Here is a 138,892-nt window from a genome sequence, read left to right as displayed (position 1 = left end):
GCAGCAGTAAATGAAGGCAGCAAAGGAAGCAGTAAATGAAGGTAGCAAAAGAAGCAGTAAATGAAGGTAGCAAAGAGTGTGTGAGGGTAACAGTAGAGGAGAAATGGTTGTGATGTGCACATACATCCATAGAGCCAGACATGCCAGGAATTCCCAGTGAGTTCTGCCTGGCTGCCCTGGGAAGCTGTTCACAGTCTCTGAGTATCAGGCTTGGGGGCTCTCCCATCAGACTCATCGCCAGCTCTTGCAAAACTGGGCATAAGTCACTTCCAAAGGTAAGGTGGCTACTTAGGGAACAACCTGACCTCAGCTCCAGACTCCACTTCCTGGCCTCTCCTCCTCGACAGAGGCAAGGCCGTTCCTCTGAGGAGTCCGGGAATGACATTCTATTGTACTTCTGCTTTTAAGAGAACAAACCACACACACTTTTAAAAGCCCACTTCAGTTTGGCCTCAGCTGGGTTGCTTCTCAGATAAGTTTTCATCTGTGAAGTGGTTCACAGTGGATTTGGAGAGCCTTAATTAGAAAATCCCTCTGGCTGTTGAGTGCTTTCTGTGGCTCTGATTAATTGGATTCTGCCCCTCTGTGCAATAATTCTGACACCACTTGGGGAGTCTTTGGAACAATTTGCTGCTGCTCAGGGGTTCCCAAAAGATTGATTAATAAGCTCAGAGCATCACAGGAGCATGCAAAAAACCCCAAACCCCAACCATTCCTTGCCCTTTTAAACTCTTGACAGTTGCAAAGCCTGTAAAGAACTGGAATAGAGACTGAAACCTGGCTGTGGATGTAGAGCTGAGCTACAGCAAAGGACTTTGGTCTGTGCAGAAGACAGCAGCCAGCAGGATCCTTTTAACTCTTTTGCTGCTAAATCTCCTGAGTGCAGTCAGAGATCCTTTGGAGGATGTTCTTTTTGGCCTGGTGAGCACTGCCAGAGCAGCTTGTAAGAGAGCAGGCTGTGAAAGCAGTCCCAGGTATTGGCAGTGTTAGCAGTCAGCAGAGGGTACCCAGGGACAGACCTGTGCTGCAGCAGCATTCCCAGAAAACACGCTGGGAAGTGCTGTACAGCGCAGTGAAGCTGTGGGAAACTTCACTTGGTCTCAAGCTTTAATGACGTTTGGGGCAGCCTAATGCTTCTAAGAAAGCAGTGTTGGTCTGGCTGGAGGTGTTAGAACACTGCCTGCTCTTCTATGGGCTAAAGGACAGGGTGTTCTTTAGAAAACAGCCCTGTGCCTTTGTGAATGTTCAGCTTCTTCAGCATCCAAAAGAGCTTGTCCTAGGTGAGTTTGTTTCCAGTGTCTCATTCTGAATTCAGGTGAGTTAGCTTGATTAGATCTCAGTCTCCCTTGGCCTGGGCAGTAGGGCAGGATTTGATTTTGAATGGTGCAGAGAAAGGAACAGGAGAATTTCCCAAGCATATTTGATTGGTTTCTGTTCCCCTGTGCATATTCTGCTAAAGATCACAGAAGTGTGAATCAGTTTTGTCCACAAACAGCAGAACAGAGGACTCCAGACCATCCAGGCACTGGTACTAAACAGCAAACCAAGGCAATCACCTCCAGCCGCTCCACCTGCAGGCTGTGCAGCAGTGTGCAGCAAGTGTAGTGATAATCCAGAAGGAGAAAATGAAGTTCAAAGGAGCATGAGTGAAGGGGCTTAGGCAGATAGTGCTGGGAAGTGCCTCTGAAAATAGCTAGGCACTGTTACTGCACCTGAGTGAGCAGGAGAGCTGTGCAGTGCAATGTTTGGCTCTGTGGCAGCAGCCCTAGAGGCACAGAGCTTAGCTTCGGAGGTCTTGGAGCAGACAAACGTGAATACTGCTTTGAGTTTTGTTTTGCATTTCAGTAAGTGCAACAAATGTCCTCCCAGTTTTGTGCTAACCCGGATGAAAAAGAGCTCTTGTGAATGGTAACACAGATCCAGGAGTCCTGAACAGCTCTCATGTCCAGGAGAGGTCTGTCTCCTGCCTGCAAGATCCTCTTCCCCGCTAGCTCTTGCTGTTGGGTTAAAATGAGATCTTGCCTCCCCTGTCATCGCTGCCTCTCATGGCTGTGCAGAACTGTGGTTCTTGTGGGTTGTTGTACTGAAACGGTGCCTTCAGATGGGATTTTGTTCTATTGTGTCCTCTGAAAAGTGGCAAACCCCTCAGCTATGGAGCATGAAATGTTCATGACTGTCCAACATAGCTTTGGTAATAGGCATTGAAAAGGGAGTTTCAAACAGCCAACCAACCACGAACAATTCAATAGGGCAGAAATGGGAGGTTAATTAGTGAATTAATGTTCACAAACACAACACTTGGCAGAGAGGATACATTCAGAGAAAAAAAAAGGAGCCACTAATGTGTATTGTAGCCCACAAAGACAGCGTGGCAGCAGGCTGTGTACATCTGCATGCTTTTAAGTGCTGGAAAGAATTCTTAGAAACAAAAAACTCACCTGAAGATTATGGAAGCTTGGCTGAAGAGGAGGAAGCATTTCTTCAGCCTGGGGTCTGTTTCCCAGCAACATGAAATTGGTACAAGCACTAAACAGAAGTTAGAGGCAAGGGAGTCGTTTTAGTGCCAGTTGCACTGCATTTCAGTTGCTGCGTTTCAGAGCAGCATGGATCTGATAATTGCATTCTGGGTGTTCATGCCGGTGTGGCGTTGGAAGGGAGCAGGAAATGCGAGCAGCTGCTGCCTCCTGCGTCCGCCGGTAGGCTGAGCAGAGGTGGTGCTCACTGACCACGCCGCCCTAGGAGAGGCTGGTGGGGGCAGGAGCTCTCAGCCCAAGAGGGGTCTGCTGCCAGCTTGCGCTGGGCTCTGTGGTGGAGGGAATTTAGAATAAAATAGAATAGAATAAACCAGGTTGGAAGAGACCTTCAAGATCATTGTGTCCAACCTATCGTCCAACACCACCTAATCAACTAAACCCATGGCACCAAGCATCCTGTCAAGCCTCGCCCTGAACACCCCCAGCGACGGCGACCCCACCATCTCCTCAGGCAGCCCATTCCAGTGGGCAATCACTCTCTCTGTGTAAAACTTCCTCCTAACCTCCAGCCTAAACCTCCCCTGGCGCAGCCTGAGACTGTGTCCTCTTGTTCTGGTACTGGTTGCCTGGGAGAAGAGATCCCCATTTGAAATGGGGATCAGGGCAGTGCAGATCAGTCTCTGCTCTGAGCCTCAGGGAGGCTAAAGCTGGGCTTCACCTTGGGCTGTGTGTTGTGCACATGGGGCAGGCTCTGCCTTTCTTCCTCTGTTTCCCCCTTTTGCATTTCAGAGGAAAAAACTGGACCCCTCTTTTGTAAGGGGCTTTGCTCTTACTAGTTTGATGAAAGGGTTGAAGAAATGGAGGCAAACTGTGTCTCCTCTTTGCTCAGCTGTCTGTGATAGGAAGAACTGGAGGTGACCTGCAAGTCCTGCTTCCCTGCACTGCCTGCCTCACTGGCTGAGCAGAGCTGAGGAGGCAGTAAGGTGGCCACCTACACTGGGACTGAGACAGCCAAAGGCAGTGACAGTGGCCTGCTGAAGGATGAAAAGTGGCTTCAGTGCTCAGGTTTGCATTTTGGTTTTCATAGAATCCTAGCTCAGGCTGGAAGGGAGCTCAGAGCTCATCTGCCCCAACCTCCCCACCATGCCCAGGGACACCTCTCAGCTAGACTCAGCTGCTCAAGGCCTCATCCAGCCTGGCCTTCAGCACCCCCAGAACTTTTCCAAGTAGGTTTGTTTAGAATGTCAGTCTCCTTGCATGTCTGGCAAAGGAAAGTGAGTTATGAACTATTTTACAACTAAAAAGTAAATCAGGCAGCTTGGGATCAGTGGAATGACCAAGAAAAGGACATACAAAACTGCTTCCCAATTCAATCTGCTCATTTCCAAGGGCTGGATCTAGTCCTTTGGCTCATCCCACAGTTCTCTCTGTGCATGGCATTATGCAAGTTCTGTTTCACTTCCATTTTCTTGGCAGAGTATTACGATCAGGTCACATTAAAAACACAGCCCTGTGAATAGTGCCTTCCACTGCTCTCTGTAAGGGAGCTGTCTGTGAGCCACCAGCACCTCTCTGGTTCCAGACTGTTGCAGAAGCTGCAGCTGCATGGCTGCCATGAATACTGCAATGAGCCATGTGGCACAAATCCCTGGCCAAGGGCCTGGCCTGGGAGAGAGCTGCTTCTCTGGGTTTTAAAAGCAAACCCAGGCATGTTGCAAGTTAGATAGGAAATAACCATTGCACTGTTTGGGTTAACCATTGAAAATGAGGAACCCCCTGCCATACTGGCAGTGCCTGGTGCTCTGTACTGCCAGGCCAGGAGCTGGAGCTGGGCTATTGAACAGCGGTGATTAATGCAGATGCAGCTCATTAGCATTGCATTGATGGGTTTGCTCTTGTGCATGCACAGGGTGCTCTATGAAACATTTATCCACCCATGGTAGCTGTCAGTTACTTCTCTCTATTTGCATAATTTACCAGTAAAGCTTGAAATGCTAAATGAACTCTTTCACCCTTGACACAGGAGCAGCTTCTGACTGATTTGCTGTGGGAGCTCTGAGCTTACATGGTTCCAGCTGTGTATCAATTTATTGTGTATTGGAAAATCCCCATGAAGTCAGCTCTGAACATGCTTACAGACCTAAACATCCTGTGCCTCAGCTGCACCTGGCAGCAGAACACGGGTGGGACACTGTGTGCTGCACAGGGCTGGCTGATGGGGAGTTGGTGTCCTAAGCCCATACCAGTGCAAGGAATCAGATGGCAGAATCGTGGCAGCATCAGGTTTCAGTGCAGAGCTTCTCTGTGCCTAGCAGTTTGTGGAGGCCAAACAGGAGTGGCTGACTGCATTTCTAACACCAGGGAAAGAGAGGAGTGCAAAAGGCCACCTCCCCTTCCCTCTGCAGCAGGGCACTCCCCTGGCTGCTTGGAACACCACTGCTCCTGCATGAGGAGTGCCTTGGGGTGGATGTGAGGCAGTCTTACAGCCTGGTTTACCTTCAGAACTCTCTTGCTGGAAAAGGGTGCCCAGACCTGGAATTTTAAACACTTTTCTTATTCTCAAGGTCAAGAAAAAACCAACAGAAGTATTTCTTCAGTGTGATTACCTGGATCTGGTTCCCTTTACTTCAGTTGGTTCTGGGCCCTTGCAAGTCTCTCTGCATTTGGAGTCATCAGTCCTGGCTGGATCATCGACGACCTCTTGGCCTTGCTAAGGAGATGCATCTCAGAATCCATCTTGGGTTTCTTTAATGCTTTGTGTTTTCCATTTCCATTTGGGATCAGTCATCACCAGAGCTAGTGCCATTTCCCTGTGCCTCTCTGATGTATAACTGACAATGTGGCATGACTTGTAGAAAGTCATCAGAGAGCTGGTCCCCAAAAGATAGCTCCTGGGTTCTCTAGCAGCTCCTGGACTATAAATGAAAACACCTCTGATCTTTTCTGGGTTCCCAGTCTTCATTTATGTTCACTCTGATGGAGGGGAAACTTGCTGTCAAAGTCAGGTTATAAAGTCAGTGCAATTCAAACTAGATGAAGATTGAAATACACAAAAATAAACCAAAAGTACCCCAACTTGCCCCCTGCTCCAGGGCACTGCCATAACAGATTATAGCCACCTGGGAAGTACTTCTTTAATAACTGAAGGGTTTAAGATCTTCCTGAAAGCAACTGGCTTGACTGACTGAACACCTCTGAGCAGCTTGGGAAGCTTTAAATCAGCTGATTGAGTACTGCCTGTGGAACAGGTTGTCAGGCGCCTGCCAAAACAGGGTGATGATTCCATTCTCTGCAGCACAGCAGGTGGTGAATGCACAACTCAATATTGTGTCAGCTGCTCCAAGGGAATTTGCAAGACACATGGCACCACAGACAGAACATGGAATTCCAAATGACACCAAACCTCTGCAGACCTAAATGGTGCCTTGGTGAGGCCAGTTTGGAAGTGACTCCTGCTGAAGCAGTGCCTTGTTGTGTCAAGAGGCTAAGCCTGACTTGCTGGTGTGGCTTTGCCCTTGCCACCTGTCCACACCTTGGCCAAGAGTGTGCTCTTGCTGGCCTTTTGTGTGAGCAGCCACAGGAAGACTCAGCAGATAAAAGCTTGGTGGGGGTGGTGTTGGTAAGGGGAAAAATCAAGCTGAGGAATGGTAGTGTCAGCAGGGAGAAGAGCGGGGGGCTGCAGCTGCTTTTTCGTGTCTCAGCAGCCTAAGATGCTGCTTTCTTTTATTGTATGTGCTCTACAAAGGCACTGACAGGTCTGACTGCTTCCTAAAGCACTTGCCCTTGGCTGGAGAAGAGCTCTGGTTACTGGCAGCAGCGGCATGTGGTGGTTGGTGCGGTCTGCAGAAAGCGCAGCCTGACTTTCCTTGCAGGCAGGAGGCTGAACTCTGCCTGCTGTCCAGCTGCAGGAGAGAAGGTGGAGTTGTCTTGCCAAGCAGTGTTTTTATGGTGGAAGGTCTGCTGTGGTGGTTCTGCACAGTACAGCCAGGAGGGATAAAGGAAAGGAGAGTTACATTTACTCAGATGACACTGCTCAAGATTGCCCTGCAGTTACTGCTGCTGAGCAGCTCACACAGGAGCCCTGCACTGAGCACACCAAGAGGCAAGGCAGCCTGGCTGCGCTCACAGAGTGCACGTCTGCATCTCCTGCACCTAGAGTGGCAAAAGCTTTGAGAACTGCAGGTGTTGGGTGACATTTGAGGTGAGACTCTAATACTGAGTTCATAAGACTTTTAATACTGAGTTCATAAGACACTAATACCGAGTTCATAAGACACTGAGTTCATCTTTGCTATTGCACAGTCTATTAAGGTGTTGGTTTTTCTCCTGGTAGCACTCTTGCAGTTTATTTGAATACTCAGGATGGATCATTTAATGCAGGAGTCAAACCATCATCTAATCCCACTGCCTGGATATGCCTCTGAAATTCCCCAACTGATTCATCACTGGGAGCTGGGAAGAGATAGCTGGGGGGCTTGCTTGCAGTCAGCTGGGTCGCAGCCGTTACTACTCAGCAGTGTGTGCTGGCTCAAAGCAGTGGCTGCTGGTAAACCCCACACAAGTGCTTGGATTTGCAGGGCCAGGGAACACTCACATCTGTTCCAAGGATTGCTGTTGGGCTTGGGGGGTGCTTGGTTGTTGGGTTTGGTTTTGCTCTGTTTATCCTTCCTGTCTCTGCTGCAGGTAACATCATGGTGCTGTGGTCAACGTGCAGGACGTCATTGCTGAAGTCTGTCACAAACAGGTTCATTAGGAACCTGGCCTGCTCGGGGATCTGTGCCAGCCTGGTCTGTGTGCCTTTTGACATCGCTCTCAGTGCCAGTCCACACTGCTGCTGGTGGATCTATACCATGCTCTTCTGCAGAATCGCCAAGTTCCTGCACAAAGTCTTCTGCTCAGTGACCATCCTTAGTTTTCCAGCCATTGCTCTTGACAGGTAAGAGAGCAGGACTACCACATTCCTTGATGCCTGTTTCTTCTTTCTCCCTCTGAATCCCTTTTCTCCCTTCCACATTGGTCTTGCTCTTGTTCCAGTGCTTTGCTTGAGATCTGTGGCTTCTCTCTGGAATGTACTAGGGTATTCTTCCCTGTGAGGTTGGCAATGTGTAGTGTTGAGTGTACTCTGGCACCTGGGGGCATTTATAGAGGACTTGGAGCCTGTAGATCCACCCTCAGAGAAGCTTCTGCTTTTTCTTTCTTCCTGTTAACAACTCTTGCTCATTGATGGCACTTGGAAGCAGACAGTCTCCGGCTCTAGACAAGGTGCATGTTTTGAACTGTGGAAGCTGATATTCCTTGCCTGTGCCTGAGGCAGGTGCTGCATCAGTATCACATTTGGTTGCAAACAGATGAGTGTGTATGTAGCCACCTGTATGTGTGTGGCAGTACATTTAAAGCCCCTCCACACCCCACAGAGCTGGGGTGGGGGAAGTGGAGAAGCTGGGATAGAGGGAGCCAGGGGGAGATGCCTCTCCCACCCAGGGCTGTGGGTCAGTGAACTCACACGAGCCCTTCCCCCAAGCCACGTGCCCTGCCAGGCAGGGTAAGACACAGACCCCATTCTGGGCAAAGGAACAGATCCTCTTCTGCTCCTGGTGCCTACTGTTGTCTGGCTTTGGCCATGCTCTCCTGGTGACATGTGACAGAAACTGGAGCTGGCCTTCATGAGAAGGGGTGAGCTGTGGAGTGAGTCAGCTCTCTCTTGGGTCCTTCCCCCCACACACACACCAGGGCTAAGCAGCTGGGGTAGCTCAGGAGGATTCTGCGATAAAAAGGGACAAAGAGAGGAATTCCCACAGGCAGCTAACAGCCTTGTGAGTGCCTGAGGTACTCCTGAAGTCTGAGTGTGTGTCAGAGGTGCACCTGACTTCTTCTGGTGCACAGAGAGTGGTCAGTGTTTGCTCTGCTCAGGGTCTTGCCAGCCTGAGCTTGCGCACAGCAAAGCCCCATTGCACCTGCAGTAGGTGGGCTCCTGGCGCTTGCGGCCAGCGGCTTCCTGCAAATGTCCGGAGCAAAAGCCTCCTGCAAGCAGCTGTGCACATGCACCGTGGCTGCCTCCCAGTGTGGCTCAGCTGTGACTCCGCCGTGGCCGCTGGCAGGTGGTGCGTGTGCTGTGCAGTTTGCAGGTGAATGCTGGAATCTTCACAGCGATGTTCAACCACATCTACCAAAGGGATGCAGCCTCAGCTAGCGAGAGGCTTGCTCGGCACAGCACCCGGTAGTCCTTGTGCTGTTAGACCTGCACAGGCACGGCCCTTTTCTCTCACAAGCAAGCAGCTGGCAGCCCAGCGAGGGATGTGGGCCAGGGTGCTCAGCAAGCTGCCGAGAGGCTCCTCGACAGCACTGTGCTCGTTGCAGGCTTCCCCCTCTCCTCGGATCCCTGGTAACCTGTGGGTTTTTTGACAGGTACTACTCTGTTCTGTACCCCCTGGAGAGGAAAATATCTGATGCCAAATCCCGAGACCTGGTCATCTACATCTGGGCCCACGCAGTAGTGGCCAGCATCCCAGCGCTCGCCGTGACCAACGTGTCTGACATTTATGCCATGTCCACCTGCTCCGAACCCTGGAGCTACTCCCTGGGGCACCTGATCTACGTCGTCGCCTACAACATCACCACCGTGATCGTGCCGGTGGCTGTGGTGTTCCTCTTCACCATCCTCATCCGCAGGGCGCTGAGCGCCAGCCAGAAGAAGAAGGTGATCATCGCCGCCCTGAGGACCCCCCAGAACACCATCTCCATCCCCTACGCCTCGCAGCGGGAGGCCGAGCTCCAGGCCATGCTGCTCTCCATGGTGGTCGTCTTCGTCTTCTGCAGCGTGCCCTACGCCGCCCTGCTGGTCTACCGCTCCGTGCTCGCCGCGCCGCGCGTCTCGGGCTCCCTGCTGCTCACGGCCATCTGGCTGCCCAAGGTGTCCCTGCTGGCCAACCCCCTGCTCTTCCTGACGGTGAACAGATCGGTGCGGAGGTGCCTGCTGGGGACGGTGCTGCAGCTGCACCGCAGGTACAGCCGCAGGAACGCCGTCGGCGCTGGGGGCGCTGCCGACGGGGGCCTGGAGCCCAGCCTGCGCTCGGGCAGCCAGCTGCTGGAGATGTTCCACATCGGGCAGCAGCAGATCTTCAAGCCCACGGAGGACGAGGAGAACGAGACCAGATCCGTGGGCTCTGGTGACTTCCCACCGAAGGAAGCTCCTGCCGGCGGCTCCGAGGGCAGAGAGACTTCGGCTCACAGATTGATGGCACAGACGGCCTCGGACTCTGCTGCTCAGGTGGCACCAGCTGTGCCCACAGATGCCGAGGCAGTACATGACAAATACTCCATGCAGTTTGGGTTTGGACCCTTTGAGCTGCCTCCACAGTGGCTTTCAGAAAACAGAAACAGTAAGAAGCGACTCCTGCCTCCTCTGGGGAACACCCCCGAGGAGCTGATCCAGACAACACAGCCCAGGGGCAAAGCAGAGAGGAAAATCAGCAGGAGCAATAAAGTCAGCATCTTTCCCAAAGTGGACTCTTAGTAAGAGCAGGAGATGGCAGTGACAGAGGAGGGTCACCTTCTGCTCTCTGTGTGATCCCATGGATCTTTGTTATGCTGAGATTTGTTCCAGGCTGATTGGTTTTGGTGCCAAATGGAACTGAGACAAAGAGAAAGGAATGGTAAATACAAGTGCTCCTTATTCTTGTGTGCAGCAGGTGGTGCTGGTTCTGATTTCCCTGGGAAAGCCCCGCAGTGGTACCTGACTGGCTGGGCTTCCCAAAGCTCCTCTGGCTTCAGGCACACTTCCTGTGGAGTTCCTGTGGAACTGCAGCGGTCACCTTGGTGGAATCCTCCCCTTGTGTTCAAATGGCCTGGCTGTCCAAGTCCTGGGGAGGAAAGGCTGGAGGGAGCAGAAGACAGGTGCAGAATGAGTAAGCTGTAAGCAGGCACAGCAAGGTTGTGCAGAGCTGTAAGCAGGCACAGCAAGGTTCTGCACAGCCCTGAAGGAAGGAAGGTGACTCTTAAGTACATCTATTCCCAGCCCTTTTCTCAGCTGAGTGTTAAAAGTGACCCTTGCTGGGCTTCTTGCTTCAGCCAGTTCCCAGAATCTGCCAAACAGCTACTTTCTAAAAAACCAAACCCACTATTTGGCTTAAAACTTCAGCAGAGCCAGGGATACCCAAAGTGTGTCAGACCTGAGAGCCTTGCTGAGAACCCCACAACCAGCTATTCCTATAGTTTTAACTGCAAGCTGGATTGGAACCCACACAGGACAAATCCTGACTCCGGGAAACAAGGATATGTGTGCCGGGGCAGGAGCAGAAGCCTGTGGTCCTGTGGTAAAGGGCATGTGCAGGGATCCCAGCAGGGTGAGAGGTGTATTATGTGTGTGACCAATGGGCAAACCTATCTGCTGCAGCACCCTGCTGCTCTCCCACGGGAGAGCTGGTGACAGAAGGGGCTCAGAAGTGCTGGCAGCCTTGTATGGAGCTGCCGAGCCAGGAGGCTGGAGACGGAGCCCAGTAGGCAAGGTCTGTTCGTGCCCTGGCTCACTGCTCTCAGGGGTAGGGAAGTTCTCCTTCTGCCTTCACAGATACAGATGCCAAGCAACCTGCTGCACTTGTCTCAAAGAGTAGACATGAGGCTGTCCAACCTGGTGCCTAATTGCTGAGTGACTGAGTCAGACCATCCCTGGTGTCAGCACAGCAGCCCCTCTGTGAGAGCTGAGGTGTGCTGCAGCTTGCCCCCACATCAGCACAGCCATTCTGCCTGCTTCCCACTGTGAGCTTCAGGCCAGTCTGCTGGCCTGCTGTAACCCTGCCCTTTGAATCCTTGCTCAGTTGCAAGTGGTCTTTCCTTCTTCCTTATCTGCAGTCACTGTTATCTCTGTGGGTAGTTAGGAAGCACAGCCCAGTAGCACCTGTGTAGCCCCTGTGGTTCTCCTGTACTTCAGTCCTTTGGTGCATGCTGAACCTCCATCTCTCCTTGCTGCCTGTTTATGAAAGCAGTTTTCTTTAAAGCAGACTTTCAGAAGGGCAAGGGGAAGAATCTTGCCAAGTTCATAGTAACTTACTAAATCCAACCTGTTAGTGCTCAAAGTGAGAAGGACTTGGCAGGATTTTGAGATGTACCTCTTCTTCCTTTGCTGTGTCTGAAGAAAGTCAGCAGCTTCCAGTAGCTTTGGGTGGTGGATTTCTACAAGGCATTAAAAGCAGATGTTTTAATTAAAGGTTTATACATTCCTGTGTAAATGCTGTGTTTCTCCAGTTCCTCTTTGGCTGCACTGCACTTCTCTTCTTGCTAGCTCACAAACTTGTCAGCTTGGCAGTGAGGAGCAATCTTCAGTGGGCCTGGATGGGTGATGGGAACCCCAGCTGCTCTGCTCCCTAGGTACAGCCAGGAGAAAGCAAAGGTAGCTTCCTGCCATCAGAGGAAACATTCCAGGGAGAGGGGTTCCTTCTGTGGCAGAGGCAGAGCAGTGCCATAGCAGGCTGCTTTTTGGCATTGCCAAATGTAATGGCTGGGCCTCCAGAGAACAGGTGCCATTAAAACCCTCTGAACACCCCAAAGGCAAAGCAGGAGTTTGGTTCCATTTAATACTTGGAGCCCCTGTATAAAGGCCTTGGTCAAAGGTGCTGTGATCAATGTGGGTAACAGTTGCTGGGCTCTGAGCTCCTCTGAGGAAGGCAAACTTGCTCTCAGTTTTGTCCTTTTCTGCTTTTAAAAACACAGCTGCAGATGATGGCTAGATTTCTCCAGAGCTTTCTTCTGCTCTGCTCCCTGCTTCCTGGGAAGATGTTCCTGGATCAGTGGGCTTGAAGAATGGAGAGGGAAGTCAGACTGCAGGTGCAGAGCAGTAGCAGCTGGTTGCAGTCCCACAGCCAACCTCTGCAGGTGGTGAGTCTGCAGGACTCGGGTAGCTGCTTTTCCCATGTCACCAGACCCTGCACTGTCTGACCTGATAGAGAAGGCAAACATTGAACAAGTAAAGCCCTTGCCTGCTGATCTGGTTTGGCAGAAGTTAGGGTGTGATTGCTGCAGCCTGCACAGGAGTTTGTGTGAGATAATCAATGGCATTAGGTTGTGGTTTGTTTGGTGACCATACAGGGCTCACCCCAAAGAGCTGTCTGAAGTCATTGCTTCCAAACTTGCAACACTCTCATCTCTTCCAAAGACTGCTGCTTATTGCAACTGTGACCTCCTCTGTGCCCAAGGAGGCCATTAGCAGGGTTTCCAGCCCAGCTGTAGTGATGTCTCCTGTAGTGCCTGCACTGACTGCTGATTCGAGGGCATCTGGGCAAACCAAACCACAGCTCACAGACAGCCCTGGCTGTGTGCACTCAGGAGCAAGCTGACTCCTTCCTGGGAGAACAGGGAGGGACCTGCAGGAACCAGCTCCACAGAAGCTCTGTTCCAGGCCTGTTTCTAAGCTGCTAAACCAGCCATGGGTGAAGAGCACCCCCAGGCAGATTTTCCTGATGGCTTTCTCTGGGTTCAACAATCCAGATCTTGTCGAGGCAGGACCTTTCCTGATGCAAGTTATGGAATGAAATCCTGGCCTTATTAAACGTAGTGGAAGTGCTACCATTTGCTCTGGACTTAGCATTTCAGTCCTGCCTTTCCTCAGCTGTCAGATTACTCTGCTGCTGGAGCACACTGCACAACTCATCTCAACTCAGGGTTGCTGGAAAAGTTGGGATATAGCCAAAAATTGCTGGGGTCTTGCCTCCCCCAGTCAAAAGATATTAATACCTAACTTATTTGTCCCTTGCAAGAAAAGGCTATGTTTATTCCACTAACATTTAGAGGAATTAATCTGGTGAAAAACAGCTGTTTTTTTCTGCACAGTCTACCCTAAAACTGTTGCCTGTGGCAAAGCCACTTCAGGTGGGCACAGAGAAGAATATTAAAGGTAACAAAACCAAATACAAGCTTTACACAAAAGCCTTCCCCTCCAGCCTGTTTTACTTGCTGCTGTTACAATGCTGTTGAGCAGAGGGCTATGGAGGCAGGCATTAGGAATGGGGAAAAGCTCCCTGATGATGTGGTGTTTCTTCTTGATTGGCTCGGGGAGGAGAAGGTAACTCTGTTCCTATGGTAACTGCTCTGAACGTGTTGATCGTGCTGTAGCCTATCCTTGAGGATGAGAAGCACAGCCTGGAGTGCTCTGCCTGCTGTGCCCTTCCTAGCTGTGAGCTTTCTCCCAGTAACCATCTTCTAAAAAGCCATTCTTCAGAGAAGTTTCTGGTTTCCCATGGATCCAGACAGCCATTCCCACAAAGGCAAAGCTCCTGTGCTTCTCTGGTGCGGACTTCACTGGAAGTAACTGCAGCTGCCACCTGTGAGAGCAGCTCTGAGGCTATGACATTTAGTGGTCTTTACAAAGATCAGTCTCCTGGCTAGGGACAGCCCCATGGAAGGGTTTGAGATATCTCTGTCAAACTCTGCTTTCCCTCTCTGGTGCTTCTAGTACACACAGCACTCAATAGGTTCAACTGCACTTTGGGATCTCTCTGCTAAGCCATTCTTGTTAACTCTCAGGTGTAGAGGTTCACTGCAAACCTCCCCTGATTCTGTAATGGACAAGCAGCAGTGAGCAGCCTGTTCCAGTGCTGCTTAGAGGGGCTATGCAGAGGGACCTTGCCAGGCTGGACAGATGGGCAGAGTCCAAGGGCAGGAGATTGAACACATCCAAGTGCCGGGTTCTGCACATTGGCCACAACAACCCCATGCAGAGCTACAGGCTGGGGTCAGAGTGGCTGAGAGCAGCCAGGCAGAGAGGGACCTGGGGGTGCTGGTCGATGATAGGCTGAACATGAGCCTGCAGTGTGCCCAGGCAGCTAAGAGGGCCAATGGCATCCTGGCCTGCATCAGGAACAGTGTGGCCAGCAGGAGCAGGGAGGTCATTCTGCCCCTGTACACTGCACTGGTTAGGCCACACCTTGAGTCCTGTGTCCAGTTCTGGGCCCCTCAGTTTAGGAAGGAGGTTGACTTGCTGGAACGAGTCCAGAGAAGGGCAACAAAGTTGGTGAGGAGCTTGGAACACAGCCCTGTGAGGAGAGGCTGAGGGAGCTGGGGTTGCTTAGCCTGGAGAAGAGGAAGCTCAGGGGAGACCTTGCTCTCTACAACTCCCTGAAGGGAGGTTGTAGCCAGGAGGGGGTTGGTCTCTTCTCCCAGGCACCCAGCACCAGAACAAGAGGACACATGGTTTAGTTGATTAGATGGTGTTGGATGGTTTGTTCTGTTCTGTTCTGTTCTGTTCTGTTCTGTTCTATTCTATTCTATTCTATTCTATTCTATTCTATTCTATTCTATTCTATTCTATTCTATTCTTTCCAAGGAGTTTTAAGTGTTTGTGGCCAAATGCAGAGCTGGATACTCTCCTTCCATGGTCTCTTTTGAGGCTGTGGGCAGTCTGCAGTCAGGTAAGCTGCTGGGTGTTTAGCATACATTCTATAAAGAAATAAACTGGGGGCAGTTGTACCCAGCTGCTTTCCATACCTCACTGTGGCTAATCTAATACAGCAAAAGCCAGACTTTAGCTCAGCACTGAACTGTGCTGTCCCTTCTACTGCCTTCTCAGTTTGGGGATGTAAACATTCTATTTTTGCTTCAAATTGCGATTTTCCCCATCTGGAAGGCACCGTGATGTAGAGCAGGACGAGAAGCTCAGTTCCGCCTGTTATGCTTTTAGAATAGAATAGAATAATCCAGGTTGGAAGAGACCTTTGAGATCATCTTGTCCAACCTATCATCCAACACCACCTAATCAACTAAACCATACATAGAATAGAACAGAATAAACCAGGTTGGAAGAGACCTTCAAGATCATCACGTCCAACCCATCAACCAATCCAACACCACCCAAACAACTAACCCATGGCACCAAGCACCCCATCAAGTCTCCTCCTGAACACCTCCAATGACAGCAACTCCACCACCTCCCTGGGCAGCCCATTCCAGTGGGCAATCACTCTCTCTGTGTAAAACTTCCTCCTAACCTCCAGCCTAAACCTCCCCTGACGCAGCCTGAGACTGTGTCCTCTTGTTCTGGTACTGGTTACCTGGGAGAAGAGACCAACCTCTGCCTCACTACAACCTCCCTTCAGGTAGTTGTAGAGAGCAAGAAGGTCTCCCCTGAGCCTCCTCTTCTCCAGGCTAAGCAACCCCAGCTCCCTCAGCCTCTCCTCTTAGGGCTGTGTTCCAAGCCCCTCCCCAGCTTTGTTGCCCTTCTCTGGACAGCTTCCAGCAGCTCAACATCTTTCCTAACCTGAGGAGCCCAGAACTGGACACAGGACTCAAGGTGTGGCCTAACCAGTGCAGTGTACAGGGGCAGAATGACCTCCCAGCCCCTGCAGTGCAGGACATGGGGATCTTTCCCAAAGCCTGTGTACCAACAGAGGTTTCAGTACAGGCTTATATGCCAAAAGTTATCAATCTAAATGCCATAGGTGTGTTGATATTGCACAGACAGGCCCAGTGCTTCCTATCTATACAAAGGTTATCTATCTAAGGATGGCAGAAGGAGTTCACAGACAGTCCCAGCTCCTGTTTGATCTTCCCTTCTTCAAGGTGCATCTGCCCCTTCCTGCTTTCCAGCCAGCGGTGATAAGGGGAGTTCCTCATCCTTAAATCGGGCATCTCCTTATCAGCTCTGTTGTCTCCTTCAGCTCAGGAATTGTTTTCAAAGAATTTCCCACTCCTCATCTCCAAGGATTTTCTGCTCATCAACTGGAGACTGCAAACACCACCGTGGTATGGCATTAGCAATCCAGGGGCTGTGTTAGAACTTTGACATGCCCGGAGCTCAGCATGCTTGGGACGGTTAGGTACAGCTGGCTCAGAAGCCTGGCTTCAGCTCTGCCACACCGCATCCTTGCTGCACTAGCCACCTGTGGAAGTTTCTTCTCGGCATACACTATAAAAACCACTAAACACTCTCCTGCAAAGACATCCTCCTGACAAGAGATTTCGGCAGAACCGAGTCAGGACTGTGCTTTGAACAAGGTGCACTTGTTTCTTCACATTTTTTCTTGACGATTTTTTGCTGCCAGTGTGAAGATGGTTTTAACACGCACAGGGGCCAAGGGAAGGTGCACTGGACGGTAGCTGTCCGCAGTTAATCAGAACGCAGAAATGCAACCTCATATCCTACAGCTCCCTGGAAGGAGGCTGCAGTCAGGCAGGGCTTGGTCTCTCCTCCCCGAGTCTCAGGGGATAGGAGAGGAAATGGCTTGAAATTGTGCCAGGCTGCCCTGGGAGGCGCTGGAGTCACCATCCCCGGAGGTGTTCAAGAAACCTGTGGCCATGGCGCCCGGGGACAAGGTGTAACGGCGTTGAGTTCAAGGTTGGGCGGCGGGGCTGGCTGCCGGCTCAGACTGCGAGCGAGAGGCAGCTCGGCCACGCTCGCAGCGCCGCGCGGAGCCCGCAGCCGCTCCGCACGGCGCGCGCCGGTGGCGGGCGGGAAGCCTCAGTTACCGCGAGAGTTCCGCCCGCTGGTCGCCGTGGGAACGGCGGCGCCGCCGGCCGCGCTGCTGCCGCCCGCCTGCTGCCTGCTGCCTGCCTGCCGCCTGCCTGCCGCCTGCCTGCCGCCTGCCTGCCTGCCTCCTGCCTCCTGCCTGCCTGCCGCCTGCCTGCCTCCCGCGATAGCGACGGGGCGGCCGTGAGGGTCCCTGCCGCCGGAGGGCCGTGCTCGACCCCTGTCTCCGGCGGGGCTGTCGGAGCCGCAGCGCCGCCGCAGCGATCCCGTCAGGTCTGCCCCTCAGGGCTCCCCGCCTGCCTGTGGCACCCCCCGTGAGATGGTTGTGCGTTTGGGGTTTTGTCCCGGAGCCCCTGGTTTATGTCACTGTGGGTGGTTCGGGGTTGCTTCGCCACCCGCCCCGGGAAAGCAGAAGAGGCTCTTAGAGTGCCCTGGAGACGATGCACAGCCGCCGGCGGCAGCGGCCTGGAGATGGGCCCCAGAAGAACCTTCTCCTGCTCACTCGCCCGTGCTGGGCCTGCCCGCCGGGCAGTGGTGTCTCGTACTGGAAGGGAGAGTTCCCCTGGGCCCCTGAGCCTCACCAGTGCAGGCGCCCGGATCCTGTGGGTTCAGACAGCCCTGGACATGTGTGGGGTAAACTCAGCACTGAACTGGGACTGGGGCTGGATTTGGGACCTCCCCTCGTTTAGAGCGCCCCAATGGAAAAAGGTTTTGGCTGCTTTCTTTCATATATTCGAAAGGCTCTCATTCTTTTGTTGATGGTAATTGTGCCAGCCCCATGGTTTTAAAAAGAGAGGAAACCAATCCAACACCAAAGGGCAGGGCCGAGACGCTTTGGTTGCTGTCTGATTACTTTGAAGATCCAAGCCATCCAAAGTTTCCGGGACAGCAAGCACTCTGGGATGCTTTGAGTGGCTTGGTGATGGACATTTGTAAGTACATTCATGGGTGGCTGCTGGAGGGGCAAGCTGGGCCGTGCTGGGAAGACCTCCCCACACTGAACTGCTAGAAAGAGTTTGAAATCCTGAGTGCATTCACACAGCACTTACAGGATGGCCAAGGGATCAGGCCCAGCCAGCATGGGTTTAGGAAGGGCAGGTCCTGCCTGACCAACCTGATCTCCTTCTATGCCCAGGTGACTGCCTGGTGGATGTGGGGCAGGCTGTGGATGTAGTCTACCTGGACCTCAGCAAGGCCTTTGACACCATCCCCCACAGCAAACTCCTGGCCAAGCTGTCAGCCCCTGGCTTGGATGGGAGCACACTGCGATGGGTTAGGAACTGGCTGGAGGCTGAGCCCAGAGAGTGGTGGTGAATGGTGCCACAGCCAGCTGGCAGCCAGGCACCAGTGGTGTGCCCCAGGGATCAGTGCTGGGCCCCATGCTCTTTAACATCTTTATTGATGATCTGGACGAGGGCATCGAGTCCATCATCAGTAAATTTGCTGACAACACCAAGCTGGGGGCAGGAGTTGATCTGCTGGAGGGTAGAGAGGCTCTGCAGAGGGACCTCGACAGGCTGGGCAGATGGGCAGAGTCCAAGGGCAGGAGATTGAACACATCCAAGTGCCAGGTTCTGCACATTGGCCACAGCAACCCCATGCAGAGCTACAGGCTGGGGTCGGAGTGGCTGGAGAGCAGTCAGGCTGAGAGGGACCTGGGGGTGCTGGTTGATGGTAGGCTGAACATGAGCCTGCAGTGTGCCCAGGCAGCTAAGAGGGCCAATGGCATCCTGGCCTGCATCAGGAACAGTGTGGCCAGCAGGAGCAGGGAGGTCATTCTGCCCCTGTACACTGCACTGGTTAGGCTGCACCTTGAGTCCTGTGTCCAGTTCTGGGCCCCTCAGGTTAGGAAGGAGGTTGACTTGCTGGAACGAGTCCAGAGAAGGGCAACAAAGTTGGTGAGGGGTTTGGAACACAGCCCTGTGAGGAGAGGCTGAGGGAGCTGGGGTTGCTTAGCCTGGAGAAGAGGAGACTCAGGGGTGACCTTATTACTCTCTACAACTACCTGAAGGGAGGTTGTAGACAGACGGATGTTGGTCTCTTCTCCCAGGCAGCCAGTACCAGAACAAGAGGACACAGTCTCAGGCTGTGCCAGGGGAGGTTTAGGTTGGATGTTAGGAAGAAGTTCTACACAGAAAGAGTGATTGCACATTGGAATGGGCTGCCTGGGGAGGTGGTGGAGTCGCCATCACTGGAGGTGTTCAGGAGGAGACTTGCTGGGGTGCTTGGTGCCGTGGGTTAGTTGTTTGGGCGGTGTTGGATTGGTTGATGGGTTGGACGCGGTGATCTTGAAGGTCTCTTCCAACCTGGTTTATTCTGTGTATTCTATGTATTCTATGTATTCTAAATTGGTTTGTAGCTGAAGCATGCCTGGGGTTGTGTTGCTTTGATGCCAAACTGGTAGCTTGAAAGGTTGAGGTTTGGTTTGGGTTTTACCCCCCAATTTTGGGTCACAACGGATGTTACGAGAGGGAGCTTGGATCAAATGTCAAGGCCTGCATCGAGCTTAGAAGCTTATCTTAGCTGCACATTAAATGCTGTGGAGTAGTTAACACCAGGGCTTTGCTCACCAAAGGTTATTCTGGGCACCTTCAGTGGGTTAGAAAACTTGGCCCTGATTTTTCTTAGTAGAATGGCAAAGAAATAGGATTCTGCTCCTTTTATCTTCATAGAGGTATGCTAGGGGGGCTGTGTATGAACTGACCAGTGTGGGCTGCTCCTTATGCACCCATGAAGTGATGTTTAAGTGTATTTATTTGCATCTGTATTGGACACAAAAAGAGCTCCTTGGCACTACAGCTTGGAACCCCATTGTCTTCCTCCTTGTATTTAATCAGAGTATTAAATAAGCTCTCTTAGGAAACCTGCTTGGCATGCTGGCAGCACTGTGCAGGTACACAGCTGCAGGCTGGTGAGGCATGAGCCACTCTGTGCACCATTTCAATTCCATCCCATTGCTGCTTTTCATTTGGAAGAAAATTGTGTTGCTTGTTAGAAGAGAGCATTTGCACAATCCTCACAAGTTGCATTTTTCACTGCAGGGTTCAAGATGTGTTTGAATCAAGTGTAAATAAAAAAGAACCTGTCATAGTATTCCAAGCAGTCTGCCAGCTCCAGGGCTCCCACAACGCCCATCAGGAGCAGGCGGTCAGCCGTCCTCAGAGATGAGGGATGAACTCAGCTTTGGGAGTGGGATGTGTGATGTGGTGGTTGGGATGCAGGAACTGGGGCTTGGGAATGTGGACTGACTGACTTAGATTAGCCCAGCTGTATTGTGGAATGAGACCATCCCCAGAGGCTTTGCTGAAGTGGTCAGTTCTTTTTTATAGAAACCCCTGTAGAGTTCGGGCAGGAGATCGGGGTGCTGCCTGCAGCACAGCACCCACACTGCCAGCTGCTGCACACACAGGCTCCTAACTGTCTGCCCTCTGCTGCAGCAACAGTGACACCAGCCTTTGGAATCGCTTCCTAGCCTGGCAGCCTGTGGAATGAGAAGCTTGAGAATCACTGTGACAGCTGGAAACACAGCTCTGAATCACATCCCCAGGTGGTCCTCTGCTGTCTTGCACACAGTCGTCGGTAGCCCCTGTGGCAGTGTCTGGTTATTGTGCTGGTCTTTTCCTCACCTGTTTCATGGTAGTAATTACTTTGCATTTCAGAGTTTGCTTCACCTGCCAGCTTGGCTGGTGGTCACCAGAGAGGCGTTTTGGAAGGCTGCTGTGCAGAAGGAAGCAAAGGTGACGACAGAATGCAGGCTGATCCCCAGGAAGGGAGAGCGGAGCAGCAAGCCACAGTGGAGAGCACGGCCTTCTCTCTTCAGAAGCGTGCCCTCAGCCCCAGCGAGCTGTCAGGTGCCAGTGACTGAAGCCTTCCTGTGTTGTGGCGAGGCCAAAGGTGTTTGTATAGTTTGGGTGGCATTCCAGGGGTGAAGGCAAAAGAGGGTGCAAACAGGTAACATTCCAGAAGAGGAGGAGCTGTCAGAATTCATACTTTCAGTTCTCTTCACTAGTTTAATTCCATCTTTGAAAGAAATGTGTTACCACTACAGCATTTGTCTGGTGGCATCTGAGCTGTGACCTGCACCCTGCTGGTGTCTAAAGGGTCAGGAGAAACTGGCTGCAGCTGTTCCTTGGAGCCATGCTGCAATGTTTGCAGTAAGGGCTCAGACTTCCCAGAGCCCATGAGCATCTCTTAGGAAGCCTGGTAATGGGCCTCCAGCCAACACATGGGAACTGATGCTGGTCATAGTATTTATGAAAGGCTAAGATGTATTTGTAAGTGACAGTACTGAGCAGGTGAGCAGTGCTGGTACTGACAGCCCTTGAAACACACAGGATCTGGTTTGACTGAGAGAGTGCTCAGCTGGCATTCTTCTGGTGTTCTGGAAATGGTGATCAATTAACTTGCTTGAGCTTCTTGCCATTTAAACACAGGGGAACAGGGGCCAGTACGTGGAGCAGGAAGTTTGGATACCTCCTTCAAGTTCAGCTAAGATTGCATGACTGAATTGGGATCAGAGGAAATTCAACTCCTGCTCCTGCTTTTATCTAAGTCCCAGTCTACTGGTACCTATCTTAAATGATAATCCCCTGCAGAGGCTCTGTAGTGATCCCTGACAACAATCTGGTTTGGTCTCTTTATTGCTAGCTGTCCAACAGTATCTTTAAAAGGTTATTTCCCATCTATTGTGTGGTGAAAGGCTTTTCCTTGTGTTTTCCAGGGTGTATTTCCAATTCAGATTCTGGAGATGACAACACTGAAACACAGACTTCTGAACTGTGTGAGCTTCCCCAAGGAGACCTGAGCAGTGCAGGAGCAGGTATGACTTTGCAGGGGCAGGGGTGACATGCAGGGGCAGGGGTGACTTTGCAGGGGCAGGGGTGACATGCAGGGGCAGGGGTGACTTTGCAGGGGCAGGGGTGACTTTGCAGGGGTGACATGCAGGGGCAGGGGTGACTTTGCAGGGGTGACATGCAGGGGCAGGGGCGACTTTGCAGGGGCAGGGGTGACTTTGCAGGGGTGACATGCAGGGGCAGGGGTGACTTTGCAGGGGCAGGGGTGACATGCAGGGGCAGGGGTGACTTTGCAGGGGTGACATGCAGGGGCAGGGGTGACTTTGCAGGGGTGACATGCAGGGGCAGGGGTGATTTTGCATGTGGTAGAATGTGAGCTGTGCCATAGAACTTTGGGGTTATCCTGTGAATGCTTATGGAGAGTCTGGGGCTGCAGTGTTCTTGTGTGTGTGTTACACAGTTCCAAAGAAATCCTCAAAGTGAAAATGTCTGTGGATGGTGGTGGCTGAGAAGTGCTGGGTGAGTTCTTTATTTCCAGATTATTTTATAAAGGGATGATCACTTTCTTTATTTGCATCATAGTGGCCAAGGTTTAGAAATGTATGTAGCAGCACCTGTGACTGTACCTAGGGCAGCAGTGCTGCTATCTGACATAACACTGGTCTCTTCAGAACAGAAATTGGAGAGAGCTCAACTCAAAGCTTCACTCACTAGTTTGGGGTTCAGGACCACGTAGTGGGTTCAAGCCAACCAAAATAAGTGTGCTGTATTTAATGTTCTGTCCCTGGGGCTCCCCTGGAGTTCAGTTAGATTCTTACAGTTCTCCCTTTGTTGTGTCACTCATGTCTTTCCGTGGCATGAAGTTGACCAGGATATAGCAGTGAATGCTTGGGGCCAGTGGTTGTGTAAAGCTTAGAAAAGGAACAGGCATTACAGGACTCCAAACATGGAAGTCTGTGGGCTAGGGACAGTGTTTCCTCTGCTAAGTTTGACCATCAAAGAGGGCAGAGCACAAGGGTACTACAAGAAGGGGGAAAGCTAAAAGTGATCAGAAATCATAATCTGTATGTTTAGGGAGAAAAGACAATAGAGACATCTGTTCAGTTCAGTAATGACACTCTCCATCATACCTCCCCATGTCTGTTTTCAGAACAACATTTGTCTAGAACCAGTACCAGAATCTGTTCTGGCTGGCACAAGATGGACACCTCTGTAACATCTAGAAGCAGAGATAGTGCAGAGTCTCCCTTCACCCCAGAGCTACTCATTCCAGTGAGTGACACTCCAAAGCTGGTTGAAGAAATGGCTCTGATTTTCAAGCCTGTCTGTGATTTTTGCTGTGCAGACTCTTCCATTATAAATCTGAATCACATCACTTGTTCAGAGTGCTGGGGCTCTTCCTCCTCCACCCCCTGCATCACATTGCTGCAGCTCAGCGTTTGAGTCAGGGTTCTGTTCCAAGGGCTTTGGGAAATTAAGATGCCATCTGTGCCTGATAATAATTGCACTCTGGTCTGTGGTTGTTATTTGTACTGCCTTTGTAAGCTGAAATGCTTTAAGCTAACAGTAACTTTAAAAACTGTTCTACAGCAAACTCTTCCAGCCTGGAATATTCTGGAGAGACAGATGCAGATCCTCTGATTCAAGCAGCTATAAGGAGAATGAATAAACTTGACACAATACTGGCAAAAAAACATCTGAAGGAGAGAGCAATTAAAAAGCAAGGCAAAGAGATGAGAGCAAAGCTCTGGGAAGAACTTCAGGTTGGAGAATGTTCTTCTTCTTTTGCTAACAGTCTGCCTTGAGTGCTGTCCCACAGAGTTTATGCACTGCACAGACAGGGAGTTTAAATAACTCACACTTGGCTGGTTCAAGTGAAGAAATGGATCTTAAACAGTAACTCTGAATGAGTCTTAGTATCTATTGCCTAGGCAGACTTTGAAAGAAGGCTGTGGTGCTTAAAAGTTTCTCTCACCAGCAGCCAACTACCCAGCTGCCCAAGTGGGGTTTCCTAGCACAGTCCTGTGCTTGAGATCACTGCCTGCAGATGTGAGAAGGTAGGACAAGAGGTCATGTCTGTGAACCCAGACCTACAACTGTTTGTTCTGCTCTGGGGTCACCATTCTAAGGCTCGTCTTACTTCAGTGCTGTCCACCAGTGAAGAAATTCGAGTTGCCTCCTGAAGAAAGCATAAGAGTGGTACAGCAAAGTCCTGCACATTGTTCCTCTCCTGGTCTCTATCACTGAAATGCTGCTTTAAGCTTTAAAACATGAGTGTTTCCTCTAAGTGCTGCACAGTTCTCTTGGATACACATACACAAACCCCATGGCCGTGCATTTGGATCCAGAGCCACGGAAGCATTACCCAACTTCTTTGTCCTGTGAGATGTGTCTCCATGTTAGAGACAACATATGGCAGAGACTCTGAAGTTCCACCACACCTTTACTGTAACTGCAGATGTTCAGCTAGCCTCAAGAAGAGAACAAAGCAGTAAGGACAAGAAATGTTTTAGATAAGAACTGGGAAGCAGACAATGTGTTGTGCTGTAAAACTTGGAGACTTGGTAGGGTGCTTGGTGCCATGGTTTAGTTGATTAGGTGGTGTTGGATAATAGGTTGGACTCGATGATCTTGAAGGGCTCTTCCAAGCTGGTCTGGTCTATTCTATTCTATTCTAAAGTATTTACTTCAAAGTAAATCAGCACTTCTGTCTGTGCATTTGTGCTTTGTTCCTCTGGAGCAGTCCCTCAGAAGCACTGGAGGCCATGAGGAGATGGAGAACACAAAACTGTTCTTAGCTTTGAGCTCATCGTGGCAGGATACAGCTGGTAAGTAAGAAAGAGAAGTAAAACCCTGTGATAATTATCCTGGGTTTTGATGAAGAGTCATCATTTTCTGTAAAAGAAAATAAAAAGCATCCAAAGAATAGTAATAAACAATAGTAGCAGCCTGTAAAAGTAGGTCAAGGGCATGTTTGAAACTGAGCTGAGCTGATGTCTGCATTCTCACAAATGTAGATGTTCTTTAGGATGAATTTTGTTGATGGAATCTGCTTTTTCTCAAAGCACTGGCTGCTCTGGAAGGGTAGAGATCCAGCCTGAGTAAAGCTTGCATGCTTCCAGTTGATGGCAAACAGATGATTGCAGAAGGGGTGCACAAGTGATGACACCGATAAGTTAGTGATAGCAGGTACAGGGGAAGAGTAGAAACCTGCTGAAAAACTCTGATGTATTCACCATTTTGGAGCATCTTGGTAATAAGCAAGGAATGCAGAACTGCTTTGGTAAAGAAAATGATGAAGGTGCTGATGTGCTGTTACTGGTGATAGAGAGTTCACCAGGCTGCAGTCCTTGGTGCAGGGGGAGCAGGGAGCTGAAAAATTCCAGGCTTGAAAGTGTTACTTAGGAGCTGTGGGAATGTGGGGCTGCCACACATGTACTTGGGAGAAAATTTTCACGTGGCTGTGGGAGAGAGTGAGAAGGAAGCAGCAGCAGAGTCATGGTGAGCAGCTCACAATGTGACAGGGCTGAGTCTTTTTAGGAACTGTCAACAGAAACACCAAGAGACTGGAACCAAATGCTGATGCTGGTTGTGTGTTGGAAGTCAGTACAGGAGGGTGTGCAGCCCAGGTCTTAGAACATGCTCCAGAAGAAAGGATGGGTCGTTGACACCACATTTTTTACTGATTGTACATTCAGTCCACTTCCAAAAGCATTTAGGATTCTGAAGGTGAGAAAGAATGAATGAAAGGGCTCAGCAAATAACAGAGTGTGACTGGCTGTAAGGGAGAGGTGTGATGTTTCAGGTTCAGCTTAGGTTTTCTACTGGCTTTCTTCCTGAGGATTCTGGGGAAGAAAATGTAGCCTAGGTGGCAGTGTTAGGAACTGAAGGCATGGCACAGGGTGATAGCAGACTATGCTCAGGAAGGAAGGACCAGGAGCTCTGAGTTTCATCACATGACAATGAAGACAAAACACATCCACAGGGGAAATGAGCACACTGCTAGGAACAAACGTTTGCATTTTACCCTCCCAGTAAAACTCACTTCAGCTGAAGCAGCATTTAGCCACCAAATTCTACTGCTCCATGGAAGGTAGATAAATAAGTACTGAAGGACAAGGGAACAAATATTAAGGAGAGAAATGTGGTCCATGACAAGAAAGAATAGATCAGACCAGGTTGGAAAAGACCTTTCAGATCCTCAAGTCCAACCTGTCACCCAGCACCATCTAATCAACTAAAGCATGGCACCAAGCACCCCATCCAGGCTCTTCCTAAACACCTCCAGTGATGGTGACTCCACCACCTCCCTGGGCAGCACATCCCAAGGGCCAAAACTGCACACAACCTTTAAGTTGTATCTGGGTTTTTTGTGGTTTTTTTCCCTTCACTGCTTTATTTGGGTGGTTTCTTTCTAAGACACCCTGGCCCATTTTGCATCCCCTGAGCAGCACCTGCTGTCAAGAAACCCCTGGGTCTCCTTGTATGCAGATGCTGCTCTCCTGAGTTAAGGACTGGTTGGCTCTAACAGAAATCATTTGCTATGGGTGGGCCTCGCTGCACACAAGAATTTCCATACAGTACTCTGTGAGAAGCCAAGGAGGGAGCTGGGCCCAAACAAAAGAGGTTCTGGGAAGGTTCTGGGACTCTTCAAGACTGCAGTGAATACCTCTGATGTCCCCTCACAAATGCTGCTCTCTGTGTTGGCTCAGCCTTGGTTGCTGAGTCAGGACACAATTCTGCTGGCTCCTGAAGCAAGTGTCTGAAGCCCTTCCTGAAGGACTGGCAGTGTTCCTCAAGAACACACAGATGTGCATGCTGGCAAGGACCTGGAAAAAGAAAATACTGGGTGTTTTAAAATGTCCTTTTTCTTGCTGTGGCTGGACTCTTACTGAGGGAGGTACTGAACAAACTCTGGACATTCTGCTCACACCCTCTTCATTGGGAGGGAGGGGGCACAAAACCTGACTGATTTTCTCAAGTCTGGACCAGGGCAAAACTGCTTGAGAGGGGTTTTCAAAAAGCTGCTGTTGGAATGTTCTGCCGTGGTGCTGGAGTCCTTGGGTCTGTGTCAGCTGTGTGCACATTCTGCATCCTGTCCCTCAGCTGTGCACCTTGTGGCAAGGAAACAGAGCTGTGGTGCATCCTGGCTGCTTTATTGCTGGGGAGAGAAGAGGGACTTGAGGTCTGTGTGCTTACTGCTGAGCAAAAGTCTCGGCTGGAGCGTTGGAGGCTGCCGCATGGTAACGGCGGCATTGCTGCCAGGTATCTTTGCTGTGCTCGAGTTGGGAGTTGTGAGGCAGAGCCCAGCATTTCGTGCCGGTGAGATCCGAAAAGCCTCCAGCAGATGTCAGGGTACAGCAAAAAACCGGCAGGGAAGCGAGCGCCCGGGCTTGTGAGTCCGTGCTCCTGGTGCTCCCGAGACAGCTGTGTGCTGCAGAGCCCCTGTGCATCGTGTGGGCTCTGGGCTGCTGCAGAGGCAAAGCTCTGCAGAGTTTGGATTTACAATCTCCCTCCAGCTCGGTCTTTGCCTTGGCTTTTCCGTGACACGCTGGTGCCTTGCCAGGTCCCTGCTGCTTCCCTAGCTGCCCCTGAAATGGAATGCACTTCAGCTGTTTGGCTTTCCAGAGCTTTAATTTGACAAAGAGCTATACAAACATACTATACAGGATTGCTAGTGAATTGCAGCTTTTAAGATGGCAGTGAAATCAAACACATGGTCTGCGTGCATCATCCTTAATAACTTGTGTGTGCCAGCTTCTCATACAGACACTCCCAGCAGAAATGCAGATCAGGAGTGAATGGCCTTAACTGAATGCCCCTGTGCTGTGTGTAACAAAGTCATCCTCTGAGCTGAGCTCGCTGCCAGAGCATGTTGGTTGTTTTGCTCTTGGTGGGAAACTTTTCATGTGTGCTCTGTGTGGTTCTTGGCACTGCAGGTCCTTGTCTGTAGGTGTGAAGTGCACAGGCTGCTTGTTCCTGCTCTACCTTGCACTTCCCACTGATAAATGTCAGTACCATGACCAAAGTTTTCTCTTCCAGTGGCACAAGCTGCATGCTGGAACCTTTCAGCATGTTTTTTCTAGACTATACCCTGGACCTAAGCAGCTGGGAAGCCTGATAATCCAGGCACAGGCAGACACCAGCTGTGAGAGCCTGGAGACTGTATTGAGAGTTCTAGCTGGCTTGCACATGGTGTCTGCAGAGGCTTTTGAACTTGGGCCTTGGGCTGTACCTTCTAGACTGTACTTACTTGTCCTGTGTGTGCAGCAGTGGATAAAAGCAGCAGCACAGCCATCATTAGTGCTGAGACACACCTGGCAGCTTTCCACAGGCCCTTGAGGAATCTGCTGGTGATGGCATTCAGCTGAGTACTTGTCTTTGGCTTTCTTGCGAGACCTTACAGTATGAGACACCTCAAACCAGAGCTCCTTTGAACATAAATCAATCTGACCCAAACAATTCCTTGCAGAGGCCTCCCATGCTGAAGAAGATGAAGTGTGTAGGTCAGTATTTCACACCCCAGTCAGCCCAGGGGATGATGACAGCCATAAGCATAACCAAGGTAAGTTCGAGGGGCTGTGTGCTTTGTGTCTCTGGGTGTGGTGAACCAGCAGGGCCAGTGGGGAGGGAAGCCTTGGCCTTCGTGGCCAGGCCAATGCAGCCAGGGCTGCTTTGTGCAGTGGCCACAGTGCTTTTTTGTTTTGACAAGTGGCAAAAGAGGATAATTTATCTTGTGACTTGTTTGCAGTGCTGTGTTCTACATGCTAAGAAAACTCTCCCGTTCGTGGTCCTAATTGCTGTTGTTTCAGTGCCCAGGGGCGAGCCATGCATGGTGCAGTGCATCCCTGGCTCCTCATGGAGGTGCTTTGCACATGGGCTGCTGCTGTAGCCCTCAGTAGCAGGCTTGTTTTCAAGGAGCTAGCTGCAGCTTCAACTGTGCTGTATTTGGTTTGGTTTCAGGAGAAACTGTATGGATGTTGTGACAAAGCTGAATCTTCAGGCAGCTGATGTTGTGATTTGCTATGCTGATCACAGTAAAGGCTGCCTTGCTTGTATGGATCAAGCACTTCCTGTGCCAATCCAGCACCTCTGCTGACTCCTTTAGACATCACTGGTTTACAGGCACTGAGTAGAGCTTTCAGATGGCTGTAGTGTGCCCAACACTCCAACATAAATGGGATTGTGCTTTTGTGCCTCTGGTCCTTCCCTATTTGACATTGAGGTTTGCATGGTTGAGTAACTCCTCACATGTGCTGTGATGTAAGAATAGCTTCAGCTGCCCTTGCTATCAGCTGCAGTTGTTCATCTCTTTGTCATCTACCATCCTATGTAAGCAGGAGGAATCTGCCTTCCTGGTGACTGGTGGAGATGACAAGGACATAACAGATGGATATTCCTTAGGGCTGAAGTGTGGATGGCAACAGAACCTCTGTGCTGTTTAGAGCATGACTGCATGTCCCACTTGTCTCAGTCCAGCACTGTGTGACCTTAACGCCATGTCATTAAATGTCACTGGGCTGGAGCAGTGCTGTCCTTTAGGTGTCTCTGACTCCCTATTCTCTGTCTTCATTCCTCCCTTGAAATGAAGCCTGACCTGTAGCTTCCACCTTCCCAAATCCTGAGTGGTGCTGGAACGTCCCTGGCAGCTTTAATGCCAGTGCTCAGGGCAGCACTGACTTCTGAGCACAGGTGGGAGCTGCTGTTGCTTGCACTCTTAGGAGATGTTCCACATTCTCCTGGTTTGGGAACACAGGAAACAGATCACTTACAGCTTGTGTGCAAGCTCTGTGGGAGGCTTTGGGGACGGTTTCTGAACTGCTAAGTTTTATTGGTGTAGTTGCTTTGAAGGCAGGCTCTGAGCAAGAGGAGCTTGTGAAAAGGAATGTGTACATTGGCTTCAGAATGTGGCTTCAGCAATCTCATCAAGGTTTGTAACAAACCCTTGTGCCACATCAACCAAAACATAGAATCACAGAATCATAGAATCAACAAGGTTGGAAAAGACCTCAAAGACCATCAAGTCCAACCTGTCACCCAACACCTCATGACTACTAAACCATGGCTCCAGTGCCACATCCAGTCCCCTCTTGAACACCTCCAGGGATGGTGACTCCACCACCTCCCTAGGCAGCACATCCCAATGGCTAATTACTCTCTGTGTCCTCTTGTTCTGGTGCTGGTTGCCTGGGAGAACTCCTCCTGGCTACAACCTCCCTTCAGGGAGTTGTAGACAGCAAGAAGGTCTCCCCTGAGCCTCCTCTTCTCCAGGCTAAGCAACCCCAGCTCCCTCAGCCTCTCCTCACAGGGCTGTGCTCCAGACCCCTCCCCAGCCTCATTGCCCTTCTCTGGACACCTTCAAGTGTCTCAATGTCCTTTTTAAATTGAGGGGCCCAGAACTGGACACAGGACTCAAGGTGTGGCCTAACCAGTGCTGAGTACAGGGGCAGAATGACCTCCCTGCTCCTGCTGGCCACACTGTTCCTGATGCAGGCCAGGATGCCATTGGTCTTCTTGGCCACCTAGGCACACTGCAGGCTCATGTTCAGCCTACTATCAACCAGCACCCCCAGGTCCTTCTCTGCCTGGCTGCTCTCAGCCACTCTGACCCCAGCCTGTAGCACTGCATGGGGTTGCTGTGGCCAAAGTGCAGCACCCGGCACTTGGAGTTGTTGAATGCTGTCCTGTTGGCCTCTGCCCATCTGCCCAGCCTGGCAAGGTCCCTCTGCAGAGCTCTCCTACCCTCTAACAGATCAAATCCTGCTCCCAGCTTGGTGTCATCCACAAATTTACTGATGATGGACTCCATCCCCTCATCCAGAGCATCAATGAAGATATTGAACAGGCTGGGGCCCAGCCCTGATCACTGGGGCATCAGTGCCAGGTACTCTGAGTTGCAGGCTCTCTTTCACTTAGCTGTGGCAATGGCCAGTGCATTTCTCGTCCCAGGGATCCAGGGCTGTCCCTTCTGTACTGGAACATTCTGGGGTCTTCTCTAGGGTTGCTTCTTCTCAGAATGCTCATTCTACACTTAGAAAAAGATGTCTCTCAAAAGCAGTGTTTCATAGGTGTTGCGTGCTATGTTGGTGCTGGTGTGTTTTGCATCACTGATTGACAGCTTCTCTTCTGTCCCAGTTCTTGAACAGAGCAGAGATGTTGCCTGGTGATGCTAAAGGCAGTTTGGGAAGCTCTCAGGAAACAGCTGTCCATCTGAATTGTCACAGGAGTTTCTTGGGCAGATCCAGCAGCTCAGCCCTTTGAGGTGTGCTGCACTTTGAGCCTAAGTCTGATAGGGCAGAACACCACTTTGTTTGGGTCCATAGTGTGTAAAAGGATGCATGGAATCTATTCCATGTCTTTGGGAGTCTGCTATTCAATCTGCTCCTTTCCTGTAGGCCTCCAGAGCCTATCTGCTGTTCCCTACCACGTTCAACAGTTAACCTCTGCAGGCACACTGCTCACTCATTTTCACTTCTGTACTTTCCAGCGGAGCAAAAAGAACCAGGCCTACCTTTGAGGCAGTTTGAGACCTAGATGGTTGTGTAGGCTGAGGCTTGCTACTTAATGTCATAAAAGGAATTCTCTAAAGGAGTTGCTGTTGTCAGACTGGAGCAGGTCTCTGCCTGGGTGTGTGTGCTGGGGAGAGAGCGGCTGCTGAAGAGCACGGCAGGGCGATGCTGTTGAACACTGCTGGTGAAGGGCTGCACAGCTCTGCCAAGGGTTCTGTCTTTAAACAAACATTTGTGTAGTTTGATATCAGCTATATCATCTGCTCTCCAGCTGGCTGAGCTGGAAAAGCATGTGGCCTGTCTCCAGAGGGCTGTGTGGTTTCCAGAGCAGTGACTGTCTGGTTTGTGTTGATGAGGAGCCATAGGCTTCCAGGGAATGCCACCAGCTCCGACACTGCTGAGGAGAGCAACCCCAAAGGATTTTGGCAGCGTGGAATGATCTCTTGTAACAAAAGCTTGACAGTTACCTTAGATTTGGGCAGTAGTTATGTTTTACATAGGGCAACTTTGTTTCTGTAACAATGAACCCAGCCTGTGAAATGTGCACCCTTAGTGCTCTCCTGGAGTCAGAAAAGGAATGATCATCATTTAGCAACTCTCCTTCCTCAAGCTTCAGATCACCCAGGTGAGTTAGAAAAAGATGAATTCCTTCAGGAAGCAGAAAAAGCACAGAGTAAAAGTAAAACGAACCAGGACTTCATCCTAAAGGACACTGAGGTAAGCATTACAGCATGAAATCGTGAACATTTGGGGACATACTTTGCTTAGTTAACATTGAAGTACTTGTGGGGACAGTCTTTTATCACATAGCATTAGGAGTTAATTAGGCATAAATGAAGAAAAGCTGGCTGTTACAAAGTGTGCTCATGGCAGAGTAAGAGCCCTCTAATGCTCTTACTGGTGGGGATAATACTGCTTCTGTGGACTGGCTCCAAAGAACTGGAAATGGAATTGTTCTGTTAGTGCCTGGACATGGCTTGTTTGGAGGGCAAAGACTGCATAAAGCTTTCTTTGAATGTGAAGTTAAAGGAAGATATTCTTAAGCTTAGATAAGTGTTGCAGTTTGCTGGGGTCTGCTGGGGTTTTGTGTGCAGCCTGGCTGGGGCCCCTGTTTACAGAAGATGGTGGTGGTGGTGGTTGGGGTTTTCTCTGCTTTTTGGTTTGCTCCTGTGGTGACCCAGTGGCTGTAATGATGTTTTCATCCTATGCAATTGTCCACACCCCTCTGGGTCAAAGCCTGGCAAAAGATGATCAGTTCATAATATGGAGGCTGCCAGAGACTTGTGTCAGGGTGATACTTTGTGCTATGGCAATAAGCAAGGTTTGGATGGTTTAAAAGAGTTTAAAAGCTTTGCTTGAGCTGATGGAGTGCTAAAATGTGTTTATTTTTCTTTCTGTAAACATTTCAGCTGGCAAAGGATTCAGGAAACCAGGTTGTTCTGCTTGAGGATGAAAGGAAAAGGCTAACTGAACTATTGAGAGATACAGAAGAGGGCACTGAACTGCAAGGTCTTGAGGTATGGCAGCTTTAGTTTGTACTGCCCTGCTGTGTTTGGCTTACTTCTGTGATCACTCAAAGCTTGAATTGGTTTTAATCCTACCATGAAGCAGAGAAAAGCTGGTCAGACCCAGCTGGCTGTGTCTCCAAGGACAAATTGCCATGGGCCTCTTTCTTCATTGTGCTCACACTCAGACATGCCTGGCCTCAGAAAAACAGCAGAACTTTAAAGTTAGAGAGGGGTAGAGGAAGCCTTCAGGAAACATAGAGGCATTTATGCAGAGCAGCTGATGCCAATGGTGCCTCACAGTTCCTACCTGCTTTGGCACCAGAGTCCAAGCATCAGGGCAGTGGACAAACGTGTCCAGTGTTGGTACTGGGCACCTGTCATTGGTGTGGGCATTCCTCCACAGGGATGTCACTGCTGCTGTCAGATTAAATGGGTCATGGCACAGGACATCTTGATAGAATGGACAAGAATGGGAGCAGCAACTTGTGGGCCAGTCTGGTCTGTACTGGATCATCTCCCTAAACAAAGGCTGAAGTGGGATAAAAGAAAGGCTAATACTCAGTGACTTAAACCTGTCTAGTCTGGAGACAGATTCTTCCTGTCCCACATTTGAACTGGGTTATGGGTGAAGCATTTCCTGTGGCTGCTTTCTAACCCAGGCCATGAGGAAGTTATCAGCTAATGAGTAATCACTGCTTCAGGCTGGTCCAGGTAACTGTCCAGCTGAGGGCCACTTTCATCTTATTTCATTCTGGCTTCCAAAAGGCTGCTGCAGCTCCACTGGCTCAAGTCATGCCGTGGAGCTTATCAAGCAAGGCAGAGCTGGCTGTGCTGCATGAATTCCTCTGTACAGTCTCATGTGGACCAGATAACTTCAGCTGACTCACACCACTCAATGTGTCAGACAGCCAAACCCTTTTGAAACTGTTTGATGAGCATTTAGAATATTCTGGAAGTCCATAGCCATGCTAATCTAATTGCCAAAGCTGCAGGGGTGTAATCTGGTTCAGGTGTTGCACAGTGACAAGCACTGCCTGTGCTGTTACAAAAGCATTGTCCTGAGTTAATGCTCAGCAAACAGGGACAGGAGAGAAGTCTATTTTCCAAGCAAGGTTTATCTTGAAAATACAAAAGGGAATGTGTGAGTCCATTTAAGCCTGAAGTACATTGACTGCTGGAGTAGTTTGGGTGCTGAGAGCAGGGGGTTAGACACTGAGCTGTAGCTAAGGAGCACAGACTGCTCTAGAGTAGTTCTGTGCACTTGCACTGTGCTCTTGGGTGTCTGCCAGGGAGTGGCTGGCGTGGCACAAGTGTAGCAGCACATGGGATGGCCACAGTCCCACCTGAACAGATGCTTCCACAGAGCCAGCAATCTTCTAGAGACATTCTGAGTGTCTCTCCTGGAGCCAGGTCAGGCTTAGGAGCTGTGCCATCACACTGCTAGGAGGAAGCACCAGAGGAGCCGATTTTGTCTCACAAAACAGCTGACTTTTGTGCAGTGTGGAGGTGATTTATGGCAGGTCCGAGGGGTATGCTTTTTGTTTTTCTTTCTGCAACAAATGTTCTTTAGGGTAAAGGAGATGAGCCAGGGATGACCTCACAGCAGTGGTATTGCAATTGAAAGCTGATATTTCCTCCTCTGGTGTGCATTTGGCTGCTGGAATAGCCAGAGGACTAACCTGGAAGCTGCAAAAGAATGATGGACAGGAGCCCCTTGCAAGGCAGATGTTGAAGTCCTAGGGCAAGGTGCTGGCCCTTTTCTGTCAGCAAAAGAAAAGCAAGCAGCAACACAGTCACATCCTCCCTGTCCTTCTGAGGTGGTACCTGGCCTGTGCTTGTGGTGGGGACAGGCATGTGATCCAGTGCCAGCCTGGCTTCCCTGGGGCTGTAGGATGGTGTGTCCAGAGGAAGTGTGCAGCCAGGGAGTGCTGGGATGCAAGGCACAGCAGCTGTGATTTAGGGTAGTGTTGAAGACAGTCCTAGTGCCATGTCTGTGGGCTGTGCTTCTCCATTTCAACAGCAGCATTACAAACCTGAGCTTATAGCATGTTCTTTCTGGTTTCTGCCTTAGGACTGGTGGATTATGCCTGCCAGGCTCTTTCCCCTTCACCCCTGTCTTCTGCACTACCTCACAAAGGAGCACAACACTCCTCAACTGATTTTCCTGTCAGTGGCATCAGAAAGTGATATTTGCTCAGCAGCACTGGACAGCAAGATCAGTGCACCAGCCAGACCATGACAAGCAATTGTTGCTTCAAAGGGGAGCTGGGATGAGCTGAATGACTACAGAAACCACAACACAAGGGTCTGCAGCCATGGAAGGAGTTGTGATAGGCACAGCATAGATCCACCAGTCCTAAGCATGGCATGAGAGTGTTTTAAAGGTCTGACTAACTTGGCTAAGAGGCTGTGCAGTGAGATGCAGAGTTAGCTACCCCAGGGGCTTCTCTTGGGCATTTGAGTGAGGGAGTTGTTTACCCTTCAGAAGAATGAGTGGGGAAGTTGGGAGCTGCCTGCTGGCTCTCTGGCCAGCTGGCATGGGGGCAAAGCGATTTTGTTGCAGTGCTTGAGAGTGGCTGAGGACACAGGCTTTGTGCTTGTCTAGAAACAGGGAAATCAGAGCAGCAGACTGTTTAGGTTCACACACTTCAGTGTTTAGTTAGCTTTGAGCAGTGCATGGAGATGCCTCTGCTTTCTAAAAAGAGCTACATCTCTGTTTGCACGTCCCTTTAAGCTGCTGCTTGGCTCTTCCAACCTTACTGATTCTATATTTACACAGGAGAAAGGTATGCCTCTAGTTGCTGTGTCTGTGTCTGCCTTTGAGTGTCCTAGGGACATCAGTGTCTAGCAGAGCTCAGCTTTATGCTGAGCTGGTTGAAAACTTGCATTTTATTGTTGTATTTCGGGGGTTGGACTCAATGATCTCCAGAGGTCCCTTCCAGCCCCTAACATCCTGTGATGATCCTGAGGCAGGATTTGTTTGAGAACTAACCACACCTGTGGGGCTGCCTTTAAAACCCTTTCCTTTGGGACTAAGGATTACCTGTTTCCTGTCTTTCCACAGGAGAGTGGCTGTGGCTGGCTGGCATCAGGAGAAGGGTACACACCTGACCCAATGGAGTTTCATCAGCTGAAGGAGATAGAGAGAAAGCTGCAAGTGCTGCTGTCGGGTGGGGGTCCCCCTGGCCTTTTTCCCAGCCACCTTTATCAGGTACTTTGCAGAGCACAGCTCGAGCTGCAGCTGTCTGAGTGTGTGTTGTGATGTGGAAATGCAACTACAGCATGGCTCTGTGGCTGTGCTTTGGGCAGTCTTCTGTGGCACCTGCTGTTTGTTCTCAAGTATGTGCTCTTGTGGGAGTGAACTCTTGGGTTACAGCAGTCCTGTGTCACTGCCTCCAGTGGGACAGAATTCAAGGACTGTCTGGCTTCTAACCCTTGTTCATTCCACACAAACCAAAGAGCAAAAGCAAATCCTCCCACTGTGCAGCTATGGAAGTGTGGCTTTCCAGCTGCCTTCCCAGCTGACTCTAAAGCCTGTAGGTGCCCTCATTGCTGCTTCTCTCAGCAGAGGACAGGCTCTCTAATGGCAGCATTGGGAGCCAGGCTTCAGGCAAGTCACTGCTAAGGAAAGTGGCTGGATGCAGCATATGCAGTGCAAGACACTGCATGATGAGTACAGCTACCAGCTTGGGAAGCTGGAAAACTGCCTGCCAAGAAGAGGAAACAGGGGTGATGTTTAAAGGAAGAGTAGTATCTCTCTGCTTGGCTGAGAGTTACTGCTGTGTGTTACCTGCAGAGTGCTTTCATACCTGATTTGGTTTCTTTTGCCAGAAGAACATCCAGGGTTTCAGTTATGGCAGCAAACTATAGTTAACAGTTTAGAGCTGAAGAAATGCTCCAAATGAGAACAGGTTCTGAAAGTTCATGAACCTTGACAGCCTGTGCTCTGGGGCTGCACTTCTCCAAACCAGATGGTTTTGGCAGGAGCCATGCTCAGAAGCAGGCTGCTGACCTGCCAGCCAGCTGTGTGGCCCCAGGAGACTGTGTGGCACTGGTGCCTTCCAGTGAGTGGCATTTTGCTGCTTCAGAGAGGTTTGGAGAAAAGGGAGTGGAGCAGATAACTTTAGCTGTTTGCAATACTGGGTGTTTCTGGTTTGCATTAGGATTGTTACAGCTTTGGCTGCTCCTGAGTTCTTCTCTCTTGTGTACCATACCTGAGCAGTTTGCTTTCAGTCTTCTAGGATTTTTAGATCTTTATTCATCTCAGTTGGGCTTCCACTGCCTACAAGTGCTAAAATGCTGTGCAGCATTTGAAACACTGACAGTGAGATGTTGTTCATGATCTAAGTGTTGCTACCCTCGGTTAATGTTTGTCTGGGGGTGGTAAGCTGGAGCCAGGGGTGAAACCAGCAGCCCAGCTGAAGTGCCTGGACACTAATGCACACAGCATGGGTAACAAACAAGAGGAGCTGGAAGCCTCGTTGCAGCAGGAGAGTTAGGATGTAGTTGCCATCACAGAGACATGGTGGGACAACTCCCATGGCTGGAGCACTGTAATTGATGGCTGCAGGCTCTTCAGGAGAGACAGGCCAGGGAGAAGGGGGGAGGGGTGGCCCTGTACATCAGGGAGGCTCTAGACAGCATGGAACTAGAAATCAAGGATGATGAGGTGGAGTGCCTGGTTGTAACCAGGTGGGGGTTGGTCTCTTCTCCCAGGCAACACTGACAGAATGAGAGGACACAGTCTCAAGCTGTGCCAGAGGAGGGTCAGGCTGGATGTTAGGAAGAAGTTCTTCACAGAGAGAGAGATTGGCCATTGGAATGTGCTGCCCAGGGAGGTGGTGGAGTCACCATCCCTGGATAAAAAGAGCCTGGATGAGGCACTCAGTGCCATGGGTTAGTTGATTAGATGGTGCTGGGGGATAGGTTGGCCTCAATCTTGAAGGTCTTTTCCAACCTGGTTAGTTCTGTATGAAGGATAGGGATTCACTTGTCACAATGTCCCTGTCTCAGGGATTCCTTCTGCACAGAGGTGTGACTGAGATTTCCAAGCCAGCTTGAACTTTTTCCCCCCTCTGCATTTATCACCATGAAACATAACAGTGGAGGAGATGCAGTCTTGTCCTGCCTGTTCTTTATGACATTTGTCTTGTGATTCAGAAGAAGTGATTCTTACTTTCCAGCCTGCCCCCTCCCTGAAGGCTTCCTGGTCAGAGATGATTGATAAGTGAATGCCTTCTCTAGATCTGCTTTATTGCTTTTGTCCTCCTTACCTTCCTTGTTTCTGAAGGGAGGCAGTGAGGGGGGAGAAATGGTCTGTAAGTGAGGCACAAGAGCAGAGATTTATGGAATGAGGAGAGCAGACCCCAGGGGCCTCCAGGTCCCAGCACTGTAGTTAGCATCACATCCTCTGCCTGAACAGCTCCTGCTCCATCTCCACCACTCCTGCAGCCAGCCCAGAGCCAGGGGCAAGACCCTCACCAGCCAAGACAGCACCCAGAGGAGCTCAGCCCCAGGCAGCAGCCCCAGCCAGCACCCGTGGAGGGGACTGGAGCAGTCATCAATGTTGGCCCTAACAACCGGGGGGCCAGCAGGCCCCCCGGCCTTTGGAGTCACCACCACCAGCACCCAGTGTGCAGCAGGGGCACTCACCAGGGAGGAGAGGAGGATCCTCAGCCCAGATGGGCTCAGCTTGGGGCTGCTGCCCTTCCTGGGGGGATTAAATAGGGGAGTGGGTGGGGAGGGCCAAGTGGCCACAGCTGGGGTAGGAGGAGACTCCAGCAGAGCCCAGGTGCCCTGGGTTTGAGGGGGAAAAGGGGGAAAATGGGGCAGGTGAGGGACTTTGAGGGTGTCAGGGAGGGATAGGACTGGGGGGGATGGAGCAGAACTAGAAATGGGGAGATTCAGATTGGCTGTGAGGAAGAAGTTGTTCCCCATGGGGGTGGTGAGAGCCTGGCACAGGCTGCCCAGGGAGGTGGTGGAAGCCTCCTGCCTGGAGGTGTTTGCAGCCAGGCTGGATGTGGCTGTGAGCAGCCTGCTGCAGTGTGAGGTGTCCCTGGCCATGGCAGGGGGTTGGAGCTGGCTGAGCCTTGAGGTCCCTTCCAGCCCTGACAGTTCTGTGATTCTAAAACAATTTTGCAGTTTAGGCTGGATGTGAGGAAGAAATTCTTCACAGACAGAGACTGGCCATGGCAATGTGCTGCCCAGGGAGGTGGTGGAGGCACCATCCCTGAAGTGTTTAGGAAGAGCCTGGATGAGGCCCTTGGTGCCATGGTTTAGTTGATCAGATGGTGCTGGGTGGTAGGCTGGACTGGATGATCTTGAAGGTCCTTTCCAGCCTGGGTGATTCTGTGATTCTCTCATCAGGAGCAAGCTCTGAACCCCTCATTCAGTCTCCCTGATTGCCAGTATGTTTTTACTGTTGAAGTAGAATTTAAGCATCAGAGGGTTGGCTTTGGAGACTAAGGAATTCCTCTTGAAATGCAAAGGGAATTATTCTTTGACTGAAATAAGTCCAGGCTGGTGCTCAGCTTTTGTGTTGAAGTGTGCCCGAGGAGAGCGATGTGTTTGCCACATGTGGCACTCGCCCCTTGCTGAGCACAGTCTGGCTCTGCTGTCGGACCAGGACGTGTTTCAGTTCTGCCCGCTCTTCCTTTTGCCAGGGGTCCTTGGCTCATGCAAAGAGAGGCCCAGAGGCAGCTCCAGGTGAAAAGGTTCTGCGAGACCATAAGGAGCAACGTGACCAGCAAAACCGCCTGAAAGCAATCGGTCTGCAGCTGCAGTCCCTGGAGAGGAAGCTCGCTGCCCCGCAGGGCTTCAGCCCTGCACCCGGCTTGGCAAGGCCTTGAGGCACTTGAGCTGAGCTCACAGCGGATGCTGCTTTGAGCGGGTCGGACTGGAGTGCTCCTCACACCCCTCCTCCCCTGTCTGCTGATCTTTTGCCTCTGAAAGGAAAAGGATGAAGACTTTCATGCCTTTCCCAGGTAGTGCTCTCTCTTCAGTATTTCCCCTGATGCATTGCTAACAATTTGCCCTGGCTGTGTGTGGCAGAATGTGTCTCTCGCGTGGAGCTGCTCCTGGTGGTTTTCCTGCGGCCATAAGGTCATTCCCACAGGACAGGGCTGTGTCAGGCCAGAAACCCAGCTAGCCTGCCTTTGGCTTGTGGAGATCTTGATTCAGCAGCGAGCTTTCTTTGGCAGTAATCAGAGCCAGGACACTGTTCTGGTTATCTTGTATCACCCTCAGCCAGCCATCTCCAGCGGGGCCAAAGCTTTGTGCTGCAGCTAGCAGCATAACTGCAGTGGAAGATCTCCCGTGCAGCCCCCGTCTGGTGTGTGCTGCCAGGGCTGGGACTGCACACTCCCTGTGGTTAGACAGCCAGCAGGTTTAAAGCTCATTTGAATACAACTGCATGCAGTCCAGTCTTTGGTCTGGAGAAAGAGCAAACCCAACCCAAAAGGCTAATGGGCACAGCAGGTAATGAATTGCACCTACCTATGGAGTCTGGGAACAAAGGCCTCAGACGCTGGAGACAGCGACCGCAGCGAGGGCTGTTCGCTCGGGTGTCACTGCACTAAGGCTGCCTTTAGCTCTCAGCTCTCCCCAGTGCCACAGCAGGCCTTCAGTTTAACACTCTGCTTTCCTGTGTCAGACACTGCAGAGATGGGAGGCAAATAGCTGGGGGAATTCTGTGGGACTTCAGTATAGTGAATAGGTTAATGGGCAAACTAAGTCTGTGCATGGTCCTATTTCCCACTCATTGACCTTTGCATCAGATTTGGTCACTGCTGACCTTGCTGGCGAGGCAAACACAATCTGAGGAAGTGTCTGGGAACCGTAGGAGAGTCTGCAGCAGGCTGCTGACTCACTCAGATGCTTTATATATCAGTGGGCCAGCTCCAAGGCTTGCCTGGGCTCTGGCAGCGCTGCTTGGTGCTGCACGGCGTGCAGAGCTATGCAGCACAGCACACCTTGCCCTGCAGCTGGGGTGTTTGTAGCTCCAGTGGCACCTGGCAGGGCCTGAACTCTGCTCCACTGTGACTCATGGCCAGTGCTGCTGCTGCCTGCTGCACAGCACCTGGGAAGGCCTCTACAGGGCATCTCCACAGCAGTTACTGCTCTGCAGCATGGCTGGGAGATCATAGCATGTGGATGTGCAATACTTGTGTATTAGGTCCTCTGAGAGACACTTTGGTTGCCACTGTGCATAAAGAAGTCTTCAACACCAAATGAAGGAAGGTTTTTCCTTCCAGCAGTAAAGGCAAACACATAGAAAATGTACCCTTTGTGGCCATCAAAAGCAGATGCTGCTTTTGGCAGTCATGTGGCCTTGCTACTTCTGCTCTCCCTTCTGGAAAATACAGTTGCTACTGGAGAAGATCATAGAGTCAGTCAGGGTTGGAAGGGACCACAAGGATCATCTAGTTCCAACCCCCCTGCCATGGGCAGGGACACCCCACACTAGATCAGCCTGGCCAGAGCCTCATCCAGCCTGGGCTTAAACACCTCCAGGGCTGGGGCCTCAACCACCTCCCTGGACAACCCATTCCAGGGCTTCACCACTCTCATGGGGAAGAACTTCCTTCTCACCTCCAGCTTCATTCCATTCCCCCCAGTCCTAGCACTGCCTGAGATCCTGAGCAGTCCCTCCCCAGCCTTCTTGGAGCCCCCTTCAGATACTGCAAGGCCACAATGAGGTCACCTCAGAGCCTTCTCTTCTCCAGACTGAACAGCCCCAACTCCCTCAGTCTGTCCTCACAGCAGAGCAGCTCCAGACCTCTGCTCATCCTCCTGGCCCTTCTCTGGACACCTTCCAGCACCTTCAGATCCCTCTTGTAATAGAGGCTCCAGAACTGGAGGCAGTACTCCAGGTGGGGTCTCCCCAGAGCTGAGCAGAGGGGGAGAATCCCCTCCCTGGCCCTGCTGGCCACACTTCTCTTGCTGCAGCCCAGGCTCTGCTTGGCTCTCTGGGCTGCAAGTGCACCCTGAGAGCTCCTGTTGAGCTTCTCCTCCCTCAGCACCCCCAAGTCTCTCTCCTCAGGGCTGCTTTCCAGCCAGTCCCTGCCCAGCCTGGATTTGTGCCTGGGATTGCCTCCACCCAGCCCTTGGTCTTGCTGAACCTCATGAGGATGGCTTGTGTCCACCTCTCCAGCCTGTCCAGGTCCCTCTGGATGGATCCCTTCCCTCCAGCTGTCTGCTGCCCCACACAGCTTGGTGCCATCAGCAACCCTGCTGAGGCTGCACTCAGTGCCACTGTCCATGGCACCCACAAAGGTGTTGAACAAGCCTGTTCCCAGGACTGATCCCTGAGGGACTCTGCTTGTCCCTGGCCTCCCCTGGGCCATGGACCCATGGACAGCCACTCTCTGGGTGCAGCCATCAAGCCAGTTCTGTATCCATCTAGGGGTCACCCATCACACCCCTGTGTCAGCAGCCTGGGGACCAGGCTGTGGTGTGGGACAGTGCCGCAGGCTGTGCTCAGGCCCAGGCAAACGACAGCAGTTGCTGCCCCTCAGCTGTTGATGTTGTCACCTGTTCAGGGAAGGCCACCAGGTTGGTCAGGCAGGATTTGCCCTTGGTGAAGCTGACTGTTCCCAATCACCTCTTCACTATTCTTCTGAGTCAGTAGTGCCTCCAGGAGGATCTGCTCTGGGCACAGAGGTGAGACTGCCTGGCCTGCAGTTCCCTGGTTCCTCCTGCTTACCCTTTTTGAGGGAGTAATCCCCTGTTCCAGTCTGTGGGGACTGCCCCACACTGCCAGGACTTTTGGAATAGACTAGAGAGGGGTTTAGCAACCTCCTCTGCCAGTTCTCTCAGTACCTCTGGGTGTATCCCGTGGGGTCCCATGGACTTGGACACTTTCAGGTTCTTCAGGTGATCACCAACCTGATCTTCACTAATGATGGACAGTTCTTCCTCCTGGTCCCTGCCATTGTCTTCCATGACTCCAGGAGTGTGGCACTGGACACACTGATGGGAGAGAGCAGCACGGCCGCACCATACAGAACCGACTGAAATTGTTCTTACCAGGTGTGGGAAAACCTCACACTCAGGTGTCCCCACGCAGAGTGCACTGGGCACCTTGTTTGTACGCCAGAGCCGTGTGGTGGCCATCGGCGCGGTGTTAGCAGCTAGACTGCTCTGGGCAGGAAGCTGTGTGCCAGAGCTGGGCTGAGCGCACTGCCGCGGGCAGTTCCCGGCGCTGGGCATTACCCTGGGCCTGCGGCAGGTGGCGCTCTCGGCTGCGTGCGGCGGGAGGAAGGGTCCCGGGCACGGCTCCGGGCACGGCTCCGGGCACGGCTCCGGGCACGGCTCCGGGCGTGCCGCTGGCGGTGGCTGTCAGGCACTGCCTCTCGTGTCGGGCACGGCGCCAGCTGTGCAGCTTCGAACAGTCAGTCGTCTTCCTAGCTTAGCTGATTAGATTGTCTATTAAAAGTCACGTTGATTCCGCCTTGACTCTCCCCTGAGCCCCTGTAAAACTGGGGGATGAGTGCAGTGCTGGGAGCAGCGGGGGGATCTGGCAGCAGCGGGGGGATCTGGCAGCAGCGGGGGGATCTGGCAGCAGTGCTTTCTGCAGCGTGGTTCCACTGGGCTTTGGTGGTTTGCAAATGCAGTGGTAAAAAAAGCCTGCCAATAAAACCTTTTCTTAGTGTCTCACTTCTTTGTTGTTGCTTCCTAGGAGAGTTCAGCTGCAAGTTAGGGAATCACTTAGAGTCGTTACAAGGGGAACTTCAACAACATGTGTGTGTGTATGGTAGAATTCTTCCACTAGTGTAGAGTGAGTTGCTCAAACACATTTGTAGAATGGTAGCTTTATTTTGACCTTCTTTTAGAAGGGAAGGAATACAGTCATCATATTTCTAGAGCTGCCTATTTGGATGCTGGCTTCTGGAATGTTGTCATTTATGGGTTCTTCCACTGCACTGTTACCTGATGTGTGCTGTGTGACTTCGTGGTTTCAGCCTAAGTCTGGCAGTAGGCACATAAAACAAGGCAAAGAGTTTAATGTCTTTTACAATCAATATAAACTCCAGACAGTCTGCTAAGCATTGTGCTTGAAGTAATGAAGCTAAGGGCTTCTGAATCCCAGTTCCTCTTTTATTTGGAAAAAAGTTGTGGCAGTGAGTTAATACAGCAGAGAATGCATTGTGTGCATTGTTGAACTGCATTGTGAAGTGGCAGTCCAGCTGAAATGTATCTGCACTGTGGTCTGGGCTCCTGGCTGCATTTCTTTTGGGTTTTAGTTTGACCTTAGTTCCCTTGCTCTTCATCTGAAACCATGGCTGCCTCTCTCCACATTCTTCCATCTTTCAGTTTCCTGGAAACCATTGAGCTTATCTTTGGTCTGTGAATTGCATTGTCAGCTGCTGCTTCAGCTGCCCCGTGCGTGTTGCTGAGCATTGATGCAAAGAATCTGACACAGAAGGGAATCATTCATGTACTTGTTCTTCAGCTGAGGCTTCTGCTGCTTGGCTGTTTGTGCTGCTGCAGGAGCTCCTTGGTGCTCTGCTGGCTTTCTGCATGGCAGGGGCTTGAAGAGCCCTCCCAGGCACAGTAAGGCAGCTGCCCCTCTGCTGCCTGTGTCTGTTCCCAGTGGGGACTCCTTCCTGCCAAAGCGAGGCACGGCTGCCTGCCTGGGGGTTGAGTGAATACCCACATTCAAAAACATGTCCAATGCATATTGGAGAGTTGTGTGCACACACATGGGTCAAGAGCATTGCCTCTTAGCATGTCAGATACTGCTGCCCACTTTCCAACCCCACTTTCAAAGCAGGAGCTCGGTCTAGTTTGTCCTGTCTCAAGTTGAAATTCACCACCAGATGCCCACATACCTCCAGCATTTATGTTTGCCACAAGTTTGTGCAATTTGGTGGCCAAACACAACATGCAGTTGTTAATTACTGAGGTCTGTCTGAAGATGAAATAACCTGGGAATACACAAATTCTGTGATCTAAGAGCTGAACTGGGCAGGAAAGTGGCACTTGGTGTGGATGGGGCAGAAGAGGAGCTTACTCCAGAAGGAATGATACTGATCTTCTGGATGTAGATGTGGGGAGGGAAACCTCAGGATTAAGTTTCATATTATTTAGCGCTGGAGAAAGCCTTGCAAGCCACTTCATGGTTTATCTGCATCAGGATGATGAGGAGACTCTTTGTTGTGTTTGATGTTGTTGCAGCTGTGTCCATGATGAGCTCTGATCACCCTCTGCAGCCACCTGAAAGGACAACAGAGAGAGGCTGCTGCTGGTCTCTTCTCACAGGTCATCAGTGTGGGACAAGAGGCAACAGCCTCAGGCTGCACCAGGGGAGGTTCAGGCTGGACATAAGGAAGAACTTTTTCACTGCAAGAGTGGTCAGGCACTGGAACAGGCTGAGGTGGTGGAGTCCTCATCCCTGGAGGTGTTCAAAGGTCATTTAGATGTGGAGCTCAGCAACGTGGTTTGGTGGTGACCTTGGCAGAGTAGGGTTCATGGCTGGACCTGATGCTCTCAGGGCTCTTTTCCAGCCTGAATCGTTCTATGATTCTATGAAGCTGAATGAATTCAGTGCACCTCATGCTCAGCCCATGTTAGACACCTTCCAGAAAAGGAGAAGAATTGATTCCTGACTTCTAGGATAATTCCTTTCTTCCCCTCTAAAGGGAAGAAGAGGACAAGGTGAAGTTCTGGTATTGGAGAAGGGAGTTATTTCTGGCATGCAGATTCTACTAAATGTATAGATAAGATGGGTGTTACATTAATGTATCATGACAAACTGATGGCATGTCGTGACAAATCTGAGAATCAGAGGCATGTGACAAAGCTGACTTGAAAAGTCGAAGTATTCCTGGTGCCTTTCTAGCTTCTGGAAGCAGTTTGCTCAGGTGGCAGCAGCTGCACTCCTAGTATGGAGTCAATAACTCTCTCTTCAGAAACACTCCAATCCTGTTTGCAGAGCCAAGCCAAGCTGGCCTGGGAAAAGCTCTTAGAGTTTTGTCTGATTGATCTAAGTAATCTAATTAGACTTCTAGCTGTGCTGCACAGTGCAGGCCTGTGTCAGAATCCACCTAGGAAGCTGGGGTGTCCTTTTCACTTAAAACACTTCTTCTCACTGGAATCTGAAGAGCTGGAGGCATACACACTTCAGCTGGGAAGCCAGGTAGATCCCTAGCACTCTGCTCTGAGTGCTCCTACTGGTTGCCAGCTTGGCAGAGCTGGGCATCTCGTGGCCTATCTCATGCATGGGTCCCAGACCAAGCATTCCTTTGTCTGGCTCTGCTGGACATGCTCTGAGGATGCCAGGACACCCAACAGCCCCAGGTACAAAGCCTCTTGCCACTCCTGGTCAAGATTGCTCCTGTTTCCCTTCAGAAACACCACCTAGGAAGCATCTGTCTGAGAGTACTCCTCCATTTTTTTCAGCCTCAACAGTTTCACCTCAGTAGCTCTGTTTCCATTTTCCTTCAGCCAGGAGCTGACCTAAGTGCTACAGAATGTTTCCCTAGGTTTGGGAGGAGGAAGGGCATCGCCTCTGCTGATGGTAAATGACACCAAATTCAGCCCCCAGGCAGCATAAGTGGGAAGGACAGTGTTTCTCTAGCCCAGTAATGGCCAGGATGCTCTCTTGGAGGAAAGTGAATGACACTGAGCACTGCTTGTGCAGCCTTGACTCTCTGATGCAGAACACACGGAGAGATTCCTGTGTGAGTACTGGCAGGTGAGTTTCAGGGCTGTGGTGAAGCAGTTTCTACTCAGACCTGCCTCTGTGATTGGCATCAGGATCTCCCCTCATAAAAAGGGGAGGTAGTCTGGGACTCAGAAGCCACTTTCTGGGTGTGTCCTTGTGTAGCTCTAATTGTCCTCACACCAGCTGACTGTGTACCTAAGAGGCATGGCCTCTAGCACAGTCCTCTGCTGCTGACAGAAGCAGGGCTGGAGGCTGGCTTTTTGCTCCTGTTGTCTGATTTGGTTTGGGTTTGGTTTCCCCTTATCCAGTCTCCTCTTCCTTGTGGCACTGCTCTGCTTGCTGGGAAGTGTCCACTGCCCTGCCCTGCCCTGCTGCATGGTAGTGGGCAGTGCCTACAAGTGTTTGCTTTTGGAGTCCTCCTTACAGAGCTGTGCTCAGTGGTGTGTCACCTTCAGTGTCATCTCATCAGGTAGGACCTGAAACAGAACATTGGAAGACTGAAGCGACTGTCAGGACTTTGTCAGTCTCAGGCTGCGCCAGGGGAGGTTCAGGCTGGATGTTAGGAAGAAGTTCTATCCAGAGAGAGTGATTGCACATTGGAATGGGCTGCCTGGGGAGGTGGTGGAGTCGCCATCACTGGAGGTGTTCAGGAGGAGACTTGCTGGGGTGCTTGGTGCCGTGGGTTAGTTGTTTGGGTGGTGTTGGATTGGTTGATGGGCTGGACACGATGATCTTGAAGGTCTCTTCCAACCTGGTCTATTCTATGCATTCTGTGTATTCTAAATGCCTTTTTCTATACCTTGATATTTACTTTTCTGCTCTGCCAATGATGTTTAGGAGAGAATGGAATCACACAATCCTGGAATGGCTCAGGCTAGAAGGAAGCTCAGAGCTCACCTGCTCCAACCTCCCCACCATGCCCAGGGACAGCTCTCAGCTAGACTCAGCTGCTCAAGGCCTCATCCAGCCCCGCCCTGAACACCCCGAGGCAGGAGGCAGCCACAGTTTTATTTGCATTGCTTCCAGAGAAGTCCTTCAGCAGCACTTGCACTGTATCTCCACAGGCTGCTTTTTGCCTCTCCCTCCCAGCCCCCCCAGTCAGTTCACACCTCCATAGTGGGCATCTCCCTTGCAGTGCCCTCTGCCATTCCATTTTCTTGAAGAGCACCTCTGCTTTCTTCCTGTGGTCATTGTGGTGGGGTCTACTCATTGTTCATAGCTTGGCCTTTCCTAGTGTCTGCTGCAGCCTGATTGCCCTGTGCTGGGACCTGAACACTACCACCACCTGTTGCTCGGAGGTATTTTACTCTACAGGTGATGAATGGCTTTGTTTTCTGGGATGTTCCTTGGACAAAAAGATTGGAAGTGGTGGAGTGCTGATGCACACATCAACATGTGGCTGGGGCAGACCCTTTTGCTTCCCAGCTGCTTCTCTGTCTGTAAATCAAAGCTTTCCTTCAAAGAAACCTCAAGGAAAAGTGGTGTCTCTCAGCAGGGGTCTTCATTCTACAGAAAACAAACATTTTGTGCCTGTCCTCTGCTATTGGCTTCAGTGTAATAGCAGCTTACTGAGGAGTGCTGGAAGCTCTCTGTGCAGGGAGCAGTCTGCTGGGCTGTGCCCTTCTTGTTGAAGCCACACAGATTTACTTTCCCAGCTTCTTCTTATTGAAGGAGCTCTTGCAGTGCAGACTCCTGCAGTTACTGCTCTTTTTGTTGACAAGTTTCCCCAAGACTCCTGTGTTAGGAGAGAAAGGTTTGCATCGAACTGCAGCAGATTTCACAAGCTTTGGGATTTAGCTTGTACTTCACAGGGATGCCTGTGCAGCTGGGGAATAACCAGAGCTACATCCAACTGCTAGTGCTGAGTTTCCATTACACATAACGGGTTGGGGAAATAAAATGCAGTGTAAGCACTGACAAGTGGCTGCTAGACCCTTTAAGGACAAAGCTAGAAAGCAGTGATGAGGAAAGTGACTTCCAGGGGAGATTTTAGTGTAAAATAGCAGCAGCAGAACAGAGACCTTTTTGGTCCTGCACACCAAGCAAGCCTTGTGGCCTATGTGTAAGAGCAGTTGCAAGTGCACTGTGGCAATGGCTTCAGGGTGCTTTCTTACACAGGCCTGTCTTGAACTTGAACTTACCAGAACAATTAACTTGAATGTGAATTCAACACATGGCAAAAGTAAGTCTGGCATAGAATGTGGAGATTGTGAACTGATTAGTGAAGAGAGGCCTTGGGGGTGCTGCTGGGGGGGAGGCTGGACAGCACCAAGGGCAAGGGCAGCCTGGGCTGCATCCAAAGCAGGGTGGCCAGAGATGGAGAGAGAGGATCCTGCCCCTCTGCTCTGCTCTGTGAGACCTCACCTGGAGCACTGCATCCAGCTCTGGAGCCCTCAGCACAGGAAGGACCTGGACCTGATGGAGCAGCTCCAGGTGAGGGCCAGGAAAATGCTCAGGGGGTTGGAGCAGCTCTGCTACGAGGACAGGCTGAGGGAGCTGGGGGTGTTCAGCCTGGAGAGGAGAAGGCTCCAGGCAGACCTAACAGCAGCCTGCCAGCACCTGAAGGGATCCTGCAGGAAGGCTGCAGAGGGACTGTTCCCAAAGGCCTGCAGGGACAGGAGCAGGGACAGTGGTTTGAAATGAGAGCAGAGCAGATTGAGATTGGATGTGAGGAACAAGTTCTGCACCAGGAGGCTGCTGGAACACTGCAACAGGCTGCCCAGGGAGGTGGTTGGGTCTCCGTGTCTGGAGCTATCCAAGGTCAGGCTGGACAAGGCTGTGAGCAACCTGATCCAGTGGAGGATGTCCCAGCTGACTGCAGGGGGTTGGACTGGGTGAGCTTTGGAGGTCTCTTCCAACCCAACCCATTGTGTGATTAGAAATAATAATGATGGATGTCTTAATCAAACTCCTTGTGAATGATAAACATGGTGTGTAAGCTGTAAGTAGATCAGGAGTACAGAATGGAGAGAAGTAGGCTGTGTGTGAAGATCTCATGCTGACAACCATTATGCAGGCAAACATCTTTCCAGTTGTAAATTGTAAGAAAACTGAGTTCTTGGTGTTTGACATTCTGGGCTGGATGACTTTGGGTTGTTCTCTGTCTCACTGCCAGCTGCCTGCCTGTGGCTGCTTAGTTTCTGAACATGGTGACGGTGAGGCTTTGCTTCTGTGTGAATGGATACACCTCTCAGATAGGTTTGACTGGAGGAGCAGGAGGCAAGATTTGTGCCTTGTCAAGTCATCCTTTAGTAGACATTCTAATACAGAAATGACCTTTAAATCTTTCCCTTCCTTATCTGACAGTTTGGACTTTAAACCTTTGTAACAGAATGGTCCCAGCTGCTTTCTGAAGCTTTACCACTGACCTTAGAAACTGCAGGTGCATTATGTTAAAGCTGAAAACATGAAGCATGGTATTGGGAACTGAACTGATAATAGCAGCAGGAAGGTCTGCTGCAAACTGGGATTGCCTCTGTGAATGACTTGTTCTTACTCTCCTTCAAACGAGCAGAAGCTCAGTCAGGAGGCGTTGGTTCTGTCGGTGCACGCTGGAGGAACTGGGCTCGGTAGCTGTGGGGTTTGCTCCTGCAAGTGTTGCTCAATAGGAGGCTTCTCTTAGTAGGAGAAGTAAAACCTGTGTCTTGCTCGTTTTAATACCAGGGGCTCACGAGAGCATTTAGCTACAGAGGGAAGTGAGGGAGTAAATCTTTTAATTGACCCCCATGCTTATGCATGCTGCCCTCCTCATTAAGTAGATCTGGCAGGGAGAGGAGCCAGTTGCTCCCAGCCATCGCCGGCGCCTTTGTGCTTTGCACGCTCCAGCGTTCTGCAGGTCGGCTGGAGCTACCAGACCAGAAAATCCAGCCGGCAGAGCCGTGGAGCTGGGGGAGCTGGAGGCCTTGTGAAGCGCTGGGAGGCTCTTTTGTTTTGTGCCCGTGTTACATAATTGCTGTCACTGCAAGGCCGCTGCAGCTCCCTGCCAGCAATAACAGCCGTGCCGTTTGGGAGCTCCCAGGGCAGAGAAAAGAAGGTTCTTAGTCAGCACTCCGGCGGTGTCCCAGCGCATGTCACTTGCATTATTCCGGGCCTCCGGTCCTGGCAGATGCTCTCCTCTCTGGCCCTGCCGTGCTCATTACCATGTCAATGAAGCGCTGCCGAGGCTGGGGGCAGCCTCCTCCCTGCTGCCTGTCACCAGGCTGCCTGTCACCAGGCTGCCAGCCACCAGGCTGCCAGCCCCGCGCCGGCGGACGGGCACCGTTCGGGCTGGTGTATTTCGAGGGCCGCATTCTGGCGTGCTTGGGCCTTTATCTCTAGTCCGGGCGATTTTAGAAGTAAATTGAAGCTGTTTAGTTGCTGTGCAAACAGAAGGATCATTCTTTCCCCACAAGCTACTCTCCTTAAGAGCGTTCCAGGAATTAGCTTAATCCATCCAGGTTTGATTCAGAGCCACTGCTAATTATATTGCAGCATACATTCTAATGCTCCAAATTATGTGTGTCCTTACTTTAATGAGTTGTAACTAGTGCTCGAAGTGGGAGCTGTGCACTTCTCTTTGAGATCTAACAGGCTTTACTTTGGCTTTTATGGGATGAAAGTGCTGTGGCAAGCCTAGGGCCATGAGCTGCAGCGACCGGGTTTGCCTCCTTTGGCTGGCTGGGTTGGGGTATTTCTTTATCTAATTTGGGTAATTCTGCTCATTTAGGAAGCCTTGGGCATTTTAAGATGGAGAGTCCAAATGCAGATCCCTCAGCTGACAGTGCTAAACCAGCTGTGGTGAGGAGCTGCCTGTGTCGCCACTGGGCAAAGAGCGTAAGGCTGAAGTGAGCCACGGATGCGGGTTTGAATCACAGAAATTGTGCTGGAAGCACAAAAGCCTCAAAAGAACAATCCTTTACTGTGTCATCTTAAATTGTTGGGTTTGGTACTGAATTGCAGAAGTCAAAGCCTTTTAGAGAAGTGGCCATGTCCTGAGTGGGTAGTGTGCACAAAGCAGCGTGGCCAGCGGCGGGCTGAGCTGGTGAGAGGCGATGATGTGGCTGCAGTCTTTTGATTGAAATTCTTCCAAAGGTGGTGCCCTGGGAGGAGCTGGAGCAGAAACTCCTGCCCTCAGTGTGAGCCCACGGTTAACTGCCTTCTGACTGGTTAGACTGTTCTCTCCCTGTATGAACTGACTCGGCAGAGAGAGCTTCGGATCTTTTAGAAAGATGGGCTGAAGGATTGGGGTTCTTGTGCTGCTTTCCATCTCTGAGGGACGAGTTGCAAGCTGTTGTTTGAAGCTTTAGCCATTACAGATGGTATCTTTGTTATAGTCAAAGCAGACTCAGATGAGAGTTCCTCTTTGCTCAGTTCTCCAGGTGTTTTGGAATGAACCTCATTTTCCCCGCTTTGGCCATTTCTGTCAAGCAGAGCACTCAGGTTTCCTTTAACATTCTTGATGTGGAGCTGGCAGTGTAAACAGTGAGCCAGAACTGAAGGGAGAGGATTTTAGTCTTTGAATATCAGCATTGTGTTTGACTGTAGCAGAAATAATGACTGATGCCAGAAGCAGTTCCAGCTCAGCTGATTCTGTCACTGCTGTTCCAACTCCTCTTTCGCCTCAGGTACTTCTTGTTTTCTGCCAGCTGTATGTTGGGGTTTATTGTTGCTGGTTTCCCCTTTCGTTTCTCTAAGGATCCACAGTGCTTGAGGCATTTTTTCTGGCTGCGGTTTGGGTGATTTCCTGCAGCACTTCAATCACCTTTCCAAACAAAGGTACCACATAAAGAAGAAACTTTTCTCTGAATAGCTGCTTTCTGCAGTAGGAGACACGTTGGGGTGCTGCTTGTGTGAGCATCTCCAGCACGCTTTGGTAGAGTTAAACTAGAGGAGGCACCTCCAATCTCCCAGACAGGTGGTTCATGACACTAAGAGGCTTTTTCTGTCCTGGAGGATCCTGTCTTTTTCTCATTTTTGTAAGTTCTTGCTGGGGAGAGCAGAAACTTGATGAACTCTTTAATTCTTTCCCGGATGTGCCTCTGCTCTGTGCACTGCTGGCAGTTCTGCTGTGCAGTTGCTTTTGTTAGGGCTCTTTTGTATTTGCATTTTCTTGGAGATTAGATAAGTTGAGGCATGCTGTAACCTGTGAGTGACCACAGAGAGCTGCCTGGGCAGAGGGTGTTGAAAATTGGCTTCTGAAGTTACTACCTGGTTTTGCTACCGAGACCTTAGTTCAGCATCCGTGCTTGGATCTGGTAAGACCTTTGTGAAAGTATTTGCCCAGAAAGCATCTGAGAGCACAACTAGGAGTGGACAAAGACAATGAATTGATGCTGAGCGTATGGGAAGGGAAGGCCTTGGTTAACCATTAGAGATGTGTTAAAGTTTGATGCACTGCTGAGCTTGTTTCACAGGCAATACTGTAACAAAACAACTCCAAGGTACTAATTATATTATACTACTTGACTTATTATCTGGAGTTTTGCCAGGTAGAAAATTATTAGGCTAAATCTCACTTGTACTTTCACAGTTGACCTCCCTGTAATCCTGTGGAGGAGGAAAAAACCAAACCCACGCCTAAAAAGCCATGGGAGATAGCATTTGATGGGCAAAAACTGTGTTGGAGCGTTGGCTCACTCCCTGCTGCGTGTGGGAAAGCTGCATCCCACCACCTCCTTCCTTCTGGAGTGCTGTCAGTTCCCTGCTTTCACTGGTCTCTCCTCACCCAAACCAGCTGTCGGTGCAGGTGAACCCTTGCTCCACATGGCACTGAGCATTGGATGCAGGTATCCAGGACACTGCTTAGATCCCTTTAGAGTAACTCCAGGGACTGGATCACTGGAAAGTCCTCTTGACAGCTTTGGCTGTTGCTGTTGCCTCCCTGCTGCCTCTCAGGTTGTTTGTACTCTCTTTGGTACTATTTGCAGTGCTTCTCTTTGCTTCCTGCTGTGTGGCAGGTGATGTGCAAAGGCACTGCTTGAGCTTTAGGTTAAACTAAGAAGTGTTGGTAGCCGCTTTTGGTACAAGATGCCAGAGTGCCCTGCAGATATGCAATGAACCTCGTTGTGTTTCAACAACAGCTAGAGGCAAGGTGTGTGGTAATCTCTCTGTACATCTTTAGAGCTCACCAGGTCATTTTTCACTACAAAAACCAAAACTATTGCCTTCCTCCTACGTGGAGTCAAACGTGCTGCAGACAAAAAGAAACAAACTCTACAATGTAAACGTGGGAATGACTTTGAGCTCTTCAGTACAACGGAGCTGATCGTGTCTTTAGCAGCAGGTTAAACAAGAGAGCAGGGCAGCAAGGCTGGAAAATGCCCGTTCTTGTGGGCTTTATGCTGTAGCAAGCTGCAGAGGTTTGCAGAGGTTGGAATGCAGAGGTTTTAGCTGTGGCTCTGGCTGGACTGGCCAAACATTGTCTGTTGGACAGCATTGCAAGTGCTGTCTAATTAATCATTAACACAGCTGTGTGAAGTGAATGCCCCCTGCGATGGGCTGCAGTCATTTACACAGGGGGCTGTTGTCAGCAACAGCTGACACCTGTAGGTAGTTTCTGCTCCGAAGCAAAAGGTGAAACCTTTGGTCACTCGTTATTGCAAGGGAAAGAAAGAGAAAAAGCTTCCTAAACCGGCTGTTCAGTCTGGCTCTGGAGCTCGCTTTGGCTCCTCCTTGCAGAGCCATCCAGTGTGCACTGTCTCAAAGCAGCCAGCAGGCACATTGCAGCTTGAACTGCTGTTACACTGGCACAGAAAAAAGAAGTCTGCAAATAATTAAACAGCAATTAAACCAAGAGCAGACTGGATTGCTGTAGTACCAAGACCAGGCTTTTGAAAGCTGCTGTTCTCTCAGCCCTTTGAGTTTCTGTTTGTCAAGAGAGGGTAAGTCTGCTCCAAGTACTGCCAGCTCCTTCCCAGGATGCCTGCCTGCAGAAAGCAAAGTGGCTTGTGCCTGTTGCTCTGCTCCAGAGGCTTTGTCTGTAGCTGCAGAGAGCTGGGCAGGTGTCAGACCAATCGAGAGAAGGAGATTCCTTCCATCAGGTGATTTTTAAGTCCATGTATTGATTTTTGCCAGAATTGATGAAGACTTTTTGTCCTGAATGAGCTGGTTTATTCTACTGAAACACTGCACCTGTTCCAGGTGCTTCAATCGTTACAAGAATGATTTGATGCTGTGACAGCTCTTGATGCCAGGTGAACAAGTGCACAGTGCCAGCAAGGGGGATCTGTTCTGTTTAAGGTAGCTGTAGCCCTGTGCTGGCAGTGCTGGTGGTGCTTGTGCATCAGGTGGCCTGAAAGGTCTGAAAGGAGTCACAGCCCCACTCATGCAGCTCTGTAGCTAGCAGGGGAGGTGTTTCAGAGACCTGCTAAAGTCTAAGTCAGCTGCAGGTTCCAAGCCACAATCCATGTCCGTGACTACCACTAGGAATGTGCAGAAGTCTGCTAGCCTGCTTTGTACCAGTGTGCCTCCTGAAGGCCTGGAAAGCAGAGAGCTGTCTTCACTGGGGCAGAATGCTGTTGTTATTCTGTGTTTGGAGCACAGGATGAGTATTATTGCCTGGATAAAATTACAACTCTCTCATTCTCAGGCCCATATAGTTTCAAGGAACGTCATTTGTGTAGTTGTTTCCTTCAGCATTTATTGCCTGCCTCAGTCTTGAAGCAATCAAATGAAATACATTACCTGTAGCACAGACTTTCAAGAAAGATCATCCTGGATATCTCTTGGGGCAGGGAGGAGGAGGTGGAGGACAGCCTGGTGCTCTGCTGCCACTTGCACTTTGTTCAAGCTTGGTCAATCAGCCTCTTAGAATTGCTGCTTCTTTTGAAAACCAGGAGTTGCCTTTAGCTGTGAGCATGGATTCATGATTGTCATTACAAGCAAGCCAGGTAGCTGTGCAATCAGCTGAGTTCTTTCTGGGCTCAGGAGGAGCTCATCATAAGTGTTCAAGGTGGAGAATCAAGAGCCTTGTTATTTGTTAGGGGTTTGTTACCGTTGTGACAGAGGAAGAGCAGAATATCAGCTGGGAAAAAGAAGATTGCAGTCTGAATTAGCTTCCCTGAAACGTTTATCTGCTTCCTCCAGTTTGTGTCTGAGTGCAGTGGGCTTCACCATGAATAGAAACAGTGGCCTTGCACCTGGCCTTCTGCAGGCAGCTGCAATCTGCCAGTTGTTCAAAACACTTATTTAAACATCACAAATATTTTAGTTCAGCAGAACAGGTATCTCAAACAGAGTCCTGAAATAAATGGGAACCAGTTAAAAAACAACCAAAACCAAAGCAAAAGCAAAACAACAAGCAAGGTTCTTTTTCCATGCTTTGGCCAAGGAAGTTTTCTTTATCCATTCATGGAACAGTTTGGGGCAGAAAAGGCCTTTAAGATCCTCCATCCCAGCTGTTAACCTCACACTGCCATGCTCACACTAAACCACGTCCCTCAGCACCACATCTTTCTGTTAAATACCTCCAGGCATGGGGACTCAGCCACTCTGCTGGGCAGCCTGTTCTGCTGCTTGATCACCCTTTTGGAGAAGGAATTTTTCTTCATGTCCAATCTAAGCTACCCTTGGTGCAACGTGAAGCCATTGCCACTTGTTGCTTGGGAGAAGAGACCAAGCCCTACCCTGCTACTGCTCCTTGCAGGTAGCTGCAGAGAGTGATGAGGTCTCTGCTGAGCCTCCTTTTCTCAAGGCTCAATAACTCTGGGGTCTCTCAGCTGTTGCTAGCCAGACTTGTGCTCTAGACCCTTCAACAGCTTCATTGCTCTCTGATTCTGCCTGACTTCTCTTACATAAACTGCCCTGAGCAGTCAAAAGCCACTTGTAGTGCTTGCAGGTGAGTAAGATCAGTGGCCATGCAAAGCAGCAGTGAAAAGAACTAAGCATTCCAAATGCAGCACACAGGCTGAAACAGCAGCACAGTGGAGAGCACAATGACCAACCTGTACTGAGCTCAGCAGAGTATCTGTTGTGTAGCTTCATTTGGTCACAGCTGGGATGTGGGTTGCTGGGCTTGTTGGGAAGGGGACTAGTGGTCACTAAACTACTAAAGCTGTTACTATGCAGAGGATCTTAGGATTAGTTTTCCTGCTGAGTTCCTCTAACTCTCTTTTTATTCTGATAGATTTATCAAGACTATTCATGTAAAACCCCCAAAGTAGTAAGAAGTGTGCTGGGCTTGTTTCCTGCGAAGGAGAGCAGTGTCTGCAGGCACAAATAGGTTACTCTTATCTTACAGTTTATCAAAGCAGGAAGCAACTTGGCTCGGGGGTCTGAAAGGGCAATGGCTCATCTCTGGCTGTTGGCATCCTTGTGCTGACTGCAGGGGGTTCACACCCAGCTGCACAGCAGTCTTCATGAAGCCAGAAGCCTTGCTGTAGGTGGGGTTTCACAGTGTGGCAAGCAGAATGCACAGTGAAGGTGATGGAGAGTTGGGAACTGATATTGGATTTGGAGTATTTTGCTTCAGAGCAATGTGGCTGAGTTTTCCTTGGTGTCATCTGTGAGAGGCACAGCATCCGCTCACTGCACAGCACTTCTCTCTCACTTCTCTCTTCAGCTCTTTTCCTTCTCCAGAACAAACATCACAGCTCTTTACAACCTGTGGTCAGTATCTGTGTGTTTGGATGCTCCCAGCATCCTGATCCAGGAGGTGACTGCACATAACGCAGCAGATGGAGTCCGCAGGTGTCTCAGTGCTGAGCTGACATTCCCTGTGAGGTGACAAAGCACCTGGCTGGGCTCGCTGGCTCCTCTGGGCACACCTCAGGCCTGTCCAACCACGCAAAGAAGGCTTCACTTACATCTGAAGGGTTTGTCTTATTTAAATCAATATCCTAAAGCCTGTTGTGGGAATCCAAAGCAATACTTCTGGTGGCCTTTTCTCATGGCTGTACCCAGCACCAGGCCTGTGATCTGCATCGCTGGAAATGGTGAAAGTGACAGAAAAACAGCAGAGTTCATTCCTGTGGCCTATGACTAGGAGAAACCTTTTACAAGGAATTCAGCAAAAGGTTGTGAGTGTTTCAGAGGGATGCACACAGAGGTGTGTGCTTGCTCAGACTGCTGCCTTGCCCAGTCAGGCAACAGAAACCAGGGCTGGATCTTCAAGCCCTGGTCACACCACTGCACTGTACACAGAGGCAGCTCTCATCCAAGCTCCTGTTTGCACATCAAGTCACTGCTTGTGGCACAGTCACCTGGAGCCCGGCTGCCCCTTCTGTACACACCATAAATGAGCTGCTGAAGTCTGAGCAGGTGAGAAGATGAGACACTGCAAGGTAGCTGCAGCGCCGGGAGCGAACAGCCGGGGAAAGTGGCGCAGAAGGCAGCGGGAAGGGGAGAGATGTTCCTTGGTGTGCGCTTGGGTGGCTGTCTGTCACGTGCAGGCGGTTTGTACGTCTGCCTGTACAAAGTGTGGCTCACCTCTGCGCTGGCCAGGCTGCTGAGGGGGCAGCACTCCCTGCTGAAGCAGTGCTTCACCTGCATGGCCTTTGCACCAAGTGGGGAGCGCTGTCTGGAGCGGCCGCTCGGGGATCCTAGCCGCGCTGTTTGGCTGCGCTCTCGCTGCCCTGCTCAAAGCCCAGCTCTGTTCTGCTTTATGGGAAACAGATGGAATGTCTGGAATTCCACTTACAGAAAGGAATCTGTATCCTGCTGAGTAATAGCGAGGCAGTTGTCTCTTTCCCCCCCTAACTGCAGATGCAAAATTCAATACCAAAGGCATGCAAAATATGGAAGGTGATTTACTGCTAAGATTTACTATTGTTCCTTAAGTTGGGTAGCTCTGAGGAGTGTACCTGGCTGCAGGGTTAGTCTGGAGAGATGTAGCTTAAGCTTTTGGTGGAGAAACACAGTTCTAAAAGGAAGGAATGGAAAGTCATCCATTTAGATTTTTAAACTGCTTACATTATTAGCACTTTTCACTTGGGGTATTTGTTGCTGTTTCCTCAGCATTCCTTAGGTGAGTGCAGGCTTCCTGTGACTTTCCCAAGGTATTCAGCTTCCCACACAATCTGAAGGCTGCTAGGCATCTGCATGGCTGTGGATGTGTTGTTTTCTGGTGAGGGTGTGTTGTTTTCTGGTGTGGTTGCCAGGTCCTACTTTGCATCTGCTACTGCAGTGCAGGACAGTAGCGGAGAGAAGAGAGAGCTCTCCTCTTCACACACTCAGTGCACCGAGTGCAGGAAACCTGCACTTCTCTCATGTGCAAAAGGCAGCTTGGAACATTCCTAAGTACTGTGTCCAGTTCTGGGCCCCTCAGTTTAAGAAGGACATTGAAACACTTGAATGTGTCCAGAGAAGGGCAACAAGGCTGGGGAGAGGCCTTGAGCACAGCCCTGTGAGGAGAGGCTGAGGGAGCTGGGGTTGCTTAGCCTGGAGAAGAGAAGGATCAGAGGTGACCTCATTGCCCTCTACAACTACCTGAAGGGAGGTTGTAGCCAGGTGGGGGTTGGTCTCTTCTCCCAGGCAACGAGCACCAGAACAAGAGGACACAGTCTCAAGCTGTGCCAGGGGAGGTTTAGACTCGAGGTGAGGAGAAAGTTCTTCACTGAGCGAGTCATTTGTCATTGGGATGTGCTGCCCAGGGAGGTGGTGGAGTCACCGTCCCTGGAGGTGTTCAAGAGGGGATTGGACGTGGCACTTGGTGCCATGGTCTGGTCATGAGGTCTGTGGAGACAGGTTGGACTTGATGATCCTTGGGGTCTCTTCCAACCTTAGTGATACTGTGAGACTGTGAGACTGTGATACTGTAAGCAGCCAAATTTGCTTCTACAGTGTCCAAGTGATGCAGAATCAGGACAGGCCAGGCATGCTCTGCCCTCTCCCCAGCCTCCTGCCCAGCACAAGTGCTTCTTATCTAAGTCCATTCCTCTCCCTTCTGAGTCAGGGCTGTCGGCATGGCTGCCAGCAGTGTGCCAGCCTGTGGCTGCAGGCACACACAGCTGAGTTTAAAGGGCTGCTGGTGCAGAGGGAAAGTTTTTCACCAAGTAGCAGTGTTCTCCATCTGCTTCAGGCTCTACAGTGATTTGTTCCTCATTTCCTGCTCTCCATTGGTGCAGTCTGCACAGTCACAGGCATTACCTTGCAGAGCTGCTGTTCTGTGGCCTAGCTGTGCTGTGCCCACCTCCTCTGAACAGAATTTAATGGCACCATAGCCATGGTGACAGCACAGAAAACAGGCAACCAGCACATGTGGGAGTGTACCAGGGTAGCATCAGTTCCTCTGGAAAATAAATGCATTAATGAGGACTTCACAGTAAGGACTTCATGTCTGCATCCTGTATGAAAACAGAAATCAGAGCAGACAAAGTGATTCCTGCATCCTCTTCAGCAGCAAAGCATTTTCCCTGGTAAGTCAGGATGTTCTGCCTGGACATCTCCAAGTGCTGTTCTGGTAGACTGGAGTTAGGGAGTGTTGGAAAGCAGCCCAGAGACACAGTGCAATTGGAGCAGCCTTTAGTTAGAGAGCTCAGCCTTCTGATGTGAGCAGAAGTGACTGGGAAGAAGCAGCAAAGCCCCTCAGGTGCAGAACAGAGCAGCCGAGGGGGGAACTCCATGGCCACAGCTCATCAACACTGCTGCATTGTGCTGGCAGGGCTTTGGCTGGTTTGTTATGTCTGCTTGGCTGGTATGAAACAACCATTTCCACACAGAATCACAGAATGGGCTGGGTTGGAAGGGACCTCCAAAGCTCACCCAGTCCAACCCCTTGTAGTCAGCAGGGACATCCTCCACTGGATCAGGTTGCCCAGAGCCCTGTCCAGCCTCACCTTGAATAGCTCCAGGGATGAGGTCTCAACTCCCTCCCTGGGCAACTTGTTGCAGTGTTCCAGCAGCCTTCTGGTGCAGAGCTTGTTCCTCACATCCAATCTCAATCTGCTCTGCTCTCATTTCAAACCATTGTCCCTGCTCCTGTCCCTGCAGGCCTTTGGGATCAGTCCCTCTGCAGCCTTCTTGGAGCCCCTTCAGGCTGCTATTAGGTCAACCTGGAGCCTTCTCCAGGCTGAACACCCCCAGTTCCCTCAGCCTGTCCTTGTAGCAGAGGGGCTCCAGCCCCCTCAATCATCTTTGTGGCCTCCTGTGGACCCTCTCCATCAGGTCCAAGTCCTTCCTGTGCTGAGGGCTCCAGAGCTGGACACAGCACTGCAGGCCTGCTGTTAAACAATAGCCTGCAGCACTCTTCAGCAAACTTTCATACATCACACAACTCTTTCAGATGAGACTTGAGGCCAAAGAATGAGGACACAAAAGCATAGGTATGGAAAACTTAGAGGAGCCTGCAGTTACTGAATGCTCTGCTGAAGTCTGAAGGGAAAGTAAGCTGGAGTCAGAATGAGCAGGCCGTCACAGGAGATGAATAAATGATGCAGCACTTCTTAAGCAGGTTGCAGAACAGTCTAGAATTCAGTGGGGTGTCCCCAGGTGTCCTGTGAGAAAGGTACAACAGAGCAGCCTTAACAAGCACCGGCAGTGCTGGCTGTGTTTTGTTAGCTTTCTTCTCATCAGGGACAAAACAACTACTTGCTGGAAGGTTTCTCCAGGTGTACTCTGAAAGAGTGAGAAACCAGTCAGTGAAAGGCAGCTTGATTGACGAGGCAGTGAAGCCGTGGTGCTCACAGTGCTTAGCAAAGAAGCCAAAGGGGAACGGTGGATGTCAAGAAGCAGACTCAGAACTAATGGAACAAAGATCTCAGGGAGTCAGGATTGAAAGGAAAGCTTTTTAAAAACCCAGCAACCCTCCCACCCCCTCACCTGCCAAACTCACAAGTCACAAGTGAAGGCAATACCATTACAAAGGAAGGATTGGGAGTCCCTTGTGGATTTCCAGCAGGCTAGGATAAGCTCATGAAGAGGCCTGGTGGTGGTACACTAAGGTGAGAAGTATGGAGACAAAGAAGGAGCTCATCTTAGAGAGGCTGGGGCTCATCTCAGCTGGAATGTGCAAGTGAAGTGTAGGGGAGCAAGTCCTGTTGCAAACTCCCTGTGCCACAGCCCAGCACTCGCTGAAGCCCGCTTTGTGCTCGTGCTCAAGACAAAGCTTGCTTGTTTGTTGTTTGATTGGGGTTTGGTGTTTGGGGTGGGTTTTTGTTTGTGTGCTCGTTTTCACATCAGTCTTTGCTAAAAAAGGTGCCTGCAATGCTGCCCTTCCCTGTCCCAGACTCGCTGGCATGGCACCTCCAGCCGGGACTCAAACATCCTGTGACAGGCTGGCCACGGGCTGGGGGCCTCACACCATCTGACAGGCCTCAGAATTCATTGACTGGGTGAAGAAATGGCAGAAATATCAACAGCCAAAAGCAGAGGGGCTGGGGATGGCAAACCCAGGGCTTGTTTTTGGAAAACACTGAAGCAAGAGCCAGGGTGCAACAGCACAGAGATTCCTCAAGGCAAATAGGAGTGATACAAAGGACTTCTTCCTGTGAGAGGCTAGCAGAGTCCATCTGGATAGAGAGCATAAACTAACGTTGAGCTAGAGTCTATCTGCACAAGCAGGCTAGGAACAGCAGTGGTGCCCTGTCAGAATGCCAGTGAAGTGCAGGGCTTTGTGCTTGGCTCAGCTGTATTCCAAATGTTCCTTTCTGCCCTGGAAACTGAAGCAAGCAGCATGGTTGTTAACTCTCAGCAGCATGAGCTGGCAGATGTGTCGAGATCCTAACTGTAGGGACTGGTTACAAATGGTATCAAGAGGATGCAGTTTTTAGGCAGGGTGTGGGGAAGAAATTCTTCCCAGACAGAGAGATTGGCCATTGGAATGTGCTGCCTGGGGAGGTGGTGGAGTCACCCTCCCTGGAAGTGTTTAAAACCAGACTGGATGAGGCACTCAGTGCCGTGGTTTCAGATGGTGTTGGGTTGGACCGCGTGATCTGGAAGGTCTTTTCCAACCTGGTTGATTCTCTGGTTCAGTTCAGCAATTGTGATCAGCAATAACAGCTCAGACAGGGGGAGAATACCTGTTTGGATGAAAGGTTTCTCAGGCTTGTAGCAGGTCATGAAGGGCCTGAGTCCTATCAGGTTGCCAAAAGTGTGACTCAGCAGCCCATGGTGCTTGGAAATGGGGACAGGTTTCTGCTCTCTGCAGGTTTGCTTCTCTCAGTGAGAAGCCCACTTCTCTCTGCAAGCCTGGGCAAAAGGGCTTGGCATTAGTGCAGAGCAGAGCATCAAACCAGGGGCAGATGCCCAGATTACAGACCTAGGAAATACCTAGGTCAGTGTGGGGGTGGGTGGGAATAGATGAGGGAACTCTTGGGAGGATGTGGTCTCCAGGTGTGCCCTGCTGCCAAGGGAAGGGGAGAAAGAAGTAGATTCCATAGTGAAAAACCAGCAGAGCAATTGTGCTTGGTTTGAGGGAGAGCCACATTAGATACTGAGAAGATAGTAAATAGGTTGGGGGGGAGGGGTCACCTCCATTCTCCAGAGCCCTCAGAAGGGATTAGACAGAATTTATGTTGGAGGGGGTGTGAGGAGAGTGAAAGCCCTGGGCCAGGGACAGAGGCTCTCTTGCCTTGAGCTGGGTGCTCCCCTCTGCTCTCAGAGGGCCCAGTTTTCTGTGTGGGCCAATGGAGACCTCACAGAGCCTCTTACAAGCTAGAACACGCTCCCAGCATGGCAGAGAGCTGCACTCCTCCCAAGAGTTAGTTATGCCAAGACCTGGAGCGGCCATGCCTGAGGCGTGGGGAGGCTGCAGCTCCCTGACACGGTCAGCACAGCTGTAGTGTGCTGAACACAAACTGCTGTGTGCTGAAGGCAGTCCAGTGACAGGCCCTGGGGAGTGCACCTGAGGCAGGCATCCAAAGAGAGCCTTCAGGTAAGCATGCCTGCACTAGAAGAGGAGAGATCAGCGTGTCCTGGGTAAGGTGAGTTTATTTGCTATTGCCAGCTCTATTAGCAGGCTCCCTAACACTGCCCAGGCAATGTTTCTCACGCTGTGCTTTGTCCCTTATCCCATTTCCAGCCCTGTTGTGCGTCAAAGCAGTTTGGCTGTGATTCTTAGAGCAGGTGTGAAGCCTCAGTGCACCTTAAAAGTGCTTTGCCTCTCAGAATCTGCAGTTACCTGAGCCCTAGGAGGGGTTTGGTAAGGGCTACACCTCAGGGTTTGACAGTCAGTCACCCAGATAGAGATGTAACCCTGCCAGGGAGCAGGATTTGCCCACCCTGGTACAGAGCTGCAGGTCCTGACTCATCAAACACTGCTGCTGCTCTGCACTCCAGGATCTAGTGCCTCACTGTCAGGGGTCCCTCACCGAATTCATAATCAGTGATACAGAGTTCTCATTTTGAATTCATACTTGCAAAGGGAGAAAGGGAAGAAAGCAACACATGGGGGCAATGGCTTTGGAGAACTCAGCTGAGTGTTGCTATTAATTCATAGCTATGGAGTAAGAGATTTGAGCCAGGGCTGAAAGGCTTAAGCTGATTTTTGAGCTGTGTGGTTCACTTGGATTTCATCACAGGACATAGCAAGCACCAGTTTGGTTTTGTTGCACAGCTGTCTAGACTTTTATACTAGAAGCCTCTGAAGTTTTTCCTAATTTTCAGTCTGGGGCTTGTTTCTTGTGGTTGAAGAGAGAAACACAGAACTGGAGGAGGTTGTGGCTCCTAAGTGCCTTTCCTGTAGGCTGTGGATATAGCCATGATACTTGGTACAGATTCAGTAAGGGCTTGGTAAATGAGCTTCCCTGGAGGTAAAGCAAAGCTGTGTGACTTCTGCGTGGATCAGTGCCACACTGGGAGTGTGAGTGCTGCCCCAGGCTGTGCCATCTCTCCCCTCAGCCCAGCAGCAGGACTGCAGAGTGGTACTGGTGACAGGGCTGTGCTTAGCATGGATTCACCATGCACTGCAAATGCTGCCCAGGAGATCCTGAGCAGATCCTGGAAGAGCTGTCCCAGCCTGAGTGCTCTGCTGCTGTGCTGTTCCTGCTCACCACTGTTTTCAAGATAGGTCACACATGGCTGGAGAGAGAGCAGCCACCCCCTGGGGTGGCAGTCCAGGCACAGCTCCGGGCCTGTGTCTCCACTCCACATGTTGGGCACAGCAGTTCTCAGTCAGTGTCTGATTTCAGAACAAGTTGCAGTGTAAAGCTCTGATGAACTCTTCTGTGCTCTGAGATCTGAAGATGCCTCTCTGCTGTGTTGTGAAGCTTGGTTTGCTGGCTGTAAGCCAACCATGGGCTGATGGCTTTGTCTTTTTAGAGCAGTTGAGCTATGACTAACTTCAGCAAGGCCAGAAAAGGAGGCAAATGTGTGTGGACAACCTGGTGTTAAACTGTTGTGATGAGTTGCTGGCACTGGCAAAGGGAAAGCTAATTCACTTGGTGCTGGAAGATGAGCTGTAAGCTAGAGGGGCTGCCTTCTGCTTGTAGCTGGAGGAGCAGATCTGGTTAGTGTTTTAAGAAAGAACTTTAAAACCTTGTGTTGGTTGAGAGTGTGAAATTCCTGGCATGGTGTGAATTCTTTTCAGACCCTCTCTGTGACTAGTTCAGGCCTATTGCAGTTTAACTAGAAGCAGAATGCAGCTGCTGGAATCTGGCTGGCAGATGATGCTTCACCAGCAGCCTTTGCCTGTCCTTTCTTGCAGAGAAACAAGAGGCAATTACAAACTGAAATACAGGACTGCAGTTTTAAATGTAAGGGGAAACAGAAACCTGGGAGAGTGACTGACCACTGGAGCAGGCAGCTAAGAGCTTGTGGAGTCTCCGTCCTCAGAGTCACAACTTGTTCTGAGTAGCTTTGAGCAGGGCGTTTGGATGAGGCAGGCTCCAGAGGTCCCTTCCAGCCTCGGCTGTGTTTGGCTCTGTGATTCTCTGTCTGGTAAAATGCATCCATGTCTTTGAAGGAGCCTGACTAAGTACTTGCTGCCTACTTGCACTGCCTCCTTCCAGGCATTTCCCTGGGGTTGGTACATTTTTATTTCACTTGCCATGCTGTACTGGTTGAGTGCTTCATGCTGAATGAAAACAGAGGAGGCCAAGGTTCCTAATGCCTATCAAGAGAGGAGGAAATGCTTTCAGAGCAGGGATGTGAGAATTTGGTTACCGTGTGCCTGAGCAGCATTCTTCACATCTCATTTCATGGTAGTGTCTAATGACAGCCATCAGAGACTGGGGTAAGGTGAATGGCTGAAGATGTTAGGAATGGAATTGTCTTTTAGGTGGAAATACCCCGGGGAAAAGTGCCAGAGGCAACTCTTAAAATTCCCGTGGCTTGGCAGGGAAAGTCCTCTCAAGCCGGGAGAGGCAGATACTGAATACTGCTGTAAAGCACTTGTAAGTAGATGTCAAGGGAGGGCCACTCTGTCATGGCTCTGAAGGAACATCCCTGGAACAGTCCAAATTTGGAAAGGAAAGATTGAAAGCTTTCACCCTGTACCTGCCTCAGACGCTGAGTTCCTCGATGCAATCGGGACTGCCGCACAGCCTCACCTCTGGGTGCTGCCTGGGGCTCCGCTCCAGCTCCTCGTAGCTACGTGACAAGAGTGCAGCAATCTGTGGGTGCAAGGAGCCTGTCTGTGCCAGGGCACTACCTCGTGGTGGTTCCTGGCATCTGAGCTGCAGGTCTGCTCCAAAGGTGATGCTCTTTTCAGGCAGGCCTGTGAAACGTGCAGGCTGCCCTCGGCTGCAGCTCCGTGCTGCAGGGGCCCTGTGGGTAGCTGGCCGTGGTAGGATATATAGCAGTCAGGATTAGGGAGCCATAAAGGATTCAGTGAGCTGCACTAACGAATCGGCCACGGCTGCAGGCTGAGGCAGCCTGTATGCAGAGATTAGAAGATGTGTGCTGATGAATAGGATGCAGGCCTTTGGCCTGGACTGTCTGGCTTGGGGTGAGGGAAGGGAGGAGAAAGTGGTGGCAGAGGTGTATGATCCCAAACAGGATGAAGTACTGATTGGAGGAGGCTGAGTGACAGGCCCACGTGTGTGCTGGGTGGCACCTCTCACTGTCAGCCCTCCTCCCAGTCATCTTACCGTGGGACGACTCTCCATACGAGGTCTTTGCTGGTCAAGTACCACATTGACCACTCCTGGTGTGCCGCTGCTTCTGCTTCCTCACCTGGGAAGGCAGGCAGTATGCAGCTTTCTCTGTGTTTGCTTTGTGCTCACCTTTCTCAGGCTCTAATTGTACTTGGTCTTGGTAGCCATCTCAGTTCTGCAGTCACTTGGATGAAGAGAAGCGCAGCAGTGTGTGAAGAAGCTTGTAGGTCTGAGTCCTCCCTGTGTGCACACACACCAGGGCACAGCTTGCCCATTAGTCTCCTTGTCCTCGTGTAAAGGCTTTTATGCAGGAACTCCCAGCTCTCCACATAGGCTTTTTGCCTGAACTGCTTTGTCCCTTAAACAGCACATTTGTTGTTGTTGTTGAGATAGCTGAGCTGAGCTGAGCTGCAGGAAAGGGCACTGCAGACCTCCTGAGAGGTGAAACCCCTCTTGTTTCATTGGCAGCAGAACAGCCACACAGCTTTCTTACATTTAGGAGCAGCTTCCCTTTTGTTTCAAGGCAAGAGAAAGAGGAAGATGGATTATTATTTCCTTGCCTGTCCCTGTCTCAAGATCTCTTGGCACCTTCTCTGCAGTGCTCTAGCTTCAGACAAGCAAGAGTCTGCTCTGTGATGGTAGCCAGGTGTAGACGCTGGGAGCAGGGCAAGGCTTCCTCTCCCCTCTGGGTCCCTGTGCAGCCCTGTCTGCGCAGACGGCAGGCGGTGGGGCCTCTGAGGCTGTCCGGAGGCTGGAAGCTTCCCTCCTGCTGGAACTCTCAAGCAAGTACTGCTCCTCAGAAACAGAGAGCTTCATCTGCAGAAGGGAAAGGCTGTCCTTTCAGTCCTTACCTCGTTAGTTTTGTTGTATTAACAAATATCCACCACTCCTTGGTTGTTTTGTTTTTCCCAGAGTAATCTTTTAACAGTTTTAATGTAAACTTCTTCCCCCTGTGTCCTGAGAAAAGCAAATCTGCAGTTCCTCATAACAGCAATGATCAGAGCTCTTTGATGAGTCTGGTTGCTCTTGCTGGGCGTTTTGAGAGGGTGGATCTTTTCCATACGGTGAATTTCAGGGACATATGGCTCTGGTTTGTGGTTTGGGGAGATACAGGGATCCAGATTTCTCTGCATGTCCTAGAGTCAGATCCTGGGATTTCATTAAAATTATGTCACTGGCTACCCCATGCTGCAGAGCAGGAATTTGCAGTATGTGCATTCACTTCCTGACTTAGTACTGTATGGTTTTTCACTGTGTCCATTGGCAGCTTCTTCCTGTGCCCACCTGGTGTTTCTGGCTTCGTCAGTAAGTCAGTGAGGGATTAAATGGATTCATCAGGGTGTGGGCTGGGTACATGCATACAGACTTGCAGAGCCTCATCTCCACTCCACAGAGGTACAAATCAAGCAGGTGAGAGCCTCAAATCACTCCAATCATGGATTTGTTTTCCTTAGTGACACTTTGTTGGTTTGTTCATTTTAGGTTTAGTTGTTGGCTTTTGGTTAGTTAGTTTGATAAGCACAGTGCAAATTGCTACCTGGCAGCCCCTAGGAGCATCGTGAGAGAAAGCTGGGAGCAGTGGCTCAGCTGACTCTTTGCCCTCCCACCTCGGGCAGGTCAGCTGGGGCTGTAGTGAGTGAATGTGTGTTAATTCCTGGGCTTTCTCTGCAGTTCAGGGAGAGGATTATGTGGGTTTAGAATGATATTCAGAGCAGCCAGTTTACTGAGCTGGAAACAGCCTAGGGATAATTTACAAGAGCACAAAAAACCCCAACCCCAAGACCCAAAGCTGTCTGGGCTCTCCCCCTCACTGAGGTCTGGGAGTTCTTCATGGGCTCCGCTCCGCTGCCTTTCTCCTAGGAGCTAAACCTCAGAGGAACTTCATAGCTCTGAGGCACGGGTGAAACAGTTTTGAGTTCAGACAAGGAAGAGCTCTTCAGATTCCTCCATGTGTCTGGTGGTTGAAACGTTTGCCTAGCCATGGAAGAGCTGAATTTACAGCTGGAGTCCTTTCTCAGTCCTCTGTTTCACACCTGTGATCTTCTGAGAGGGCAGCGTCTGTCCTCGGTAAAGCCACGACGCAGGGGCAGTGCAGTGCTGTGCACGGCTGTCCCTGCAGCTGGGCTCTGCTGTGTGAGAAAGGCCAAGCCAGAGCCAGTGTGCCTGCAAAATGATGCTGCCTAAACATGCAGCACAAAGGCCTTCTGCCTTCTCCCAGATCACACCACACAGGGGTGCCACAGCCCTCCCCTCGCTGCTTATGCTGCACTCCATGGCTCCCACCAGGATGTGTGCTTGCAGCCCATGGCTCCCACCAGCCAGGATTAGACCACAGATGAATGGCCCACACAAGGAATATATCTCCAGTAGTGCAGAAGGGAAAGCACAGACTGCATCAAATGCATGAGGAGAATTCTGTAGCAAGTGATACTGAGTACCATAAAGAAATAACATCTCTGAACAGGCTCCACAAGGCAAAACCAGGCTGGTTGTGTCCTGCCAGGCAGACCAGGGAGAGCCACAAGAATTCATTCTTAAACTCTAGAAGGCCTGGATTTGTGGTGTGTCTGTGTGGTGGTTTGGCTCTGGCCTGGAGGCCACATACCCACCAAGCTGCTCTAACACTCCCCCTCTTAAGTGAACAGGGGAAGAAGGGACAGAATGTCACTGTGTGCCTCAGCACCATCATATGTCTCTCTTCATCACAGCTAAGCCATCTCAGCAGTGAGGTGCAGCTCTCCAGGTGTGCCAGCCAGGCTGGTAGGCACACACTTAGCACACTGCAGGGGCTGCACTGCTGCAGCATTGTCCTTCCTGTCTGCAGCTGCATCCAAGCTCTCAGATGTGTGTGTCCAACAACAGCAGGATAGACAGTCAGGTATGTTGCTATTGTAGTCATATACTTGGAACCTGCCTCCCTGCACACTGCTCTTGCAGCCTCTGGTGCAGGGTAGCCATGCTATCAGCTGCTGCTGCATGTTGTCTTCTCAGATCTCTGTGTCTGTTCAGCCTGTGGTAGCTGCTGTAGGAGCTGTGCTTCAGCCTGTGGTAGCTGCTGTAGGAGCTGTGCTTCAGCCTGTGGTAGCTGCTCTAGGAGCTGTGCTTCAGCCTGTGGTAGCTGCTCTAGGAGCTGTGCTTCAGCCTGTGGTAGCTGCTGTAGGAGCTGTGCTTCAGCCTGTGGTAGCTGCTGTAGGAGCTGTGCTTCAGCCTGTGGTAGCTGCTCTAGGAGCTGTGCTTCAGCCTGTGGTAGCTGCTCTAGGAGCTGTGCTTCAGCCTGTGGTAGCTGCTGTAGGAGCTGTGCTTCAGCCTGTGGTAGCTGCTGTAGGAGCTGTGCTTCAGCCTGTGGTAGCTGCTCTAGGAGCTGTGCTTCAGCCTGTGGTAGCTGCTCTAGGAGCTGTGCTTCAGCCTGTGGTAGCTGCTCTAGGAGCTGTGCTTCAGCCTGTGGTAGCTGCTGTAGGAGCTGTGCTTCAGTCACATCCTTGGTACACTGAACTTGGCTGATTTGCTCATGTGTCCTGAAACTCCCATAGAAGTTTTCAATACTCCTAGTCCCTAAGCAGGGAGTGTCCTTGGCTAAACAAGTTGTGACTCTGAAACATTGATCCTCCCCCCTGAGCTGCTGCCTGTCTCAGTGCATTCCAGCAGCACCTCTCTGCTGAATTAGCCTTGTGAATAAGTAGCTTCTTGTGGTAGTTTTAGGCTATGCCTTTAAACGTTGATGGTGGGGGGAAATGTCAACCCACCACACTTCTGCCAGCTGCCTGGAAGAAGCACACTTAGCTGTGTCGTTGCCTGCTGATTTGGTAGCTGTGATGCCACATAGCTGAGAGGAGTGCAGTGTCCCCTAAAATCAACAGTGTCATCAGGGATTCATCAGAAGCACAGCTGTGGACTTGGGCTGGTTTTATACCAAAGCAAGCAGCCAAAAGCATTCCAGTGTGCAGGAAAGAAGCTCCCAAGCAAGTGGGCTGCATGGTGCTTTGTGCCTGAGCCATTGGCCTTGAAATGGGATCACAAAGACCTTCTGTAAATTCATCTTTCAGGTCTCAGGAGTGGCAGCTGGACTCTGCCTGGCCCAAAGGCAGGCTGCAGCTCCAGCAGTCACCTGTGTTCCAAATGCAGACTGAACCTACAGAACCCTGCTGGTGCAGGGGAGGCTTTGGGTGCTTTCCTTCCTGTTGCTAGGGGAAGTACCAGACCTGTTGTCCTCTTTGTGCCATGCTGTGCAGCACTTAGTACAAATGCCACTGTCCTGAGCTTCGCAAGCACACCTGGTTCAGCTGCTCCTAGAGCAGTTGTGCATCTCATGCGACAGAGCATCCACGTCCCGCTCAGCTGCAGCACTTCACAGCTTGGGGATGGTTTCTTTGTGCCCAGAATTGTACTAATGTCCCTACAAGCAGAATGTATTTGAATCAGTGTTTGCCAGCTGCTTTGAATTACATTTTGTGTATCAGCATCTTCTGCACAACAGGGGTGCAAAACTCAGCCACTGGAATGTTCTGGAACGCGCTGGAATGGGCTGGAGGTGGTGGAGTCACCGTCACTGGAGGTGTTCAGGAGGAGACTTGATGGGGTGCTTGGTGCCATGGGTTAGTTGATTAGGTAGTGGTGGATGATAGGTTGGACTCAATGATCTTGAAGGTCTATTCCATTCCATTCCATTGTCACCAAGACCTTCTTTGCTAAACCCTGAGCCTTTTGGCCATAAAGCCTTTAGATTTCTGTCTACTTGAGCATAACTACTTGTGCCACTGGTACAGGGAAGCTGCTGTGCTGATGCTGAGCACCTGCAGTCTGGGCTGTCTGGCTCCCTGCAGACCTGGCACTGGGCTGGTGGCACTCTCTCGGGTGCAGAGGAGCCTGCCCCGTGTGCTTGTGTGACCTCTGCAGCGCTCTTGTTGTCCCCAGGTGCCAACACAGAGCCCTCTCTCATTGACCAGGCATGGGTTTACCAGGAAACAAGTGGAAGGAGGGAAATGTGGACTGCCACAATGTGGTACCTACCCAGAGGCCTACAGCTTCCCTCCTGTCTCTGAAGTGAGCAGGATCATAGACTCAAGCCATGGGTTAGTTTGGAAGGGACCTCCAAGCCATTTGTTTTCTTACACAGAGTTAATAGCCCTGCTGTTGTGAGGCAGGATTCCATCTCTGCAGATCACAAGTATTGCCAGCTTCTCTCTCTTTTCCCCACAAGCTGTGTCATTTTTGCTGCTGTTAAAGCTCTAGATGTTACAGTGCCATAACTGCACTCACAGAATCACAGAGTTGTCAGAGCTGGAAGGGACCTCAAGGATCATCCAGCTCCAACCCCCCTGCCATGGGCAGGGACACCTCACACTCGGATGTGCCAGGCCTGGTGTTTGTGGAGGTGTCCTGGCTCTCAGTGTTGGGAGTGCTTGTGTTTCCCAGGTCAGGGCAGTGCTGCACATGCTCTTCTAGGGATGAACAGCCAAGCTAAGCCAGTGTGATACACCCTGGGGCTTGTCCTTTCAAAGCACGTGTCTCTGCACTCCTGTGCTTCCACACCTCCCAGAAACAAGTTTCAGGAAAGCACTGCCTTGTGGTGCCTTCTGCTGAGCCTCTGTGGTTGTAGCCAGCAGGGGGTTGGTCTCTTCTCCCAGGCAACCAGCACCAGAACAAGAGGACACAGTCTCGAGCTGTGCCAGGGGAGGTTTAGGCTGGAGGTGAGGAGAAAGTTCTTCACAGAGAGAGTCATTAGCCATTGGAATGTGCTGCCCAGGGAGGTGGTGGAGTCCCCGTCCCTGGAGGTGTTCAAGAGGGGATTGGATGTGGCACTTGGTGCCATGGTCTAGTAGTCATGAGGTGTTGGGTGACAGCTTGGACTCGACGATCGCTGAGGCCTTTTCCAACCTTATTGATTCTGTCACTTAGCAGAGGTCTGTTGTCGTGCTGGCCTCTGCTTCTTCCTGTTGTCCTGATCAAAAGTGTTGTATCCTTGGAGGTGTGTTGTCAGAAAGGCTTCAGGTTAAAAGCAGGAGTTTGTAAGCACAGTTCTGAGTGTTCTGTCTGAGTTTGAGCTGGCTGGGGTGCCAGTCTGTGGTGCCTGTGTCTCTGCCATCCATGAGGAGCCTGGGGAATTACAGCTGCCATGAGCGCTCGGCTGAGTCGCTTGGTTTGAGGGGCAGGAATGTGAACCAAGGAGAGGCTCCTGGCATCTGCAGCTAATCCAGAGTCAAAGCCTCTCTAATAACCCCCTTCAGCAAAGCCAGTGTGTGCTTTCTGCTTCAGGAACAGGTTGGCCATGACCTGTGGTACTGAACCAGGGAACACTGCAACTTTCTCTAGATGCTTATTCCGCTCACAGCAGAACTTCCTTCTGCTGTTGGGAGAGAGCTTTTTGGTCTCCAGGCTTGCCCTGTGCATACATCTCTTTAAGAGAAAACAGCATTCAGAGCTGCCTGGTGCTGGTGATACACAGGGACAGGTAAAGAGTAACTTCAAAAGGACCTAAGGAATATCAGGAGCTGTGGTCTGAATTCCTGGAATACACAGAGTGTTGCTTTGTCCTTTCTGAAGCCTCTGTCTGTAGTTGCTTTTGATGAGTCTTTATGGCTCACTGCTCCCCTGGAACCAGTCCTCGTGGTTCCAGTGAGGCTGGACTGCACCTAACCATGCAGCTCATCTAGGTCCTGCCCTGTGGTTCCCTGTTTTCCCCCTCTCTGGCTGGAGGCATGTTGGTAGCTCTACTGCTGCTTCAGCACTCACAGTGAAGTTTCTTACATTATGAACAAACCAACCTCAGTGTGCTCAGTTTTGTTTCTGTTTGCATCTTCTGTTCCCCAACAGAGTACAGGACCTGCAAGCATCCTTCACAGCTCAAAACACTGTTCCAGAGTTTTAAAGCTGCTGTAAGAAGATACTGCACCACCACTATGCTACACTAGCTCTAGCTCTTGGGTAAATTAAAGCCAACAACAAAAACAATCAATCCATCAAAAGCACACAAAACCTCAGCACCAAAAACCAACCACCACCACCAAAACCCCCCCAAACAAAACCCAAAGAAAGAGAGCTGGGTGTTTGTAACAGAAAACAGCTGCAGCCACATCAAGGCATTCTTGTCTGCTCTGCTGGCTTTGCTGGAAATTAAAGCCACAGCTTAATAATATTCAAGGAAGATCTTTCCATGGAATGAAATGAAATCTGTTAAATGCTTAATAACAAACAGTTAAAAACACAAAGCAGGATGTTTAGGAAACTGGTTTTGAATGCTAAATAGCAGGAATTGGAGAAGTTCTGCTTCTCCAGCAGAGGCTGGGAAAGGGAAACCTGCTTCAGCCTGATGGGCTGTGAGCCCCAGCTCGGGAGTCGGTGTCTTCTGGTTGGGCACACACTCAGTGTGCTCAGTTCAAAGCAGCTTGCTTTCTAACCCAGGTACCTGACAGTGCAGGAAACCAAGTGCTCTAGACCCAGGGAGCTAGACATTGAGGTAGGAAGATTTTAGCAAGTTGAGAAAAAAATCACCCTGGGACTCGCCCAGAGCCCAATGGTTAGGTGTCTGTCTGCACCTGCAGGAGAGTAGGTGAGCTCAACACTGAGTTAACTTGACGTTAACTCAGAAGAAGAGCTGGCTTCATGCAAAACAGCTGCTGGCATCCTGCTGGTAGATGGGGTTTAAATTCAGAGTGATTTCACTCAGAGCCTTTTCTCAGAGTTTGGCTTTTAGATCAAGGGGATGTGTGCAGCTCTGGATCTGTGCAGCTCTGGGGATGTTTCCATCAGGATCTGTGCAGCTCTGGGGGTGTTTGCATCAGGATCTGTGCAGCTTTGGGTGTGGGCATTGGGCTACCCATGGGAGATGATGAGTGATTGCCTTTGCATCACTTGGTGTTTCCTTTCTCTTCTCTTCTTTCCCTTCACCTTAGCTTAATAAACACTTTTCACTTTGATCCACAGGTTTTATTGCTTTTACTCTTCCTTTCCCACTGGTGTAGGGAGCAAGCAAGCAGCTGTGTGGTGCTGAGCTGCCTGCTGGGGTTAATCCATTTTGATCTCATAGGGACATGTTCCCATCACTTAAATTACTTTGCTTTCAAGTTTTGGACACCAGCCCTGAGTTGGTGGTGCCAAGGGGCTTTGGGCTGTCAGGCCATCACCAGGAGCTCGTTCAGCCTGCCGTGGTGTGTTCTGTCTGGGGTGCAGCACATCAGTGCCACTGCCCAGCAGCGCTGACCCTGCTGCTCACAGACAAGTGCTCAGTGCCTGGGAGCTGATGGGGCATGTGTAGTTGAGGAACATGGGGACAGAAGGCAAAGATTGCCTTTGCAAGGCAGAAAAGAGCCATGTTAGAAACTATTAACCAGGTCATGAACCATCTAAAGCCTACCAGGCTCTCCTGTGCTCTGTCAGCCATCTGAATGCTGTCTGAATGGATCATTATACTCTTAGAACAGTCACTTCAGCCCTGCACATCAGTAAAGTGTAAGTGAGAGCACACAAGGCGGTTGTGCCAAGCAAATAAAGGGTGATGGGAGCTGCTTAGGCACCAGAACACTCTTGTCTGTAGGCACCAGCTGCGTGAGTCCTTGGGTAGTCCTCCCTGGTGCTCCTTCATTTGCTGGGTGGCACTTGATGATTATTTGCTGTAATTAGAAACAATGCTGACTTGTTAACTTTCTCCCCATGCTGCACTCCAGTCAGCCAGGCCTTTCAGTGTCACTGTTTGCATTACTGGGTAGATGTGGAAACAAGCCTGAAGCTTGGAGCCTGCAAGCCCAGAGTCACAGCAGCTCTGTCCACAGCAGCCTGCAGGTTTGCATTCCTGCCACATGCAGTAAGGTTTCCTCTCTAGCCCCATGGCACTGAGCAATTCAGCAAGGAACAAGAAATCTTCAGTCAGGGAAGGGCCACAAGTGTGTGAAAACTAGCCACACATAAACAGTAAAGGTCATTAGCAGACTCCTAAACCCCTGGCTAGGAATTAGTTTTTTGGATCATTAGCAGTCCAGGGCCTAGGAAGTGAATAGGACTCAGGCTCCTATTAAAAATTAGCCAGAACAATTAAAAGGTTTTCCAGTTCCTAATGGGAACCAGACCTAACAGCTTAGGCTCCATCCTCTAGTGGGCTGCTGCATTTTGAATCACCTTAATGTTATGTCTTTGTGTTTTAAAGAAACACCTTGGAGTATTTCTCCTGTAGAGGAGTTAAATTATTGACAGGGAGGGCAAGATCCAGTGTGTCCCTCAGGCTGTGCCACTGATCCTGGGGAAGCATGGGAGAAGCAAGATCCAGTGTCTCCCAGCTGTCAGGAATGCTGTGCTCCTCTGATGCCAGGAACATTAAGGAGTGTAAAGGCTGGAGGTAACTTCTCACTGCAGAGCTCTCTGAGGAAATGCCCTTTGCTGTTCTCTGCCACCCCCAGCTGCTGTCAGTCATTGCCTTTAACAGCAAAGCTTAAGAAAGGTCAGGTAAGGGCCAGGGAAGTTTAGACTCGAGGTGAAGAGAAAGTTCTTCACAGAGAGAGTTGTTAGCCCTTGGAATGTGCTGCCCAGGGAGGTGGTGGAGTCACCGTCCCTGGAGCTGTTCAAGAGGGGATTGGATGCGCCAAGAGCTGCAGGCCTTGGGAACCAAATACCAGCGACAGCCAGCGGAAGGCCAGGCCAAACCAAAGGGCTCGCAGTCCCTTGTGCGCATCAGACTTCCCTCCTAGCTCAGTTTCAGCACTGATCTGTCTAGAGCCTGGTGAGGATGTGCATTTAGGTGATGTAATGATGTCACTGTGCGTTTAAGGGGAGTCTGAGCTGAGCATCGCTGACAGCAGCCGAAGAGCTCTGCTGCTTCCCCTCCCCGGCCGTTTCATGGCACTGCCTTTCATTAATTACATTTTGACAGAAGAAATTCTTGGCCTTTTCATTTCAGACTGAAGAACAAACAGGGCCTCTCTGAAGAGCAGCTTAAGACCCTTCTGGAGGAATGTGTGCAGCCTGGGAGAACAATAAGCAACGTTACCATGCCAAAGTCTCAGGAATCTCTTTCTCTTGGGTTCAGTCCCCCTTGTCACACGAGTCAGGACTCTTCACTCCACATCTACTCCTTCCAAAAACTTAGTTGAAGACCATATTGTAGGATGTTACTGGCTCGGGAAGAGGCTGGACTTGAAGACAAAAGCTCGTGTGTTAATGCAGAGGGAACCCCCTGGCTGCTGTCGCAGCAAAGCGCTGCCTGATAGGCACTTACCAAAGGCTTCACTGGCCCAAAGAGGGGATCCCGATGACTTGGGAGGTTTACAGAAGATGGGCAATAAGAGCATTGCTGAAGATTACTTTATGTCAAGGGCACTCAACAGCAAAAGGTTGGAGAAACCTCCTTTCTTGGGTGAGCCATTGTAGTGCATCAGCAGGAACAATGAGCCCTGCACAGGGGCTGACATTCCCAGCATACCACTGCAGACCAGGGGAGGTGAGACTCCTAACAGCCCTTTAGAATGGGTTTTTGACTGCAGTGAGAAAGCCCAAGCCAGTTCTCACCAGAAGTATGCACCGGCATTGCCCTGATTGTTACAGTGGGGCAAGGATGTGCCTTCGGAAGGCATCAAAGGGTGCCCAAAGCAGGAGACACAAAAGCAGAGGATGGTTATTAGAATTCCTGCCCTGACTTCACTCCCTGCCAGACTGGGGCTCTTATGGAGTGTAATATTGCTGGTGATTAACTCTGTCAGCTGTGTTGACAGCACACATGGATTATCTTTCTAGTAGTAGAAAGTCATCTTCCCTGCTCTGTCAGAGCAAATACTCTCCTGGTAGTTGGTACAGGAGCTGACACAAACCCCCAGTGAGGTAGCCCCAGCAGTATGGAGCAGCCATGAGAGAGGCTATCAGCAGCAGGAACTTGCCTGCAGAGCATTCAGACTTACACAGGGGGACACCAAAGAGAATGGAGGCAAGAGAATGTCTGTGCAGCCCGGAACTCCTGGGGAATTCTGTCCATTTCTGGCATTTCTGAAAATTACTTTAAGGTCAGCAAAAGATTAGACTTCAACCAGCAACAAAATCGACCTTCCCTCTCCCTCTATTTGAAAAGGATTCTGGTTTGGGGGACTTGGTTGGGTTTGCTTAGTGTCTGCTGCTGTTGCTTTTAGAATAGGTTAGTTTTCCTCACACTTCCCTTGCCAGCTGTGCTCTTCACACAGATGCAAGCATCAGAAGGGTGGAGGAAGGGCAGAAGGCAGTGGTTTGCCCCAGAGGAGAGCAGGGTGCCAGTGGTGGTGATGGGGAACATCACAGAGAGCCACCTCCACCAGGGGCAACCTGATCTCCTGCAGGACTCACCTAAGCCCCTTCTACTCCTCTGGTCTTCAGCAAACACCAGTGAGAAGAACTCAGGTTGAACTTGCTGCCTTCACAGGAACTGAAGTTCTCCTTTGGTCTGAGCAGATGCAGCACTGTCAGAGTCAAGTGTGACTCACCCCAGCTCCCACCTCTCTTCATTGGTGTATTTTGAGATCTGTTAGCCTAAGCCAAACCCCAGACACTGCAGTGGGCAGGGGAAGTGTTGATGCCTATTGCAGTAGACACTGTCACCATGAGATGATTTCCTTGCACTAGGAAGAGAGATTTCAGCCCTTAAGTCAGTTCCCATGGGGGACCTCTCCTGGTGGAAGCCTTTAAAGTGAAGGTGTTGCCATTTCTCACATCATCATTCCAGCGTCTCTGAGTCACGGCCAGGTGCTGTGCCAGAGCCGGGCAGGGGGCTGCCTCCAGCCTCTGTCCTCAGCAGTGGCTGAGGCAGGTTCCACGTGGCCAATAAGCAGCTTGGCTTGATGAGCATTTTGCCCCTTTTTGTTTGTGAGGGGGGAGAAGTGTTCTGAATCCTCGGTCTCCAAATCTTTCCCTTTTCCCTGGAGAGAAAGCCTGGGGTATGATCACAGCTGTTGTAACCTCACTGGGCTCGGAGCCTTGCCTGACTTCCCAGAGCTGGCAAGAGTAGGTGGTCTTTGGCCATGGTAAAAGGAAGTGCAAAATAAAGCCCACAGCAGAGGTTTGTAATTTTCTCTATGCTAGTGCTGAGTATTTTGCTGTTATCCATAAGCTCAGTTCAAGTGCACTGAGATTTATTGCATTCAGTTAATATTACATCCAAGGTCAGCATTTGCTTGGCACCAGCCCAGTCTTATGGCTTCTCTCAAGGTGCTGCTTACAAGGAAATGAGCAGCATGAGACAGAAGCCTTGGTGCCTTTCCCTGGAACCGATGTTTCCTGCAAAGGTGACTCAGTTCTGCCTTGAGCAGTTGTTCCTGGCCCCAAGCAAGAGGCTGTGCTGTTCAGCAGGGTTGTAAAGCTGCCTCATGCCCTCCCTGCGTGCACCTGCTGGCAGGTCAGGCACGAGGAGCTGTGCTGCTGTGGATCCCAGTGGAGGCCAGCTGAAGGCCAACAGGTCTGCAAATGAAGGTGTGAGAAGTGTCAGGTGTCATCTGTAAGGGACATTTTTGTACTTGATCCTCAACCCTAAAGGACATTTCAGCTGTGCAGAATCCTCTGCAGCCAGCCTGTTGTAAAGTGCGTGGTGCTGTGCAAGCAGAGCTGTGCTTCAGCAGAACTTGGGGTTTCCAGTCCTTATGGAATTGTGCTATGGAGTTACTGCCATGCATGGTGTGTGCTTTGGGTGAAGCATCCTTACTAACAGACCTCAGACCTACCTACATGCACTGCAGGAGGCTCTCACCTTGCCTGCTGCCTTTAAAGAAGCAGAAATCTACACCAGGGGCACGTGCAGATGAGCAGCAGTGATGTCTGCTGGGGTGAAGAGAGGCCAGAGTTACCCACACAGAGGCATGGCCAGGCTGGTGCTGGTCAGCTGTGCCAGGCAGTCAGGGCTCCTTTCCAGCTCTCCGCTTGTTTCTTTGCGTGGTGTGCCTGTACTACGTGTTAAGGAGAGGCTGCATCCCCAGCTGGTGTTGCTCTTCCCTCTTGCAGCAGACCAGCACATGGTTTATGCCTTGTTGCAGGTGGTGTGGAGATAGGAAGCTGAAGGAGAGTGATTATTTACTTCTGCGATCTCCTGGCTTTCTGAGGGTGTGTTTGAGCCTCCTCTGGGGATGTTGTGCTGGTTTATTATCCTGATCTCAGACACTCCAAGGGGATGAGTTAGCATCATTGAGCTGATTCGTCCTGAAGAGGTGATCAGAACTGTCCTTATCCGATACTGATTCAAAAGAAACCCTTTGCACTCCATCAGGTCTCCTGGGAGTCTCCTGTGTGCATGTGCACAGGTGTGCAGCTGTGTGTCTGGTGCATGCAAACCTTTGCCCATGCCGTGTGTGGGACAAAGCCTGCAGGGCTCAGTGGCTTACTTGCTGACATTTTTACTTGTTTTGCAGCAGCAACCCCATGGCTGCTGGTGGTCTGCAAACACCCTTGCTCTGCACAGGATTGCTGCAAGCACGTGCCATGGAGCCTTGCCAAGCTCACCTGCCTTTCCCTAGCATACTGAGCCTGGGTTGTAGCTTCTTTACCATAAATGCAATCAAAGCAGCACTTCCAGAAGGTCCTGCAGGACTTTCCACTGGCTGTAATCATGCCACAGTGCAGTTATTTTCGGTGGAGCTTGTGCTTTATAGAGTCCTTCCCTGAGCAGTCTTGAAGTGCTTGGGCAGTGCTTGAAGAAGTTTTCTGAAGTGCTGTTTCAAGGTTGTGTGTGCACAGTATCTGCAGCAGCTAGGAAGAGAAACACTAATGAGTTCTTGCTTTTCTGGAACATTTTGGTATGAGAAAAGGCTGTTCCTAGCAGGCTGAAGGCAGAGCCTCTCACTGCCTGAGCATGACACTGTTGCTGCACCATGAGTACAACTCCTTATTCACATCCGGCCTTTCAGGGATGAACAGGCAGGGCTGAATAGCTGCTGACTTCAAGGGTGTATTCCAACAGGAGCTCTGTTAGGTCGGTTTGGGTACTGGGGTGTGCTGAGCACCCTGCTGCAGTTGCAGTCAGTGCCAGCTGCAAGCACCCAGCACTCCTCAGATGCTCTTCCAGAGGCAGGCAGGATTGGTATCCAAACTCGGACTGCCAGGGGGCTAATGCTTACCTGTGCTCACCTCCTGCTGCACAGGAGCCTAATGCTTACCTGTGCTGCTGCATTCTATTAACTAAGAGCTGCTGTGGGAGGACTTTCTTTTGCTTGGTGTTCCAGGTGAAAGAGCTCTCCTGGAGTTATTTCCAGTTGTAGGTAAACCTGTGGGAAAGAAATGGTTTGATCAAACAGGGTGGCTGGTCTGAGCTCCCGAGCAGCAGACATGCTATGAGATGCATTGGCAAGGTCGTTGGCTGAAACGTCTCCAGTGTCAGGGTAAAGGAAAGCTGAGCCCAGGAGGATTCGTGGCCTGTCCTTTGTGTTTGCAGTGTCTCTCCACTGTGACCTGCAGTAACCCCTGCGTCTGGCTGGCCGCTGGAATTTCAGCTGCTCTGGAATGTGGCAGCTTCTCCTGGGGGAGATGCAGCAGGGACGAGTGAGACATTGAAATGGATTTCATCTACTGCCTAACTCAGCGTTTGGAAGCAGGGTTTCCAGAGCACCCCTTCCTTCAGCAGGGGTGTTGCTGAAAGGTCCTGATCACCACCTGCTTTCCCCTCTTTCCTAGCTCACTTCATCCCAAAGCACAGCAGAGCACAGGAGACTGATTTGTCAAGTGACCCTCTGACAGGGGAGAGTAAGGGGATTCCATCCCCGGCATCAGCCTTGAGTCTGTAGATGTAAGTACAGATAAATGATGAATATTGATTTCCTATACATAACATAGAACACACCAAAATACAGAGCTTTGAGCAGGGTGATTGAAAGAGCTGTGCTGTTCATTTCAGAGTGCTGCACTGCTAGCAGAAGCTGAGTCCAGCTCTGCAGTGGTCGGGCAGGGTTAGAGCAGTTGTGAGCCTTTGCCTTTTCAGACTAAGCAAACCAGGAGACAAGTTTGTTGACTATGGACAGCACTGGTAGGAGTGAAGTTACTCTTCTATGTCCCTGTGGCAAGTTTAAATGGAAGTAATTCTAGCAAGGGGTGAAAACACTTCCAGTTTCTTCATGGGGAAAGAAGGAAAGAAAAAGAGGTGGTAAGGGCCCTGGAAAGCTGCTCAGCTAAAAGCTTTGTGCAGGCAGGCAAGGGCTGCTCTCTGGCTCTCTGGTGCATGCTCGCTGATGCTTTCTCTCCCTCACTTCCCCAGGAGAGCTCCTGCAGAGCCAGTGTCCCTGCTGAGCAGAGTGAAACCAGGCTGTGCAGGAATGACCTGCTGTGCAGACCAGAGGGGAAAGGGCTGCTTAGAAATGTCCCCAGAGCAGCAAGCACTAGCCTAGGAGTGTGACACAGTATGCCAGCAATTCAGCTGCTGGGAGAGCTGCAGTTTTACCTCCACATCAGAGAGGGGTAAGTGAGAGGCTGCTGTTTGCAGCTCACACTCTGTAATTTCAGCAGTATAAAGATTTTAACATTTTGTTCAAACTCCATTTTTCCTAGCAAAAACTCCAGCACAGCCTGTGGAAGCACAGCTCTTCTCTATCTTGTGCTGCTTAGAAATGAGGAGGAGATCTCTTTCTCTTCTTTTTGGGTGCAAACTTTGCTACAGTCCCAAGGGTGCTTCCTCCTGCCTGGGAATGTCCCAGCCTGCAGGTTGGACACAGCAGACAAGGTGGCTTGGCAGTTGCTTGGAAAGTTGTTAAATTAGGAAGGATTTTGAACTCTAGGAAAAATAATACTCTTTTTTGCCTTCTTTCCAGATGCATTTGCTCTGTTATTGTAGTGAGAACTAATTGCTCTGTTATTTGTAGTGAGATGTAGAGGGCAGGGAAATGGTTTCCTTTGTACACAGAGAATTGATGCTTGGATCCCACGGCTGCTGGAAGCTGCAGTTATGCAATTACACGTTTCACTGAGGGGCTGGCTGCACCCCAGCTGCAGCAGCCAGAGTGAAGGGCTCCCTGTCACTGAAGTCTCTGTGAAACAGCTCCCTGTGCAGCACCTGATCTGTTCTGCAGAGACCCCCCCAGCAAACCCACACCCAATGCCTGTGGATGTCTGGAGTGCCACGCTGCAGGAAGCATTTCGGTTTGCAGGCCAGCAGGCTGCAGTTAGAGCTTTATTTTCCCCACTTGGAAATGTGCCAGCTGCTTGTGGAAATGCTGCTCCGTGCCCTGGGCTGTCTGCTGCCTGCTTTGTGTCTGTGGTATGCATAGTTTTGGTGGGAAGGGCATTGCCCAAGGCATCCTACCCCCATTTTACAGTAACACCAAAACGGTCTCTCTCTACTCCTGTTTGCGAGGGGGTCACCAAAGGAGGCAGCTCAGCAGCACTCACTCCAGCTCCTTAGGTGCTGCCTGTGCTGGCAGAGTCTGGAGGTGAGAGCAGTTCCAAAGCTGCAGACTGGTCATGGCTATGCTACCAGGGACTTGTCTGATGTGACAGTCCAGGGCTCCTCTGTGACTCCTGCCTCATTCATCTGGTGGGTTTCCTAGGGAAGATTTTACCTTTATGACATTGCCTGCCCAGCACTTTTCTGTAATGAGTTCTCCTTGTCCTGTCCTAACTGCACTTAAGTATCACACAGCTGCCTGGACCCGTTCTTTCTCTCTTGGACAAGATGAGAGGTTCTGTGTCCCACTCTCCAGGGAGCTGGCAACAGCCAATTTCCCACAGGCTTCACCTATGGAGTTTTTGCTCTGTGGCTTGTGGTCATTTTCCACGCTCTTGCTGTTCACCTTTCCTTTGCCACTTCTTTCCCTGGTTAGTTAGCAAAGGCCTGGCTTAGCTCAGCTACAGCTCTTCCTTTTGCTCCACAGTGCTCACACTGCCCAAGCCACCAGAGAGGGGGTGGTTAACACAAGGCCTGGCTTTGTTGCTCTAAGCCCTGTCTCAACCCCGAGTCAGATACCACTCTGACAGAAGCTACACCGATGCAGGCAATAACTAAGAGGAAAGTTTGGCTGGGGCTCAGGCAGGGTCACTGGGCTGGCAAGGCTGATGGCTTTGCCCACAGCAGCAGTTCTCCTCTGGAGCCTGTGTCTGTCTGTGAATTCAGGCAGTTGAGGAGCTTGCCTCAGCCAGGGCCTCTTGTCCTTCCTGCAAGTACAGCAGAGAGATTTCTCCAGCTGGGAACTTGCTTTGTTTCTTTGTAGTTCTCACACTTCATGGTGCCCCTGGGAGGCTTGATGAGAGTTTGGGACCAGAACTGCAGGAGCCTGGGTACAGCAGCCCCAGGTGAGCTCAGACAGGTGACTCTGGAAGCACTCCCACAGCAGAACAAGACAGCAGCAGGTGGGGGCACAAAGGCAGCAGCCACTCATGTTCTGGAAGCAACAGGCCAGGTACTCTTTTGCTTCTACTTGTTTGCAGTGGGAATAAGGAAAAATACCAAAGACTGTCCTCAGAAACATAGTGATAGGAAAACACTTCAGAGCACAGGACCAATGCTGAGGAAAAGGAGATGTGAGGAACAATTTGGTGTAGCAGCAGGAGCCCCTGACTACTGTCTTGTGGGGTTCTCACACTTTTCCTATGCAGTACCACACCAGCAGGTGGTAATGGATATTGATCTGGCCCTGCCATGGTGCTGCCTCCTGCCCTGGGAAAGAAATATTAGGGAGAGGCCTGGCTGGGGAGTCACTCAGCGTGTTGCTTGTGGCCACATGGAGGGCAGCATGGCTCAAGCTTGCCAGCTGCCCATGCTGCTGCCCTGCAGAAGTGCCTTCAGGGGGACAAGCTGTGAGAACAGGCAGGAGAGCTCAGGGGCAGGCCCCTGTCAGTTTCACTCTCAAGAAGGCAGAGGACATTCTCAGAAGCCAAGTGTGACACCAAGCAGCTGAAGCATCCAGAGAGGTGTTGTAAAGCATGAAGAAAGAAGCAGAGCCCAGAGGTGTAAAGGTAAGTGTCCTTGATGGTTTATTGGTCTGTAGGTGACGATGTACACAACTGTAACATGGAGAATGGTTAAAAGTGTTTACAAAAGGTACCTCAGAAAAGGATGCCAGCAAAAAACATCAGGAGGGGGAAGCAAAACCAACAAAGAACTCTTCAGGTCAGTGTGCAAACATCTTATAAAAATAGAAACACTAAGGCTAGAGGGAGCAGGCCCTGATAAATTATTTAAATAGCAAATCTACACCAGGAGGTGGTTAACTGTGCCATGGCAAGAACAACAATAACTTAGAGACACCAGCACGGGGAGGCACGATGAGGAGAGAAAGAACAACATCAGAGATCGATTTGGACATTTGCTTTCCCCAATGCCATTTCCTTACTGGGAAGACTTTTTCTGCAAAGAACTGTTGACTATGTACAGCATTAACTTTTTAGTACTACAGTAGCTTTAGTTTGTTAGACTTTTGAACTCTGCTTACTCCAAAGGTTTTTCTCAGCCACACAACAATGAGGTAATATTTGTATGTAAAACTTTCACCGCCTTCAGTTCTTTTCCTTGTTTGAAGAGAGAAGTCATGAAGGATGCTGTCCCTTCTGCTGGGGAAAAGCCTTGTCATGTGCACCAAGCCCTCTCCCTCTGCTGCAGAGGGCTCCTGGAATTGTTTAGTCCAGGAAGAATTCCTTCTTTTGTAGCTGCACAGCACTGGTCACAATAACCAGTGTGCAGCAGCACAAACAGCCTGCATGGTGGCTGACTGCAGTCATTGTGCCCCTCTCTGCCATCTCCTCAGGGCAGGTGCTGTGGTGGCAAAGCACTGCAGGCCTTTCCCAGCACAGAAGCACCACTCAGAGGCTGTGTGCCATCCCCTCATCTCTAGTGCTATGGGTGAGACAGGAACTGCTACCATCTAAAGGGACTTGCCTTGCAGCACTGCAGAGCAGTCACCTGCCAGGCTGCTAGCTGCCCTGCACAGAGAAAGGCAAAGCCAACATTGAGCTCAGACTGAGAAATCCAAACCTCTCACTCCCCACCCTGCCACTCTTCCCTGTGCCTGGGAGCCTTTGTGGCAACACCAACAGATCACCACTGTCTTCTCCAGACAAGGCTGTTTTTTCTCAGCTAAGAGTCCTCTAGTCAATAAATAGTCAGTATTTACACTCTTCCAGTCCTGCAGACTGGTAACAAGGAGCAGGTGGATAGTCCTGACGCACTTGTTTGGATCAAGAACCCCTCAGGCATGAAACTGTGAAGGACAGGTAAAAATAAATATTTTACAAGGGCAGCATTTTACCTATAGGCTGCTTCCCCTCCAAAGAAGTGAGGGGTTTAAAGCATCTCTGGCATGTAGAGGAGGAATGTGTAGATCAATTTTGTGCCTTTTTAACCATAAAAAGTGAAGCATGTGCTGAGCTTCTCAGGACAGCACAGTGCTAGCCCAGATGGCACCAGAGCTGAACAGAACATTAACAAAGGTGAGAGATCTGCATCTGATCAGCAAAACCAGAACCAAGCTGTGAACCCCAGTTCTCCCAAAGCTAGTGTGATCCAGTGTGCCAGTCTTCAATCCTCCTTCCCCTTCCCACCTTAGGAGATCTGTTTTGTCCTGTGCAACACAGCAGCTGATCTAGCTCACCACAACTAAAGGCTAAGTCTTCATCTGAAAAGCAGACAGAACAAGAGTTTCTCCAAGTCAAAGGGATGTAAACCAAGGTAGCACAGCTGTTAAAAAACAATTCCTCTCCCCCACAAAGAAAACAAAAACCTCCCACCCAAACCCTTGTCCCCACACAATGAAAGGTCTTCAGTTAAGTAGTCCACAGCACATCCAAAGATGTTCTTTGAAGATGCTGCTCCATGGGACCTCCATTTGGAGGCAGTGACACTGCACTGTGCTGAACAGCAACCAAATGTCTTTCCTGCTGAAGGCAGTGTGCTTGTCCAGGGAAGAATTCTCAGCTGCAAGACACACTTGCTTCCTTCCCCTTCAGCAGAGGTCAGGTACTAAGTAGGTTTTCACTCTCGTTCTCAAAAGCAATCTCTTGAGGCAGATGATGTGTTTGAGTCCACATTTGCACAGAAAGGAGACAGGAAGGAATAATACACTGGTCCCAGGGTCCGTAAGGCTAACCGTTTCAGAAGGTGCAATACCAGCAGTTTTAAAGAGTCTCTGGATCCAGTAGCCTGCTGACTATGGATCTGTGGGCAGAAAGTGAGGTAGTCAACCATTTCTGTGTATTATGCATGGTTATGTCTACAACACTGATCCCTGGAGACATTTGTGAAGACCACAGCAATAAAAACTTAAGTGCTCAGGTACTGGGACTTCAGCATCTGCTCTGTGTAACCATTACAGACCGAGGTCACAACCCAGGAAGGCTCAGGGCACCTGGCACTGGTCTCATGCACCTAACTCCTCTGCACTGGGAGTCCCATACATGGACAGCCTTCTCTGCTTGCCTTGAAGCAAGTTAGGATGTTGCATGTCTGACACTCCTCCCTTGCTAGCCAAAGTGAGCGCTTGGCATTTTCACCTTGGACTTTGTCAGCTGTGCTGATTCAGTCCAGTCAGCATTTTCAAGGGAGATTCTAGATTGTTCATACCCAGAAGTTAACGAGGAGTTCTGACACTTTGAAATCACAGGACAGCAACACAGATTTTACACACTTAAGTGCTTAACTAGAGAGCTTACCAAGGTGTCCTGGTTCTGCCTGCAGAACTGAGAGACCGAGCCATAAAACATCATGGGAGAACCTCCCTCTCCCCTGCCCTTAGCTCTGCTTCTCTGGTTTATTGAGAGCAGCGTTCTTGAACAAAGGATTTTACAGTCCAGGGGTTCCTTACCTCTGCATTCATATTTCAGATCTGAGAAGAAGACCATTTCTTGAGAGAACACAAACAGCCCTAGCCGGCCCCCAGCGTAGGTCTTGTCATAGATGGGTCCTGAGTCTGCCATGATTTTCTTCCCTTCATACATCACAACCCTGCAAAGAGACAGGAGGTCAGCCGTCTGGACAAGCTGCTTGGGTTCATCTTTACAGGCATGCCTGCTCCCTGTGGTATTTCTGCAGGCAGAAGGCTGATGCTCACCTGATGTAGCCAGTCTTGGGTCTGTGGCTCAGCCGCCACCTGTACGCAGTGAAGTCTTTCCAGCCTATGTGCCGGGGGTCATGCCACAGGGTTCTCACCTACAGAAGAGCATTGCATTGATCACAAAGCCAGTGTTTTGACATGGGTGCCTTGACCAGCAGCCTTCTGACTAGTACAGGCTTGGGGCAAGTCATTAGGGCCCTTCAGTGGTTTTTATTGACATCAACTGCATTTAAATTCAATGCAGAGATGTCAGTAGGCAACTGCTGACAGTGCTGCTGGAGAGCCTGTCTGCAGCACGCAGGCTGCTCCTCTGCTGTGGTGTTTGGCATGCTGAGGGACAAGGCCAGAGCTATTGCCCTGCAAGAGGACGAAGCCCCTCTGCATGGCCCCCATGGAAGCGTTTCAGGTGGCAGAGAGCAGGGTATCAGAGCGCCCCTCTTACCTGCCCGGGGGTGTTCCCCGTGTGCCACAGAGCATTCCGAAGGTGCTCTCCTGGGCCCGTGGTGGAGTTCACAACTTTGATGGAGAGACCCGAGTAGCCCTGAGCTTTGGTTGGCGTAGAGTCCCAGTAGGACTGGGTGATCTGCTTCCACATCACAACATAGAAACGACTGCTAGACTGGTAGCCAAACACAAAGCCAGCGTAGTCATCATCCCTCTCTGTGTTGATGAAGAAGGTGCCACTGAAGTCCACAGCATTGAATTCATCAAACCCTAGGGGGCATTCAAGGAGGAAGTTTTATGCACTGTTCTCGTGATTAACTCCTGAAGCTTCTCAGGTTCTCCTCCTCCCCTCCCCCTCAAGCAAAGCCCAAACTGTAACCTGTTAGAGGTAAGATCTGCACTTACCAACAGCAAGGCCAGGGTCACAGTTGACTGTCTGAACCAGCTCTTTGCCCTGGTGACGAACCACCCAGTTGGGATCGTTCTGGGATGTTCCTTTGGGATCCAAGGGAATCATCTGAAACTTCCTGAAGTCAGTCTCACTGATGTCCACGTTTTCAGGGCAGATGTCATCAATGTCTGGCACGCTGTCTTGGTCAAAGTCATCTTTGCAAGCATCCCCACGTCCATCGCCTGCAGGGCACAAGTAATGTCACCGTTACCTCACCCCTGCTGTACAGCTTGGGCTTGAAATCCCAACTGCAGATCTGTGACTACCAAGGCACTGCTGGCAGACACCACAGCTGGCAGTACAACAGCTACTCCTCACGGGGTAGCCCTTGCACTCCAGCCTGCCGGTGACTTAGGAGTAAGTTGGATACATGGTCACCTTTACACTGCTCCTTCCTCTTGGGGTGCACTAAACAGCACAGACTCTAAATAGTGGGCAGGGGGTTAGGAAAAACCCAGAGTACTGGAAAGTGTTCTTAAAACATCACTGTGAGCCTGGGCAGCTTACCATCTGAATCGGCTTGGTCTGGGTTGGCAACCAGTCTGCAGTTGTCTTTGTCATCAGGGATACCATCATTGTCATCATCATGGTCGCAGGCATCGCCTTTTCCGTCCTTATCGTGGTCAGCTTGGTTGGCATTGGGCACATAGGGGCAGTTGTCAAGGTTATTTTGATGGCCATCTTCATCAATGTCCTGGTTGTTGTCACACTGATCCCCTATGAGGTCAGAATCGGTGTCTTCCTAAGAAAGGGGAAAAAAGAAGTGTTGAAACAGCTGCTCAGAAAAAGTAGGAGTCTGGACAGCCAGGAGAGAGCTCTGCTTGCTTTGGCAGGAGCCAGGAAAGCATCCAGTGACCCTAATACAGCTGAAAAGCTGCCTGTGCCGACTGCTCTTGGGCTGCTTTAGTGTTGCCTTGGTTTTCATTTGAATCCACAGCAGCAGAAAGCAGTGTGGTCATCTGCTTCTCTTCTCCCTTCTGCCATGTGAACCAATCAGTTGTGCAAGAGGCTGGATCCCCCTAGATTTCTGTGAAGGGGACTTTTGGAAGTGCCTGGATGCACCTTTGTTACAGAAAAGCAACCCATGCTGCCAGGGGAAAAAGGTCTTTTCAAATGTAGCTGTTTTGAACTCAAAGGCAAAGATCAAGAACAAGTCTAAGTGAACACAGGAGTACAGGCTCATCAAAAGGGTACTTCCTACACACCTAGATTTCATGCCATGCTAAGAACTGGATAACCTCACTAAGGGAATCACCACAAACGTGAGCAAAGTTTGGGAGATGAGTACCTGCAGTAGTCTCAGACCCTCACTGGAGTTACTTTCCAGGAAACTCCTAGCAGCTGCCTGAGCTGCAGGGGCTTCTCACTTGATGAAGGCATCCTTTGCAAGTCAGTGATTCCTGACAAGGCCAAGTAAAGCTTAACTTGTTCCAGTGCTTTCTAGGCTACATGATGCCCCAGGGAGTTTTTCTGATGCCAGTCTATTTCTGTGGTGCAAATCCCCTACCTGGTCAGGGTTGTGTTCCAGAGGACAGTTGTCACACTGATCTCCAACACCATCCAGGTCTGTGTCCCTCTGGTCTACGTTGTAGACGTACTGGCAGTTGTCCCTTTCGTTGAGGACTCCTGTAACAGCAAGGAGAGTGCATGAAGACAGATGTCTAAGTGCTGCAAAGGACTGGGTAAAGCCACTACATACTTGGTGTATTTTTGAAAAGCATTTTGAAGGCTCTGACACCTGACCACCAGCTCTGCCAACACTCTGCTCCTACTGCCTGCAGGCTGGAGCTGGCATTGAGCTGAGCCCAGAGGGCTGTTTCACAACGAATGACCATTAGCTGTAACTAATGTTCAGCAGCCTTCATGGCCTGGAACCACCAGAGGAGAGCTTTTGTATGATCAGGGATTAAATCCATGGTTTGTTTGATCCAACTGATTACAAACCCATTTAAAGGAGTGCTTAGAAGCCACCTACCATCCCCATCAATGTCCACTGCACAGGCATCTCCTTCCCCATTGTTGTCAGTGTCAGTCTGATCAGGGTTGTGGTTGTAGGGGCAGTTATCGCAGCGGTCACCAACCTCATCCCTGTCATAGTCATACTGCTGGGGGTTGTAGATGAAGGGACAGTTGTCCTGCAAAAGCAAGGGAAGCCAGGCTTTAAACAGTCAGGTGAAAGCTTTAACCAGATCCTGCTCATGCTTGTACTGCTACGAAGGGAGGAACAAGAGGCAGGGAACCAGCTGGAGCATTTCCATCTCAACTCTGCTGCTTGCATGAGTGTGGGACGGGCTGAGAAGTGAAGATTTACTTGCAAAGCTCAGCCAGCTGCAGAGAGTCTGTCTGCAGTTTTGCCTATCTAAAGGCTTCCAGGATAGCTGTCAGCACCAGCAATCTCTTCCAGGCCTCCTAAGGTTAAGGTCAGAATCTAGAGCCCAGCTTCAGGAAGGGGAGTGGGAGAGCTCCATTCTAAGGCTGTTCCTTACCCGGTCATCAGGAATTCCATCGTCATCATCATCACTGTCACAGGCATCACCAATCCCATCTTTATCATAGTCTTCCTGCCCAGAGTTGGGCAGATTGGGGCAGTTATCCTAGAAAGCAGAAAGCACTCAGATGTTTACAACAAGGATTTCAGCAGGTAAGGTCTAACCATTAGGCACAAAGAAGGCTCAGCCATAAGGGCCGAGCCAGGCAGCTGGTCTCACAGTCTCAGCTCATGTTTGCTGTGAAGGGAAGGCTTGGGGAGCCACACTTCAAACTCTTTGTAAAATAAGGATTTGGCTGCTTTTGAGAGTCTTCCTCCCTTTTTCTCCCCTTGGAGACAGATACATGTTCAGCAGGAACACAGAATAGCTGCACTAGAGTCTTCTAGAAGATCTCCAACAGATAATGCCTTGGCACTGGCATCTCACCGGGAGCCCCTTGCCAGGGTTATTTGCAGACAGGACAGTTTGCTAGCTCTAGACAGGGACTTGCATCATGCCTTGAAGGTAAGGGTGTGTCCATTCTCAGCCAGGCTGGCAGAGCAGTGGATGGGGGAGGAGGAGCAGCTCACCTTTTTACAGTGGTAGGTGGCATTGGCCACACAGACGAGGTTCTCGTTGGGCCACCCGTCCAGGTCAGTGTCTTCGCCACAGATGATGCCGTTGCCAGCATAGCCTGGCTTGCACTCGCAGCGGTACATGGGGTCACTGAAGTGGCCAAGGTAGTTGCACTTGGCATTCTTGTTGCAGTCATGTGTGCCATCTGTGCAGGGGTTACGTGGCTTACACACCTAGGGGACAACACAAACTCTCTGCAGAACAGCTTTTTACTCCACTTCCCCATGCTTCTTTTGAGCAGAAAACCAAGAAAGGCCTCATTGCTTTCCTCCGCTCTGCAGCTCCAGGCTTGGTCTTAGCACCAGTTGGCCTCATTCAACCCCTACTTATTTTCCAATGGAACTAAGCACTACAATATCTCCAAGGCACCTGCTGCTGGATGGTCAGTGAACACTGTTTAGTGACTTCTGGACTGGACTTGGTGCTGCCCAGGAAGGTGGTGAAGTCACCGTCCCTGGAGGTGTTCAAGAGGGGATTGGATGTGGCACTTGGTGCCATGGTTTAGTCGCGAGGTCTGTGGAGACAGGTTGGACTCTGATCTTTGAGGTCTCTTCCAACCTTGGTGATTCTGTGATTTCAGACATCTTCTCCAACCTCAATAGTTCTGTGATTCTAAAATGCTGTCTAACATCTAAACCCTCCCTGGCTGAGGGCAGTGATTTTTAAAGCTGATTGAACTCCAGTGGAGACTGTTTAATGCTCCTCCTGTGCTGCTGAATCTGAGGATGGTGCTTTGAGTGCACCAAGTTCTCCCCTGAAGTACACAGAGGCTTTGCTGCTGTTTAGGTTTCAGAGCTCCAGCTGACAGTACCTGTTTGTTGGCCATGGCATCCTCCACACTGCGTCCAAAGGGCTGTGTCCCAGTGAAGCGTGGTGGACAAGGCAGGCAGTTGTAGCCAGGTTCGGTGTTCTCACACCTGTGCACTCCATTGAAGGCAAAGCAGGCATCAGGAACCTCTTTGCACTGAAAGGAGGGTTTGAGGTACAGGAGAACAACAGTTAGCATTACACCACGCCAGCAGTTTCCTACCCTACCATTTCCTTTAACTCTTTCAAGGAGCAAAGCAGCATTTTTACCTCATCAATATCTTCACAGTGGATTCCATCCCCATGATAGCCAGCAGGACAGGCACCACACTTCCAGGAGCCATCAGGGGAGCTGGTGCAGGTGGTCCCCGCAAAGCAGGGGTTGGACAGACACCCATCTGAGAAACAGAGGAGGTGGTGCTCAGGTGAGGGCTGCCTGCTATGCTGCTGCAGAAGGTGCAGCACCAGTGTCTTTACACACTGAAGCCAAGCTTGCAAAGGCTGCCCACAGCCTTTAGGTGCTTATGGGTGCTCACCAATTGGGCAGTCCTGCTTGTTGCAGACCTGAGTCCCTCTGGCCTTCCCTACACAAGCCTTGCCCCCGTACTGAGGCTCAGGGTTATTGCAGAGGCGGCTCCGCTTCTGAAGTCCTCCTCCACAGGTCACTGTGCAGGTGTCCCATGGAGACCATGGGCCCCAGTTGCCATTAACTAAAGGGAGACAGAGGTTAGAGAAGATGTGTCACTTTAAATTCACTGGTACAACTAGTTTCTGCCTGCTTAAGGCCTACTGCTTGTGTAGTGAGAGCACTTCAGACAGGACAGAACAGATGGACTCCATAGAAAAGCCACAGTAGCAGCTGCTCAGGAAGGTCACCATCTAAGGTACCAAGCAGCAGGTACCACCTGGACACACTTACTTGGGCAAGGATCCTTCTGGCAGGCTTTGTTTTCTCTTGCCTCGCCCTCACAAGGTTTGCCATTGAGCTGTGGCACTGGCGAGTTGCACAGCCGGATTCTCGTGATGATGCCCGTGCCGCAGGTGACAGAGCACGATGACCATGGGGACCAGTGACTCCAGCCACCATCCTGCTTAACTGGAAGAGAGATGTCTGCTATCAGCAACGCTGCTGAAGAACAGACCTCAGCTGCAGAGCACCTAGCAGGCAGTACCAGACCTGAGCCAAAGACTCCATGCATGTTGGACAGCCTCGCCACTGTCACAGATCGAGTTGTTTTGCCACTAGAGAATTGCATAACTGAACTGGCCTCCAATTTTGCCCTGGGAGCAGTGCCCAAGCGTGCCCATTGCCTGCATTAACTCTCTGCTCTCCTTTAGCTCATTAGTACAGGTCCTCGAGGCCAGGAGCCAACACTCCCCCCCAGTGACAGAGCTCCATGGCCTGTGAAACTGAAGCCAGTGCCTGTGGCCTGTGTCTCAGCAGCATGAGCAGGTCAGGTACTTACATCTCTTGTCACACTCCTGAAGGTGGCAAGTCCTGGTCTGCACAGAAGAGCCCTCGCAGCGGTTGTTGAGGCTGTCACAGGACCGCCCCCTCTGCTGGATCCCGTTGCCGCAGGTCACAGAGCAGGACGTCCACTCGGACCAGGGAGACCATCCGTCGTCAGTGTAGTCGCTCGCTGCAGAGGGATACAGCTCTGTCACTCCAGAGGTGCTGTCCCATAGCCTTTTCTCCCACCCTCTCCTCACAAACAGGGGACAGCTGCCCTCAAAAGCCGCAGGCATCTTATCCGAGGTACAGGCCAGGAACTAAGAGCTTCAGCACATCCCCTGAGCTATTCCCACACACCAGGCTAGCCTGACTCGAGTGGGGCAGGGCGATGCCCAGCTGTGGCACACCTTCAAGCAGCAGGTGTCTAGCCAGGTGAAGCCAGCTGCTAGGGGAGCAGGAGGTGCTCAGTACTTACGCCAGCACCGAGGGCAGCACTCCCCGTCGGGCACGGTGGCGTTGGAGCAGGGCATGAGAGGACAGGACACTTTGCGGCATATGGTGGCAGAGTTCTACGAAGAATCACAAGGAGTGCCGTAAGCAAGTGGAACACAACCTGTGCCTGCAGGCTGGGCAAACAGACCTCTCCTGCAGCACTTCAAGGCTCAGCAGCACACCCAAAGCAGAGCCCACACAAGCCAGGGGCGCTCACAGCTATTCTCAGTCAGACTCTGCTCGCTCCCACTCTCACCCCTTAGTCTGCAGTCTAAACCAGAAGTATTTTGGTTCTGCAGAAGCTGATCAAGTTCTGGTTTTGCAGATGCTGGCTAGAGTAAGGCTATCATGTGATACCCAAAGTATAAGGTCAGACTTCAAACAAGGAAATGAGAAGCCAACTTTTTCACTTAACATGGACTTAAGCTGATTATATGGTAAAGATGAAGTGAGTTTAGTGACTCTGCTCAGAAGCCAGGAAATCTATAGCTTATACTTGAAGGTCTTTGATCTCCAAGCCAAGCAGGCAGGGTAAGAACATTCACCTTAAATCTCAATGAGAGCTAAAGGGCAGCCTATAGTTTGCTTCTAGAAGGTAGCAGCTTGGTCAGAACACTCATGATTGCCATTTCAATCTCCAAGCAAATGACCACACAAAGGCAGTTACAGCCAACACTGAGCAAGAGAGTTGCCATTGGAAAGAGGCAAATGCAGAAGTCACAGTACCACGTGCTGACTGCAAGGCAGAAGATGCAGAGAGACATAGAAGCAGATGCAGAACTTGCTGAGATGCCTTGGATTGCATGCGTACAAACTCAGCCTTTGGTCTCTAGCCAGCAGCAGGTCGGTTAACCCACTTGGGCTCATGGTACACCCAAGATGCTTTTGTTAAGGTCTATTTGCAGGTAGAGGGAGTTTAAAGAGGCTCTGAAACTGTATGTTTGCTTCAGTATACTATTGCAACATTCCATGGAAGCAGAACACAAAGCACAGAGGTCTTGCCAGGTGATCCTGGGATTTGAACAGCTCAGCTGAATCTGGAAGGGATTGCTGTTCTCACAGCTAGCAGCACAGGAAAGCTTACATTTTGTGAGAGCCTTTATGACTAGCAAGGTCTTCTCCTGCTAAGCCAGCAGGAGGTTCACTGAGGACAGAAGGTGCATCTAAAGCATTCCAGGGAGCAAAGCTGATGCGGTACTGTAGATGCATTCTACTGATCCTGACTTATGCTCACAGACTATGTGAAGAATACAGGCATGCCCCAAAGGAAGCCACGAGGAGTGTCAGCAGCTGTGCCGGTGATGGTTTGCATGAGTCTCCCAGGTTCTGCAGTTCTAACACTGTATGAAAGCTGCCTTTATACCAGAGATCTAGGAGGATGGAACACAGCTTTGCCCACAGCAACACATCCAGGTCTGTGCAGGATTCACTCTAGCATCGTTTAGGAACTTCTGTTCATTTCAGCTCCTGAGCTTGTGTACAGAGGACCTGTGAACCTGAGGAACCCTACCTGGCAGGTGCATTCAGTGCAGCTGTCAATAGTCCACTCCTCTTTGTTTTTGTGCAAGATTCCGTTATGAATGCACACTCCCGGGGTGATCTGGACCACTTTGGCAATGAGCTCATTTTCTTCAGTCTTGGAGGGGACAGAAGAGAGAGGCAGAGAGAAGACATTGAGAAGGTAATGCAGCAAGCACCCTGTTCCACAGAAGCCATGGAGGGTAGCTCCTGGTGCTGATCCAGGCTCAAAGGGCAGGCGATGCTTCACTGCCCGAGTGCCAGTTACTGAAGGCACCGCAGGCCTGGCCAGCACTCACCACTTTGCGCACTCTGTCCTGGAGCGTCGTGACCATGGAGCGCAGCCCCTGCAGCTCCACGAACATGTTGGTCAGCTCATCACAGGAGAAGCCACACACTGCCTGCATGTCCTTGGTCTTGTGGCCGATGTAGTTCGTGCGGATAGCTGGGCTGGAGCCGTTGATGGGGTTGTCCAAGGTGATGATGGCACTGGTGGCTAAGAGACAAACACACGTCAGGGCTTTTTTCATTCCAAGGCAACACCTGCCGAGCAGCTGCCACTAGGGTGCCTGCAGAGGGTAATCTCATTGCTCATGCACGGTGGGTTTGCATGCCAGCATACTTCTGAGCTCTGTTTTGACTTGTCTAACGTAACAAGGAATCCTGGGTTTGATTGGGTTCAGAAGGTTGCACACTTACAGCTGGAGCAGCCTTTGTTCCTCAGGATGGTTTCCAGAGTGGTTCCGAACACGAACCGCACATTCTGCAGCAGTCCCTGTGGACAGAGGAAGAATTACAGCTGCTTGCAGGGACTGCGAGGGGAAGTGCAACTCACACACAGAGCCTGCAGCAACTTAAGGTCATGCAAGAGCATTGAGAGTAATTTTGTGAGGGACAGATGGCACCGTGAAACACACTGCTGTATTCTTAGTGACAACACCCCCTGCTGCCCAACACTCATCCTTTGACAATAAGGACCTGGCAAGTCTCCAGGCAGGAAGAAAAAAGTATCTCCAGGAATTTCTGCATATTGTATAAGAAATTGAGCAATGGAGCCACAACCACTTGTTTGGAAGTTTCAGAGCCTTCTTTTGCTGCAGGGAGTTCTGTCCCTGCAGGTCTAATGCTTAGCCTTTCAAACTCCCTTATTAAAGCTGACTAGATTTAGAGGTGGTCAAGCTACTCAGTGGTGGAGCCCTCTGTCTTTGCAGCTATTTAGGCTGGTCAAGCAGTAAATACACCTTCGAGGCAGACAGCTGAAGGAAGTACTGGGTATAACCACAGGTGAAACCTTACCTGGAAGTTGTCGTTGACTCCCCCTTTGGCCATACGGAGACTGGCACTGCTGGCCAGGTCCCTCGTAAAGATGTTCTGAATGGGGATGTCCAGTTCAGCATTCTCCATTTTCTCACACCCCACATAGAGCTGAGCTCGGTCCTCCTGCACAAACAGGGTGATGTTCTTCCAGTGTCCTGTAGCTAGCAAGGCATCCTCTACTGAGACGAGCTGCTGCTTGCCGTCGCCAGACAGGCTGAGGTCCAGGGTGCCTGCCTTGCCGTTGGATACCAGGCTGAAGACGTGCCCAGAGCCATCTTTCTGTTCCACAGAGAGCAGCGTGCCCCTGCTCTTCTTGGCTTGCCGGAGAGTGGCCAGGAGGATGAAGCCCTTCTCGGCATGGATGGCATCTAATAAGTCTTGGAACTTGGAGTCGGGGACAGCAGGGATGCGCCCAGCATCTTCGATGCGGTAAGCAGGGCTGGAGGATTCTGGTCCCTTCACCAGGTGCACCCCAGGTGCCCGGCGCCCAGCTCCCTTCCGAATGAAGCCAACGAGTTCAAAGAGATCAAAGACACTGTTATCATCACTCCTGGACTCTGCAGAAAGATCAGAACAAGGAGCATGAGCAGAGAACAAGAAGGTGGTAAGCAGGAGAGTGTCTGCCTGGACTGTTGAAAATACCAGCTGGTGATGTCCGCTGCGGAAGGTGCAGCACTGACAGCACCCCACCAGCAGCTGCCCCACAGCAGCACATGTGCGTTCTTGTGCAGCAGCCACTCAGCACAGGAATGCCAGGTGCCTGCTGACTGACACAAAGGTAGCAGCCCTTCTGGAGCCTCGTTAGACTCTCACAGAAGAGCAGCAGCCAGCAGATGCCCAGATCCTATGCTAGGATATAGCAACAGGAGCTTGCTTCCTTCGGATGGATGAGCAGCAAGCACAGCAGCAGCTTCTCTACAGCATCCCCACGGCAGCCTATTGCCCCGTTCCTTCTTCGGCCGGCTCCTACATCATGTTCCCCCTATCTGCTGCTATTGCAGAGGACGACAAGCTCTGTGCTCAACGCCTGGAGACTCCTCTCTTTCTGAAGGTTACACAAATTCCACACCAGGAAAAGTCTGTTCCCAACTAGCTGATACTCAGGCGAAAACCTTTTTGTTCACTGAAAGCTGGGAGCTCCTAACCGAGCACCCTTTCAGCCGCCTACAAAAGCGCCAAGCAGTACTTCAGGGTTTGTCCTCCCTTCCCGCCCGCCCCGAGCCCCGGCGCAGCGCTGTCCTTACCTGCGGCACGCTTGGCTTCGGAGGCGCCGAGCGTGAGGAGGAGGAAGAGAACCGCTGCCGGCCCCATGGTAAAGGTCTGTCTCGGAGCCAGCCTGGGAACAAGCGCAAGGAAGGAGGTCACGGCGCCGCTGTCGCACCCGGGACCTATCGTCCAGCGCTACCGGCGGCTCCCGAGGCTCGCCGGCGGCAGGCAGGCTGCGCAGGGGCAAGCAGCGGGGACACGGCAGGTGTCCCTCGGAGAAAGGAGCGAGCGTGACCGGCGCCGCTTCAGCACTTACCTGCGGGGAGAGCGATCGGGGCGGGCAGCGGCGGGCTCGGGCAGCGGCGGGCTCCCGCGCCTCCGGCTGCTGGCGGCTATTATCCCTGGGCGGCGCTGGGCTGTCCCGGCGAGCGGCGGCGCGTGCCGGTGCGCGGGGCGGGCGCGGCGCGGCCGAGCTCTGCGGGCAGCGGGCGCCGCGCGCGCCTTTAAAGGGCGGCTCGCATTCCTGCGCGCGCGGCCGGCCAATCAGCGGCGGCGGGGCAGGAAGCGGGGGGCGGGCGGCGCGCGGCGCGGCCGCCAGAGACAACTTTCCGCGGGGGCCGGGGCGGGGGAGCGGCCGCCGCGGGCGACTTCTGTGCCGGGGCTGCGGGGCGCGGCCGTGCCGCTTGGGGGCGCCCCGCGAGCTCGCAAGGCGCTCGGGCCCGCGCCGGGCGCGACGCCGACTGCCCGTCGCCTTCCGCGGCGTCCCGGCCCTGCCCTCCGGCCCCTGCGCTCCCGGCCGCTCGCACCGGCCTCAGCTCCGCCCGAGGGGCGACAGCGTCCCGGCGTCGCGGTGCCCCTCTGCCAGCCGTGTCCGCTGCGGCCGTCGGGACGAGCGGAGAGCGCTGGCGGGGCGCCGGCCGCCGCAGGTGTGGCCGGCCGGGACGAGCCGTGCCCCAGCGCCGCTACCTGCGGCTGCCTTGAGTCACTTGGTGAGAGTAACTCCCTTCACTCAATTAGCCTAATGAGCTCAGTGAGAGCCCTTCCCGCCCGCTGGTCACATCACACAGCCTAGGGGACCTTGGCCTAGCGAGGGGCACTAGAGGCCGTTTCGCGCTCCCTGCCAGCCTGGGCCCGCAGGTGGGCCGGGCGGGGGGCAGGCTGGGCACCGAGCCGCGGAGCCCGGCGCCTTCCGTCCCACACTCCTTGTCACGGGAGCAGCGTGGCTGGGGACGAGCCTCGGCTAGCCGGGCTGGGGGACCCGGGCTGGGGGACCCGGGCGGTCCTGCCGCCGAGGGGCTGCGCTGGCAGCTTGGTTTCATGACCACGAAGGCTGAGCCAGGAATTTCCCACTCCCATCTCAGGTAAGAGCGAACCCGTTAAAGGTGAAAAAGGCAGGTTCTGTACGTCATCTGTGACCAGAGGCACTCGACTGTGTGAAACAGCATGGAAGGAATGCGATTCCAAAAATGGTTAATTCCTCTGCATTCCCCGGGCCGTGCATGCTTGGCATGCGGGGAGCTCCTGCGGAAAGCTGTCAGTGAACGAGGAGCCGGTCAGGCACTGCCTGTGTGCCGAGGAGACCGGGGCCAGCTTGGCAGCTTGGCTGTGTGGAACACACTCGGGCTGGCTCCTGTGTTGAGAGGCATTGCTGCTCCACAGATTATCCCAGGAAATGCCTGGGGAAATTCTTGACCTGAAGAATGAGATAGCTACAGAGTCGTGTGTGTTAGGGAAGAGCCAAGATGACTGTCTGTCCTTTTGACTTCTCAGAGTATGCCATCTTAAGTAGGCCTCTTTGTTGTGCAGTGATACACCCAAGAAGAACCTTGAGCATCTCAGGATGCAAAAGTGAGAGAGAAGAGATGATGGTGATGAGAGCCCCACCAGGAAAGAAACCAGCAAGAGAGAGAGCAAGGAACTGCTCCTGCCTGGATGGGCTTAACTGACAGGTAGTTATAGAATCACAAAATCAATAAGGTTGGAAAAGATCTCAGAGATCATCAAGTCCAATCTGTCACCCAGCACCTCCTGACTAACTAAACCATGGCTCCAAGTGCCACCTCCAATCCTTTTTTGAACACCTCCAGGGACAGGGACTCCAAGGGTCAGCCCACCAAGCAGTGAGTTTCTCTGGTGTTCTCTCATGGAAGCCAAAGTTGTTCTAATAGAAGCAAACTTTGCTCTAGATAAGGCTTGTCTAGAATCTCTTTATGCAGCTACCCCCTGGCACCTAGAAAGAGATTACCAAAACCAATTAAAGTTACATGAATAGAACAATGAATCCTGATTATGGTGAAACTGATACAGGGCTAATAGGGCATGCAGTGTACATTGGAATGATGCCACTGAACCAGTCCACAGCAGCTTGCCTGGTGTGCTCTAGTCACAAACAATACACAAGTTGCCTTTTAATAAAAGTGCAGAATATAGAAACTTCTATAAACTTGAAAGGACAGAAATGGTCAATTTCCTGGCACAGCACTGAAGATAGAATAGAATAGAATAGAATAGAATAGAATAGACCAGGTTGGAAGAGACCTTCAAGATCACCGCGTCCAACCCATCAACCAATCCAACACCACCCAAACAACTAACCCACGGCACCAAGCACCCCAGCAAGTCTCCTCCTGAACACCTAATGATGCAGAGGGCTGGGCTGTTTGTTCTTATTATCACTTTACAATTTAGCAAAGATCTTTAAAAAGGTTTTAATCACTAAATTCTTTTGTCATTTTGCCTCATGTCTGAAGGGTAGGCTTTGAGTTCAGATTAGCTGGGTAGGTCTTTCTTAAACAGAGCCTTCAGAAGAGCTCATATATTTTAGGATGATAGGAGTTCACAGAGTCACAGACTGGCTCAGGCTGGGAGGGAGCTCAGAGCTCAGCTGCTGCAACCTCCCCACCATGCCCAGGGACACCTCTCAGCTACACTCAGCTGCTCAAGGCCTCATCCAGCCTGGCCTTCAGCACTCCCAGGCAGGAGGCAGCCACAGCCTCCCTGGGCAGCCTGGGCCAGAGTCTCAGCAGCCTCCTGCTGAACAACTTCTTCCCCAGCTCCAGTCTGACCCTGCTCTGCCTCAGCTTCAAACCATTCCCCCTTGGCCTGTCTCTAGACCCCCTGATGGAAAGTCCCTCTGCAGCCTTCCTGCAGGATGCCTTCAGGTCCTGGCAGGCAGCTCTGAGGTCCCCCTGGAGTCTTCTCCAGGCTGAACACCCTCAGCTCCCTCAGCCTGTGCTCTCAGCAGAACTGCTCCAGCCCCCTGCTCTTCCCTCTCAGAGGTGCTCTGTGCTTTCTGAACAGGTAACTGGGTTAGTTTGAGTGCCTGAGTCAGAAGAGAAGGATCTCACCATTCATGACTCCGTGGTGTATGCTCTCTTGGTGTTCCTTGTGCTCCCAGTAAGGGAGCTAATGGTTAGCTCCTAGGGGAATGAAATACCTGTTGGAGGGCTGCAGACCTGAATGCAGGGCATAACCCTTCCTCTCTGGGGTGGAGTCCAGGTCATGGTTGTTCAGCAAATCTCTGAAAAAGTCGCTCCAGGTAGGGCGCAGGTAAGGGGTGGGGTGGGGGGTGTGTGCTGGAGGACACCCTGCTTGTCAGTGCAAACCATGGCTGCAAGCTGCCTGCACACACACAGCACACAGGGCATTTTGTCTCCTGGAAGTTCCTGCATCAAATGCAGGCCTGCTCCCAAAAGATGTGTGGGGAATTGCAGTGGCTGAGTAATGTGCACCTAGCTTATTGATCTGAGCCGTAATACTTTGATTAGCAGAGGTATTTGTCCTGAGTCAGCACATTTGGTGGCTGTGAGCCAGATTTTGGGGCTGGCAAAAGGTGCTCCTTTTTGATGAGAGGAATATGCTTTAAAGAAACTAACTGTGGTGATTCTCCCACAGGAGTTGCACAGGGGCTGTGCTACTGCGAGGCCAGCAAGAAAGTGAAGCCCTTCAGTGATTCTGAAGCCTTTATTCCCTAGAAGGTAAAAGCATTTCTTTCTATGAAATAGTTAGAATAGTTGAAATAGTATGAAGCAAAAAATACCCCAGCCCTCTATTCATGAAACTAGACAGGTTTACTGTACTCCAGGGTTCAAGAGGCTTTCCTTTGTCACTGAAGGAATAAAGAGACAAGAAAAAGCACCCTTTCAAAGGGCTGTTTCAGGTACCTCCTTTGTCAGCAGTGGATCAAAGGTAACCTTAGATATAGGCAGCTAGGCTCTGCTGTTTCTAGCCAGTGACTCACTGAGGCTTGTGTCCTAATTCAGATGCATGGTAGAGTTTCCTGGGTTTTCAGCCAGGCTCAGAGCATAGCTGTGGCCAGGCCTTCTTGAGCAGGGGGGCTTCTCAGCAGAGGGGAGCACAGGTACCCATCATGGTGCATTTATGGGCTGGGACCTTTGAGCCCATCAAGGGAATGGAAGCTGCTTGTCTGCTTTGGTCAGCAGTCCTGTTCCAGTGCGGGTATGTGTGCTGTAAACAAGTTTATGTTCCTCTCAAGATAATGACAGATGAAGTAAAGAAGAGACTTCACCTATCACAGGATCACAGGATGTCAGGTGTTGGAAGGGACCCAAAGAGATCATCAAGTCCAACCCCCCTGCCAGAGCAGGACCATACACTCTAGCTCAGGTCACAGAGGGAGACATCCACATGGGCCTTGAAAGCCTCCAGAGAAGAAGTATCTCCTGTCTCCAGTGTTAACTTCATATTACACAGCCAGGCAAGACTCATTTATACACAAGGTGTAACACACACAATGTGCCACACCATGGCACCACCTTGGTACAAAATGCCACATCCCATACAAAACTTTGCCCTTTTCTTCTTAGGCAGAAGCAATCCATTTTTCACAGGTTCAACAGAGCACTCTTCATAGTGCCATGATTTCCTCTTGAAGAGCATCTTTCGAGGGGAAAAAGGCATTGAAAGCTGTGTGCAGCACACAGCTGGGTGCTGCTGGCAGTCCTGTGGCAGAGCAAGGGAATGCCATGTGTGTGAGAGAAGGACTGTGCTGTCATATACACAGCTGAAATATACACAGCTTCAAATAACTAAGAGCAGTGCTGAACAAGCAGCAGCGTGCTCCTGAGAAGGGAGATCAGCTTTGTGCTAACAAGTGATGTGTCTGGGAGCTTCTTAAAGGCCAGGTGCTCCAGTCCAGAAGGGACTGGAATATAAAGTAAAAGGGATGGTTTGTAACTTCCAAAGGTCCTCTCCATGTTATCACAACAGATGTAGCTGGCTGCTCTTTTCCACTGGCATGAAAACTGGCAGACCATCCTATATCTGTGTCATGAAGTTGGTCTGGAGCGACAGATGCTGCACTCCAGTGCTGAGCTGTAAGGTACAGAGCACTGGTGTTGGTCATTGCCTTGTTCTGTGCAGCTCCCTGCAGCAGTCTGAGGCAGCAGCTGCTGCTCAGTGTGCACAGAGAACAGGAGACACCTTAGGAGGGACACAGCCTGGCAGAGGTTCTGTTTCGTGTTGAGGAAGGGGAGAGGACAACAGAATTGCCCGGTGCAGTTATTTGCAGGCTTCCATTCCAAGCAGTGCCTGGGGGGCTGGGAAGCAAGGTGCCTTGCCAAGAGAGTATCTTGAGCAAACAAAACCATCTCCGACGTGTCTGACGCGCCCCAGCTGACACTCCGTGCGGCCTGCCGCTTCACGGGTGGCAAGCGGCGTGACCTGCGTGCTTGCAGGAAAGCTGGGCCCGTTTCTGGCCCCTGCAGCTCCTCTCCAGCCTCTGCTTTATCCCAGGGACTGCAGAAGCAGTGCTGAGTCCTGCAGAGCCTTTCCTCTTCCTGTAGTGTTTAGGCACAGCACTGGCCCCGTCGGCTTGCTTCCGTCAGTAAGGACTACTGGCAGGAATACAGTGCCTCAGGATCAGGCTGTGGCACTGCTTGAGAGTGCAGGCTGCTGCGGCTCACACCCTCCAGATCCACTTCCCATACAGCAGCATCTCTGGGGCAGTGACCGCCGGCTCCCAAGCCCCGCTGCAGCAACTGCCGAGGGGAGCAGGGAGAGCTGTGGAGGATGTTGTCTCTGCGGTTTGTTTGATACCATGGTGTTGCCTAGCTGCACAGCATGTGCAAGCTGTGCTGGAGACAGTCACCAGGAGCTAAACAAGGGTGCTGTGTGGCACAGACCTCCCTCCCTCTCCCCAGCAATCAAACTGATCTTTCCTGCTACCCAGGCCTCTCGCTTAAACTGATCACCCTGGAGTTCCTGAATTAGGACAGCCTGACAGCTCCCAGTGAAACCACCAACTCATTTGATCTTGGGTGAGGAAAGCTTCCTATGGCCCTCTGGAGGCTAAAGGCTTGGTCTACAAAACAGAACCCAAGCACAAGCGCTGCTCTGCAGCAGTTCTGCCTGGGCTCAGGGAACTCCTGTAGGAGATGCCTGTGGGGCCGGCAGGCCTTGAGTTCAGGTCCTGTTCTGTTACAGCCTCCCTTTGCTAGCAAGCACATCAGTACAACAAAGTGGCAACCAACCTAACATTTGACTTTAATGGAGCTAGCAGGGGCAAAGCTTTCTCCTGATTTTGTAAGGAAGTGAGGTGTGTCCTGAGACTGCTGGCTGGGGCTGTGCGACAGACCGCTCTCTCCTGCCACACCTGACAGCTCCAACTGCTTTCAAACACAACTTTGACAGGGGAGCAGAGCTCTTAAGGAGAGCAGCCAGATGAGAAGGAGCTGTAGCTGTCAAATGGCACCTCAAGCACAGAGAGCTGGGGGAGATGAGAGGGTAACAGCGTGGCCTGCAAGTACAAAGCAACACAAACAACTGCTTGGTTTTGTAACAGTTCTGTGCTGCAGACAGTGCTCTAGGATGCTAACAGTGAGGGAAAGAAGAGAAAAATAGGACTGAGCTCTTGTCCAGTGCAATGCTCTGCAATAAACCAGGCTCAAGTACAGCAGAGCATCCCATGTGTGACTGGCAGGAAGAAGCAGGTATTGTGCTTCCTGCCTCCCTTTTTTCTGTCTTGGAAGATAGGATGGAAGGTCAGGTAGCCTGTGCAGGCCAAATAAAAAAGCAGTCCATAAACCCACACTCCCTTGCCTGTGCCATGTTAAGGAAAAGCATCTTTGTGGAGCTCTCTGAGCAGGGTGCTGGGGAAGTGTGCACACCTTTGTGCACCCCTGTAGGGTTGTGAGAGACCATCAGCTTTACCCAGCTAGAATGGGACAGCAGTCAGGTGCTGCTGTGCCAGGACTGAGCATGAGGCTGGGACCTGACTCAGGGCGAGCCAGCTGCTGGTGACTACATGATGCACATGCTGCATGGTAGGCTGTCAGTCCAAACACTGTCTGCTTCAGGACATCCTTAGTGAGGGGAACAGGTTGCTGGCCACATCTCAGTCTGATGGAAAGGAAAGGTGAGAAGCATCCTTCATTCAAACCAGATGTTCTGGCTCTGGAGTTTCCTCACGAATAGACGAGATACTGAGGATGCTAAGAGGTTAAAGCACTCTAGCTGAACACAGCCTACATGCATGGAGTGTCTAAAGGTTGCAGGGTATTGAGCTGGCAAACCACCTGTGACCACGCAAGGGAGCTGGGGGTAGTATTTATGATGCATTTATGGGGAGAATACTAACTCATGGGAGTCACTTTTGAGCCTCTTGGTTTATTACTTTCTCCCTGTGAATGATCTTTAAGAAGCAGTTGCTTCAGCTTGCATGGATGTGAGTGACACCAAGAGTTACATCACTTCTGTAATTGCAAAACTCCTCTTTAATGACCATTGTTTTTTCTTGCAGTGGGAAGCTCACCCTGGTTTGGAATGTGGGTTTTGTGCTTCATTCTTTGCCTTCTCAGCCTGTGTAATTCTGTGTAGCCAATGATTCAAATGTAAACTTGTCTAGCAGCAAAACAACCATAGGGCCTTCCAAAAAGCAGAGTGGCTACAGAGTCAGGTAGGAAGTTGATTGTGGAAAAAGAAGAGAAGATTCCTGGGAGCATGTGCTGGGAGTGCAAAGGATGAGGAAGCTGCACAGCTGACTCTTGCCATTCGCTTGCTCTGGCTGCCCTGTGGCAAGCCAGAGGAGTTTCCCACACCTCAGAGCTCTCGTCCCTTCCGTGTGAGGGTAGTCCTGACATGCACAGAGCATGGTGCTGCTGTTATTCAAGGAGTTCTACAAAGCTCTCTCTCCGTCACTTGATAGGTTGCTTTGGCTGGTCCCACCAGACTGCTGCTTACCTCCGGTCAAAAGGCAGCAGCAAGGAAGGGTAGTGACTTGGAGTGGTTCTTTACAAAACAGTAACAAAATGCTGTTGGCACTGGGAGTGGGGAGGAGGCTGCAGGTGAGCTGCATTAGCAAAGCTCAAAGCTTATGTGGGTGTCTGGGTGAGGTGAAAACACGTGGCCAGGAGCCGAAGGCTCAGGCAGCTTTTGGGAGGTGGGAGAGCTGAAGATGCCTCAGAGCAGGAGTAGCTAGATGGGATGAGCCTTCTTTTGGTTCCATTTTCTGTTGTAAGCAAGCTCTTCCATGTTCTGAAATGGTTTATAGCTCTTGCACAAGACCTTGCAAAGGGAAATACTTTTGATTAAGGATTAGACAATAACGAGGGGCCTGCTGCTTTCTGCATGCTTTGTGTTTTTAAGGCAGAAATTAGTTGCTATATTTGGTCCAGAATTTAACCAGGTCTGTTGCAGCCTTCTGGTTCTGCATTGTCTGCTCAGCAGCTTGCCAGGGCTGCTTAAGCAGTACAGCCTCTCTAGCTGCCAGGCTGATAACTGGGCTGTGTTAGCAGTGAGGACAGGAGCAGCAAGCTGTTACCCACAGCCTGCACTCTGGCCCTGAATGGCAATCCCAGTCATGCTGACAGGGGGTCTTTGTTCTCATCTCCTTCCTTTCTGAAAGCTCACATAGGATGTGGTGCTCAGAAGCCCACAGGCAGTGAGTGGGGTGTTAAGCTGCTAAGAGCAGCAAGCTGGTTCGTGTGGGTACAGCAAACTCTTCTGGCCTGAGGATCGATGACAAGATTCTCTTTCCTGTCATTCCTCTTTTGCTTTGGGTTACTTCTCCTTCCAGATTTCAGGGAACAAAGTATTTGTCCCTGAGAGCTTAGCTTTTGGCTGGAGATGGAACTCACTACTGAAACTGTGGCTGTGTGATGTGAAGCTGTGGTCATTGGTGTGACCAAGTTACCTGAAGAAGCTCCCACAGGACAGTGAGCGATGGACGGAGGGCTCTGTAGCTGGGCACTGTGCACCCTAAAGGCAGAGAGCGCTGGCATGTTCTCCTGAGCAGCCTGGCCACCAGGCAAGAAAGAGAGGATCTGCAGCCATGGGGCATGGGGTCAGAGAGGTTCCTGGTGCAGGCAGACAAGGCAAAGGTGGTGACTTTTTCTGCAGGGCAGGTTTGGCAGCTCTGTATTCGCTGTCGTCTCTTCTGGCGTGCAGCCCCAGGCTCCCTATGCTGAAGCTGTGAGCACACACTCACACCCTTGCTTCTCAGGGTTTGCAACCACACTGAACACATTCCCAACAGGCATCACTTGTGGAATGGTCAGTGAGATCTCCAGTCATAAGAATGCTTAACCAAAACACTGCAAAGGCCACTTTGCCGAGGTTAAGAAGCAAACGATCTCCTTTTGCGCGCTGGAGGTTCCTCGCGGTGACGAGAGCTGGCGGGAGCGAGGGGGTCAGGACAGGCAAACAACATGCACCATGTGAAGCATTTGCAGTGGTGAGCCTCTCCTCTGTGCAGCATTTCAACAACTGGCTAATCTCCACACAGAGAAGGAAAAAACCCAACTCCCTGTGCCCCAAAAGCAACCCAAACCCAACCCACAGGGTTTATGTAAAATCCTTTCAGGCAAAACAACTGCTTTAAAGTTTCTTCCTTTCTGTGCAGCAGTAGAAAGCAAGGCCTGGCTGGTACCCTGGGCATGGTGCAAGTGCAGCATGGGCATGGCAGAGATGCACTGTCTGTAGGCAGCATCCAGCTCATCAGCACTGTCAGCTGGAGCGTGAAGTGTGGTCTGCTTACTGCAACACTTGGAATCTGCACTGCTGAGAATCTGACCTAAAAAAGTTGCCTTTAGACTTTTATATAACCTCATCTTGACCTGGCTGCTTTTCAGCTGAGGTTTTCAACAGTCAGTAACTTACACTCTTTCATGTGAGCAGCAGGGAAGGCTTCAGGCTGAGGGACAGCAAGTAGAGAAATTAATTGTCTAAAAAAGGGAGGAGGAAAAGACGGAAAGAGGAGAACATGAGCCCAGAGTCGCTGTGAAACGTGGGGATGGTGACAGTAAGATTGTTCTCATTGTTTGGGCTTACCCTGGGCCCCATAAAACTTTAATCCAGTCATGTGGGGAAAGCAGATTACTGCAGAAATCACTGATACAAAGAACATACAGCAGAACACAGGGGCTCAGCGCTCGGGGTGTGCAGAACTGTTTTGTAGAAGCCCTCTGAAAGCAGCACAAACGAATCCTCAGGAGATGGGAGGAGCAGCCTGGCAGCAGCGCCTGTGGTGTCCTGTGAGGAGCAGAGCGCTTGCTGGGCTGTTGCAGCGGCCAGGACGACCAACAGTTGCTGTGTTGCTAGAGAACGGTCCTGGGTGTTTTTCCTCTCGTGGTGCTCCCTCTGGGCTTTCCCCCTTCTTTCTTTTTGGGTCAGGTTTATACTCTGATGCTCTCCCTGGTGATGTGCTGGAGAGGCACGTGTAGTTTAGCTGCAAGGAGCAAGTCCTTGCAGCTGCACGAAGTCCTGAGCAGGCCTTTTCTACACAGCCTCCACCAGCTCAGGCCTCTCTTGGTGCAGAGCCAGTCACTAATTGGGTTACCCGAGCAGCATACTCTCGTGCGTTCTGAGGCCAGGGCACTGCTCCACTTGCAAGTGTTCTGGAGTGCCATGAGGGCCAGGAGCTGCTGTCCCCTCAAAGGAAAGGGCAACACATGCAATGAGGGAAAAGAGTGAAAGCCTTTAGCGTGCCTGGAGTGCCTTAGGCTCACAGATGGTTTGTGTACCTGAAATCTCCTCTGTGTTTTTCACCTGCACCTTTCGGTGTAAGGAAACATCAAACTCTGCTGGACCTTCTGTTTTGCTGGCATTTGGCTATAGCACTGATGCTGTAAGGGGACTTACAGCTTCAGTCCAATGACTTGCAAAAGCACATAGAAACTGAAGGGCAAAATATTTTTTGGGGGTGCCCAGATCAGTGCCCCTGCTCCTTGTGAGATGCCTGATCCTTTCTCTGCACCCTGTGCCAGAGGCCTGCAGTTCCAAGTGAAGATCTTGCATCTTTGTTCCCCAGTGTCCTTGAATGCTGCCTCTGAGAGCTGTGACCTGTGAACTAATGTAGAGCTTGATGTGGATGGTTACATCCACACCCAGCCTGCCCCTGGATTTTGCCCCTTGCAGCCATGACTGAGATGCCTGTGCCAGGGGTCTCAGGCAGTGGCAGTACTGGTTCCTCGAGTGGCAGATGGCAAATGTCATGCACTGAATTTTCTGTCCCTCTTCACCCTCCCAGTGCCACAGAAACCAAACCTGTTTCGTTCTGCCCCGCTGTGGATTGTTCCCTGAGAGGCTATTTGGGTTTGACTGTGACCACAGCACTCTTGGCAGGCTTCTCTAAGCCCTGTGAGCTCCCAGTTGTGAGTGGCTGCTGGATGAGAGCTTTAGTTTAAAGAATACTTGCAGAGTCTTCCTAGAAGATTCTGGGAGTCACCTGCCCCAGTGGGGTGAGCATGAGGCTTATGAACACATCTCTGTTGAGCATTGTCTTCAAGGCAAAAATGTGGAAGGATTGCAGAATGTTTTAAATCCCAATACCATGACCAAAGGAAAGTCTGTGCAAGAAGGTGAGAAACCAACAGTGGGGAAACAAGGAAGCCTGCCAGTAAGATGAGGAAGGTGCCTGGACTCTCCCAGAGCCCTACCGGTCCCTGCCTGTCCCTCTGGGCTTCTCCAACACATCTCCTGGCTGATGTGCAGTTCTGGAGGGAGGGTGAGAAGTGTTTGAAGCGTGAGGATGGATCTGTCTGCGTCCAGAGCCACCCACAGCCACAGGAAATTTCCCACTGGCTTTGATGAGCTTTTGATCAGTCCCTACTGCAGTGTGTCCTGAGTGCACCTCCATATCCAGAGAAGAAATGGCTTTGTCTGAGGCCATCCCATCCCAGTGAAGCACTCAGCCACTGGTTGCAGCATGCTCAGCAGGAGTGTTTGTTCCAGACACCAGCCTAACCCCTAAGGGCCAGATCCAGATCCAGCCTTTTACAGAGTCCAGGAGCGTTCCTCTCGGGGCCTGCACCAAAGCCCTTCCCTTTTGCCATACCCAGGGTCGGACCCCCTGCTTCCAGAGGAGCAGTGCCTAGCACTGCCATTGCACATGCCACAGGGAGAGCTAACAGCTTGGAAGGAAAATGTTTGAAGTCTTCGTTTTGCCCAGGAAAGTGAAACTGGAACCCCTGCCTTGCTCTTTCCTCAGCGGGCCAGCTCTGACCCCGAGCTGCCGTCTGCCCGGCATGGAAATCCTGTGCTTCAGCAGGCAGGCTCTGGGCGTTCTCGGTGTGCAGGCTGGTTGTGCTGCTTGTTTACTGCATCCTACAGCGCTTGCCTCTTCTTTGAGAGCAAGCTACAGCTGGGAGGGGGAGTGTGCTGGGAGCACACTGCATCTGGCAGCTGCAAAAGAGGGATTCTCAGCCAATGTGTTTGTGAAGGAGCCAGGGAAGCAAAAGCTCTGAAGCGTGCAGTAACAAACGGTGTGGTTCCAGTGCCGGCCTTGCCCAGGCAGCCACTACCACATGTGGCACTTGGGCCGCCTCAGTCTGGGGTTAAACACTGCAAAAGGGTTGCTCTCTCCTGCCCTTAGGTGTAGCTGGCTTGGTTCATGCCTTGCTCGTCTGTGATTCCTCTCTGAGGTCAGCATTTTTATCAGCAGCAGCCAGCTTGCAGATTTTGGTTCAGTGAGAGCTGCTAATTTTGCTGCTTGGCAAAGGAGCAGGGAATTTGCCTCAGAATTTGTGAAGAGCTGGAAGAGAGACAATTGTCATGTGGCAGGATCAGGGCACATCGTCCCCTTGAGCCAAGTCATTTAGAAGTAGAAATGCAGCCTGGCCCAGCTGCACCAGCTCCCCTCCTGTGCCAGTTCTGTGCAGGAGTGCCAAGGCCAAAGCAAACCCTTCACTGCCCCAGCAGCACCTTGACTGCCAGGTCTGCTTTCAAAGAACACTTGCTACGGACTGCAGCTTGCAAACCTCCAGTGAGCCCCTGGAGTCTTCCAGGCACTTTGGTCAGACTCTGAAGGGAACCAGGTCCTCCTGGCTTCAGGAATGTCTCTCTTCCCTTCCCTTCCCTTGCTCATCAGCTGGACAGGCTTCCCTGGGCTTTCCCACAGGGAGACTCACACATCCCTAGGAAGAGGGACTGGACGAAGGCGTTTGCAGATGGTAGCCCATTGGTAATGTAGCTGCTGAGCTGCTATGAAGAGGTGATGCTATTGACAATGGTAGTTGTCATTAGCTTTTCCTTTCTGCAGTGCAGCTGGATGTAGCCAGGACAGGCCTTTTGCAGGTCATCAGCAAATCAGTGTCTGCACCAAGCACTGCCTGAGGGTTTGGAGGGTCTCTAGCACACTGCTCTGAAGTGTTGCTCAGCATGTTTGTCTTTCACAGTTTGGTGCCCTTCAGGTCAGATTTCTCACTCAGGATGGCTTTCTCTTTGCCAATCCATGGGCTGTGCCTGCTAACTCTGAAAGGAATGCTGAAGCTGTTAGTGATCAGCCAGAGGCCAGTGCAAGAGCTCAGCTCCTGGAATGTCCTTGCCTTCGTCTCGTGTCCTTGCAAGAGGGCTGAGGAAGTGTTTGCTGCTGCTGGTTCTCAGAGAGCCTTTACAAGCCTGAATGCACTCAGATGTGTTGAGTGAGGCTCAGTATTTTAAATGGAAGGCTTTTTAAAGTTTATTTCCTTTTGGTGTCAAATCTCTGTCCTGTCTAAGGGTGAATGTGTAGGTGTCTGAAATGGGACTGCCATGCTCCTGCAGCCTCTGCAGAGCTAAGTGAGCGCATGCCTCAGCTGCAGCATCATGCCCGAGCGTTTTCTAGGTGCTTTGGTGCAGAGAGGGTCACTGGGAAGTGAGGTACTCCTTGCAAAGTCTCTGCAGGCCTAAGGTGCAAAACAATTATTCAGCTCTGCTCTCTAGAATGTAACTAGCATTGGTTTCTGTCCTGCAGCAAAAACCTTCCTCCGTGTTACAGAGGAGGCACTCCAGAAAGGCTTCATGCAAGTCTTTGGTCCATATCCAGGAATCCTTGCTCTCCAAGGAGCTCATAACCTTCTTTCTGGATGACATTCTCTCTGCATGACAGCACCATTTGAACTGCATCACACTGAGAATGCAGGAGTCACACAAATGACAGATGGAGATGACTTGCCAGAGCTCTGCCTTCTTCCATTAGCATGGCACAAGCTCATCCTGAGCTTGTCACCGGTGCTGAGATCATTCATCTTCCCCCCTCCCCCCCTGAGGATACTACATGAGATATAAAAACATCAGACCATGAGTTCCCCAAAGCTCAATAGGTCTCTCTCAAGTTTGGTACTCCCTTGAGTAAGGAAAGCCTTTGGAATGCCAGACAAACACAGCAAATGAGCTGTCCTAAAAAAGGAGTTTTCAACAGGGCTGATGACTAAAAGGACCTTCCCTAACCCCCCAAAGATCCTTCTGCCTGCCAGAAGTCCTCCCACCTCAGCTTCCCACAGACTTCAAGTACCAAATAATTTAACAATTGCATTCCATAAGAAACTTCTGATTTCCTGAAGTGCTGCAGAACCAAATGCTGCAGCTGAGGGAGCTTTGCAAGGGCTGTGTGGCAATGTTTTCTCTTAACCAGACTGTTCTGCCTCTTTCCCAGCACTGTGCAGTCTTACCTGCTTCTGGGGACACTTTGAAACTTCCTCACTTTGTGACCTGTAAAATGCAAGACTTTGTTCCATGCCTGGGGGTGGAAATGCACAGGCAGCACTTCACCTTGCAGTACAGCCTGCCTGAAAGCAAATGCTCTGAAAGTAGTGTGCCTTTGTCCTTTGGAAATCATCCAGGACCTTCAGTTCCAGCTGAGGGATTCAGGTAGTGCTGATGGAGACCATGCCAGAGCAGGAGCCCAGTGGCTGCTGCCCTTTGCATTGCCCCTGCCTGCTGCCAGTGCCTCTCCTTGGGCTAACACATGTTTCCCTCGGTGCTAAGAGAAGTTTTCTTCTGATTTCAAACAAAAGCATGAGCTCAATCATTTGGCAAGTCCTTAAAGATGTTATTCAGAACTGAACAGGGAGAGGGTAATAATCCTGGTGGGTTTTTTCCACCATGACAAACTTGTGAGCATCCTCCCTGCATGAAGTGCTGGGTTCAGCACCATGCACTATGGCTCCCTGCTGCTGTGCCATGGAAGATGCTGCTCCTGTGCACTGTCAGGCAGTGCTACCGCCCTCTGCACCACCTTCCCTGCCTCTCACAGCCTGGTGAGACCACTCCTGAGTGACTTACAGACACCACACAGAGGTGCCAACTTGGAAGACATGCAGATTGATGTTACTTTTGTCAGGATTGGTTGATGTGCTCAACATTCCTTTTGGAGAACTGAAGAAGGCTCCCTGTGGCTCTCCCCCACTGCTCAGCTCAGGTGGAATTGCAGATTTCCCTGTGCACATGGCCAGAGTCAGATCCTGCTATCAAGCCTTTTGAATTCAGTCTTTGTATGCTCCTCTATGTGTGCCTGCTTTCAGTGATGGCTAAGGGGTTGGCTGGATTTAGAGGGGATGTATTCTTACCATCCTCATGTGGCTGAGGTCCTCTGTACAACCCAGTAACACTTGCACCCTCTAAGGTAAGGAGTAGGGCTCTGATAGAACAAGAGGGAAGGGCCTCCAGCTGCACCAGGGAAATTTTAGGCTGGAGATTAGGAAGCATCTTTCACTGGAGAGGTTGTCAGGCATTGGACCAGGCTGCCCAGGGAGGTGGTGGAATCCCCATCCCTGGAGGTGTTTAAAAGCTGTGTAGACGTGGTGCTTGGGGATATGGCTCGGTGGTGAACTTGGCAGAGTAGGGCTGATGGTTGGACCTGATGATCTTGAAGGTCTTTTCCAGCCTAAATGATTCTGTGAATCTATAGGTCATGCAGAAGGATTTTGAAGTGAAGAATCACTGAAATCAGCATGATAAATGCTGCTTTGAGTGGAATTAGATTGTTATCCCCCCCACAAAGGACAGAAAACCATCATGCAGGAAAAGGAGGCTGCCTGCCTGCCTGGCTCTCCATGGGCTGTGAAGCACAGCAGCGATCTGATGGACAGCTGACCCCGTCCCCATGCTCCCCGTAACTGCAGCTCCTGCTCCTGTTCCATCCTTGGCCAATTCAGCAGCAGCATTACACATGCTCCCCAGGCTGCCCCATGTGAGACCTTGGGTGTGGGAGGAGTGCACAGCACAGCAGGATGATGATTCAGAGTCCTTAGAGAAGCAGCATGGAGCAGCAAACTGTACCAGCGCTGCCTGGGCGAAACGGCTTTGATTCCTGCCAGGGCAGCGCTTGCTGATGGCAGCATCAGAGCTGCCTTTGGCTTCCAGCCCTTGCAGTGCTGAGAGTCTGTAGAGCTGTCTTTGGAGGAGGCCAATTCCAAGCCTTGGTTCAGTCCAGTTGCCACAGTAGCTGCTTGTTTTCAAAGGCTTTGGCCTGGTAGTGCTCTTTTCAGTTCCTGTCTCTCACTCCCCCTCTCTTTTAGCGAGTATCAATCAGGCAGTGTCTTTTCCAGTTCCTTTCTCTCTTTCTCATTTTTTTCCTTCTAGTAACCCTCAGTAAGGCAGATCAATATTTCCATCTCCTGCTTTAGCACTTGCAGTTCAACCTTAGCCCTGTGGCAGCTTACACTCCCAAGACATGAATATCTGCACTGTCACGGAGAGGAGGTGAGGTTAACAGGTTTGTTTGAGGACATTCAGCATCTAGAGGCTCATGGGAAGTTCCCACAGGAATTTCAAGCAGTTCAACCCTTTTCTGGCTCAATAAATTCCTGCTTCTGCTTGAGTCAACCCAATCTTTTGTAAGGCCTTATTTTTCTGGGCAAGCTATCAGTGAGCAACATCTGCTTGCAGCAGTGCCCACGGTCTGCAAGGGACCTGTGGTGGCTGCTGTGTGGCTCTTCCATGCACATCCTATGTCTGAAGCAGAGGATGGCAGGAGATACCCCAGTGTCTGTCTCACAGGAGGTTAACACCAGAAAGCTACAGGGTGCTGGAGCCAGGGCAGAGCAGGGCAAGGAAGCTGGGAAGGGCCTGGAGAAGAAATCTGATGAAGAGCAACTGAAGGAGCTGGGGATGGTTAGTGTGGAGAAGAGGAGGCTGAGGGAGACCTCACTGCTGTCTACAACTACCTGAAAGGAGGTTGTGGAGAGGCTGCTGCTGGTCTCTTCTCACAGGGAATCAGTGATAGAACAAGGGGGAATGGCCTCAAGCTGCCCCTGGGTAGGTTTAGACTGGACAGTAGGAAGAAGTTTTTCCCATCAAGAGTGGTGAGGACTGCAATGTGCTGCCCAGGGAGGTGGTGGAGTCCCCAAGCCTGGCTGTGTTTCAGGGTGGTTTGGATGTGGTGCTTGGGGCTGTGGTTTAGGGGTGAGCCTTGCAGAGTAGGGCTCTGGGTTGGGCTTGGTGATCCTGAGGGTCTCTCCCAACCTGAATGCTTCTGTGATTCTGTGATTTCAGCAGAGGAGACAGAGGAACTTTAGCTCAACTTGCATGACAGGAGTAACTGTCCCAGATGTCACAGCTGTGCTCAGAGGTGTACTGAAGAATGAAGAGCAGATCTCTGTCACCCTGTGCTCCATTAAATCAGGCTGTAGCATCAGTGAGTCTCTGTTTGCATTGTTACTGTAATCAGAAGATACTTACAGGCATACCTCAGCCAAGAGACTCTTTGTGGTGGATTTGGGCTCCTGCAGTTTGCACTGAGGCTGCAGTTGTGTCAGCTGAGAGTAAAACATGCACCAGCAGCACTGCAGCTTGGCATGTGGCTTTCGTTCTGTGAGTGATGTGACTGCTGAGCCTCTCCTGAGCTGGGGATGATCCTTGTCGTGCTCCATGAGGGTCAGGCAGGGCACTGTGATTCTCCAGTTTTTAGGAGATGAAGGCAGTTTACATTTGGCATCAGATCACGCTGGAGCCTCTTAGCTTTGCCTTTATTTCCTTGTCACTACTTCTCATCATGATGCTGAACATTTCAGAGGGGCCAGTCGGAGGCAGATCAGATCTGTGTTGGTTCAGTACTGCCACCCACAAAGTGAAGGCTATGGCAAAGCTGCAAAGACTTTCAAAGCTAAGAGAGTGACAGAATGGTAGAACCAGCACTGGCTTTAGCATGGGAGCAAATATTTGCTGAGGAAAAATTGCCCTGCATTTGCTCTCACTGATGTTTACCTGCTTGGAGCCCAGGTGTCTGCTGTATCACACACCTTGGTGTCACTGAAAATCACCTGTCTGTCAGAGGTGGAGTTTCACCTGCTGGTGTGAAAGTCGACAGGATATGTCTGGGCTCCCTCAGCCAGCCTGACTCAGCTCCTTTCCTTGCCCTAAGGCAAGCAGTTGATGCCAGAAAAGAAAGCATCAGGAGAACCCCAAAAGTTTTAAGTTGGATGTCTTCTAGGATGTCAGCTTGCACCCAGGAGAGGCTTTGGCCATCTCACATGTGGAAACTCTGAATAAGCACAAACAAAGGCAGGCATTCAGTGGCTGTTAGGCTCTAAATAATCTTTTTTTCCCTTGGAGTAGATCTGTTCCAAGGCAGTGGTAGCAATGACAGTAGCCACTGATCTCTCCACAGATCAAGGCTTCATCTGAATGGACAGCTGCTGAGAGGGGATGTCCTGGGCTGCCTGCAGTTGCTGCAGATGTGTTGGAGAGGAGGCTGGAGAAGCCAAGAAATCCTTTTCCTCTGCTCTAAGAAGAGCAAAATGCAGCTGTAGGCAATGGCTGGCTGGAGTCTGGCCCTCAGAGTCTGCACGGTCACAGCACCAGCAGCCAGAGCTCCAGTTTGAGCCCCAGGTGCAGCACAGGGCCCAGAAAGCAAAGCTGAGGGCAGCAGCAGTGTGTAGGGTGGTGGCAGTGAGTGGAGTCCTTAACTCCATGGATGGCTGAAGAATGCCCCAGGGAGATGCCATCAGAGTTTGACAGAGTTGCAGAGGGAGTTGCCTGTTCTGCCTTCTACCCCAGAGCCTCCCTGGTGTTGCCTGTTCTTGGGGACAGTGGCACTTGGAGGGACACGAGGATGGCTCTGAGCTCGGTGGCATTGTTGCCCTGCTCTGGCCAGCAGTTTCCTAACCAGCACAAATGATTTCCCTCCACAGCAGAATTGAATCCAGGTCAGAACAGAGGAGCTCAGTCTGCTCCTTCTGTGGGAGGGCTGGGCTGGGGATGTGGCCCCAGCCTGTTTGGCTTAAACCCATTTCTTGTCTGTGTTGTGGGTTCATGAGTTGATATAGCAAGTATGTGACATTTGCTGGCTTTTTTCTTCTCTTGGAGGTTTTGGGAGAGAGCAGAGTGCTTGCTGGGGTGCAGGGCAGAGAGCAACAGCAGCAGAAGTCTGGGTAAGAACAGCAGGCATTCTGTGCAGCACCCTCCGTGTCTGGAGAGCAGCAATTGTTTGCAGCCTCCTAAAGGTTAAGGCTGTGATGGATGTTAGTGCATAGACATCAGTCAGTCCTTTTGGAGAGGAGCAGAGGCACAAACATCATTTCCCCCAGTGGCTGTTACCAAGCTAAGCAGTCCCCCTCTACAGCTCAGGAGTTTCCCAAGGGGCAGCACTAGCAGCACAAAGAAGCTGAAGAATCTCAGAGCAGTAATGTGGAAGATCAGAGCAGCTCCAGACAAGTTCTTTCTGGCAGTGATTTGGAAGCATGAAAGCATCATCTGAAAAGGAAGATTGAAGATCCTTTAGTGGAGACACAGTCCTGGTGTTCTGAGTCAGCTGCAGAGCTGACTGCTGTTATGAGTTCAGTGCTAGAGAGCACTGGCACAGCCCCCCAGCTGGGCCAGAAGGGCTCCTTCAAGGTGTGTTTGCTGGGCAGCCTCTCCATCTGTGCATGACCACAGAGGGAAAAGAGTTTGGGTTCTGGAGAAAAGCTTCACATGAACAAACCACAGCAGTGCCCTGCTGGTGTGCTAGGAAAGGGCCAGTGTGGCTCTGAGAGGGGCACTCAGCACATCTCCTTTTAGGCAGCTGACACTTAGGCACCCAAGAGAATGCAGGTGCCTGGGCATCTCTTCTCTACAGGAGAGCCATGGGCACTTCCAGCAGCTGACTCATGCCTGTGAAAGAACAGTGCCCAGGATGGCTGGGAGGGTGTCCTTCTGGGGGTGCTGGCTCTTCCCTGTGCTTACAGAGGTAAAGTGAAAACTGATATGGCCTAGACCTCTGAATTCAGCTAACTGAAACCCTCCCTGCATTTCTCCCCTTCATGGTGTGGCCTGAGTTGGTAGAGCTGCTGTGGAAGGCAGGAAACAAAAGCAGGTGAGTTAGGAGCATCAGCCTGTGACACTGATGCGTGGCTCAGAAAGGCAGAGCAGGTACCCAGTGCACCACTGCAGTGTGGAACACTGCTGCCTGAGCAGCAGGAGCACTGGTGAGCACTTCCCATGGCCCAGAGCTGTGCAGTGGTTAAAAGCAGTGCTCTGTCCCTCCATCGGTTGTGTGTCACACTTTGGATGGGTACTCTGCTTGTTGAGCCTGTGCTGTTGTCACCCATGTCCTGTGACTGGACACTGACTGTCCTGGGTCACCAGCCTCAGGGCCTGTCCACAATGCTGTCTGAGTTGTGCTGGAGCAGAGCTCAGGCCTTTGGCTTTGGGCTGTACAGAAGAAGGAAGGATGGGCACTGAAGAATGATCTTCCTGACTCTTGTGTGGTTGCTGGGAGTAAGCAGCAGGTGAGGAATCCTCCCCTCCCTTTCCCCCAGACAATTTGAAATACAAACAGGGCACATTTTTCCCCCCAGAATGCTTTTCTGTGTTGTTTTGTTTCCCTCCTGAGATGCCAGAGGCAACTCAAGAGAAGCTGGAACAGTTCCCTCCTGGCCAGAGCCAGCCTCACTCATGCCACACTGCCCTGGTGCTGCTTGGTCCGTTGGCTGCTGCCAGGTGCTGCAGGCAGCCAGCAGCAGAGAGGCTCTGCAGGTTCACAGGTGGCTTGTGTGTGCAGCTGCTCTGTTCTGCCTGCAGGTGAGAGCAGCACTGATCTGGTCACCCCTGCAGCACTCAGACCCCAGCTTGTACAGCTACCCTGCCAAATGCAAAGAAAGAATCCTAGAAGCATAGATTGGAGGGTTGGGAGGGAGCTCCAGAGGTCATCTGGCGTGTCCTGGGGGTGCACCTGGCCTCTGCAGTGCAGCTCCAGGATGTGTGCCTCAGCTCTTCCATCTTAGCTCTGTGGTAGCCAGGCAGAGTTTCAAGGCAAGAAGGAGGTAACGTGCAGATGTGATAGAATCATTGGATGGTCTGGGTTGGAAGGGACCTCCAAAGGTTGTCTAGTCCACCCCCCTGTGCAGTAAGCAGGGGCATTCTCCACTCGATCAGGTTGCCCAGAGTCTGAGGAGCTGTGGTGATGCATTGCTTGCTGTCACTGGAGAGCTCTCAGTCTTGTGCACATATTGCACAGGTAGGGAAGAGACAGCAGCCTGCAACCAGTGCTGCTTTGGTTGAGTATTAGTGAAAGTGTCCCTGCTGCAGATCTGAGCTCTCAGCTTGTGGTTTGTTATTTCCCTGTCCTTAAAGCAGGAAGCCATCACCCTGCCCCTCTCAGCAGTGGTGTCCTGTACAGCATGCTAGTTCTGGGAGCCTCCACAGAGTCTTTTGGCTTTCACCGGCAGTGTTTTGCCCCAGCTCCCAGGCACACCTGTGTCTCCTGCAGCAGCAGCACTGCAGTGCCTGCTGCAGTGGCACAGCACAGGAAGTTGGTTGTGCCTGGGCTGGATTTGTACATTTGCTGCTGAAACTCAGCAGCTCTTCACCAAATCCAACAGCGACAAGGGCAGAGTCTGGCATCTGGGAAAGAACAACCCCATGGGCCAGGATAGGTTGGGGATTGACCTGTTGGAGAGCAGCTCTGGGGAAAGGGACCTGGGGTCCTGATGGACAGAAGGATGTCCATGAGCCAGCGAGGTGCCTTTGTAGCCAAGAAGGCCAAGGGCAGCCTGGGTTGGATTAGAAAGGCTGTGGTGAGTAGGTCCAGAGAGGTTCTCCTCCCCCTCTACCCTGCCTTGGTGAGGCCACATCTGGAATATTGTGTCCAGTTCTGGGCCCCTCAGTTCAAGAAGGACCTCAGGGAACTGCTTGAGAGAGTCCAGCACAGAGTCCCAGAGCTGCTGCAGGCAGTGGAACATCTCCCTGTGAGCACAGCTGAGGCAGCTGGGGCTGGGAGCTGGGAGCAGAGCCTGAGGGCTGCCCTCAGTGCTGGGGATCAAGATGTGCAGGGCTGGAGCCAGGCTCTGCTCAGGGATGGCCAAGCACAGCACAAGGGGCACTGGGGGCAAGCTGGAGCAGAGGAGGTGCCAGGGGAACAGGAGGCAAAACTTTGTCCCTGTGAGGGTGGCAGAGCCTGGAGCAGGCTGCCCAGAGAGGCTGTGGAGTCTCCTGCTCTGGAGCCTTCCCAGCCCCACCTGGATGTGTTCTGTGTGCCCTGCCCTGGGTGCTCCTGCTCTGGCAGGGGGTTGGGCTGGGTGATCCCTGGAGGTCCCTTCCAACCCCTAACCCTCTGTGGTTCTGTGATTGATCCCCAGTTGCACCTTACAGTAAGGCTCATGGTAAGGCTGGGTGTGCTGGATGAATGCAGGCACCCTGGAGGTAGTTCCTTGTCCTGCCTGGCAGAACAGGATGCATGCCCAGGGCAGCTGCTAATGCTCACTGTAGCCTTCTCTTGCCCTTCTGTCAGCACTGCTGGAGCTGGGAAGCTGCTAGGAAGCATAAGGGCTCAGGCTGGCTCTTTAGTCTTCATTTGTGGATCTTTTCTTGCACCGGCATGGCCAAGGCTTTTAAGCACTGCCAATGACTCTTTATGTTGCTGCTGAGAAAACAGGAAATGGATAACGCTGCAGGGAAGAAAAGGTCCAGCTGGGGCAAATGGGAGCAGAGGTTATCTTAGCTCAGGGAACACTTTTCCAGTAGCTGATGAAAAAAGGACTTTTCCTCCTTCCCATGATGTAAAACATGGTTGCTGGTGCTGGATTTGGTCAGAGTTGGTTGCTGTTTCCTGGGTAAGTTGCTCATTAGCTGCAGTTCTGTAGCCTGCACGTTCTGGGTTTGGTGGAAGGGAACGATTCCATTTGCCATGCAGCTTGTTCTCCTTAGCTTTCACAACAGAGGTTTGCTGTTGCTCACACAGTTCTGAGGAAATCTGGGTTTTCCAGACAGATGTTTTGAGGACTCCAAAGAGATCAAAGGCTGAGCAGAATGTCCATTACAGGGCTGGCATCCCAGAGCGCTGTCGGACAGCGGCTGTGCTGCGAGCGGTTGGAAGGCACGGGATTTGCAGATCTGTGCTAGAACATGGAGAGCATGGGAGGGAATGAACACAACTGGGTGGGAAGGGCAGGGCAGCCTGGGGCCCCAGTGAAGAGAAGAGATCCCCACGTGGCTGTTGGCTGAGGAGTCGCCAGAGACAGGCACACACTCGGTGTCTGTGTCAGAAGCACTGCTGGCATCTCTGCTGCTGAGCATAGTATTTACTGCCAGCTGGGTTTCCTTGTTCAGCTTGCTGATATTGCTTAGCTGGGGTTGCCATAGGACACAAACACCTGGAATCACTTTCTTCCTGTTGTGTCACTCTGACTCATTTCTCTTATCTGTGAAAAGTCTGTCCTTGTGAGGAACATCTCTCTCCTGCCCTGCCTCAAGTGCTCAGGAGCTTGCAGAGGGAGGGGGATGAGGGGGATTCCTCTTGCTGGCTTTCTCCTCTCTCTGTTCCTTCTCTTTGTTGCTTTCCCTTTCTCTCTGTCTTACACTCGCTCTTCTTTTTCCTCTTTCCTGGCTCCTAGCTCCACAAGTGCTAAGTAGCTTTATAGATATGTTTTGGCCTCATCAGTGGCATCTGAATAGATATTTAATAGTGCATTCTTTGTATTGATCTCCTCTCCTCTCCTCTCTCCTCTCCTCTCCTCTCCTCTCTCCTCTCCTCTCCTCTCCCTCTCCTCTCCCTCTCCTCTCCCTCTCCTCTCCCTCTCCTCTCCCTCTCCTCTCCCTCTCCTCTCCCCTCCCTCTCCCCTCCCTCTCCCCTCCCTCTCCCCTCCCTCTCCCCTCCCTCTCCCCTCCCTCTCCCCTCCCTCTCCCCTCCCTCTCCCCTCCCTCTCCCCTCCCTCTCCCCTCCCTCTCCCCTCCCTCTCCCCTCCCTCTCCCCTCCCTCTCCTCTTCCTCTCCTCTCCCTCTCCTCTCCCTCTCCTTCTTTTTTTCCTTCTTCTTCTTCTTAATTATTACTTCCCCACTGAGATTTCTGTCCATTTCATTCAGCAGCTTTGACCTGCTGACACCAGGACAGGGGCTTCTGGTTGCTTCCCTGGAGCTGTGTAGCTCTGTGAGCACAGAAGGGGCAGAGCAGTTGGTGTTATTAGGCTGCTTCAGGTACTGGCTGTCTTCAAGCTTTGGTGGAGTGTCTGCAGCCAGCAGTCCTGTACAGGATTTAGTGCCTACATGCAAAAGAAATGACTGCAGAAATGGGATGTGTTACTCAAGTATGAGAAGCCCTAAGGAGTGCTGCCTTGGCTGCCTTCTCTGCTGGGCCGGGAGCAGTGATGGCTGCTTTCAAGAAGTGTTTGCTCAGAGCTAAGTCCTGCACACAGCCCTGCCTTTAAACTCCGGGGGCTTTTTTCTCCCAGTGGATATTTTGGGAGGATCAATTCAGCTGTAGCTGGAAGTCTTTCAAAAATGTAGCTTCAAATCTGCCTCAGATTTTGAGTCAGACCACAGTGTGGCCATTTGGTGCATACTCATTTGAAACATGCTCTTTTTTCATTGCCCATGGCAAAAGCTAAAAGGAGATTCCTTGTTTGTTTCCTGAGGAGACTGCTGACAATGAAAATGGTTATTGTGCCGCTGCAGAGCCCTGCTGGGGCGCAGAGAGTTTGCTTCCAAAGGTTTCACTCAACTGTGGAATATTTTTAGCCTCTCAAAGCAGCATGCAGCTCCCTCCTGCAAGCCTGTAGGTGCTGTTCTCACCACTTGGGAGGATGGCTTTAGTTTAAGATGGAGGAGAGTTGCATTCCTCTAGGCCAGCTGCTACAGAACAGGAGGCAAGAGTCTGAGTTTGGGGCAGGAATCCTTGACTGCAGTTTGACTCTTATCCACACCTGAAGAGGCCCAGCTCACCTGTGGTGCTCTGCAGTCCATCTGGATCTCTCCTACCTTCCCTGCAGCTGTCCCAGAGCTGTGTACCCGCGGGAGCACACCTGCCAGAGAGAAGCAGGGCCGGGAGCTCCGCCGGTGTGCGCCGAGATGGGAGCTGGATGTTGCCAGAGAATCCTAAGGGCATCAGGCCCTGGACGTGCAGGGGGAGCAGGGCACCAGACCGCCTCTGGCGCTGCTCGTGGAGGCACAGAGGCTCTGGGCAGGTTCTGGGCAAGGCCAGCCACGAGTGTCCAGGGAGGAGATGGAGGAAGTGAATGTGTTGAGATTTGGGGTTTGGGGGGAATGATTTTGTGCTAACTGAGAGAGCAAATATTTCCTCCAAGTAAAACCCATCAACTTTTGAGAGGAAAAGGAAAGACTAAGTCAGGCATGGGGCTGCCCAGGTCCTCTCCCTGAAAGACAGACTGACACAAGCAGCGAAGGGAGCAGTGGCTGGGCAGACCAGGTGCAGGCACAGGTTGTATCTTCATGGTCTGCTCCAAAGGGTACCCAAATCTGTGTTGATCAGGGTGGTTACAAAGCTGAGAGAGAGGCTGTTTGTTGGTTTGGGTTGTTTTGGCTGTCTCTGAGAGCCAGCACAGTAAACAGAAAGGGCCATGAATAGGCTGCCCTGAGGAGTGTGCTGCATAAGGCTGTGGCAGGGCTGCACAGCCCCTTCTGAGGACAGACGGACATTGTCAGCATGCGAAGCCAGGCCATGGCCACTCCATGTTTGAGTCAATGAAAGATGTCCTTTCTGTTCCTCTGAGGTCCCTGCCTGCCAGCTCATTGCCTCTCTAACCCTGTCACCGGTTGTTCTCACTCCTCCTGAATTGGTTCTGAGACCCAAGGGCTTTCTGTGTGTTTCTACTGATCCCAAGAGTTTTGGTGCTGCTTAGTGAACTCCTCTATGGCCAAAGAAAGGAAGGCCTTTCCCTGCCCCCGGGGAATCATTACAGTAGCAGTCACAGAGGCCAGCCTCCCTGCAGCCTTTCTTGAAGCCTGGGGCACGGCTGTTGAGAGGATGCCACAGCAGAGGCAGAGGTGCGATTCCGAGGGGAGCGCTCTGCTGTCACCACAGTGTGACATTAAAGCAAGCACAGAGGGGGTCAGGGGAGCTGCAGAGAGCAGGTGAGGGGCAGAAACAGGCTCCTCAGCACTTGTTCAGTTTGACACCAGCAGCAGTAAGCACAGCCTCCCAGCTCTTGGGTTTCAGACAGACAGGAATCCATCTGCAGGGTTCTGATCCCCACATGCTGTCTGCCTGCATGCGGTTTCAAATGCCACTGTCCTTACAGTCTGGGTACAGCCCTTAAGCTGTGCTTGAGGACATGCTCTGCACTGAGTGGAAGAGCAGGCAGGCAGCACAGGCAGAGGCAATGCCACTGAGCAGGCTGGTGCAACACTTCTCCTAAGCCTTAATGAGAGAAGTCAGATCACAAGCTAAGCTTTGAGGCGAGCAGAAGGAAGCCTTTCTGTCAGCTCTATGTCATACCTTAGTCAAAGAAGCACAGAAGCAAGCCTTCAGTTGCCTTCAGAATGTGTGACTTGTGGAGGTGTCATTGCCCCCTGCCCCACACCACCACACAGAGGCAGGTTCAGCTGAGGAGTTCCTGGGCACTGAATTGCCCCCTGATGACAATGTGAGCAGCAGGAGTTACAGGGGACCTCCCATAATGAGAGGCGAAGGACGTGCTCTCGGCTCATGGCAGAGGCTTCCCAGAAGCATTTGTGTGAGCTAATCCTGTTCTGCCAGGAGGCTTTGTATGATCAGGAAAGGAAATGTCCAGGAGCCAGCTGTGTGCACACATCACAGGAGAGGCTCCTGCAGAGAAGCCTTTTTGCCTGGTGCTGGTGTGTTATAACTGCAGGCAGTGTGCCAGGCTGGCTCCTGCTGGAGCTTAACTGGGCTGTTCTGGTAGATCACTTTAGTGTCAAACCATGTGAGGATTTTAGTGTCAAATCCTAAAGTGCTTGAAGACTTCATGCAGAAAGGTCCTGCATCTCCTAGATCACAACCAGTTGTGCTGAGCTGATCTCTGCCGTTCTTGTTAGAGCCTGAAGTGGCTACACCCTCGCCTTGGTACCTGCTGCTTCTTCCACGGCAACAGCAGCACAGCAGCAGCACTTTCCGATGGATGAGCAGAGTCATACACCAGCATCTAACAATCCTGACGCTCCTCCCATCCCCACAAAAGAAGAGCAAAGGCCTTGCTGCTGTTTCCCCAGGCCTTCAGAGGTATCTGACGTTGTTTGCAGGTGGAACTGTTGGATGTGCTGAGCTAGCGTCCAAGCATCGCCTCCTGTGGTATTTCTGCCTTCATGCTGCAGGGCTCCCGCCTCAGGAAAGGGCATTATTACCACAGCAGCTTTGTTAGGCTCTGCTTGGAACCCAACACAAAGAGCTTCTGGCAAACAGAAGCCAAACATGGCAGCCAGAATCACTTCTGGAGTTCAGAGCTCCACTATCATTTTCTGTCGCCTGGTGCACTTCAGACATTCGTCCTGTGCCTGTGACCAGGCTGCTGCCTGCCCTGTCTGCCTGTCTTGGCAGCTGTGGGGGCAGTGCAGGCCGTGCCCCTTTCATGTGGTTTGTGTCCCACGTGGGGCTGTGCGAGCCAGGAGGCTCTCGGGGCCGGGGCCGGGGCCGCTGCGCCCCGGGGCGCTGGCTCTGCAGATGGCTCTCCTGCCTGCCGTGCACCAGCTGGTTCCTTTCAGACTCCTTGGATGTGTGCACCCCGTGCAGTTCCAATGAAGTCGGTGTTTATTTCCTCTGCTCTCCAGCTAGGGAGGCAATCTCTGACACAGAGTGCAAGGACAAGCCTTACCCCAGTCTGCTCTTTTCCTGGGATGCTTATTCTTCTCCCTCTTGGAAGTATGGAATTCCCCACTTGTTCTGCTTTTAACCCTGTAGTGACTCATTTTAGCTCTCTTACCAGCAGGCATCCATTGCTTGTGGAAGGAGGCAGACAAGGTGTTCTCCTAAGACAGGAGTTGAAGATAGGTGGACAGATTTGCCTCTCCCCATTGACACAGAGGAAGCCTAGATGCCAAGCCTGGGCTTACTGCCCCACTCTGGGATAGCAATATCTAGGTGAGTGAGAGCCCTCTCCACTGGCCCAGCCTCCATGGTGCTATGCACAATAGCTGTATGCCTGCAAACTGCTGCCTTGGGTTTGCTTCACCAGGTCATCCTCTTACCAGCACTTTCCATACTGCCTTAGCCATGAGGACAGAACAGAGAGCTGAGTGTCAGCAGAGGGCCATGTGAGTATAAGAGGCAAGGACTAAGAGCTTCCTTCCCTGTGGGTCCCAGATTCATACCAGGTGTCTTGTCTCTTGGTGAAGCAGAGTAACAGACTGCCTTAGGGTAGTGGTGAGGAACTGGGGCAAAAGCCCCAAGCCAGCAAGCAAACCTTGGGGCAGGAGGAGGCCAAACCTCTGCTGCAGAGGATTTCAGGTGTAGGTAGGAGATTCAGCAGATCCCTGCAGGCAGGGCTAGAAGTGAAAGCAGAGGAAGGTCAGACTTCATGATGTGAGTGGAACCCCTGGTGGAGCCCCTGGCTTCCTGAGACACCTGCCCGTGTTACAGGTTGGACTCGATGATCTCTGAGGTATTTTCCAACCTGGCTGATTCTGTGATTCTGTGTGCCCTGTGCTTTATTTGCAGCAAGAGCTCTTGGTTCCCCAGCAAGGCTGATTGACGTATTCACGAACAGCTCTGCTGCTTTCCTTCAAGAGCCAAGCTGTCAGAAGCTGGATACCCACTTCTGCTGGCTTGTACATGTGATGGTGTAAATGAGCAGCCACATCAGTGAGGCAGGAAGCTTCCTCACACCAGAACCAAAATCTTGCTTTTGGGAGAGCCATTAAAATATTCCAGAGTTTTATATCTTGAAGTAGTATTGAGTAGACCAAATAAAACAGTAGCAGCAGCAAGAAGTTTGTTCTGGCTGCTGTCCAGCAGTAGGGAAAATCCTGGAGACACAGACTCCTTCTTCCTGGGACTCACAAGCTGGTCCTGCCTGCCAGTGCTGTGTGGCAGGCCCTGAGGTGTGCAGGGACCAGCTGCACCATCCCTTTGTTCCCACATGCAGGGCACAAGGGCTGCTCTGAAGGAGATTTAAACAGCAAGGCCATTGCCTGGAGAAGGGCTGGCATTGCCCTGACTGCAGAGCCCTGCCTTGCAGGGAGCACGAGGTGGTGAATGTGGGGCTGTGAGCTGTGGGAGAAACCACAGGCTTGGGAAGGTGGCTTCTAGCTCAGGGAGCATCAATAATGAGAAGTCAGACTTAGACTGCTCCATTCCCAGTCTGCTGTGTATCCATCTCTTAGGAGCTTCCTGTATGGGGTTGAAAAGATTCCTGCACAGTGTGATTACAGGTGAGGATCCAACCCCATGCTCCTGCACCATCCTTTGGTAGCCACTGGAAGCCAACCCTGTAGAATAGGCAAGACTGAGCATGTAATCTCCCTTCAAAAAATGCTCTTTAATCCCTGAAAATTGATTGAAAATCAAATAGCAACTACTGTTCTTTGCCACTGGCACCAGCTCTGCAGGGCAGCGAAGCAGCTCCTAATCGCCAGCCATTTCCTGACTGGCTGCACAGCTCATCTTGGAGTGAGCTGGGGAAGCTGCAAAGGAGTTCTCTGAAGGCCAACTAAGGTGAACATTGCTGTGGTTGAAATGGAAGTTTACTTATACAGACTGCAAAAGTGAAGAGAGAGGTTTGGTGACTTACTTTCCTTTAAGAAAGCTTTGGAGCAGTGTGTCTGAAACAGAAGGAAAGCTGAAGGGAAAAGAAGCAGAAGGTACAGGGGCAGAACAGAGCCAGCAGCCAGTGGTTGTCACTGGCAGTCTTTGCTTGTTGTTATTTATCTCATCCTGACCCAGAGAGAGATGTCTGCTGCTGTTATTTTCTAGCTCAGGAAATATTTGAGGCTGGGGCCTTCTCTTTCCCCGCTCTCAGAAGAGCTGCCTGGCACAGTCTCACCACCACGGCAGGCCTACAAGAGCTCCGTGCGAGCAGCTCAACGGAAGAGGTGAGTTTCCTGTAGGTTTCTGATCTGTGTTCACTGTGTTTCCTTACACACTGCTCCTCAACCCCAAAATAATCTTAGATTCTCCTGCATTCCCTACAGCATCCCACAGAGGAGTGGCAGCACATGTGCTGAGTAGTTTGGTCTCCAGCCCTCTGCTGACTGGCTCATGACCTGCTGCTAAGCAGAACACAACAGGTGAATCCTGCTCGTCAGCCTCTCCCAGGGCACTGCTCTGGGTCTCTTCTTCCCACTCTAATGAATTGCACAAAACTTCATCTGTCTTTAAGATGTCCACTCCCTGTTCCAACCTGTCTGAAGATGGCCAGAGGGACCAAAAGTTCCTGGGGCAAGTGCAGATGGGCAGGGAAAGATCTTGGTCACTGGGTTGTCCTTTCTGTAAGAAGCAGACCAAAGGTAACATCACTCTGGAGATTGTTGGATAGCTGTAAATAAAACACAACTGATGAGCATTCATTAACCTCTCCTAAGCACCAAGCAAGATCAAGCCAGCAGGTTGCTTTCAATAGCAAACCAATGACCGTGCTTGACAAGTGCCACTGCAGCCGGTGCTTGCTCCCACAGGTGCCAGCCGTATCTTGCTGACAGCCCTGTCACGTCTTGCTCCGTGTAGGAAGCAGCACATTGTAGTGAACCAGGTACTGGAAGGGGCCCAAGAGCTCTGCATTAGATTTCCAGGTCACTGTCTCCAGTCTGTTTTCCTTCTATTGAGTGCTAAAATCACCATGCTTGTGTCCCCAGCCTCCCCGTGACCTGCTTGTGCTGCATTTCCACCACAGGCTTGCAGGTGGCCTTGCCCGTCACTTCCAGGGACTTGCAGGGGGTGCTGCTGACCAGCCCAGGCTGCCAGTGCAGAGACCTCTGCTGTGCAGTGACAGAATGGGTGATACATTGACAACAAAGATGAAGTTTTCATCCTGGGATGATACTGAAATGGATAAGCACAAATAGAACCAAACCATCCCAAAGTTTGGACACTTCCACTGGAGCACACGGTGTTGGTCTGCTGTGGGAAGTGGGCAGCAACAGAGGACTCCTTGCTTTGAAACGTCTCTGATGGTGCAAATAAGAGTGATAACATTGCTGTGGTTCAGTTTGTTTACTGTTGACCATGGATCAGCTACAAAGGAGAACAGGGCTTCAGTGTTCCTGCCTGTTTGTTTGGGCTGCTGTGACGACTACGGCTGAAGCCATCACCTTAGGAGAAAACCTGGTTCGAGTCATGGGGGAAGCAAAGTTCAGCAGTTTGTTTTCACACAGGAAATTACTGCCTCAGGGGATATTATTCGGTATCAGGACCCCTAATTGCCAGATAATTCCTCATTTCATTATGACTTTGTAGGGTTTGGGATTCTGTCTAGAAATAATCCTCCAGTTTGATGGGGATTTGGAGCCAGAACTGATGAACAGGATCACCAGAGAGAGTTCAGATGAGGTATCTGGTGAGAACAGCTTCTGCTGCAGCACAGCAGCCACAGCAAAGCTTCCTTTGGCATGATGAGTGTTGAGAAAACCTCTTTGTGTCCTAGGCTGGACACATCAGTGCCTTAGGACTGAACTCACAGCAGCAGGTACCCAAAGCTCTTGTTCCTCTTGTTTGTATTAAGTGCTTGATGCTGCACTTCTATGACAGTGTTCCAGACAATAAAGTCATAGAGCTGCATGAAAGTGACTGCAGCACACAACAGATCTGCTGCTGTTACAGGCTTCACAGCAGGGCTAAAACTGCTGCTGCTGCCAGCCCTGCCTCACTGCATGTCCTACAAACACCAAGACATTAAAGAGGCCATGTTTTAAGAGCCTTCTAAGGTGAGCAGTTCTGCTGGCGTGGATGACATCATGGAGAGCAGCATCTCCTAACTGTGCTCCCTGGCCCTTCCCTACACTTCCTGCTCATGCTCCCTTGGGACACCTGTGCTGGTGTCTGGAGGACACAGGAGACAAACCTTCTTGCCAGATGTTCTGTCGTCTCCTACTGCTTTGACCCCCATTTCATTAGATAAGCCAGTGCTACATGACATCTTTGCACAGGCATAAGAGCAAGAGAATGGGACAGAAACCACAGCAAGGAACAAACGTTGCCTGCTTTGAGGCTAATTTTTACAGCAAAGCCAGAAAGGGCAGAATTTGCTGCTGGCCTCTGGCGTTCCTGACTCTGTTTTTGTGGCTGGCTGTTGCACAGGTGTTGTGCAGCAGTGAGTGGGAAGGGATAGGCTGCCTGGTGCGCCCTTAATTAGCCCAGCTGGTTGCTGGGGTGGGCAGGAAGGAGCTGAGCCTGATTGGGAGCAGGTGTGATGAGGTGCTTAAAGGGAGGAGCTCTTGCCTCCTTCAGCAGTGAGGGTGGTCAGTGCTTGGGAGAGGGTCTGCCTGAGTAAGCTGGAGAGGACCTGGTTTCTGGGGGAAAGAGGAAGCTTAGCCATGCCTGGAAGTCTCCAAGAACGTCTGTCTTCTGAGGTCCTGCTCTGCAGCATGTGGTGAGTGGAAAGGTTTTATCTATGCTTGAGTGGAGCCGCAGGTGGGCTGGAGGTGCCTCGCTCATCCCTTGTGTTGCCTGGGTTGGGAATGTGATTGATAAGGTAGGAGGGAGGTGGGTTTGTGTGTGGAAGTAGAGGGATCTGAGCCCTTGCAGTCAGGCCAAGTGCCTGGGCAGAGCCCAGCTTTTGAGGAAGCCTTGGGGGGCTCTTGTGTGAGGTGCTGGAGCTGGGCTGCAGTGGCTGCAGGCCGTGTGTCTCACGCCTGCAGCAAGCTGGGAGGGGCTCTGAGCTGTTGCTGCTTGCAGGCACAGCTAACTTGGGCTCTGTCATGTACCCTTCTTGGGGCTCAGCAGAGCTCCAGGCTGGCATTTGCTTTGCCAGGTAGGCATCTGGGGTGAGGAATCCCAGTCCTGGCTTGAACTTGGCCTCTGTGGGGGCAGGAGGGTAAAACTGTGGCCCCAGACTCTGGAGCCTGTTGATGGCTGAAGGAGAAGCTGTGCATCCACAGGTGGGAAGCAGCCTGCTGGTGATTGGTAATTGAGAACACTTGTGGCTCTCTGTAGGCTCACTGTGTCTCGTTGTTAACTGCTGATGGCTCTTTGCTTTGGGCTCTTTGTCCTTTGTAAGCTCGGTGTCACAGGAGATGGCACTCGGAGGGTGAGCAGACCAAGCTGTGTGTGCAGGACACTCGTGTGGGACTTGCTGCCTGGGATGTCCCAGCTCAGTCCTGTAGCAGAGAGAGTGGCTGCTATGCAGCAGAGCAGCTGTGCTGCCTCTGGAGAAGGGGGCAGGTTGCTTCCTCCAGGGCCCTCCTCACTCAAGTGTCTCTGTGCTAAGTGAGGGAAACAGACTCTTCACACCTTGGGAAGGTCCCCTTGTCAGGAGCCCTTGACCTGTGACTCACTCATAGGAGAGAGTACACAGTGAGATGCACTGAATGGCATCCCAGCAGGGTGGTTCTTGCTTCAGAAGGACACAAAGAGGTGAATGTGTTGAAACCCTCGTTGAGCATGCACCAGGGAAGGTAGAGAGCAAAGAGGGAAGCCGTTCAGGGACAAGTCTCTGATCAGTCTGGGTGTGGGGGCTGGGTGCCAGTAGCCTCCTGTGCCACACGACCTGAAGCAGCCAGAGCTGGTTCTTCTCTACTGAAATCATTCCTTGCTTGCAGCTTTGCTGCTGCCAGCCTGTCTCCTCCATCAGAATCTGCCAGAAGGCTGCAGAGGCTGTGACTGTGTGTGCCTGGGCACAGCCTGCCTCATGTAGGGTCCCTTCAGCATGCAGCCTGAAGGCGCTGCGGGGGGTGTGGTGTAATACCCAGCGATGCTGCTGCTGGGAAGTGCTTCCTGCTGGAAGCTTCCCTGGGTGTTCTCTGGCAGTTGCATGACTGCTCTAGATCCTGTGCTGGAGTAGATGGTGTGGGATCTTTTCCTCCTTCTGGTTCTTTCTTTGCTGCTTAAAGACCTGAATTGAAGCTTAGCACTTCTTCAAGTCAAAGTACAGGATTAGGTGGAGCTCCACAACAGAGCTGGCCAGGCTTCAGTGTCCGTCTGTTACCTACAGAGCTCTCTAAGCTTCTAGCTCTGAAACCGAAGTGTCTTCTTTCCCCCCTGCCCTTCAGAAATGAGCCCTGAGAACTTGTCACTAGAGGGTTGACATTGTAGCTGTTCAGGAAGCGTTGGAGCTGCAGACAGAACAGCTTTGGTGTTGGCTCATGTCATGGCAAGCAGCAAGAAGGGAACAGGCAGTGTCCTGCGGGACTGGCACTTCACTGGCTGGCTTGGCTGTGCCCCCCGAGCCTGCCTGTGCCGAGTTGGCTGCAGGGACACCCCGGATCTAAAGGCAGCAGGGTCTGCCTCGGGTTCCCTACTGCTCCCCTCTGCAGGTGCTAGTGGGAGTCCAGGCAGTGTGGACCCTGCTGCTGGAGTGCTTCCCTCCTGAGCAGTCTGAGGCGCTGAGCTCTGCCTTGCACACACAGGGCGTGCCGGTGAGGGGGCAGAACGCTGCTCTCACAGGCTGGGAGGTGAGCAGAAGCATTCTTTGTTACCTCTTGGTTTTGAGCTCAGTTGTAGTCAGTGTTCAGATCTGAAATGTGTTTAATTCTGAGAGAAATCTTTATAAGACTTAATTACAGAAGCTTCAGTAAACAACTTAAACATTGTTAACTGCTTGCTAGGTATACCCTGAGCTTCCTGGCTTCAAGTGCAGCAGGGTCAGGAAAGCTTCCAGAGACACCCAGGCTCTGGCAGAGCCTGTTTAAAACTCTCATAAGACATTGCCAAGGGCTGGGCCTGGGCCTGCCACTGTAGATGCTTTCTCTTAACCTCTCTCCCTTCCCACAGGTGAAGGGAAAGGGATTCAAAGAAAGACTTACTGATTGGAAGGAAAACTAGACCTGCTTTAATGAAAATAGTAACCAAATGACATGGATACAAACCCCAGCCCTGCCGATGGCAATTGTGTCTCTGTCCCCGCTGGTGCTGCCCCACGAGTCCCAGCCTGGGCTCAGAGCACACAGGAACTGGATTCAGGAGCTCTTGGGATCAAAGGCAGAGCAGACAGAGTCCTCCTCAGGCCATGGCCACTGAAGAGGAGAGCTTTAGACTTGTGATCCCTCACCTTTCTAGCCACTATGGCATACGGGGCATGGATTGCCTTGCTGGTCACTTTTGGCTCCTGCTTGGCTTTTACGCTCTGCACCCCCTGTGTAGTGCGCAAGATCAGCAGTGACCCTGGCCTGCAGCCCGGCCACGCGGAGTGCTGCCACTGCTGGAGGCAGGCCCTGTCTGAAGGTGTGCTGCCAGTGGCAGAAAGTGCAGGTACTGAGGCTGGGCTGAAGCATGAAAGCCCTGGGCAGAATGGGTTCTGTTCTAACTAAAGCCAGGGCAGACAGCTCTCAACCAAACCAAAGCAGTGCCTCCTCCTGGCCCAGGTCCATGGCGGTATTTGCCCTGCTGCATGCACTGAAGTGTTAGCCTTCAGAGGTGTGAGACTGGAGCTCTCAGGCAGTGGGAGGTCGGTGTGGTGTGTGCAGTGCGTTCCCTCTGGGCAGCAGGCTGCAGCAGTGGGGAGCGGGCTGCACGTCACGGGCAGCCGCAGCCACCCTTCTGCTTATAAGGGCAGGGTTCCGGGGGAAGCAGACGCCCCCAGGAAGCAGCCTGGGGCTGAGCCTCGGCACAGCCAGAGGACATCTGCACACTTTCCAGCAAGGGGCCTGCACGTTTCCCTGAAGCATGGAGATTCCTGCGGCGTGCAGTCATGCCTTGGCCCGTCGCGGGCTTCCTGCGCAAGCTGCAAGCCATCAGCGCGCAGATAACAACCAGAAGACCTAAAAGCATTGTTGAAGTTCTCTTCATACATCTTCTCCTAAACAGGCCATGTCCCCAGAGCAGGGATGCTACACAGCACCACAGCTGGGCTGCTGGACTGGAAGTGCTCAGCGAGCGAGGGCCTGGCAAGGACGAAAGCAGAGCTGTGGTGGCTGGGGGGTGCTTGTTGCTCAGGAGCAGCTGCTGCCTTCCCTTCTCCTTCACTTACTGCCTTGTTTTCCAGGGGACCCAGTCAAATCCTATCTTGCTGCACTCTGATCATCCTAAAGGGGCTTTTCCTAGAGCTGAGCTAACACGCTGACCTCTGCCTAGCTCTCAGTCTATTCTCAGTTGGAATTAATTGCTGGTCTTCATGCCAGGCTCAGAAGGGAATGACCAAACAATTGGTGACCTCTGCTCTTACCCCAGAGACAAAACCTATCACAGTACATTAGAGGCTGGAAGGGACCTCCAGAGATCACCCAGTCCTCCTCTCTGCCAAAACAGGATCACCCAGGGGAATCTGCACAGGAAGGCATCCAGGTGGGGTTGGAAAGGCTCCAGAGGAGACTCCACAACCTCTCTGGGCAGCCTGCTCCAGAGCTCAGCATCCTCACTGTCAAGAAGTTTCTCCTCATGTTAAGCTGAAACCTTCGCTGTTCCAGTTTGTATCCATTGTTGTTATTGCTGTGCACCACCCAAAAGAGCTTGGCCCCCTCCACTTGACCCCCACCCCTCAGATATTGATTGGTGTTGATCAGATCCCCTCTCAGCCTTCTCTTCTCCAGCCTGCTCAGGGGTGAGAAACACAAAGGGATGCCATGGGGAAAGCTGTTGTGGCTCGCTGTGCTGCCTTTGCAGAGGCCTTCAGTCTGTGCTGCTGGTGTTCTGGAAGCTTTACCTGATGAATGGATTGCTCATTTAAAAGAAGGTGTTGGCTCCAGGTGAGTGGCCTGGCAGCACAGGCGGCTGTGGGGAGCGCTCGGGCACCACAGCTGTTGCCCCAGACAATCACAGCAGTGAGGCTGTTGACAGATGAGCTGGGGAACATCTTGCTTGGTGGTCTGAGACACGAGAGCCCCGGTGCTCCCACTGCCTGCTGGAGGCTGCTGTGGCCATAGCAGAGGCAGCTTGGAGAGAGCAGCCGGAGTCTGCGTGGGGAAGGCTGGAGGTGTGCTCAGGCTCTTCCCGCGGCAGCGAGAGGCACAAAGCCGCCAGCAGGCTGCAGCTGCGCTGGACAGAGCGCCCCTGCTCCTGTGCCCAGCCTGAGGGCCTCTGCCTGTGTAAGGTCTGGCTCAGAAGAGCACTGCTGGTGACAATTCTGCTCCGGGTGGTACCCGGTCCTGTGTGGATCGCTTTGGGTGCTAGTGAGTACTTAACCAAGGTCAGGCTTAATTGCTTTGACACAGCCTAAAACAGCACTGGATGTTAGCAACAGCAGTGACTTAGAGAGATCTGTTGCTGGGCAGCTCAGCTGCATGGTTTAACAACTGCAGTAGGACTCTTACCAAGACCCTGAGATGGAGTTCAGTTGGTAAATGGAGCATGACTTCAGAGGGCTCATGTGGCAGCTGGAGCTGTGGCATAGCCATAAGCAGTGAACTTTTGGCTGATGATTTGAAGGCTTGAAATAGCTTTCAGTCCTGGTTTGAGCAAAATGCTGCTGTGGCTGAGTGTGTACCGTGTCCAGTTCTGGGCCCCTCAGGTTAGGAAGGAGGTTGACTTGCTGGAACGAGTCCAGAGAAGGGCAACAAAGCTGGGGAGGGGTTTGGAGCACAGCCCTGAGAGGAGAGGCTGAGGGAGCTGGGGTTGCTTAGCCTGGAGAAGAGGAGGCTCAGGGGAGACCTTATTGCTGTCTACAACTACCTGAAGGGAGGTTGTAGCCAGGTGGGGGTTGGTCTCTTCTCCCAGGCACCCAGTACCAGAACAAGAGGACACAGTCTCAGGCTGTGCCAGGAGAGGTTTAGGCTGGATGTTAGGAAGATGTTCTACACAGAGTGACTGCCCATTGGAATGTGCTGCCCAGGGAGGTGGTGGAGTCACCATCACTGGGGGTGTTCAGGAGGAGACTTGATGGGGTGCTTGGTGCCGTGGGTTAGTTGTTTAGGTGGGCTGGATTGGTTGATGGGTTGGGCACGATGATCTTGAAGGTCTCTTCCAACCTGGTTTATTATTATTAGGAGATGGTCAAGGGCTACCTTCCTCCTGAAGACTACAGTCTTCACTCTGCATTGCTCTTGTTCTCTAATATCCAATTTCTGAGGCTTCTGTGCTGGAGAGGAGCAGCATGGTGAACAGAACCTGCTGATTCCTTGTGGTTTGCACAATGGTGCAGCTAATGTGGAGCTGCTGGATGAAAGATTCATGGGAGTTCATTGAACCATTCCTTACTGGCAGTAAAATGCTGTGCTAAACCAGGTGCTGGCGCTTGCAGCCTTCTGTAAGAGGCTGTTCTTGAAGCCACAGGTAGGGTGACAGACCTGGAGCATTCCAGGGGCTGCATTATTATGGCTCATTTTAATGAAACAAACCCAAACCCTCAAATGCTGTGGCTGAGGCTAAAACCCCCTTGTGCAGACAGCAGGAACTCCAGCAGCCCTTTGGTAACCAAAGGGAAGAGGCAAGGCGGTGCAGTGTCACCAGCGCTTCCCCCTCGCTGCTGCCTGCCGTGAGCCCCAGTCAACAGGAAGCAGTTGCCATAGATGGTTGTGGCTGCTGCTGACTCATCTGTGCTGAATGCATCGTGCCATGGCTTAGCCATGTCACTGGGAATGCACAGCTGGGATTCCTGGCGTGTGAGTCGCTGCCAGGGAGCTCCTCCTCCCTGAGGGACGTGTCCCAGGTATTGGCTGGAACCTCGCCTCTGGATGACCGTGATCAAACTCTGGCTCTTGGTGGGGAACTCTGCTGCTTTCTCTTGGCCAGAGAGTCCACTTCACACTGATGTTCCCCAAGGCTTGCCTCTCCCATCACTGCCTCCTTGCTCCAGCACGGCTTGGTGCTAACTAATACAATGAGTAAAGGCTTTAGTTAGTTTTTATTCCAGTGAGAGGAGATGCAAGCAGTGCACTCAAGACTCCAGGATTGCCACCTGCTTATGTAAGACAGATCTGTGAGGCTGTTTGAAGCTACTGGTTTGGTCTCTGTGCTTCAGAACGACCTGGCATTGTGCTCGGGCTATGAAAAGGGCTGACTTGGTCTACAGCCAGCTATGCCTGAAGGTGGTCTGCTTTGCACTGTCACAGCTGCTGTCCTCAGTCCCCTTCTCTGAAGTGTCTCATGTGCTGGCTTTCAGCACACAGCTTGGCTTTGGGGAACTTCTGCCTCTGCTCAAGATGCCAGTGGTGTTTGGCTTGAGATCCTGACAGGTGAGGTGGCCCTCCCCTCCACGTGGCTGCCCTTGCACCGCGCTGTGTTTTGGCTTAACCTGGTGATTCATTTTCCATCAGCAAGACTTACTGAAAAGCTGCTGAAGGTGCAGACAAATGCTGAAGCTTACAGGAATTTTAGTAGACTGGAAATCTTTTTTTAGCACCTAGGAAATTGGCCTTTCTAGCCAGGCAAGGGATGACTAAACACACTCGGTCTTGCCTGTGACCTGTAGTAAACCAGTGATGAATAGGTCAAGCTCTCTCCCTTGCGCAGCTCCCCCTTGCTTCTTGCCCAACCAAAGAGCAAATTTCCCAGAAGGGAAATGTTCTTTAGCCCAGTTGTGAACAGTGTTAGGATTCCCTTGCGTTCTCTGACAGAAAAGGAGCAAAGTAATTCAGGCAGCAGCCCACAAGGGAAGCTGATCAGAGGAGCGGTGCCTTGGACACAGGCTGAGACCCTGCGGTGCTTCCCTGGCTGTGCTCGGCACAGCCGGAGGAGTCTGGCAGGCAGATGGTGTGGTGCAGAGCTCCGTTAGGGCCAGGGGAGTCTAGGAGGAATGACAAAGCAGGGTGGGCAGACCCAGTGTCTGGAGGCTCCCACCATGAGGCTGGTGCATGGCCTCTCCTGTCTCTACAACCAACCTGCTGCAGCAGCGCTCTGGGAAGGGCTTTGCTCTCCAAAAGGGTTCTGCAGCTTTGATCTTCACTCTCACTCCGTTCTGGGGTGAGTTTAGCTCTTGTGCACTCAGAGCTTTGGCTGGAGGTGCTGTCAGTGCTCCTTGTGAAGGAGCCCAGCCTTTTGAAAGCAGTAATGAGTCTTGCTTTGGTGGGAGCTGGCCCGGCCTGCCCTTGGTGAGCGCTTCTCCCTGTGGCGTGTAAGCCGTGGTGCTGCCCGGGCTGTGTGGTGCTCCCTGTCCAAGGGGCTTGCAAAGCTGAGAAGGTGTTTGGCTATTGGGGAACAAACCACTGTGGCCTGGTTCTGTACATGCTCAGGAAGTCTATGAAACTGGTGTTGCAGAAGCATAAAGCTGCTAGGAGGAGGGTTCAGGTATCTGAAGAATCTAGGAAGGTCTCTCTTGTGCTGTACTGCATCCTGTGCTCAGGAGAAAGGGCAATGTAGCCCTTCCTGCTCTCTGATAACCTCAAGCACCTTGCTGTGGCCAGCAGGAGAGTTCCTGCTCTGGTGCTTGTTTGCATTCCTGGCAGCTGTGTAACCAAG

General features: G+C 51.5%; 3 protein-coding genes across 3 annotated transcripts in view; 2 read left to right on the top strand and 1 right to left on the bottom strand.

The window, feature by feature from the left end:
- GPR176 (G protein-coupled receptor 176) overlaps positions 1 to 10,253 on the top strand; it is a 22,163-nt gene extending 11,910 nt beyond the window's left edge. The window contains exons 2-3 of the mRNA XM_054162132.1: positions 7,158 to 7,410; positions 8,880 to 10,253. Of these exons, the coding sequence (XP_054018107.1) occupies positions 7,158 to 7,410; positions 8,880 to 9,987 (1,361 nt within the window). The 3' untranslated portion in view covers positions 9,988 to 10,253. The remainder of the gene's footprint in view (positions 1 to 7,157; positions 7,411 to 8,879) is intronic.
- Positions 10,254 to 17,366: 7,113 nt separating this feature from the next.
- On the top strand, positions 17,367 to 76,866 carry FSIP1 (fibrous sheath interacting protein 1). The gene is given in 17 exon segments (XM_054162193.1): positions 17,367 to 17,467; positions 19,396 to 19,501; positions 20,588 to 20,663; positions 21,647 to 21,745; positions 23,310 to 23,482; positions 24,463 to 24,547; positions 28,192 to 28,284; positions 31,845 to 31,945; positions 32,638 to 32,745; positions 35,801 to 35,947; positions 39,399 to 39,532; positions 59,899 to 59,906; positions 65,087 to 65,097; positions 76,248 to 76,384; positions 76,386 to 76,438; positions 76,441 to 76,498; positions 76,500 to 76,866. Coding segments are annotated over 17 exon segments (1,857 nt in total).
- An 8,550-nt stretch (positions 76,867 to 85,416) lies between these two features.
- THBS1 (thrombospondin 1) lies at positions 85,417 to 98,221 on the bottom strand. Its single transcript, XM_009907864.2, has 21 exons — positions 98,133 to 98,221; positions 96,868 to 97,445; positions 96,271 to 96,346; positions 95,871 to 96,067; positions 95,564 to 95,689; positions 94,037 to 94,130; positions 93,575 to 93,748; positions 93,028 to 93,204; positions 92,645 to 92,818; positions 92,379 to 92,506; positions 92,113 to 92,265; positions 91,256 to 91,474; positions 90,684 to 90,791; positions 90,173 to 90,332; positions 89,705 to 89,823; positions 88,705 to 88,939; positions 88,152 to 88,379; positions 87,745 to 88,016; positions 87,300 to 87,397; positions 87,054 to 87,193; positions 85,417 to 86,407 (listed from the first exon to the last, which is right to left on the bottom strand). Exons 1-21 carry the CDS (start codon positions 98,197 to 98,199, stop codon positions 86,400 to 86,402), a joined length of 3,531 nt encoding a protein of 1,176 aa, XP_009906166.2. The 5' UTR covers positions 98,200 to 98,221; the 3' UTR covers positions 85,417 to 86,399.
- Positions 98,222 to 138,892: the final 40,671 nt, after the last annotated feature.

This window comes from Dryobates pubescens, chromosome 5 (assembly GCF_014839835.1).
Source record: "Dryobates pubescens isolate bDryPub1 chromosome 5, bDryPub1.pri, whole genome shotgun sequence".
Classification (NCBI taxonomy): Eukaryota; Metazoa; Chordata; class Aves; order Piciformes; family Picidae; genus Dryobates; species Dryobates pubescens.
This window is presented reverse-complemented; position numbering and strand designations above follow the sequence as displayed.

Bases quoted from the DNA above. Each gene is read 5' to 3' on its own strand.
- THBS1 (XM_009907864.2), bottom strand. From the start codon at position 98,199: ATGGGGCCGGCAGCGGTTCTCTTCCTCCTCCTCACGCTCGGCGCCTCC. The intron at 88,017-88,151 runs GTAAGTGCAGAT...AATGCCCCCTAG, and splicing joins TGACCCTGGCCTTGCTGTTG to GGTTTGATGAATTCAATGCT. The intron at 87,194-87,299 runs GTGAGCATCAGC...GTCTCTTTGCAG, and splicing joins CCCAAGACTGGCTACATCAG to GGTTGTGATGTATGAAGGGA.